The sequence below is a fragment of the Pimephales promelas genome, chromosome 19 (genome assembly GCF_988280905.1).
Source record: "Pimephales promelas chromosome 19, fPimPro1.hap1.1, whole genome shotgun sequence".
Taxonomy (NCBI): domain Eukaryota; kingdom Metazoa; phylum Chordata; class Actinopteri; order Cypriniformes; family Leuciscidae; genus Pimephales; species Pimephales promelas.
In genome coordinates, this window is record NC_142787.1 from 3,162,254 (window position 1) to 3,306,432 (window position 144,179).

The following is a 144,179-nucleotide window of genomic DNA, read 5'->3' on the forward strand; positions in this document are numbered from 1 at the left end:
CCCTTGACCAGATGTCTGGTTTTCTTAGTCATTTCAAGAGGTTCTTTGAAACATGGGAGTGGAAATTAATTAGCAGCTTCCATCTACCATTCTCATTTTGATGCCCGCCTGCTTGTTGAAAGAAGATGAAAGCTTGTATAATCGATTCCACCTATTCCAGTCGAGATGAGGTGAAATCGGTTTGTGTTGGCAGAGCCTAGACGACAAATAAATTAGCACTGATTTAGATCAAACATGTGCTGAACAAAGGTATCAACATGCAGAAGAGGTACAGGAGCATATTGATCCAACTTAGTGCATTGCTAATGTGATACATGATCAAGGCTGACGGTGGTGGAAAAAAAAAAAACGTGTCTGCTGATACAATTCCACCGCTTTTTCTTGTGTGGTTTTCATGATTAAATAAAAGCTTGTTTTTTGATTGGCAGAAAAGGGTTAAATGCTGTTTTAGGGGTGTTTTTTTCACAGAATGGGTAGTACTCAGTTTCTCACGAGAGTGAGGTCCTACTGACACACTTTCACTCTCACGTGCGTGCATTTACACACGTCCTTGTGACTTGTGTACTGTCAAAAGCTCACAATGTTCACACTTGAGATGTCCTTTTCACAGTTGGACTATTTTTAACTTGACGGGGTGCCTTAAATTAAAACGTAGCATACAAATTAAAACCATGCACCTTCAGACCCGCATGACTGTGCATCAAGGTCAATGTTTTTTTATGACAAGGCAATTCTAGTGCAGATTTTAAAATGTCTTGGGTTGTGACTTCCAAATAACTTACTTGTCATTCACCCTAAAGCAACTTGTAAAGCAAAATTTGATGGTTTGCTCTTCTGGAGAAATATGTATATATAAAACAGATGTTTTCTCAACAAATATTGAAATAATTGATTTGATAAATATGATGAATTATTTCAGTTTCAATTATTATTACTTTATTTTACACTATACACCATACTCTGACAGAAAGCAATTTCTCTTCAAATCTGGTATCAAGAATTGTGAGGTTTCATTGGTCTTGATATTGAACATTTTGGGTCTGTGACAACCTTAATCTGCGTCTTACTGATAAAAGAACACCAGAAGCTGTTTGAAACATAAAATGAACTCTTAATCCACTTCATGATTTGTCAATAAAGCATACAGTGTGCTGCTGTTACAAAAAAAAAAAAAAGAAATAATAATAAAGAGCAGTCGTTCAGTACAAGAGTGTTTTTAAATTTGCTGACCTTAAGGTCATTTACCAACACAGGTATATTAGATAGAAAGTGGATTACATGTGCGAGAAGGGTTTTTGTGTAGCGGACAAGGTCTTGACCATTCAACAGACACCATCTGTAGAATAAAACAAGAAAGACTTGACCTTTTAAAACCTTAAGCTAAGGCTCAGATGAAAACTGAACTGCATAGGGCGATTGGATTATTGAACATTCCATCAGTTTCAAAATGACTTTTCTTATCATTTAATAGAAGCAGCTTTAGCCATCTGGTTGCTCATGCACCTTATTGCAGCTGAAAAAGATGAGTGTGGGGAAAAAGTGCATTTGAGGAAATCCCGAGGAGATGGATGTATCTGGAAAAGTATACAGTACGCTCAGCAAATTGCTGAGTGGATCCTTACATGCCTTCATTTTCAAATATATATATCAAATATTTAACATTTATCTATGTTAATAGATTATTAAAACCTGAAAAGGTCCTTCAGGCCTCAAAATGCACCAGATCTTACAATGGCACCCTATTAGGGCTCATATTAGTCAGAAAACTGGTCAAAAATGACATAATTCTTATCAAATAATGTAATTTGACAACAAATGTAATTTTCTGTGGACATTCTATACAACTAACAATATGTTTTTTTATGAAACGAAAAACATTTACAATAAATTCTAAATCTTTTACTGAAAAAAAATATGTGGTGGAGTATATTTATCATTATTATTCATCAATTTCAAGAAAAAAAACAAATGTACATTTTAAATGTTATGATTCATTTGCCAGATGTCTACAGGAAAGGAGCCTCGCAGTCCAGGGAACAGCAATTCTTTATGAAAATGTTCAAGCCATACTTCATGCAAATTTGTCTTCTTGCACGACATGTTGTTGATTTATTGATGTGGGAGCTGCTCAGAACTGGAACACATAAATATGTATGCTAGCTTAAGCATAGTAGGGTGAGCCCTCTCTGCCCTCGTCAGCATCTCGTTAGGCTCCAGAGAGAATGTAATTCGGCACCATGAACAGATGCCAAGTAGGGGTACATGACTCATGGAAATGCGCCGCACCTGAAACCACTTGGCTGTCATCATCAGCGAGAACTAAATGAGCGCCCAACATTTGAATATGCCTACTTCTCTATGGGCCTATTACATTTCCAGGACTCTCAGAAGCGGAAATCGCCATTAGTGGTGAACGGAAACTACAACAAATATAATTTCTGTAATCCCATTTGCGTCAGTACCCAGCAAGCAAATTTGCATTTAAAATACGTCTAGTAGCCGTAATACAAACACAGCCCTGACGTGCAAATGCAATCTAAAACTGTCAGTGACAATTTAATAGACGTCTAGCCCCAGATAGCAAACTGACATTGAATCAACGTGGAAACGACGTCTCTCATGACATTGAAACAACGTTGATTTGCTCATCGAATTAACGTTGAACCAACGTCAGACGCGGCATTCTTCAAAGCTAAATGAAATCGAAAATTGGTTTGCTTTCATAACGTTGAAACAACGCGTTGATTTCAAGTGGATTTTCCGTTAGTTTTGAAAGAATGGCGCGTCTGACGTTGGTTCAACGTTAATTCGATGAGCAAAACAATGTCAGATCAACGTTGTTTCGATGTCAATGTCAGATCAACGTTGTTTCGATGTCATGTTTCCACGTTGATTCAATGTCAGTTTGCTATCTGGGGCCATATCCCAACAATACACTAGACATTGATTACATTAAATGAAATTAAACACCAAATGAAATTATGAAGTGGGTCCTTTAGTATGCAAAAAGCAGTAGGTCAACTGAGTAACTTCATTCACTCCGGCATCGGGTGATCCCACAGTGGAAGACACGAGCCAGGACCAGAGCAAGAACCTTTCCACCCCTCTCGGCCCAGAACCGCTTCTCCCCTCTTCACGAGTCGGAAAGCGACGACACCATGATCATCGGCAGTTCCATCGTCCGTCATGTCCGTGCTACCTAAAGCCAAGTTCACACTACAGGATTTTAAGCTCGATTTAAGCCCGATTTGCAAACCGTTGAGCTCGCCGACAGGTCAGGGTGTTATCGTGTGCAAATCGCGGGGGATAGACCTTTTTCACAAAAAACGGAAATACGTAATCGTTGTGGAAACGGAGTTCCCGTCAACTGTCGACACATTAAAAAAACCTACTCTGTGAGGAGAAAATTGATCAGAGAGTCTTCAAAACTTCGAAAAAATGTAAACTTGTCATGGTCCAGTTGTTGATGACTTTGTAAAATGCTGTGGTGATGCTTGTCTGCAGCTGATGTATAAGACCAAAGATATGACTATTGATTTCAGAACTGAAGCTCATTCTTCCCAATATACGTTCATTAAAGGTAAGAAGGTGGAGCGTGTGGAAAGTTATTCATATTTAGGGAGTAATATTTACAATAAACTGCATTTTGATGTGAATAAGAAGTCTGTCAGTTTTATTCAACAGTTATTCTGAATTTTTTGCACTGCTGTTGCTATAGAACGATCAAAGATGAAGAAAAATTATACAAATATTAATTTATCCCTTGTACACTCAGATTGTTAAATACTCAGAATGGTATATATTAATATTTTAAATTTATATGTAGCCCACTGTTGTGTGTTCTTATTTATCTTGTTTTATATTGTGGTGTATACTTTTATGTGCTTATTCCGCTGGATACAAATATCTTAATAAAGTTGAACATGAACTAACGTTACTTCAAAAATACACAAAACATAAAAAATAAACAAACAATGACGGCTTATTAGTGAATGGTGACATGAGAAGTACAGAAGATCACAGGATCAATAACATCCCGCCAGATTGCCTGAATCCAGTTCCTTCGAACTTCATCGACAGGGAACTGACGAGGGAAGGAATGAAAACGACAGGTGTGGCTGCTTTTGGGAATAACCAAAAAGATCGGTACGCAACAACTCTCACTAGTTGCCTTCGGCGCTATCTGTTATGAATGGAGCGGAAGAAGATTACCACGACAATTGCGTATTTCCGGTCACAAATACGGAAGTTGTGAGAAAGGTCTATTAGCGGACGATGAACGCTTGCAAATCTGTTAGTATGAAAGAGCCAACAACGCATCAAAGACGCTCGCAGACACCTCGCAGACGCATCGCAGAGGCCAGAAAAATATCTAGCATGCTAGATATCCAGAGCTATATATATATATATATATATATATATATCGCGTATTAGGCTCAGTGATGCAGTGATATGCTTGGAGTTTCTTTTGTTTATTCCTTTAATTGATTTCAATGGTTAAGTATGTTTTGAATTTGTATTTTTATTTTTACTTCCATTGTGATAAGTTTGGTTGAGCTACACTGCTGAATTCACTTAATCATTTTGTTTAGTGACTCTTTATTTATTTGAGTTTATACAGTGTCTTTTGTTTCTTTGGGTTTAGATTTGTGGCAACTAGACCAAATGGTTTGTCCCTTCTGGGACTTGTATTAATTTGTTATATTTGTATTTTGTTTTCTTTGCATATCAACACTCTCTCTTATTGTCTTTTTTTCTCATTTGTTGGCAGGACCTGGACACCAGTGGGGGCAGACGAGTGACCTTTTGGTGGTGGCATCCTCACTGTATGTCGTGGTCTTCTCTGACATGATGAGTTGCTGAGTGTGTGCTAGTGTGTGTGCACTGTGAATAGAGTTATTTTTTTTATAAGGGTGATATCTTGAGACTGCCCCAGGTTCCTCTGCTGCCAACGATATAATTTAACAAATAGATGAGAGTGATTGCTGGTAAACGCCTTTTTATAACTATTGCGTCTTAACAATTAATAAACTTTTTTGTACGAATACCATTGTCTCTATGTGACAGGTCGTGGTGGGCTCCGGCAGGCCGCCCACCCCTAAACTGAAACACCGCACCGAGGAGCATACCGTGGAACACAAGGTTAAAATAAATAACAATGTTTCTTTATTGGCTTATTAAAAGTCTTAAAAGTTGGCTTTGTGGTTCATTTTCTGGTGACAGTGGCTGAAAAGCAGAGGATCGGTAACAGCTTCCAGCTTCTCATTCGCTCACCGGCTCAGTGATTCTTCATTCCTGGCGACAGAGACTGAACAACGGGGGATCAGCAACATCTGATTCCACCCATGATTAGAATCTGCGTGTGCCTTTCAATTAGAGGTTGTTCAATTTTTGGGGTGAAATTCCTCAGGTGGCGTATTTGGAGATGATATCAACCAGAGTTTTGGGCGTGGGTATAATTTATTGGTTTGCCCAATTCCATATATAGTAGAGCTGCCCTCACACTAGTTGTGGAAATTTTGATTCTTTTCAGAGACTCGTTCATTTTTAGTTCGTTCACCAAAATGATTCGTTCAGACTCGTTCACTGATTCGTTCAGTTTTTTTTTCCCCATATACATCAGCAGCAGGTGCGGCAAAATGTGTTAACAACGTATTTACTTGTTACAAAATAAAAACTGATTTGACTTTATTAAAAATTGTGCCCTAGGCTACTCATTAAATTGATAAAATAAGTCTAAATAAGCGATCAAAGTCTCAACACTCTTTTTATCTTTTAAATTACACTCTTTTCGGATGACCAAATCACAAGTGTTTTTTAATTTGTTTGCATACTAGGCAGGCTAGTTAACATTTTATTTGTTTGGTCAGAACGAGTTAAACGAGGAGTTATTTTCTGTATGTAAGTTATGAATTGGGCGTTCACAGTACGGATACCTGCGCTTTGCATTCACTTTCTGCTGATTGATGAACTAGATTGACAGAATGGCCGACCTGGTACACGAACTGGGTTTAGCAACCAGTTCGTTCAATTCGTTCACGAACGGGAGATCTCTCTCTCGTTCAGACTCATTCAGCAGAGTAGATCCAACTCTGCCCCTTCTAAGCCCAAGCTGAAATGCTATTAGCTGACGTGAGTCACGTGACGCAAATGAGCTGGAATGACGTGACGCAAATAATCAATACTCTATTTTTTTTAATGTTTTACAGTTTTTAAACAAACAAAAGTGCATGACATGACATATATATATTTATTTTTTAAAGTATAAATCTGTCGAAACATAAAACAACAATAATAAAAATAAATAATACAAAATGCCCACAAAACAACACCAGTGCTAGTGGTGCCACTCATTTTGAAGTTAGCAGATTGCCTGATGTAGTTTGTAGATTTTAGGAAAAAAAACGAAAATTTTAAGCTGTCTTTTATTAAATTAAACCATCAGCTTGCACTGTTAACGTCGTCGTCATTATTATCTTGACGTTCAAACAACTGGTTCTTTCATTCACGAACGAGATGTATGTAACAGTTCATTGGACTCGTTCAAACTCAAAGCAACTCAATAAAGGGCGTATTCGGTCACTAGATTCAACAAATCACATGCTCCGTCCTCGTATCATACTCGAAGGCTATTGGCTCGAGGTTTAGTCACTCTTTGTCTTTGACAGATGAAACGGGCCACAGAGCTACACGGTTCATTGAGCTGCGCATGCGCGCAATAGCGGCGCGCAGTGGTAGAAGGGGGGATTTCAGTGAACGAGAAATATGAGTCAATGGATAACGTGAACGAGAATGATTCGTTCACCTAAAAGATTCGTTTAAAAAGAACGATTCGTTCACGAACGTAACATCACTACCTCACACACTTTGCCACATTACAAAACATAATGATACAGTCAGAGACGGATCGAGGGATGTCAGAGACAGCCAAATACAGTTAGAGAATATTAAAAAGATACAATTAAAGGAAAAATAAATCTTAGTGTGTTAATAATACAGGCAAAAAGGAAAGAGGAATACAGAGGAAAGCCTTACTACTATTATTAGTGTAGCATGGAGACCATTTCATTAGGCTATACTTCTTAATTTCTTTCTGGTTTAAGCCAGCAGCGAATCTATTTACATAACGTTACTCTCCTCACGCAGCGCAGCGATTTATTTCATTTATTGACTCATTCTTTAACTATATTAAATGATATAAACCAACTAAATCACAGTGAAAGCGTTACAATCTAAACGCACGGCGCACCCGGACTTTCTCATCAGTGTATGGCCAGCAATATTGTAATGTTTAATGACATGAAGATAATGTCTGTTCTAAGTTATTATTGTACTGTACAATTAAATACAATCGTTCCTGAGTCTGCAGTCTGAAAACTTTACCTCAGAGCATCCGTTTACTGAATGAATTGAGAATCTCACTTGAAAAAAATCCAATAACACCAGCAATTGTCATTCAACTGATTTCTGTAAATGAATGCAAAACTAAATGCATATTGCAGCATAGGGCGAAGTCAGGATCCGTCAGCACCGATTTGAGACAAAAATAATTTAAATTGTATATAAAACTATGTAAATGGCGCTCTGTGGCGCAGCAGGGTTTTGAACACGGTCGCCGTTGCTGGGCGCCGCGGACAGACGCCGAACGGCGCCGCCGGTGTGTGTACACTTATAGATAATAATGTGTTCGAATTTTAAAGACGTGGCGCTGCGCGACGCGACGCTTCTCGTCCGATGTGCGACACCCTTTACTGGAGTTCCACAACTACTCAAAAACTATGTTTTCCTCTCCCGCCACCGGAATGTGTGTGTCTGAGGTAAAAGGGACGGAGGCGGTGGACCAACACACTGCGAGGCAAGGGAGGGGGGTCTCAAAATGTTTAGAACGCTTTTTTCGTTATTGCCCCGTTTGCATTTGTGTTATTTTATTTCTTAATTATTTTAAGAATATATCATTACATTATTTACAATACACATATTTTAATGTTTTTTTGGGGGGACAACCCTCAGATAGGGGGGGTCCTGACCCCCCCGACCCCCCCGCGATTTCCGCCTATGCATATGTTAGAGCAATGTTTCTCAACTCCAATCCTGAGGACCTCCCAGAAAGTTTGATGTCCCACTAATCAAAACACATGATTTAACTCATTAGCTTGCTAGTGTTAAATAGGGAGACATCCAAATAATTCGCCCTAGGAAAATTTCTCTCTTCTCGAGGACAAAGGTTGCCACTTCTCTGTCCGAACTCCAAAAGCAACATTCCTGGGAAGGGCTACAGCCTTCAATAAATCTACAGTCGGGGAGATCTTTAACAATTTGGCTGTAGTGATGGACAGGTGACATACAGTAATTAAATATTTAGTTGCAAATGTTTTATGGAGGCTTTAGCTGTTCATCCCTTGCCTCTCATCTTTAACAGGCATACATTCCCTCCACACATGCTATACAATGTGGATGAAACAGGCATCTTTAAAGTACAAAAGCCACAGCAGGTAGCCTAAGCTATACATGATAAACTAGAGAGCACCAGACTGATACTGAGTGGCAAACTAATGCTAATAGTAATATTGTGAACTGGGAAAAATGAATAGACTGAAAAGAAATACAATGTTCCTTTAGACCAGTAGTAGACCAAACACAGGAGCGTCTGTTACATTGGCATGGTTGAGAAAGTAGAGGATGACGAAATACTTTTTTTACAATCAAGTTCTCGATCTTGTTCTCAGAAGAATCCAGGGAAACACGAAAGAGTGGGAGAGTTTGCTATAAAGGAAAATGATGGGGCACATGTTCCTAAAAGTGATGTGCCTCAACCTAATAGGCCTGGAGGAACCACATGGAGAGAGTGGACTATAGAGTAGGCCTAATTGTAGAGCATGACAGTAGGCTGATGTTCTAATCCAGTCATTTGTTCTGAGTCCCAGGCTGTTCTAGCTGGTTCTGATTGTCCTTTGCTCTGACCCCTAGACACTAGCTGACTAAGGGTCCTGTTCTGACCCCAAGACCGTGTTCTATATTTGAACGCTATTTTTAATTATATTTTGTATTTGATTTTGTTCAGTTACTCTCAAGTGTTTAGAAACTAGGTACTTCAAAAATATGTACTTAATTGACCAATCTCCATGATTCTGTTAGTCCGAGATTAGTTGTGTGATTGTCAAGCTAGCTTTCAGGATTCTAACTAGTACAACATGTGTTGTTATGGTAGTTTCAGAGTGGAAAAAGTAAGTGGATCAGTTTACCCCCAGCTGGTTCACTTTACCCCCTTGATTTTTCCCTTCTGTCTCAGATTAGTGAGACACAAGACCACTTTTTAAAAAAACAATCATATTTTCACTTCCCTTTGCCCTGAATACATTCTGATAATTTACATTGCTAGGAAACATCCCGAATAAATGTGGAAGGTGTACATTTTACTGATATATAATTTTAGCTCGCTTAGAAGGGAGCAAATGTAAAAAATTGTCTCACTTTACCCCACTCTCTGATCATTTGCACGAAAATATTTTACAACACAATTTAAAGCAGAATTATCATGCATCAAGCAATCCTCACTGATTAAAACATGAAAACATCACTCCAAAGGAAAGTGTTCAAAAGCAGCGCATCCACTACAAATGTAAACTTCTGAATAATGATTTCATTAAATTTCAGTGCTTAACTCCATCAAGTGACATATTTAATCTAAATGTTTGAATCATTCTGTTTACTTCCGTCTACTCATTTTTATGGCGCTATTTTTTATAAATCCCAATATGTGTGTAGAAAATTGCAAACGCAGATTTTTATGCAATTTTTGTTCATACTCACTGTTTATGCATCAAGCCCCAGGTGTCAACAAAAGTCTAAGTCTCCAGCACTGGGCATTGTCGATACTGTGTGTGAACTCTGAGCAACTGCAATTGAGATGAATAAGAAAGTGATGGATAGGTATTAGATCTCTTTGAGTTTAGCAACACCTTCACTTAAAAGCCAATAGATAGATAAATTAGTACAGCATGACAGCCACAATCCTCTCGAAGAGCTTATCAGGCAGCAGCCCATTGGGTGCCAGAGACTTGCTGAAGGCTATGGAAGAGGTAGTTGAGAAGACGGAAAAAATGGGATTAACTGAAAAAAATCAAACACCTGATTCGGAAACCACACAGCACTTTTTGTAGCAACTTTAGATAGCTTATTTAAGTCTCATCCCTTGACAGTTCCTTCATGCCTTGGGTAAACAAGGTTGCTGAGTTGCCAGTTATATTAAAACTGTTTCCAAACTGGCAGAGAGTTGATCAAAAATTGCACAGCCTGCACTAATCGTTAAACTTATTACAAAACCCTAAGACCGTGTTGTAGTCGAGACCACCTCACTCGAGTCCGAGTCGAAACAGACACCAGAGAGAGTCGAGTCCGAGTCAAGACCGAGTAGAGAGTCGAGTCCGAGACCAGAGACGGTCGAGTCCGAGTCGAGACCGAGACCAGTGAGGGTTGATTACCTAATTTACTTTTATTAACTTAGAGAAATCCTTTATTTTTACTGAATTTACTTAGAGTTTAAAAAATATGACCAGTTTAGGGTAAAAAGGCCACATAGTAGGTGGTGTTAAAAGTAATTTTATTACAATTTGTCATGCGCAGTTGCGCACTAGAAAAACACCAATCACTGGGCGTGTCAATCAATTTAAAGACATTTTATTAACATACATTAATAATCATGAAAAATATTTTGAATTGAACTCGAGTGGACTCGGGAATAAGTCCGAGTCTTAAAAAAAAAAATGTTCGAGTACGAGTCAATTCCGAGTCCAAAGGCACACGAGTCCATGACAAGACCAAGACCATTAAAATATGGTCTCGAGACCGAGTCCGAGTCTCGAGTACTACAACACTGCCTAAGACATAAATATTCTGTACTTACGTGAACATCACTTTCATTCACTTTCAACACTTTGTTCTCAACAACAACAACAAAAAAAATGTCTTATTGAGTCAAGAAAGAAAGCCAAACAGAAAACCCAACTGGTGAATATTACCAAGTTCATCCTATCACTGTCACGGACACACAAACATCAGCACCAGACCTCTTCACTTCAACCTCCACTTGTTCCACATCCCCGGAGTACTAATCACTTCCACCTGTCATCATCATCTGATCTGCAATCATTCACCCTTACCTTTATAAACACCACCAGTTCCCTCAGTTCACTGTCTGGTTTCGTCCGATAACCCTTGACGCCCTGATTCAAAACGATCTCCTAATCTGCAAGACTCTTACCTGCTAGATACTCACCTGCTTTTCTGAGATTCCCATTCATCACCTTGTTCATCTGTCTGCATACTGGTCTGCCATCTTCAGTCCCGATCCTTGCCATCCCGCCTGCAACAGATAAGAGACCCGGACTAATTCCATTCTCCTGTTCACTTCCGTTGACTCTTCATATCTACTACTTACCTGCCGTGACTGTTCCAAGTTTCAATAAATATTTCCTGTTGAACTCTACTGGATCTGTGACAATCACAGCATAACTGTTCTCAGATATCATACAAACAGGCCATTTATAATCAGAGGATTAATCTTTAGTGTCTGTCATGTTCAAGGAAAATTGCAATAGATAAAACAACCAGCTAATGGTCAAAATCTTACTGTTAAAAAAACAAAATAAACAACAAAAACAATCCAGAAATTATGGTAAAAAAAAAGTATAATTCGATGCCCTCATGCGAAAGTGGCTTGGCGGTGGAGATTTTCAGTGAATTTCCAACATGACATCATGACTTTTGCGTAAACATATTCTCAAACATATTCTCATGATCGCTACGCATTTTGAGCTATCCGCGTCTGCACACGGCGTCAAATGTCCACGCGAAACGAAGCAAAATGTAGATCTACATCTGGGGAGCGATCTTTTTTTTTTTTCCTAGGATGGTAAGGGAACAGTCATAAATGCCATTAACCCCACCCAGACAGCAAACTGACATTGAATCAACGTGGAAACGACGTCTCTCATGACATTGAAACGACGTTGATTTTGCTCATCGAATTAACGTTGAACCAACGTCAGACGTGGCATTCTTCAAAGCTTAATGAAAATCGAAAATTGGTTTGCTTTCATAACGTTGAAACAACGCGTTGATTTCAAGTTGATTTTCCGTTAGTTTTGAAAGAATGACGCGTCTGACGTTGGTTCAACGTTAATTCGATGAGCAAAACAATGTCAGATCAACGTTGTTTCGATGTCATATTTCCACGTTGATTCAATGTCAGTTTGCTATCTGGGCAGTGACGGTTAGGTTTAGGGACGGGGTTGAGGTAAGTCATATATTTATATATACAGTAATAACGTTAAGTCAACGGCGTTCATAAACACGCTGAAAAGCGATTATGCGTCTTGATACCACGCCAAAAATGGAAATACGAATTGGCGTGTCATACACACGCTACTTCATGAGATCAGTCTGGAATTTCAATCTTTCTCAGCTATCATATGACATTGTAAGACTTGGAATACAGCTCCCAAAATCTATGGACTAATTTTATGGCAACTTTTATTTTTCACAAATGACAGAAAATGATACTTGTCAAAAAAAAGAAAAAGAAAAATGTGTCTTGACTGAAGTTGAATCATGTGCATCAGGGTGATGTTTAAATGTGATTTTTGATGGTGCCGGATAAAAATCATAATGATTGTAATGTCTGTTCTTGGTTTGAGTTTTGTCTCGTTAGTTTTGCACTGTGCCCAGTTCTGTTTCCTTTGTCTCACCTGTGTCTAGTTAATTGTCCCGTTTAGTCTCTAGTGTCTTTGTCAGATCTTGTGTTTTATAGGTGTTGTTCTGTTTACTGTGTTTTTCTTCCCTGTGGCCTGTTGTATGAAGCCTGTTTCAGTTGATAACCTGGGTGAGTTTTTTCAAGCTCAAGGAGGTGTATTGGTTTTTAGCGGTGTCAGTTGCCATGGTAACTTGAGCTACACGGGCAATCTGCTCAGGAGCAGGTTTTATTATCTGGGTTAGATATATTACAAACCAAAACTGGACAAATCAGCTGCAGCGTCAGGACCAGGGTTCTCAAGTTTGAGCAAAAGCTTGGAGTGAGATCACACGCGGTTAGGGGAGGAGCCATAATGAAGCCCCACCCCACCCATCCCCGCCCCCAATTTTACCCATTGTACATAATTAACCAGAACAAAAAGTATAACAATTAGTAAATCTGATAAATGACAGAGCAATTCATCACATCAAAATATACTCTTTAATGCAGTATTACAAATATAGCTAACCAAAAATATAACAAATTGCTCCAAACAGTTTCAAACAAATCTTTAAAAATTGCATTTTGAATGCGTCTTCTAGACGAATGATTTATTGTGTGGTGGGACATTGAGAACAAATGGACAGATTAGAGTGCACCACCTCTTCCACTGTCTAATCTGGCAACCTTTTTAGGGGGCTTACCCTTTGGTGCCCAAAATGACAAAATATCTTTCTGCTTTTTTCCTGACATCTTTGAAAAATACAAATGCAACATTATGACAATGATTCGATATTACCCAGAGCAATCTGCTGTAATACATCCTTAATGTAACTAGAAAGACTATTAATATTACAGTACAATATAATTTAAAATAAAATGAGTAAATCTTCATTCCTTTCCATACCCACTAACATTTCTCTTAGTTTCAGATAACGTAAGATAGCCAAACTGAGCCTGGTTGCAAAGTAGTTGTAGAGTTTTTGACTGCATCAATAATAATGTACGACGGGCTATATATTAAATGTTCTAGCCTAAAAATGTTAGATGAGCTTCTGCCAACTTACCTTCTTCTCCATCACGACACGTGTTCGCGCGATGTTGTTGGTTACCTAGTAACAAACGTACGGTGGCCGAGGATGTTCCGTCCATTTCCGTGTGTTCGCGCTACTGAATGACATGTCATTGTATAGATCAGTGGTGCACGCAGCGCGCATATATGTTGCCTAGTAACGAACGCAATCTGGCGGAGATACGCGCTGGCGGCAGGAAACTTCACTTTGTTTGCCTGCGCCTCGTATACAACGTTAGAAAGCTTTCAGCCAGGACAACTTGGTTGGCATTGCCTTTTCAGCGTGAGAAATACACAGTGTGAGCGTGTGAACCGGTCGAAATGCGTGTGTCTCACGGCCAATGCGTGAGACTTGAGAACCCAAAGTCATGATGTCATGTTACTGCATCGTCAGCTCGAGGACAGACCCGGGGTCGAGGGCGAAGCAGGAGGTCATGCAAGAGGCCGTGCAACTAGAGGCCGAGGACGGGGTGGTTGAAGTAGCACTTCTTGGACAAGACGACCTGCGTCGAGTTTTGCCTCTTCAAGCTCAAACAAGGGCATGTGAACAGGTATGATCTGGATACGGGCAAGTGGGCAGGTCCTGTGTGGCAAAAGGGTGGTTGCCATGGTTGCGAGAGAGTGACAGTCGCCTTAGCCAATCCTTTGTTTCGTCCCGGTTGGAAATAATGAGCTGTGTTTAGTGCAAATTAAACGGTCTAGAGTCACTCGATTTTTATACTCTTTTTATCAGAGTACTTACATTTTAATTACGTGTCGATATATAGAGAAAGTTTAAACATATTTGTAAAAAAAGTTTTTTTTTGTAAAATTCCTACCTAAAATACGTTTAAAGAAGGGTGTGTTAGAACTAAACTGATGGTTTGCTCAGGTGTTGATCTGCTGAACTTGCTAAACTGTATGCATGTATGTATGTACTATTTAATAAAATCTTGTTCATGTCACACGCAAAGTTGTCTGTGTCTGAAGCTCATATCTAGAGTCACTAATCATACATCTTGACTACTTGCTCTTAGTAGTACTTTTCCCATGCCCTGAAAATGTACATTTCTATTAAAGGTACAATGTTTTAATTTTTAAAATACCAAAAAATCACTTGCACAGTGTGATATGTTTCCTGCTGTTGTGTACTTACGATATCCCAAAAGTCTCCAAAGATTTTTTTTATTTCAGAGAATTTCCGATTTTAAATAAGTGGCCATCTGGCTGGTACGAATTTTACGAGGTGGCTAATTCGTAACAATTCGTATGACCTCACTCGTACGAATTAGAACAATTTTGCTAAATCGTACATATTTTACGAATTAGCCAATTCGTACGAATGACCTACCCCTGACCCCGCCCCTAAACATAACCGTCACATGGGTTTAGACAAATCGTACAAATTCGTACGAGTGAGGTCGTATGAATTAGTACGAATTAGCCACTTTTGAATCACTCGTACGAATTGGTCGTGAGATAGCGTAGGGCTTTCTCATCCCTCCGCAACCGCCTTGGTCAGTCGTCACTCTGCCTTTTCCACGTATTTCTTGGCCTTCGGCTGTGCCTCATCCCTCCACCCTTTCGGCTCCGCCTGGCTCCTACCTGTACGTTCCCCCTGTTCCACCTCTTTCCTCAGTCCCACTGGCTCCACCTCAGTCCTCTGGTACCCTGGCTGTACCTCGTCCGCTCGTCCCCACGGCTTGGCCTTGGCCTCCAGGACCTTTACTGTTACCAGGTCTCCATCTCCAACTCTATCTGATGTCACCCTGGTTCTGCCTGGCCTCTACACCAAGGCTTCACCATGTCTCCATTGGTTCCAACATGGGCCTTCATCCTAGTAACACCATTGAGGGTCATTTCCTGGATCCTCCCGCCATCAACTCCCTGGTTCCTTCCTCGTCATTGGGTTGTCCCGTCTGCCGGCTCTGTGTCCTCCTCCTAAGCCCCTTGTCACCCTCCTCTGTTGGATATCTGTAATCTGATGTGTCATTTGAGTTTGTTTTCATGAAACTGCTTGCAAATAGATCCAGGTCTTCTTTTACGTCTTTTAATCAACCCCTGCATGACAACGAGATTGTGTTGATTTGAGATGAAGTTATGTGCAATAAAAATACAGTACACATTGCACTTGATGTGATTGATTGAGTACAGTATAATTGCTTGTGACTGATTAATTGCATACAAATCTTTCAGCATGCATATTTGCATACTTTAGTACATTCAGAATTGAGAACAATCTCTAAATGTCGTGGGAAATATATTTAGCAAAATACATGATGTCCTTAACTCCATTAGTGGATAGAAAACCTCCCATACATGTTTTTGGGCACGTATGATGATGGTAACATACTCCTAGGTATACTCATACATTATTTAAAGGTTCGTCTAGAAAGTCCCATACTTGGCCTTATACAAATTTTATAATATGCATAAGAACTAAGGATCAATAATGTAGAATTAAATGAGTGGATATGTAATTCTCTGGCATGCTGGAAACGCGTTCAGTGCAAGCCCTATTACTTCTTCTTTTGTCACATCTTGAACAATTGTCTATTCAAACACATCATGTTGAAAACATTACATCAGCCACAACCAGGGTAGTGGATGAAACAGACTTCCTTGGCATGGATGATGGCCAACATCGCTAAATGTGTCTAATGGACCACATGAGTGGTAGAATGACAGCTGTTACACAACCTGGCATATGAAGAACTCCAATGGATGCTTGCATGACATGGTGTGGAAAAAGATATGCCAGGCTCAAGCAAGCAAAACTTTCCAAACAAGCTACTTGTGGGCTTTTGGAGGAAAACCACATTTCACAGTGTTAACATGCCCTTTATGATACAAAAGGTGTGATCACACTTGCAACCATGTGAATAAGTTTGAGTGCTGCCATCCAAACATTGGTTTACACCAAACAAATGGACCAAGACCCACATTTTCAGGGGGTTCATGAAATTGTACTATAGGTTTTGTTCAGTGCAATCTGATGTACATTTATATTTATTTAGCTAACGCTTTTATCCAACGCGACTTACAATTGCTATATATGTCAGAAGTCGCACGCCTCTGGAGCAACTAGGGGTTAAGGGCCAATCCCAATTCTACCCCTTACCCCTTCACTTTCCCCTTCCCCTCCGTTTTGCGCGTCCACGTGAAGGGGTAGGGTTGTCCCAATTCTCTTTTGGTTGGAGGGCTAGGGGGAAGGGCCAGATAGCCCTTCAAACGAAGATTTTTCGGGAGCACACTTCAAACGAAGGGGTATGAGAAGTGTCACTGCTAACCCAGGCTGGCTGCCCAAGCGACAAAGGAGACCCATAAATTTAAGTATTTGTGGCTTTAATAAGTATTGTAACGACAAACAATGATTTGCTTTATGTTACATTCAATATTGTGTTCATATTTACGGTCAGTTTCTTCACAGAAACGTTTGTAAAAAAAATTTTTTTTTTTAAAATCGCTAAAATTACTGTAGTTTGCTAACGATAGTCCGGCAACATATTTTCGTCGTCTCCGTTGTTTCCTGCGAACTTCACAAGATAAATGCAAGAAAATAGCTGTAACCCACGCGACTGAGATAACTGCAGCTGTCGACGGCATCTTGGAAGTTGTGATAAACATCGGCGCATCTCCTGTGACGTAGGCGCTAGCGACGACTTATAATGACTTTTAACGGAGGCGAAGTGGTGTCCCATTTCTTAGGGGAATATTTTCACCCCTACGCATTGCCACTCTGTTTCAAGGGTCAAGGGGAAGGCGAAGGGGTAGGGCTAGGGGAAAGTGAAGGGGTAAGGGGTAGAATTGGGATTGGCCCTAAGTGTCTTGCTCAGGGACACATTGGTGTCTCGCAGTGGATTCGAACCTGGGTCTCTCACACCAAAGGTATGTGTCTTATAAATTGCGCCACCACCATCCCAAAAAATATGGCGCGCTTCACGGATTTGCGCGTCATCCTTTCGCAGGGGCCACGCTAATCTTCAGTGTATTGATCCAATTTTAGTATATGTGCTGCCTTGATGTAGTGACAAGCATAATTATTAAGTCATGTCATAATACTTACATAACACATTGTAGTACATAATATTTTAAGTCTCCTATTGTGCAAGCCAACGGCAACAGTTGAAAGGAATGAAAAATTCCATTTGATGTTTGGATAATGGAGGAGCAAAACATTGGGAGAAATAAGGAAACATCAGGGGGACAGTTTTCCTCTGGCTATACAGTCGAAATATATTTTTAGTAATTAAGTAGAAATGTTACTTCATTTATGCAACTGTAGGATTAAGTCTTTCAGGCCAATCCAGGCACATCACGCTGGGCTGAATCGTGTAGACTATAGTACCCTCGGGATAGCTATCCAGAGGGTAGCAAGGAATGCACAAAAGACTGATATATTAGAGTAGATACCATTCAATTAAAGCTGTAGTGTGATATGAGAGGTGTCTTTGGTTCCAGAAGCCCTGAGTAACACACATCATCCATTAGCTGTAAGGTATAATTGAATTAATAATAATAAAAAAAAGTCTAGACATAAACTGAGTAGGGGTTTCACAACTACTGATTTTTGCTAGTCGACTAGTTTTGCATAACAGTCGACGACTAGTCGACAGGTCGTTAAATGGTTTATTCTAGGGGTGTGCGACATCACGAATAGTAAATGTCTCCATGATCTGCTTTTGAAGAAATATGGTAGTAGTATCGTGTTACAGTGCATTCTATCAGTTCTGGCGCCTCTGTCTCAACTGTACAACGCGACGTAGCCTACACATCACACGTTAAGGAATAGGTACGGGACACTGCAATTCACAAAAGTTCATTGTTTGCATAAGCCTTGCCGGTTAAACATTTAATTCACGCGCTGTTCTAACGTGCGCTTTCCTGAGCGCGCGGCATATCCCCGACGCTCACAGGCATTAGAAGCCTGTCAAACAGCGCCTGAATACTGGACTAAGCTATCTTTCAAGTCTTATTATGCTAATACTGTTAAATACACACAATGTTTACATAAACAGAATTGGCTATGTCTAAAGTGAAAACAAACATTTGAGAGAAAATCTGGTGTAGGCTAATATGCGTCCATATTAAACACGTCGCGTGCTGGTCTAAAAGCGATAGCAGTACTCGTATTTTCCGCACTATAAAGCCAACACTATCTCACGACCAATTTGTACGAATTCGACGCATGATTAAAAAGTGTCTAATTCGTACGACCTCACTCGTACTAATTCATACGATTTGTCTAAACCCACATGATGGTTAGGTTTAGGGGCGGGGTCAGGGGTAGGTCATTCGTACGAATTCATACGAATTGGCCAATTCGTAAAATAGGTACGATTTAGCAAAATCGTATTAATTCGTACGAGTGAGGTCGTATGAATTGTTATGAATTAGCCACTTTTTAATCATTCGTCGAATTCGTACGACTTAGTCGTAAGATCGGGTTGTATAAAGCGCACTTAAAAGCCTTTCATTTTCTCAATCCGGCCTTTTCTCAAGCCTTATAATGCGGAGCGCATTATATATGGATCAATTGCTCGCGCTCGTGTCCATCTTATGCCCGCTTTGTCACACGGCCAGTTCAACCTCGTATAAATCAGGTTATGTGTGTCTCCCGCTCACGAGCGCTCTCTCTAACACACACACACACACGAACAGACACTGCTGTCAGCAGGCTGCGAATGTAAGTTACGTGCCCGCCCCAGCGCGCTCACGCTTACTAAATAAACGCCTCACCTCCGCACTCGCTGCATTCCCTTTAGCACATCTAGTGGATGCATAATGCAAACCCAGTCAAACGTTTGAAAAATGTCCTAAAATAGGTAATTGAAGGTGCGCCTTATAGTGCTTATAGTATATAGTACTGCCGCTTGTATTTAAAGGGATAGTTAACAAAAAAAATATATCTATATATATATGTCATCATTTTGTTTCCGACTAGTCGACTGAGGCCAACAGCGCCAACTAGTGGTTGTGACAGTCGACTAGTTGATGAAACCCCTAAAACTGAGAGAATGTGGTTGAGTCCCAAACAATAGTCAGATATTACATAGTTTAAGAGCAAAGTAACAAAATAATTCTAGCGGCTGCATTTTGAACCAGCCGAAGTTGACTTATTGGGCCTGTAGGACATCCACCAAAATAAGGCACTATAGTGATCTAATCTTAAGTTCTTTTACACACACACTGTATATTTTTAGCATCAGATATACTGTATTTGTCTAAGAAATGGCTGTTCTACAAACATTGGAAACATGATCGTCAAATGACTGATTCCCAGACAGCAAACTGACATTGAATCAACGTGGAAACGACGTCTCTCATGACATTGAAACAACGTTGATTTTGCTCATCGAATTAACGTTGAACCAACGTCAGACGCGGCATTCTTCAAAGCTAAATGAAAATCGAAAATTGGTTTGCTTTCATAACGTTGAAACAACGCGTTGATTTCAAGTTGATTTTACGTTGGTTCAACGTTAATTCGATGAGCAAAACAATGTCAGATCAACGTTGTTTCGATGTCATATTTCCACGTTGATTCAATGTCAGTTAGCTATCTGGGTTGCTATTAAACACAACACCCAGTTTCTTAACTGTAGAACACACTGTAAGAGTAACTCAATCAAGAGAAACATTATATTTAATTGTATAATTTTCATATTATGTGAGTGAATTTGCCAGAATTTAAAAGTAAATTACTAGCCGTCCATAAATCTGAGTATCTACATAACAATGGTAACTAATGCCAAGGTTCCTGATCATGTCCCCCAAGGGAAGAGTAAGGGACCTAATACCGAGCCCTGTGGAACTCCATACTTAACTCATGTTTGGTCTGACACCTCATGATTAACACAAACAAACTGGTAGTGCTGGATAGGTAGGACCTAAACCATGCTAATTCCTGCCCAAAAATGCCAGTTTAGTTTTCGAGCCTATCTAAGAGAACATCTATAGTGTCAAACGTTTTTATGACTAAATTTGCCCATTGGCCTCTATCCATCATGGCCTCCTAATCATCCCCGTATATACTGATTGGCTTCATCACTCTCTCTCCTCTCCACCTATAAGCTGGTGTGTGCTGGGCGTTCCGAGATAACAGGTAACACCTATTTCAGTAGCTAAGAGTCACAGGGTGAAGACTGTAAGCTTATGTTATGCTCTATAGAGAGGCATGTGACCCAGTTCAGGGGGGTGCTGAGCTTGCGTCACTTCGTCTTGATCTCAGTACCGAAAATAACCTGGAGCGCATATTCCTGTCTGATGGAGAGTGCTTTCTTAGAGCCAGCAAGAACTGCTCATTATGAAGAGCAGCACAACAGAAACTTGCATTATCGCAAATTGCGGCATACTTAGGCAGCTCTGCCTGCCTGTACACTCTTGGTTTTTGCTGGTTAATGGAATCATAAAAGTACTAGCCGAAAGCCAAGTTCTGTGTTGTATAAGAGCCAAGGGAAGCTTGATAGTAGAGAATTCCACGGTGGGCCAGAGACCTCCACAATGTCCATTCTACCATCATTAAATATTTATGCAGGATGTTTCTGCTCTCAAACTCAAACATGCACAATAACAGATTTAAGTACACGTGTACAGCAAGCAGTATTCTGACGCTGTTGGGGGAAAAAATAGATCCAATTGCTTCCAAGAAATGCACTTAATTTTATTGAATGTACATTAATATGTGCACTTAGTACTCATGCCAAATTAGAAGTTTTACATTAAAGTACATTTTAAATCATCTTTTTGTGCTTTAAAGAAGAACACTTTATTTTAATGTGTTGACTAACATATTAAAGCACATATAAAATATTTGATATTTTTAATATCATATGTAGAAGTACTATATATTACATTACATATATTACATTATATTTAAGTTCAGTAATTTCACTTAAATTACAATTAATAGGTAATCTTCATTGCCATTTAAGTGAAATTACTGAACTTAAATATACAAGCTTGATAAAAATGATCATTGTAGAAGAAAATTTCAAATGGCACTTAGAGGCTTTTGCATCTGAACTCTTCAAATATATTTCAATGTGACACATTTCAATAGAAATGACATAAAAGTATATTTTAGTTTAGCATAAATGCTTGTTTTACAGTATAAATTTGGCCAAGACAACACAAGTAATACTTAAAATTACGTCCTATTAGTCCTATTAAAGTGAGTCAAAAAGCACTCTTAAAGGTATAGTTCACCCAAATATAAAAAAAATCTGTGATTTTCTCAGCATCAAGTTGTTTCAAACCAGTATATTTTCTTTCTTCTGCTGAACACAAAACCAGATATTTTGAAGAATGTTGGAAACCAAACAGTTGATAGACCCCATTGGCTTCCATGATATTTTATCCAACAGGGCAAAAGGGTCCATCAACTGTTTGGCTACAAAAAAATCTTCAAAACATTCAAATCTTCAAAACACATTACATTTTCAAAAAACATAATTTTGTATGAATTATGAAATGTTTTCCTCATGGGAACCAAAAAAAAAAAAAAACATCCGGAATTACTACCCTTATGGGATAATAGCAACTTACCAAAGCAATTTTTCAAGGAGCCAGTGATACTGGTAATACATAATTCTAGGATTATTTGATAACTAGATTAGGAAACAAGCTAAAGTGTTTAAATGTATTGCTTTAAGGTTGTGGTGGTGGTTGCTGAAGAGGTGTGTGGGCAACACTTCACAATAAAGTTATTGTGAAGTGTTTTTAATGTATTTGTTAATGTTAGTTAAAGGGATAGTTCACTTTGAAATTAATCTTTGATATGATTTAGCTTACCTCAAGGGCATCCAAATCAGTGGTGGAAAGAGTACTGAAAAAAACATACTCAAGTAAGAGTACCATTACATTCCAAAAAATGTAGTGTGAGTAGAGTAAAAAGTACTTGTCCAAAAAACTACTTGAGTAAGAGTAAAAAAGTAGCTTATTTAAAAGTACTCAAGAGTAGTGAGTAGTGAGTACTGAGGTGCGGATTCTAACCCTTATAATAAACACTGTGCACTACAATTTATAAATTAAAAAATGCACATACTGGAATTCACATTATATTTTGTTCTTTGTAAGAAAGATTGAAGGATATCTATCATCCATCTTTTTAAAATGCATCAAATCAGTACACTCATCACCATTTAAATCATATTATTTGGGGGGAAAAGCATTTAAAATTAGGCGAAAAGCCACTGGGCCTGAGCATGCTATTGTTGCACATAAAATATCAATTTTCATAACTGTGCAAAGAATTCAAAAACCTTTAGAAACTCATATGATAGTTCAGCATCACACACCAAGAGATGGGTTAAATAAAATAAAAAAATACCCATTTCTCTCCAAAACGGTACCAATGTTAGTGTTTTGATAAATGAGAATCACTAATATTACCATATTACCTCAACTAATACACTGAAAAAGGCTAAGATAGTGAGCTAACACTAATTACACACTTTTATTCCATGCTATTAAATATGTTACAATTTAAACATAAATGCATTGTTCTAGAAGGGTGGCATCATCCCTTACATTTAACACGGCTACATTTACACACATTGTAATGCTGATAATGTAAGGAAAATTGTGCATTAAATAGGCTAGGGAAGTTATATCCAGGAAACTTTTACAAAAGAAACAAACACACTTTGTCTCTGAAGTCTCAGCGAAGCTAAACAGCAGCACACACAAAAAAAAGTTCAACATGAAAAATGTTTTTGCTCAAGTGCACTTGCCAAATAAAGACGGGTCATATAATGGATCAATCAAAAAACGCTGTTTATTAACGAGCTGTGCTAATTTCTTATTAAGTAATGCAGTTCAAGTTAACGGCATGTGCACTGATTCTGAATCTGTCGGCATGGCGAGCGCGAGACGCGGCAGTGCATAGAGGTTGACGCGCGTCTCTCTATAATGTGATTGTGAAGTAAATGGGAGCGGGAATTCACCGCATTATGAACTCGTCTCGCAATTCCCCCAACCTCAGACCAAATGTTAGGCCATGTAGACATGCCAGCCTTTATAAATATCATATTAAGAAGAAATGTGAAATTTACCTTAGCATATTAGAGGAAGACGCTGTCGCTGATATCTGGATTGAATTGGTGCGTGATAAATGCACTTCCACAGCAGTCACGAGTAACAACAGGAATAGGCGGTTAAAGTTTTCTATGCTTAATTTGAATTGATGACATGACAGTCACGAGACCGATTAATCGATCCAATCACGTTGATGGATAAAAATAAAATTAAAACAAGTAACGAGTAACGACCACAAACAGAAGGAAAATAGCGGAGAAAAAGTACCGATACATCACTTAAAATGTACTCAAGTAAAAGGAAAATTACACAATTTTAAACTTACTCAAAAAAGTACAATTTCTGAAAAAAACTACTTAATTACAGTAACGTGAGTATTTGTAATTCGTTACTTTACACCCCTGATCCAAATTAAACATGAGTTAACGACTCGTGAATGTAAGTACACATTGATGGACTAAGACACGAAACGACCGGTTTGTGTGAGAAAACCAACAGCATTTATATCGTTTTTACCTCACGTAAGCACAGCCACGTCCAAGTGATCTGAGGGTGCGGGCACTTTGGTCTGCGCAAGCGCTTCAGAAAGCGCCGTAAGTGATCTCTTGCGTGGTTGCCAAAAAAACAACAACGTTACTGTCCATTCCAATTTTCTGTATATCTAAATATGTTTACATCTTCACAGTGAAGGATAACACTTTTGAAATCTCTGTGTGAACAACGAGTTGCGTACACACGCGAGAGATCAGTGCGCTTGCGCAGACCGAAGTACCCTCGCACTAAGATCACTTGGACGCAGTGATGTTTTCGTCAGTGATGACGATAACGAAATGATTTCGTTAACGCACCGTTTTTTTATGACGACTACGCGACGAAGACTAGCTAAAAATAGCTCTGAGGTGACTAAAACATGACGAGACGTTTTCGAGTTTTCGTTGACGAGACGAGACGGAACGAAAATGATTATAAGTCTGACGTTCACAATGCATGTAATTTATGCCTGTTTTGCGTGAAATCGGTCCGTATGGAGCTAAAAAAATAAGTATCAGCAATGCTGCCGTTTCCTATCGCGTGCGCGCACCAGATTCCACACAACAATAACAACAACAACACAGGGTTTAATGGTAGTTTTTGTACCAAGTCAAGTCAATAGAGTCGGACAAAAACTAGGACCTGTTGGAAAGCATATTTTCCAGCGATGTTTGTGTGAGCATATCAGTGAACATCCCTGACCACTCGGTGAGTTTGACGTCTTTGTAAACGAATGTTTAATGCGTTTTATGAACGATTGTGTGGGTGCTAACACACAAACCTAAAATTCTCGGGACAACAGCATTTGTCCAAATTTCAATCTTAACCGTTCTATTTCATCAGAAAGGATCTTAAAACAGGGCTTTAAGTGTAAAATACCGAACTAACCAAGACCAAATACAGTGTTTATTCAGGGATCGTCTTATGTTCAACACACTCCAAGTGTCATGTTTGTTTCATACTTTATATTCAAGTATGCATTCTTTGTTCAATGCACCTCAGTATTAGATATTTATTTTATTATTTTGTTTCAGAATGTTTGCAACTTTGCAGTTTGCACAAGTTAAAGATAGACTGGGTTGTATACATAATGTTTGTGTTTACAAATAATATGCATCTTATTGTTGCATACTACGTTGTTCATTGCACTTTAGCAATTTCTCAAATAAAGCCACAATTGCCAAAGTATCGTTTTTTTGGAGTAAAACAGTGATTCCACTGTTATCACTTTATCTGTGTACAATTTTCTAGTAGCTCGATGTTTTTACTGTTTAAACTTTAAACCATTCCTTTATTACTGTGATAACTTTTTAAACTAAATTAATTTGTGAAAGACTACTTTTTAATTACTAAAATTGATTAAACTTGACTAAAACCTTTTGGTGTTTTCGTCGACTAAAACTCGACTAAAACCTTTTGTGTTTTCGTCGACTAAAACTTGACTAAAACTATTAAGTTTATAAATGACTAAAATGTGACTAAAACTTAAAAGCATTTTCGTCCAAAAGACTAAGACTAAAACTAAAACTAAAAGGGCTGCCAAAAACAACACTGCTTGGACGTGGCTGTGGAAACATGGGGTATAAACTATATAAATACGTTCGTTTTCTCACACAAACCGCTCGTTTCGTGTCTCAGGCCATCAATGTGTACTTACATTTACTAGTCATTAAATCATGTTTAATCTGGACTTCTCTGTGCATGCTCTTTGAGGTGGTGACCATAGACCTCCATTATATGACTAACAGACAAGAACGGTTTCACCTAAAAATATCAAAATTGAAAATACTGTGGAAACAAAGACACCTACATCTTGGACGCCCTTCAGGTAAGCTAAAACATATCAAAAATTAATTTCAAAGTGAACTATCCCTTTAATAAAAATACAGTTCGTTGTTTGTTCATGTTACTTCACAGCGCATTAACTTACGTTAACACAACTCTTGATTTTAATGTTGAAATTAACATTAACAAAGAATAATAAATGCTGTAGAAGTGCAGTTCATTATTGGATCGTGTTAACTAATGTAGAACATTATTGTAAAGTGTTGACGATGTGTCTTTAGCTGCATTTTGAAAGATTTTCTCAGTAGTTTGGGCAGAGGTGGGCAGAAAGGGTGAAGGATTTGGACACAACAAAAGGGTGTCACTCGTTCAGAGACCCTCACTGGCGTGAGCGAGCATATACAGTAGCTTTATGATTGAATTAAAGTAGGGAGGTGCTGTTCCAGTGGCAGTCCTGAAAGCTAGCATCAAAACCTTAAATATGATTCTGGCTGCAACTAGGAGCTAGTGGAGTGAGATAAGTAGGGCTGTGAAGTTGGTTCAGTTTGGCTGATTGAAGACCAGATGTGCTGCCAGGTTCCGGATCATCTGCTGAGGCTTAGTCATGCTAGCGGGAAGGTCTGCCAGTGAAGCATTGCAGTAGTTCAGTCTTGAAACGACAAAAGCTTGCAAGAATTTGCGTCGCACACTTTTGACAGGAAGGGTCTGATATTCCTGATAAAGCGTGAACCTGCATGACCGGGCTGTTGTTGAAATATGGGTGGAAAAGCTCAGCTGTCATCAAACACAACCCCAGTGGACCCCAGTTGCACAAAGATATTTTTCAGAAATTACAAGGAACTCTGTCTTTGCAAGATTGAGCTTTAGAGGACACTGAAAGGGGGACAGAGATACGAGTTAAGACCGTGAGATAATCGGGTTGAAATGATTGATAATGTTTTAATGTAAACAGATACAGCAATTATTAAAGAATTTACTCAGTTTCTGCATATTATACCTGTTAGAACTACCTGGATATCTTAAAGCACTGTTTACAGTTTACATGGGTCGACAAAAACAATGACTTTTTTGTGCATTTTTGCAGGGCAGGTAAAAATCTGAACTAACCCGACTGGGCCAGTAGAAAAAGCGCTATATATTAAAGGCACAGCTAAATGTGACATTTATTACAATGGTTTTATGCGAATATTCAAGTTCACCTAAAAGTGCTTATATAGACCATTTTGCAAGATGTAAACAAAACTGGTCCAGAAGCACTTCCTGTTTCAGTTTTTTTTAACACTACATAAAAGCTGGGATAAAATACAACCGACAGAACATATAAAACTGAATCAAAAAGTTAAACAAACATCTTTAAGATTTTTTCTTTCCATGTGAAATAAAGAAAACAGTTACAAACTGAAACAGGAAGTGTTTCTGGACCAGTGTTGTTTACATCTTGCAAAATGGTCTATACACTCACCTAAAGGATTATTAGGAACACCATACTAATACTGTGTTTGACCCCCTTTAGCCTTCCCCAGACAGCAAACTGACATTGAATCAACGTGGAAACGACGTCTCTCATGACATTGAAACAACGTTGATTTTGCTCATCGAATTAACGTTGAACCAACGTCAGACGCGGCATTCTTCAAAGCTAAATGAAAATCGAAAATTGGTTTGCTTTCATAACGTTGAAACAACGCGTTGATTTCAAGTTGATTTTCCGTTAGTTTTGAAAGAATGACGCGCCTGACGTTGGTTCAACGTTAATTCGATGAGCAAAACAATGTCAGATCAACGTTGTTTCGATGTCATATTTCCACGTTGATTCAATGTCAGTTTGCTATCTGGGTCAGAACTGAAGTAAGAAAGATCAATAATATTGTTGAATATTAAATGTACCCAACTAAGCAAGCCAAAAGCCAAGGCAACAGTGGCAAGGAACCAAAACTCTATCAGTGACAGAATGGAGAAAAAAGCTTGGGTTCACCATCCGGAAAAGCCTTGGAAAGACTAACATAGACTAGCGAGTAACGAGTACATCGGATGTTGTAGGAAGTGACCTAATCTATGCACCCTAATAATCATTTAACTGATTTGAATAATTGAAATGTATAATCTTCTGCCAGGTAAAAGAGATGTACAAGATGTACGAGATGTAATACAGAGTGTGTCTGCTTCCCGGACAATAATAGGGAGACTTCCAAAGTTTAGGTGCTAAATAGGAACAAAGTTGATTTTGCACCAACTCTGATAGAAAATCAGCAAATCCTTTGATAAAATCTGAATTGCGCCTTAGCTATCTCATCAATTTTTCGAAAAGGAAGGGGGCCAGAACTAATTACAGTGCCTGGCATCATACTTGCAAGTTCACACAACTTTAATGTTAATTTAAGTCATCTACGACTGGCGAAGTTGAACATCATTAGTTGCGATGTGAATAATAATCTTAGAGAATTCATGATTAGCATTAGCCAGCACTTTTACATTTGCTTTGATGTCTGACCACATGTGACTATTTTCACGTTCCCGTGTGATCCAATCAACAGGATTGTCAGTGGGTGTTTCACTGAATGAGGATCTGTTGTAATCGGAACGGAAGAGTGGTGTTTTATCTCGCGGGCTCAACAGCCGGAACCGAACAATGTACAGGGTTCACTAAGCTAGTCGCATCCAAAGCACTATCTAAAGCCCTTGCACTCTTACAATTAACATCAATTAAAGTTCGAATGTATGTCTCTAGTTCTGAAATCTTCTCCGTCAGCCTGACTGTCTCCCTACATTTATCACATGTAAATCCAATTTTGCTGACAGGGAAGGCTATACTATACAAGTGAGATAAAGTGCCAGTGACAATAACAGGAGAAGACATCACTCACCGTGTTTGATGACTGATCGTACAGCCTACTACTTACCACAGTTATTTGATGGATTCGTGAGAGGCACGAGAAAAATAAAATAATTAAGCCCTCGGGCACGGATAACATGTTAACAAGCTATAGCTTGTAAATAGCGTGTTGATCAGGCTAACAAAATTACTAGCGTGTTGTGCTAGTTATAATGATTCAGATAGAAGCTAGCGAAGATTAGCCTAATGTTTGGTGATGAGATAAATTAGCAATATAAACAACACAAAATGATAGTAATTAAAGATTCAAAACAGAAAGAAATTTAATCAACAAGGTTAAAGGTATAGCGGAGGATCTTTCCGAATTTTAGAGAAGACCCGCCCTCTCCATTTAAAAAAAAAAAAATGCACATGCAGAAACACAACACTCTTGCTCCCGAGAGGGAACGCCTAATACGCCTTGCACAATTATAAACTAACTCAAAAACATTCATAAAAAAGACAACATGCCAAATGCCCTTCCGTGTTTTAATTACTTATTATACTGACCGATTGAGTGACCGAGGACTCAAGACATGATATGTTGCAACCCTGTATCACACGAAATACGTTCTGAGGAAACTATTTTGCAAATCGCAATTACGTTACATGGCAACATATAAGCAGTGCTATTACGTTGGTCCTTAACCTAATATGTCTCATTGTTAATACGTAGGTACCCAGATAGCAAACTGACATTGAATCAACGTGGAAATATGACATCGAAACAACGTTGATCTGACATTGTTTTGCTCATCGAATTAACGTTGAACCAACGTCAGACGCGTCATTCTTTCAAAACTAACGGAAAATCAACTTGAAATCAACGCGTTGTTTCAACATTATGAAAGCAAACCAATTTTCGATTTTCATTTAGCTTTGAAGAATGCCGCGTCTGACGTTGGTTCAACGTTAATTCGATGAGCAAAATCAACGTTGTTTCAATGTCATGAGAGACGTCGTTTCCACGTTGATTCAATGTCAGTTTGCTATCTGGGTATTAATACGTTATTTTTATACATAGTTGCGTATGGAGAAGTAGCTTGTTGCATTTGTGTAATAATAAACACACAAGGTTTTAGAATATGAACACATGAACACACAAGGTTTTAGAATATTTCAGCGTGAAACCATTTACCATTTGGTCAAAAGGCTACTTTAGACAAATTGAGATTTGTTTACCGTGTCTATGTGCCAGGGCTAGCATTGCTAAGTAGCTTGCATTAACTTTTACTAGTGATTTTAAATTGATTTCTCCAAATAGTATGACAAACTTTACCTGTCTGGTAGAATCTTCGCGACCGCGGCATCAGTGAGAAGCCTAACCTGTGCTTTTAGCGCACGCCAGCGTGTGATATTCACCCAAAATCACTCTGGTCTTGTTTCTATATTCTGCGGCGTTTCTCTTCTTATCATAAACTTCGTAAACATTTTTTCTCTTTCGACCCTCAGCCAAAAGAAATGTCTGAAACGGTGACTCTGACATAGGCTAATACACCTGAAAGTGAAAACCACATAGTGATGAGCACGTACGACGGCCTTACGTAAACATATCACCAGAATGATTGACACTTAGGTGGACCAATAGTATAGACTACCCACCCGGAAAAAGAAAATCCTCCGCTATACCTTTAAGTTAATTTAAGGTTAAGCAATTTAAATAATAAGGCAAGTTAAATAACACTACATAAAATATAACTCAGGGCTTGTCCACGTAAAAAAAAATTACTTGTCCAGAAAAAAAAAAAAAAAGGATTATTTTGTGTTGTGAATGTAATTCATTCTGAAGCAATGTGTTCAATCAGCTTTGACATATTTAAATCTGCATGATGATTTTTTAAGCTTTATAAAGAACATCTTTCCCTAATCGTTTTAAATATATGCTTCATTGTTCATTTCATAAATTTGATCAATAAATTAAATGACAATAATAAGACACTATGGGTCACGATTAGATCCAAGGAAGATGGAGATCATCGGAAAGTAACAAGTTTGTTTAACCCTTATGCTGCATTAGGGACATTTTTGGTCTTTTGCAGTTTAATTTCTTTGACCATTTTGGCTGTTTTAATGCAAATGGTATGAAATTTGGCAAAATTGTGACTTTTTGGATACATGTAAAAAATGTCATCCCATTTTGCAAAATATGTATAACACACACTGTGTAGATCAAATAGTAACACTCAGCACCATAAAGACCAAAAATGGCCCATTGAAACCCATTAAAACGTTGTTTAAATCTGAGGCTGTCAGTAATACATGAAACATGATTTTTGCACAAACATCCTTTCATTTTGAAGCAAAATATTTGCATTATATAGTGTATTCCACCAGATGACGTCACTACATATTTATTCCCTATGGGTGGAAATGCACCTTATTTTAGGCAATAGGCAATGTTTAATAGGTGGCCATTTTTGGTCTCTAACGCGCTAAGTGGGATTTTTTGCAAAGTGGGACTGTGATAATCCAAATCTAAAGTTTTCTCTTTGCATTTAGTTTATTGAAAATAATTGAATTTTTGTGTTTTTTCCTCTTATACAAATCGATGGTTTCGCAAACAAAACTTGTAATTAAAGGGTTAAAATCCTGAAATTGAATACATTTTTGGTAGTTATGATGAGGACTGATGCTGGTTAAAAGATTTAGCTTGGTAAAAGTGGAAAATAATAATAATATATAATATTTTAGGCAATGTTTAATATGTGGCCATTTTTGGTCCTTAATGCACTCAACGGTGTTCAAAATCTAATGCAGCACAAGGGTTAATAAGTAACTCAGAACAACAAACAGGCGAGACAGCATGCAACACACAATCAAAATCAGACACTGAGCTGAAGACAGGAACCAAATACACAGATGATAACGAGACAATGAAAGACAGCTGTGATGATCATTGGTGTCCATAGAGATTGATGACTTGCTGGTGATAGGTGATCAGGTGGTGGCTGAGGCATGCTGGGAAGTGTAGTTCCATTGAGGTGTGAAAATATAAATATAAATATTTCTTAAATATACAAATATAAAAAATATTATAGAGAATGATACTTTTAAACACGAAACTAAACCATCAATAGGTGACCTGGCAGGAGAATGAGGCTGTTGTTTAATGGGTTATTGAATCTTTGACTCAACGTATTGATGCTGAATCATTCAGTAATGCGGTTATGTGTTCCGGTGAGATGCGCTGTGGTTCTGTTGTGATCTTTCTTTGAAACTATTTTCACCGCTCAAATAGAAAGAAAAAAAAAACAGCCAATATTGTGTCTAAAATGTAAGTGACTTAATATTAATTACTTGTTTACTGAACTGTCATATGAAATCACATTTTCAATTGTGATGGTAGTCAGCACTCTTGGTCATGTGATGTTGCTTAACTGTATCATGTCATATGTTAATTTAAAATATAAATAAATTTGTAAAATAAAAATAATGTTGTGTTACCGTCAGACAGTCTGTTATTTCATTGGTTGGCAGTCCGAATTTTGGCAGATTTTTAATTTTTTTTATTTTTACAATACTAATAAAAATGTAAAAAGTACATTTCAAATTAACATATATTGTAACTAAACAACAATAGGCCATGTTTAGAATTATTATATTTTTTTTTTTATCAAGCCTTAAAGCCTTTAGGTGGCCCGTGGCTACGCCTATGAGACTGAAGGGGGAAAATAGTTGTTTAGTACTGTTACTTACTGTACTGTAATGATGTAATCCGAAAACGTTGTTTCTGGTCATCTCTAAATAGTTAGCATTTCCTGGATCACATAAATTAATTAATTAATTTAATATTAATTAATAAAAAATTAATTTCAAAGTGAACTTTCCCTTTAAGTGTCACCCCCATTTTTTTTGAATATACATGAAAATGCACATTTCAAACTTAAATGGTTGTAATTCAAGAATACTTTGGAATATGGACGTAAGATTGGTCTGTGCATTTTAGCTTGCTGCCACATCACAAAAAATGGTGAATATGTAATTTTTTTCTTCATATTTAAAAAATGTCAGATAGTGATGGCCGGTTCGTGAACGAATCGTTCTTTTGAACCGGTTCTTTTTAGTGAACCGGTCGAACCAGTACACTAAATCGGACTGAATCGTTCGAAACAGTTCGCGTCTTGCGTCAGCGCTAAACCACAAGTTACTAAAGTTACTCACTTTCAGACATGCCTGACAGTCCCTCCGAATCGAAATAAACCAATATCCAGAAGTACATTTTATTCGAATCACTCAAAAAGTTCACTGAACGGAGACATGTTGGTGCTGAGAGAAGTGAAGCAGCTGATACTGCGCATGCGTGTACTACCGAACGTACAGGTACAGCGGTCGGATAACCAGTACAGAACCGAGAACTGTTTCTTTCGGACACGTTCGACATACTGAGATCTGATGAGTTGATGAGCTGAGCATGCGTGCATTTTTTTCTGAGGGACGAAATGTATGTTTCCATGTCTTTAGTTGAACATCAGTAAGTGTAACAAAAAAAACAAACATTTTGGAAACATGTTTATCACATAATTACTGTATTATCACCATAGCTGAACATTGAAAATAAGGGAGTTTTCCCGGAATCCTTCCCCAAAATAAGGGATTTTTTTTTTTTACACTATTCTTACCCACAAACTTTAAAAATAAAGCACTAATCCTTAAAAGTCTAAAGAGTTAATAACTAGCCTAGAAACTAGTGTCATTTAAAGAAAAAAAAATCTACATTTGGATTAGCGGTGTGTTGCTCTTGCCTTTACGACAACAATTTCAACTGTTATCACATCTTCCAAAACCCACAAAATAGGGAAGTGGGCTGTCTGTTTATTTCAATTACATTTACACATTTTATGTAGTTTTAAAGAGCCTATATTTAGCCTGGTGGTGGACCGTCACTCAGAAGACACACTCTGTTGTTATTGTAGCCTATCCCATCTTTATATATAGGCCCAGAACGTTTTTTTCCAAAAGTTTTTTCTTCTTCTTTGTGTAATCATTGTTAAGAGCATAAGAAACAAATGAAAAAAAAAGAAATGAAAAGAAATTTTATTCATGTTATATGACTTTAAATTATATATAGGCAAAACTAATGGCAAAATAAATCGATTATTATAATTATTATTTGTTTAAATTACATTGATATCTGAATTTATGTAAAAACCTTGACTTTCAAACATCAAAATGTAAAATGTAGGCTATTCGAGTACAAAATGACATATCAACATCGTTTCCTATTTTTTATTTTTTTATTTTTTTGCCTGGAAAGGCTTTCAACACGCTTGCGTGTCGCGTGAAAAAATAGGCGTCAGTTCTATTAGCATGCACGCGTTTTCTGGAGTGTGCAAGCTCTAATCTGTTAACATGGTAGCCGAAATAAAAACGGACACGCCACACAGCCAGTGTGTCTCCGGCCAGCGCACGCGGCGCCGCATCTGAGAATAAACGACTTCAAGCCGAATCAGTCCGAGCTCGTACGTCTCACACAATCAGAGTAAAAATACGGGATATTTTACGGGAAAATACTAAAACGGGAAGACAGCGGGAAAAGAGTAAAAATACGTGAGAAACCCGGAAAAAACGGGAGGGTTGACAGCTATGATTATCACTGTATTATTTTAACGATTGGAAACAATGATTGGATTCTAAAACTTTCAAAATAAACATTTCTTATTATACTAAAATAATATTTTCAGGAACAGTAACAATAAATCTTTGATGTAAACTCTTGCCAATGTTTTAATGGTGAACTGCTTAGTAAATGTTTCTAATGTGTTAACATAACGAATTAAACATATATCGAATTAAACATTTATGTTTAATTCGTTATGTTAACACATTAACATGATATATACTGTATAGGCTACTGAAGGCTATATTGAAAACAGACATGCATCGATTTTTTAGTTTTGTCGACTGTATATTCAGGTTTCAGCTCAGCACACACAGGCCTATGCTATGGTTCTCGAGTCGAAAACTGGTTGTTGCAGTTCTTGAATCACTAGTACAGAACCGAGAACTGTTTCTTTCGGACACGTTCGATACGGAGAACCGATGAGCTGGAGATACTGCGCATGCGTGATAGCACCGTCTCTGAACAGAACTTTCTTTCGGCCGGCTGATCTTGTGCTGATATATACGAGCACGCAGTAGTACGGGTGAACCCAGGTCTTAAATGAGAAGGCGAATCGGCGAAATGTACGTTTATTTAATAACAAATAAAATGATGAAGACCATTTATGCATTTTATATATTTAAAACATTTAAAACATCCGCGTTAGCACATCGCCTAGGCTGCAGCAGGGTTCGTTTTCAAAATGTAAGAAGCTTATCCAAGATGATTATGACGATGTGTACTATTATTTAACTGAAGTTATGATTACAAATGACTTTAATTTAGAATTGACGTCATTACGTGATGACGTAAAAGAACTGGTGAACCGTTTTTTTTTAACCGGTTCATTAAAACGAACTGTCCAAAAGAACCGGTTCGCGGAAAAGAACCGGACTTCCTAATGTCAGACCTTTTTTTCTAAAACAATTGAATGGATTAGTGATCGACCAATATATCGGTCGGCCGATATATGAGGTTTTTACGTGTATCGGAATCGGCCGATACACCGCTTTTTTTTTTTTTTTTTTTCGGCGTTATTTATAGACAGGCGTTCACGGGCAGCTCTGTGCTGCTGCTGCTGGAGATGCTGCAGTTCATGTGCCCCGCCCTCCCCCACTAGCAGAGTGCAACCTGCTCTTCACGAGAATGGTAACTTAGGGTGTATTCACACCTGCCTTGTTTGGTTCGATTGAATCGAACTCTAGTTCGTTTGCCCCCTTGGTGCGGACCTTTTGGGCAGGTGTGAATACAGCAATCGAACTCGGGTGCGGACCAAACAACCGAACCAAGACCCAGCTGAAGAGGTGGTCTCGGTACGGTTCCAAACGAACTCTGGTACGGTTCGTTTACGGTGTGAACATGAACCGACCCAATTGCAAGAAAGCACTGCGTCGAAAGAGAATATTGCGCGTCTTTCTGCGCGTCGTGTGTGAATGTCTAATCGCGCAAAGATGCAAAAAAATATCATTTGCAGTTCATAAAGCATTTGCAGTTCACCACCTTTTGGTGGTGGTTGACGAGTTTCCCCCTTAAAGCGAGTGCCGAGAAAAATTCTATATATAAATGTAATGAATTATTATTATTATTATTAATGTAAGGATAGTTACAATACAAGGATGATGATGCGTTAATTTACGTTAAACGAATACGTTAAAAGAACCTCATTATTTAAATGAGTGAACATAGCCCCTCTCTATGAATGAAAACTTTATACCTTCTCCGTCTTCTGTGCAGTGCCACTTGTAACGCAAAGTTGAGATGTTGCCCAGAGATAAAAAAAAAAACAGTAGATGGTCGAATGAAAAGATGCACGAGAGACGAGAGTTGTCGTATTTCCCCGCGTTTATAGAGCCGCTCAAACGTTACACTCGTCGTCTTCTCAAAATCCGAATTACAACTTCGTATAGATGACATTGTATCATTGATACTCATTAGTTTCTTCATATTGCGTTAACACAAAATTAGTAAAAGAACAAATATTGCAGTATGAAATATATGGAAATATCTCCACGCTGAGCCTTTTTTGCACTTCCTGATTTCCCTTGAGAATCCTTGTCCAATGAATGGACGACCTTAGCACACGTGTGGTTTGGTTTACAAATTTTGGTTCACTTGCAAAAAGAGCAGTGTGAAAGCGAACCGTACCAAAAAAAAAAAAAATAATAATTTATTTGGTCCGGACCAAAGCAAGTGAACTATCGGACTTTCCTGGTGTGAATACACCCTTAAACTTTCAAAGGATCTTTTAAATGTTTGACTGCTGAAATATTGTCAAACACTTTGAAAATGGAAACACGTCGCCCTATAACTGTTATGTGCTTGCAACTAAGCAAGTTTGTGGGTCCAAATGGAAAACGCGAATGCCTCGTCTATAAAACTTAACTGCTTGCCATGGACTAGTTGCACGACAACGGAAATGGAATTTCCGGTTTGTCTGTGGTAGGCTGGAACACTTCCGGTCACTGGTTCCGTCAATGGCACTCGCTTATTTAACCGACTGTTCAGCGTAGTGTAAAAGAAAAAAACATGAGTCTTTTCGGTATTAAAACAGCAGGTGTTGTACCGAATTCCAACTCGCGGACAAATCGCACGCCCCTTCGCGTGCGCGCGCCTCTCATTAATACGCGCAGAAACGAGTTTGAATATTGCCATATGCGTTTATCGATTGATTTTTTTCTCACAGCAAGCACCCACATCCTTCATGAAAGCTTTGCACTTACAAAAGTTAACAGACAGTGAACTAGTGTGGATAAAAAATGCAAACAAACAAAAATGCAGCCATAATAAAGCTAGCACCTGTCAAAACAAAACATTACTGTTAATTTAACAGAACGTAACTTTTGTGTCTAAAACACGCGGTGGTTCATAGGAAAATAGTGTATTACTCTCCCCATTGCACATGAATGTCATTAAAAATAATATTTAACCTTTTTAATGAAGATAGGCTTAGTTCATAAAACACATGTCTGTATATTGTATATAGGCTAATATAGACTATAGCCTATATGAGGCAAATACCAGTTTTAATGTTTCTTAATTGATAATCATAATAATGTGATCATTGACTAAAGCTAAGGATGTAAAGAAACCTTAGACTTTTTTTAATATAGTTATTGTCTGGCACATTAGGACCACAAAAACATTATTTATTTAATTCATTCTTTCAATTTCACATTTTGCATCCTAGCTGAGAACGTTCTCAAAACTTTGGCTAACATTCCCTACAAGTTTGGTTTAAACTTGTAAAGCCATAAGGTAGCCTACTGTTTTAAAGAAAACATTTGAATGTAATGTTGAAATAATGTTTTAAGGATGTTTTAACTGTAATATTTTGAGGATGTTTTGGGAAAGTTGCTGAGATAACACATTATAAAATGTTCTTTTTGGGAAAAAACAAAACAAAAACAAAACTACCCGCTGAAAACATTAGAACAGAACAAAATTTTAAGAAAAATTCTAACGCATTCTCACCCCAAGGCGTCACCTTTGACCATGCTTCAATATTTGACGTTTTAGGCTAAAGGAAAGCGTCAGTTAGAGGACGCGGTTAGGTTTAGGTGTGGGGTGGGGGTAGGGTACACGAGATCCTAGGGCGTCATCTAACTGACGCTAAAGGGCGCCTAAAGCGTCAGATATTGAAGCATGTCCAAATGCTTCCCAAGGCGTCAGTTAAGTGACGCCTTGGGGGTGAAAATGGGAACTGGGATTGCTTATGGAAATTCATTGTTTTGTGTTCAGGTGCCCTTTTTTGAAGAAAACCTGCTGCAATATTACAAAAGTGCATGCATAATTTGTTTATAAGCCTATCTTCATGAAAAAGGTTATTATTATTTTTAATGACATTCATGTGCAATGGGGAGAGTAATACAATATTTTACTATGAACCACATCGTGTTTAACACGCAAAAGTTACGTTCAATTAAATTATTTGAAATTAACAGTAATGTTTTGACAGCTGGTAGCTTTACATGGTAGCTTCACCCGTGGAAGTTTATAGTCTGAATCGATCTCCCATGCATTTTTGTTTGTTTGCATGTTTTATCCACACTAGTTCACTGTCTGTCAATTTTTGTAAGTGTAGACAAAGCTTTCATGCAGGATGTGGGTGCTTGCCGTGAGAAAAAAATCAATCGATAAACGCATATGGCAAATCAAGTGCATTCAAACTCGCTTCAGCGCGTATTAGGTGAGGGGCGTGCGATTTGTCCGCGAGTCAGAATTCGGTACAACACCTATAATACCGAAAAGACTCGTGTTTTTCTTTTACACTACACTGAACGGTCGGTTAAGTAAGCGAGTGTCATTGACAGAAGCAGTGACGGGAAGTGTTCCAGCCTGACAAACCGGAAATTCCATTTCCGTTGTGGTGCAACTAGCGAATTGTATTAGGGAGCTGCAAATAGCTAAGGTGTAGGCTATCCGTTCAGTATGCATTAGGACTGTCTATGAATATTCTACATTCGAATATCTATTAATTTTGAAGGTGAAAATTAATATTTGAATGTGGAAAAACACGCCCGCGGTTGCAGACTAATAACGTTACCACAGCTGCACACCTCGCTCGGACTCGGGGCGCTCACTGTCGGTTCTATACTGTGAAACTTCAATCACTGAATGAAGCCTGCTAGATTTGGGACAAGAGTCACGACTCACAACCTTAAATTTTTTGCACAAAACTCTTGATCAGCACTCAAACATTTGTTTGTTGTTCATTTAACCGACGCGCAGAGACCGTGAGGGCGAGAGAGAGAGAGAGAGAGTGCCTGAGCGAGTCCAGGGCGAGACAGAAGGTGTTTCTCAACGTCAAGGATACTTCCTTGGCAGGACGGGTCCTTCCAAGTCATTTCCTTCAGAGGCTAGGCAAGGGTCCTCTTTAGCATTCGGAGAACATGTAAATGGAACAGGCTAGCAAGTGCACGTCATTGCGTCATTACATCAGTGAAAGGTCCGCTTCGGCGCTGCTAGTGTACTGCACTGTTTAAATACACTTGACAGTCCTTATTTTGTCTTGTCAGTCCTCATAGAAATAAATAAATAAAGTATAGGGGATAATGTATAACCAGGCGGTTGTTATAGTGAATACAACCCCGCAAACTCTAATCTGATCAGCCTGAAGGGGTTGTATTCGCTGTAACAACCGCCTCGCTATACATTTTCCCACTTATAACATGGCTACCTACCAAATAAATCAATAATTTGACTCAAAATATTGATTTAAAAAGGACTTCATTCATTCAAAACCGATTATATTACCGGAGTGAACAGAACCTCCGATCTAGCTGTTAAAACATATGCAATTGTAAAATATGTGACCAACAAAAAAGGCTATAACGTTATATGAAGTAAAAATTAAAAAGTCAATCACCAGTAAAAGGGAACAGCTTTAAATCCCCGCAGCAAATTTGAGCCGATATGTTAAATAGTTTAACAAACATTAAATAAATGGCTAAACTGAAATTATACTTGCTTACATTTGAAAGCATATTGCCGTTTTCACTCCGACTCCGCTAACGGTCGACATTTTTTAGTTCTTGAACAAGATAGCAAAGCTTGCGCATAGGATTTTGGGTGATTTAAGAGCGCGAAGGCTACACATATGCATCCTTTCCTGTGTATGGGATATTTTCCGAACGAAGGACTCAGTCCTTGGTTGAAATTCTGAGGATCCTCGACATTGGAACAGTCCTTCGACGGACGTCGATGACGTAGCATCCTCGAAATTCCGGCTTCCGAGGATCCTTCCTTGACATTGAGAAACGCCTAGAGTGAGCTCTGCGGTCTTGGCCATTAGTTGATTCACTTGCTTTTTAATACGTTGTCAAATATGTTTAAACTCAAATAAACTATCTAATACTAGTAGTTATGTCTCTTTATATTAAAGTCCCCGTGAACCGGAAGTTGCAAACGATTTTTCTCCAGTGCTGTGACGTATTTCCAAGTGAAACGGAATATTGAACAGAGGGCAGGGTTTTACTCTAGCGCTCCTCCTCTCCATCTCTCGCTCATAGCAAACTAACGGTTTGAGGGGAGTGGTTAAGCGTTTCCCCACCCAAGTTGTGAAACCTACGTCATCAGAAAAAGAAACCGTTCCAGACCAGAAGTAACTTTTCAGATTTTGATTAAAGATTACTAAGGTAAAACATTTTTTTAATATATATTCACTTGGACGGATTAATTGTTCACCACAAGATTAGTAATATGCGCTAACAAAGTAAATAGGTTCAATTTCGATTTCACGGGGACTTTAATGTGTCCTGTTATTGACGTAATGCGCGTCAATAATAAAACGCGCAACGGGATGTTCGAATATGTTTTTTAGAGGGAATAACGCCATTTGACAGCCCTAGTATGCATACGGGTGCTGTAACGAACACTGGTCATAGGATTTTAGTAACGCCAACGTTGTTCCGTGCTTTTTGTGGGAGATTTATTCAGCGGCCACCTGGCTGAGGTTTGGACGCGTGTGGTGTGTGACTCCCTCACCATCGCAGTGATATTGAGACTAGACATGCTTATTTTATTTTATGTAGGAAAATTGAAACCATGCAGTACATCGTTCGTTTCTTTTAAAATGAAGTACAGTGTGCACTGTGCACTTTATTATGCTGGTTGTAATTATTTAATTTATGCTTAAATATTCATTTTCAGCACTGAACTTTTTTTTGTTCTACTTTATGTTTTTAATATTTGTTAAATCGTTTATCTACTTGTTCTTGTTCTACCTCACATGTTTTTACTATTTGTTAAATATGAATTTTTGAAGTTAGTTAAATGTTACTTTTATTAAATTGAGACATTTCTAACATTTGTTAACATCACGTTATTTTTAAGATGTAAATTGAGGGAGCAAAATGTATCGGCTCAAGAAAATCGGCAGCCCGTATCGGTCATCGGCTAAGGCTGATGGGAAAAAAATCGGTATCGGTATCGGCACTAAAAAAATCCATATCGGTCGATCCCTAGAATGGATGCTATCTTTTGAACTCTTGGCATGAAAACAAACTCAGGTTTCTACCCTTCTTTCATGATTTTTTCATGTTCATCACTATATTTATGACTATTTCAAAATCTTATTTCACACCTAAGGAGTATGAAAATATTCTCGGTGCAAATTGATAAATAACGACTCCTCTGTAGCTTATTTAGAAAATTCCAAATATGTAAATCAGAGATTGTAAGCTTTCAAATGACAAGTCAATATTAGTTTAGGTTTAGTATAGGATATTACTGTTTTAAAAATGTAATGGATTTGGGCCCACCAGTGGTTGCCACTTTTGGTTAACCCTCAGGTGTTCTTCGTTTCGGAGTCACACTTGTTATCTTCCCGGTCAAAAGTGACCGGACACCTAAAAATGAAACTTTCTCCATCCCAGTAAAACCAATGCAATTTATTTTTGTTCTATAATATTTATTCTTTTTAATTTAGTATTTTAAGACTATTTAATTGAAATTATTAATATTTATGCAATATTTATGGTTTATTTTTGCCATGGAAAAATATATATATTTTTCTATATATATATTGTTTTTTTTTTTTTAAATATTAATGCAGTATTTTAGTTTAATATAGAGTCTAGGCCTTTAGAAAAAAATATGTTTTGAAGAAAATTAGCACCATCTTGTTACAGTACAGAGAAAAATCATAGAATCATGGTGTAACCACTAGATGGCATGTACAGGTCTCTATGGAGAGGCATGTGAATTCCCCAGCTGTTTATGAACACATTTTTTGTTGTTGTTGTTGGTGGATTTGAATATATAGTTGAAACAATCTCAAAAACTATTTCTTATAAAAAAACAAAAAAACAAAAATTCATAATTTCCCATTCATTTCCTATGGTCGGTCATTTTTGACCGAAGAGCACAAGTGTGACTATTTTTTTACGACCACTTAGCCTGCTTGGATCATGACCTCAATTTTTTTTTGTGTTTACACACCCAATGCCATAAAAGTCACCAAGGTTCGTAACATTCCGATGAAGCTGTGTTTTTTAAAAATTCAAAACAGAAAATTTTTCGGTCAGAAATGACCGAAGAGCACCTGAGGGTTAAGCAAGTAGCGTTTACTTTCCAGATGAATAAACATAGTCATAAATGTCCAATAAATGACACACTTCCCTTTTAATGTCATTAGTTGTTTTAACATCTATAAAGTAATAACACCTGATCATTCCATATTTGGCTCATGAATGGGACATGGTTACTGGAGGGGAGGCTTTGGGTCTCCCGATGAAGCAAACGAAATAAACATCCAAAGGTGCCCGTGAGGCAGGTGGCAGTGTGGAGGAAATATTGAGATAGATAGGCAACCATAAGTTTTGACTGAACACTGGATGCCAGCAGGCAATCGTTTCCTCTAACTTCACTCAGTGTGTCCTTGAGCACTTTATCCAATCTTTATCATGCGGTAAACCTTCAGGGTCAGCCTGTCACCTTCTTTCTCCTTTTGAGTGTTCTCTCTAAATGATTCTTGATATCTTTCTCCTGGTTTGATGAATACTTCAGGACAGTGCGTAATCTTTTGATCTTCACTACTGCCATTCATCAGGTTACACAAATAGAGACAAGGTTGAGTGAGTGAAGGTCTTTGATTGGGTCTTTGAAAAACGTAAATTTCACCATCTTGCCAATCATCAAATTTAGCAAATTACACTAAATATATTGGTTAACTTGTTAAAATATGATGCAAATTCATAATAATAGATACAATACTATAGTATAATGGTATTGCTCTGGTTGCTATAGGCCAATTGCTTTCTGTTGTAATGGACTGTTTCTCTTTGTGGAAGCTTTAAAGGAGTAGTTCACTTTTGAAAAAACTTTTGCTGATAATTTACTCACCCCCATGTCATCCAAGATGTCCATGTCTTTCTTTCCTCAGTCGAAAAGAAATTTAGGTTTTTGATGAAAACATTCCAGGATTTTTCTCCATATAATGGACTTCAATGGGAACCGGATGGTTCAGGTCCAAACGACAGTTAATAACAGTTTCAGATGCAGCTTCAAATGTCTTTAAACGACACCAGACGATGAATAAGGGTCTTATCATGTGAAACGATCGGTTATTTCAAAGCTTATTCCAAAAATGTAACTTTTCTAAGGACAAATGCTAGCCTTTCTCCATTCTGTGAGGCGCGTTTGCAACGTCACGTAGTACGTAATTACGTTCAAAAGGTCACGGGCGACGTAGCCGAAAGTACAGAGTCAGAGTGTTTACAAGTTGAACGCATAGGTTGAACGTGCAAACTAACTCAAACGCCGTTTACAAAAAAGGAATTAAAAGGTAAAACAACGATGTCGGACGATTTTGATTCTGTACTTCCGGCTACGTCGCCCGTGACCTTTTGAGCGTAATTACGTATTACGTGACGTTACAAACGCGCCTCACAGAATATAGCAAGGCTACACTCTAAAAAATGCTGGGTTGTTTTAACCCAACTTTGGGTCAAATATGGACTAACCCAGCCGTTGGGTTAAATTTTTACATTACATTTTTAACCCAACATTTCGGGTTTGTCCATATTTGACCCAAAATTGGGTTAAAACAACCCAGCATTTTTTAGAGTGTAGCATTTGTCCTTAGAAAAGTTACATTTTTGGAATAAGCTTTGAAATAGCCGATCGTTTCGCATGATACAACCCTTATTCATCGTCTGATATCGTTTAAAGACATTTGAAGCTGCATCTGAAACAGTTATTAACTGTCGTTTGGACCTGAACCATCCGGTTCCCATTGAAGTCCATTATATGGAGAAAAATCCTGGAATGTTTTCATCAAAAACCTAAATTTCTTTTCGACTGAAGAAAGAAAGACATGGACATCTTGGATGACATGGGGGTGAGTAAATTATCAGCAAAAGTTTTTTCAAAAGTGAACTAATCCTTTAAGATAATAACATAATGGTAAATGGTAAAATTTATAATAACATAATATCAACTCTGATCAATTTATGACCATATTTAATTGAACAATAGCTTCGCAATAAGAGGGCTAATGTAGTCTATCGGTCACTTTCACAAAGATAAACCCCATCAAGGTGATACAGTGTTCCAAGACTGATCACCCTGTCGTTGTTTATTGTGTTATAATGACTGTCTGACTCCATAATATGCCTTACTCAAAGACTTATGTTACACAAAATACACCGGAACATAAGAACCTGGGGATTTATAATAAATGTACATTGAGAGTGCATGTGGACGTGCATCTTTTGAGTTTTATTTTTTACCTATTCTACCCAGTCATGTTTTATTTACTAAGAAGCATCTACGTATCATAAGTGTTCATAACATTAAGTCAAGTGCAAATGAATTTAATTGTGTACTGAATAATCAGTAACTAAAGACAGCAATGCTAGCTTGAGGCTGTTGAGAGTGGACCTGAAATTGAGCTGTATGGAATTGAGAGAGAGCAGGTTAGGCAGGTTTGGGCTAATGGAAATGTTTTTTATGGGATTGAATTTGTCTCCAGTGCCAAGGACATCAGCCGATATTCTCTGCTCTTATCTTGCCCTGGCACTCTGAAAGCCTCTTTAATGGAAATCTTCTAGAGAATTCCTTTACAGTTTTCCACATTTATCAGTGACTAAAAGAGGAAAAGAGGGATATTTTGCAAACAACAGATACCGAATTCTGAAGAGAACAACCACATGCTCCTTGAAATAAATTACGGGCAGAGTAAGAGGTTGTGGAATGAAATGTTTAGATTAAAAACACTGTAAATTAAAGGGGCTGTCTGTGAGAAAGACAGCTAGTGGTTGAAATCGGTACTGCAGTTCAAAATATTAGAGATCGTTGTTTCCCTCGCCCCCTTCTCCTCAGACTTGACTCTCACAAGGGTTGCCATTTTGAGGACACGCAACAGGAACGAGCGCAATAGAGTGCCGAAGTGATGACGTCACTTTGTAGGACAACCCGGAAGCTAGCGGCGCATGGGTTCCCTCGGTCGAAAAGCAATGCATTGTCCCCCATAGACTTTTTTTGAAAAATCGCAAAAAATAAGATCTGTGTTTAACAAAGAGTTGTGACCCTTACACGTTTTGTCTAGCAAGATAATCTTCACAAGTTATTCCAAAATGTATACATTTTGAAGCCTATATAAAGATTTTAAAAAACACAATCAGACACAATAAAGTTTAAAAAAACCAAAAGCAGGTTATAACTGTGTGTTCTGTGTCATAGATCAAAACGTGAAAATATTTAGAGGCTTTGTTCACCACAGACCTTACTTCAGGCGATTTAGCAAAAACCCATTCAAAAATCCCATAGGCTTTAGAGCGAGGGAACCGTAATGCTAAAATGCTAACCCACTTCCGCGTTTTGGCCTACAGAGTGACGTCGTAACTTCGGCACTCTATTGACAACGAAAGTTGAGGAGACTTACACTTAATGAGTTGATTTATACGCGTTTTAATATGCTCTTGTTCATAGAGATTTTCAGATGGATACCAAGGCTTTTTTGGTTCTATGGAACAAACTGGTGTCGAAATACTATTGGGTGTACTGGAAAGTGGGCGGAGTCACACAGACCAAAACAAAAACAAACAACTGACAACACGGAACATGTAAAATAATAAGTAAAATAACCGTAGAAGTGTTTTTCATAGAAACGTGTATATTTATGCTTTCGCAAAGCAAACCTTTAATTGATGCTTCTGCCATTTACAAAAGCTGATGTGTATTCCTATATTAATATGATGTATTCTGTATGTATACTGTATGCATTTTTCTTAATTCTATTCATTTTAATGACCTGAAATTCAGTTTTATATACCCAATCCTATGAGATCTTGGAAGCTTAGCATGATACAGATTGTTTACTTACAACTGTTGTCCATAAGCAAGCACAATCTGTGGATCATTCTTAAAGTTTCCCATTACACAATTTTAAAGATTGCGAGGTCTCTTACATACATGCGTCCAAGATAAAACAAAAATAAATAATTTTCTCGTAATACCTGAAACGGTTCTAACAAGGATTTGATCTCAGCATACCCCATCTTTTCCAGAGTTTTCTCTGTTCTCATTGGTCAGATGGCCCAGGCTGTTGTGATTGGCCTGCCGGCTACAGCGTATGTCAGGAAACTAAGCTTTACATTCCTCAGCACTTGATAAACAGTGGTACTAACAGTAATGATGGCGTATCAATTTCCTCATCCTTTGGAAGTGCATGGAAAGGGGAATTGCTTTTGCAGAGCAGAAAAACAGCGTCTTATTGACATGTCAACAACGTGAAGCAAACTCTCACTACAACTACAACTACAGTGTTTGAGGGAGGGTCAAAGTAGACGTTGTTGAAGTTGCCATTTTGCAAATTTGTTACAAACCTACAAAGGTTTGTTCAGGGAGTAAGACTGGAATTCCTGACCACTCGTTTCAATCAGTTCAGACTTGTTTCTTTTGGGAGTCCATTTATCGTCCACGAAACTTTGAAGACCTTTTATATATTTACAAAAAGCTATTTCACACACCATATGAAAGGTAATATCCCCACACATTTTTAGATCCATAGACCGCATATGTAAGAACATGCAGAGCCAAGGCATGTTACTTTAAATCCACTTTTGGCTGTTATGACCTTCACCAGTAATTTCATTCAGACCCAAATCCAGAGAGTGAGGTTTTTGCACTTGACAAATGTTGGTTTAAGAAGATATCCACTAGTCTGTGACATGAAGTGTCCACTTATTTCCCCAGGGAAATTATAGGCCACACACAAAATCGAATCACAACACCATGATCCAGAGTGAGCATCAGTGAAGTCCAAAGACCCAGCCGCCTCTTCATATCGCAGCGGGACGTGCTGCGATGCTTCAGACCTTAAATCTGTCCTCTTTTGTTGTTTTAGACCACAATGGCGTTTGGCAGAAATCTTGAACAGTCACACTTTGATTTACTGAGAGTTTCTCGGCAATTTGGTCACACAGTAGGCGGCGGTCTGAAATAAATAACAAAAAATGAAGAATAATAAGAAATAAATGGAAGAATCTCATGGAACCCACTCTACAAGTAAAAAGAAAGAAAAAATCATGATGCTTTGAAGTAATACATTCAGTTCAAACTATTCTCACTCCCAATGCGTCTGAAACAGCTGCCCGGGGAATGAGAATGAGTTGAAATCCACTATAATAGGAACACATTTCAGGATTGGTGCTAGTCAGGGGGTACTTTAGCCGTACCAATGCAGATGTTAGGGTAGAAAAAGGTGTCCTATTTCAACTAGGAGTTTGAGAGGACATACATTTTTCATTGTTATGACCTGGACTTTATCTAATCTTGAGCTGGAATTGGATTGGATGAAGCTGCAGATCTTTCCTCAGAGGAACAGGATCAGGTAGGTGGAGAGCTTGTTCATGAATGCCTAATGCGAATTAGAGGCGCTTGCTTGAATCAATATGTTCACCATCCATGTAATTAGGTGGCCTCTGAGCCTTGCCAGTGAAATTCCCCTCTAGAACCTTCACCCCTTGGTGCTTAGCATTGTCCGAACAGACAAATGCAATTACACTGTCCTTTTCTCCTTAATGATTCCAGGATGGCTATATTATTGGCTTTGCCATCTCAGGGTAATGGATTGGAATACACTGATAGCGTGACCCTATTATGGTGACCTCATCAATTTGGCATACCTACTGTAGAATTAGTTTTCAGGTAGGTGCCTGGAGATACACTACAGAGATAATGTTAGCATCCATTATTTTTAATGTGACATGTGTGTGGACTACAGCTCGTATATGTCAGCAGCGTCTCATTATTATTTATGAGACTTATCCAATGAGAATGAGCTGTCTCATATGTATGACTCTCTGGCTGAAGTTTTTCTTTGACAGGACGCTTCAAACAGTGAGTTTATACCATACTGAACCGTCGGTCACAACTGTGCATTGCATGGACCAAAAATACAAGAAAGTATACCTGAACCTTAATCTTCCAGTCAGACATAACATGGGTGTAGAATAAGTAGTGGATGCAGGGGACGTGATCAAAAATAATAATTCATTACTGGCACTTTTTTGGGGGGCGAATATTAATACATTTTTTTTATTTTATTTTTTTTAAGGTGAGGTGTTGGGAACATTATGGAGCGCTAAACATCCAGAATCCAGATTTAAGAGGCTTGACTCAGATGAACCATGAAACAGCATTTGATAAACACAAGAAACACCAGCATGAAACAATAACACAAGACAAAGACAAGAAGATAACAAAGGGTATAAATACATTGGATTATGATTATGATTATGACAACTAACAGATAACTGTGGCAAACATGACAACAGGAACTAAACACACAGGGAAAAAAAGATATTATGATATCAAATTAAGAGTTCATGAAAACAGAGGCAAGGTAAACATGACACTTTTGACACTTTACGTCATCATTTTATAAGAATATCCTGTACGTTTCAGAACTGAAAATGTCCTTGTTAGTCCAATAAAAGCTTTTATTGACACCAGCCTCAGCAAACGACTCGTTTTTCAAAGTGGGGAACTATGACGTCAAAGAGGATAAAACCCCACCCCTGCAGAAGAAGATCAATGGGTTTAGCCCCGCCCACCGATTCTCGAAATACACGCATAGCTAAATAACATAGATGCCTACCTCGTGATTACAAACCGGATCGGATTGTTCTACCGAGCAATACAGAATATTGTGCAGCGCCTGGTTGTGGAAGAAGACAGTCGCTGCATAAGCTTCCTCTGGATTCCAATAGGACTGCATGGATAAACTTTATTTTTAATGACATTCCAGCTGATGAGGTAAAACATTGTCCGTTTGTCATTGAGGATTGTTTTGTAAACAAGACTGGATTTGCAGACCGATTAAGAGTAAAAAACGGTGCTGTGCCGTCAGGAATTGTGCAACACACGGACTCTGGGTCGAACATGTATGGGCGAATCATTCCGGTTGCCATTTTACAACATTGGACGTTTTCAAAGCAATTTCCCCCAAGTGCATCGACAGGTGAGTCGAAACTCATTATAATATGCAAAACTGTTATCCACCCACAGCAGTGGGCGTTTACTTCCAAGTCTTCAGTGCGAGACGCCCATAAAAACCCAGCGTTTTTCAGCTAGGCTCAAAACTAGGGTAGAAAATAGCCTATTACTTATTCATTTTGACGTTTTTGAATGTAAAAACCAAGCGAACGTCATAAGTCGACCTCAGACAACAATATAATAAAATTTAAAAGGCCAGTTCATGACCCCTTTAAGTCTTAGAAATGACCTGAGACATTATTGCTAGTTGCTGATGTTTTTGAAATTGAATTAGGAGACTTGGACACACACCATTTGCACTGGCAAAAGCAGATCTGTGGCACAAGAAAGTAATTCTACACAAATGGCACTACTCTTTTTTTTCCTCACTTGCAATATGTTAAATTGTTGTAGGAAGTAATATCAGCATGGCTGTGATATGGCCTAATGCAAACAGCTCTGCAATTATCTTTGCTCTACAACATTCTATAATATATTTCTACATTTTTGGTGTGTGTGCAGTTATGGACTTATACTGACACTTCATTGGAGAAAAATAAAACTAGGACAATTACTTTAACTGCTTTTGCATCGCTTTTCTCATGAAACATGAAATACACCAATATCAAAACTGTCTGTTTTTTTAACACTCCAGTGCCATCACTTGCCTATTGTCTCTAATATATCGGGTGAACATTGCCGTGAAACTAAAGCAAACATCTGGCAGCTTCTCCTAATTAAACATCTGCATCTGTGGTTTATGATTTCCCGTCATATTCGAGAAAGGATAATGAGGCATGTATGAAGTAATGAACAATTCCCCAACAAAATAAGGAACACAGGGTTTATATTCTCATGTGGCCGAATTGTAATACTTTTTTGCATTTTGTGTTATTATTATATTTCTGATGACATAAAGTATTAAAGTAACCAGCCAAAATGACTGGGTGTTTTTATTTACCTTTCTCTAATCTCAAACATGCCTTCACAGAAAAGGCAATTGGCTTTATTCGTTTGTTCCTCAGTGAGAAAGTGTTGCAACGCCGATGAATTGTGAGGCAAAATAGACCTCCCTGGATTTATGAGTTGAACACATCATTTGTTTTTGTAACCTCCATTGTATTCATATATTTATCATCCATTTTCATGTGAGTCCTGGGCCATACAATGCTACATATCATTGATAATATAATCTTGTGACAATATAATCTCATAATAAACATAATTATAATCAAATATAATTCATTTGAAACTGTTTTAATGCATTCTACATATGAAGAGTTTAGATGCAAAAGCCTCTAAATGCCATTTGAATTTTTTTTCTTTAATGACGATTTTTATCAAACTTGTATATTTAAGTTCAGTAATTTCACTTAAATAACAATTAATAGGTAATTATCATTGCCATTTAAGTGAAATCACTGAACTTAAATATACAAGTTTGATAAAAATCGTCATTAAAGAAGAAAATTTCAAAAGGCATTTAGAGGCTTTTGCATCTGAACTCTTCATATATATATAAGTACTTTAACGGTGGTTACAATTATGATCAAATAATTATGTTAAATGATCATTGTAATTATATTAAATGAGCATTATAAGGTGCACAAGGCATAATGGTGAATGCATTACAACTGTTTTATATTTTAAAATAAGTGTTACCAATTTTAAATAACACAATTATTGAATGCATTAGTTGAATGTTTGTAATAAATTAAAAATGTATTGTACACATCTCTATATACGGTACACTCTCAGAAAAAAAGGTACGAAAGCTGTCACTGGGGATGTACCTTTTCAAAAGGTACACGTTTGTCCATTTTAGGTACTAATATGTACATTTTATGTTCTAATATGTACATTTTTGGTGCTATTGTGTACATTTTATGTGCTAATATGTACATTTCAGGTACTAATATATACATATTAAGTGTTGATATGTTCATTTTAGGTGCTAATATGTACATTTCCGGTGCTAATATGTACATTTCAGGTACTAATATGTACATTTTAAGTGTTTATATGTTCATTTTAGGTGCTAATATGTACATTTTAAATGTTGATATGTTCATTTTAGGTACTAATATGTACATATTAAGTGTTGATATGTTAATTTTAGGTGCTAATATGTACATTTCAGGTGCTAATATGTACATTTCAGGTACTAATATGTACATTTTAAGGGTTGATATGTACATTCTAGGTGCTAATATGTACATTTTAGGTGCTAATATGTACATTTCAGGTGCTAATATGTACATTTCAGGTACTAATATGTACATTTTAAGTGTTGATATGTACATTTTACAGTAGGTGCTAATATACCATTAAGGTACCAATATGCACCCTTAAGGTACAAAAGTGTACCTTTTGAAAAGGTACAGCCCCAGTGACAACTTTTGTACCTTTTTTTTCTGAGAGTGTAGATATAAAAAGTCTACTTAACTTTTTAAACCCTGTGCAGATAAGCTGTCTCTGACATTATTATTCAGTGGCATCATATAGGTACGTATATAGGTTTACTTGTGAATCAGAACGTAAAGTGTCAGATTTAGTGCGATTTTCGCATTTACTGTCATTCAAAAACAGATAAGGTGAATAATTCAGATTTTGTTCCAGCCTAAAATGATCTTTGACAAGTAGTGAACATGAAGGACAACTTTAGCTTTCAGAAACCCAGCTAAATCATTTACAGTTTCTAATTTGCATGTAGTATGTGGTACAGTGTATATTGGGCCCGGGCAGCAATGACACCTGATTGGCCCTTTAAAATGACAGAGTATCTGGGCATACGATTGTTCATAATGTTCTTGTCCATCATTTGACGAATGACCACGTGAATGAGGCGTATTCTAAAATAAGTCTTATTTACGCTGAAAGGTTTGTCAGCACAGATCTAGATTGCTGTTGGTTCGTGGATAAAACAAAGGTTTTGAGTTTAAAACGACATGCTTATATAGAGAAACTGAGTGGGTAATTTGCCCCAGAGTTTATGTGTCACAATTCATAAAACTGTCCACTCGTTTCAGTCGGTCTCCACACTGCATTAGCTAGGAATGATGTATTGGCTTCTTCATAACCCATAAGGCTGTTCTGTGTCCCTCCTGTGTGAGTTTAATATTGTATGAAATTACCCACTACAAGCAAACGCTCATTAAGTCAGATGAGTTGTTATCTGGCTAACACTTTGCCTTTCATTAGACATTCCAACAGTCATCCATTGTAAGATACGCTAATCACCGAAGACTTGGTTTTGGTCACATCAGCGAGATTAAACAGTGGCTGGGAATACGTTTTTTTTTTTTTTTTTAATGAATTTTTTAATTGCAGTCCAACCTACAGAGCAGGTGGTGCTGAGAATTTGTGAGACCAACTTAGGTTGTCCGTGCGCAAACACAGCAGCTGCTGCTGGCAAATGAAGAAAGATGGAGGGAATAAAAAACGAAGGGGAAAAAAGGCCTAGACTGATCAAAGTATCTTCAATCTGTTGAAAGGGGGCATCTGGGAGATATCAAAGGTGCAGTTAACATGATGGTTAGAGGGTCTTTTATTTGTGTAAAGCGTGGCTTTGTTTTAGGAGCTAAGTGGACAAGTGCGGTTTTCAGGGACAAGGGTAAAAAAAAAGTACCAATCAATTAAATCGGTTTCAACTAATGCAGTGCAGTCACAGTAAGCGAAGCAAGACAGGCTCGCTGCCAGGGGTTTCCATGACGACATTTATCCTCCGTTGGCGCCGTTTCTTTTTTTTCCCATTCTAGATTAAGCTTCGTGTCTTAGACCTTCGAAATTCACAAAGAACAGACGGAGTGTGTGCTATAGAAATATCCAGCCCCTAATGTGGGTGACAAGGGTCTGCAACTAAATAAATGTGATCCGACCTCTGTTGCAATCTGATTTAACGACACTAGGACTTGCTCTCTCTGTTACGGACCGCATTACACTCATGTCGGATATACAGCTAACCCACTTGAGAACTGAACCAGCGTATCATCAATGTAATGTGTTTACATCCTTTATTGGTTCTCTCTTAATGCGTTTAGGTTGTTCTTCCCTTGGTCTGTGTCGCTTTCGTTGTCAGTCAACTGCATCGTTTCATCGACCAAGGTTCTGAAGCATGTGCAATTTTCTAGGTATTTAAACGTCAATGAAGATGGGACATCAATAGTGATTACATGCACTAATTGCTAGTCTAATTTTCTTTTTAATCACAATGATTTTTATACATTTCGCGTGGTAATGTACAACCCTACCTAACAGAAATTGCAAAAATATGATTTGACTGAAAACTATCTGTTCACTATATTGTTGAAATGCTTTGCATTTTGCATAATAAAAGCAACTGATAACATTTATTTTGAATTTGTCTGATCTATAATTGACCACGTAGAAAAAGTAACGGTAACACTTTATTTTACGACCCGCAAACAACTGTGTAAGTACACCTAAATTACGGTGTACGTTTCTGTAGTTATAGTGCACTTCCGTGTAAGTATAAGGGAACAATATGTTAAGTTTGGGGTAATAAAGGGGTAACAAGCACCACTTTAGTTTACAGCCCTCAGGAGTTATACACTTACCCTGTAACTACACAGAACAAGGGGGTAACAAACGCTACTTACTATGTAGCAATACGAAACACTATTTGCACTGTAATTACAGAGAAAGGTATTAATTACACATAGGGTTGGGTATCGTTTGAATTTGAACGATTCTGATTCCGATTCCGATTCCTTGTTTCGATTCCGGTTCCTAACGATTCTCGATTTCGATTCTTTTAAGAGGCAGGGTCAAAAAAGTTTAGCTAACCTTGCTAACCAACGGTCTTTCGGAAGGAAATAATCCTTCTGTCACAAATACTTGTCACAAATTTTGCATTTTGCCGAGATTTCGTTAATTTTTAGAAAAGTGAAGCCACACTTTGGACCGCCGACGTAAGGTACTCATGTTCGACTCGCGCGGTTATGCCAACACTTCCGGTAGACGCTTCTTCGTTGGTGATGTTCAGCCGTTTCTTCTTCCGCTCGGCGGACTGTGAATATCGAAACTAGGAATTGAAATTTTAACTTTTGAACGATTCCGGGAAAAACGAAAAGTTAGTCCCGGTTCCAATCGATACTCGATTCTCGATACCCAACCCTAATTACACAGTATATTTGCCCTGACATTTAAGTGTCATTGCAATTCAATGGGATAAGGTAAGTACTAATTACCACATGGTACGGTCTAAATTAAAATCATAGCAGAAACAAATTATTTTGATTTTTCTAGCAATCTAGTAAGAAAAGGCAATATGTCAAAATGTCAAAATTACCCTGAACATATTTTGCCAGAAATGTGATGCATTGTATAAACAACAGACATACAATTTTTTTTTTTTTAATGGAATATATTAACAGAATAGGTACATGTTATTTTTTAACTAATTAAATAATTTGCTTGTATATCTGCTTGTTGCCCCAAACTTACCCAGATAGCAAACTGACATTGAATCAACGTGGAAATATGACATCGAAACAACGTTGATCTGACATTGTTTTGCTCATCGAATTAACGTTGAACCAACGTCAGACGCGTCATTCTTTCAAAACTAACGGAAAATCAACTTGAAATCAACGCGTTGTTTCAACGTTATGAAAGCAAACCAATTTTCGATTTTCATTTAGCTTTGAAGAATGCCGCATCTGACGTTGGTTCAACGTTAATTCGATGAGCAAATCAACGTTGTTTCAATGTCATGAGAGACGTCGTTTCCACGTTGATTCAATGTCAGTTTGCTGTCTGGGTAACCTATTGTTCCTTTATACTTATGCAGAAGTACACTATAATTACAGAAACGTGCACCGTAATTTCGATGTACTTACACAGTTGTTTGCGGGTCGTAAAATAAAGTGTTACCAAAGTAACTATACTGCCCATAAATATACATCCTTAATAATATCTCAGGGTTATTCAAGGATCTCAATTGACACCTAACAAGAACCTTATGTTTTGATCTAAGCCCTAGATAATGGCGAACGCCTATGGCTTATAAAAATATGGCTTATAAAACGAGATGTTGAAGATACTAGATCGTTAAGATGAGCAGCTAAAAATAACTTCAATGATAAGGGAAAGAAAGAGCAATGATGTGAATGCTCCTCGTCACACTTATACTAGCTAGTGTGCAGCAACCGTCTTCTCATGATTAGCATTTCAAACATGACCTGAATTCAGGCTTCAGTAAGTTCCTCCCGGTCTCAAAGCAAACCAGAGATGAACTATTTATTTCATGGCTGATTTTACCCAAACTCTTTTCTTTTCAGATGGATTGGAGATGAGTTAGCAGCTTGGTTTGTACACGTACATATACAAATGCGCGCACACATCAGAGTTTATTAGTCTGCCTGGATGAGTTGTGCAGTTAGCAGAGCACATTAGACGGTCCCCCCTGAGCCCTGCCACTCAGTACATTTAAATTATAACGGAGGTGAGACAGAGCTGCCAGCTTTCCATGGGGAACGAGTTAAAAACCGAGAACAGAATGGTCTCTCTATCAAGCCAACCCTGAATTTTAAGTCCCTTGCTGTTGGTGACTGCCTTTGCAGTCGTGATTAGGCCAGCATGAGGTGATCACAGCTGAGCTGTAATCAAAGTAATGGGGTCGGCTTTCATTTCGGAACCAATCCGCCTACCTGATGCAATGCGGACCTGTGCGATAGAATCCAATCAGAAAGAAAATGGAAGGACTGACATTATAACAACCAGAATTGTCATGCCCACGCCAAAACTTCCAATACACTGTTTTGTATTTTTGACATAAAGGTTGCAGGATGACTTTCTGTTAAAAGGTTTTTTTTTTTTAAATGTTGTCTAAATATATTGAACTGGGTCAGGTCAACCCTAAATTGAAAATTGTGTCCTAATTTATCCACCTTGTATCGCTAACGATTATGGGCACTATTTTAAAGATCTAAGCGCATGGTCCACTTAGGGCATGTCCGAGTTCACTTTTGCTAGTTTAACGACGGGAAAAATGGAAGGCACTCCCGGTGCATGGTGTAAAGGGGTTGTCCCTATTCTCTTAATGAGTAATAGGTGTGTTTTGGGAGCAATCATCTCATCTCCCATTCCCTTTAAAATCCAGTTGTGCTCACGGCATGGCGGATTCACGATTAACATGGAGTAATTTGCAAGCGGAAAGACTGAACACGTCTCCAGAGAGCAAACAGATCTGCTCGTGCGTGAGGTTGAAGCACGAACAGACCATCTACGGGACAAGCCGGATTCCACCATATCTTCACATACACAATAATAATCTTTTACATTGTACTCCTTTTATTTTTAACCCTCATGTGGTGTTCAAAACCCTATAACACCTGTGGTGTTCCCGGTCAAAAATGACCGGCCCATAAGAAATAGCTTATAAATCACTCATTATACCATATTTTCACTCAATCTTGGATTCAATCTTTTTCAATTAGGATTGGTTTTATATTTTGATTTGCATCTGAATAATCATAGGCCTCGTTTATTTGAGAGTAGGTATTTCATTTTTTTGAGTGTTTTTTTTTTTAAATTTTTGAATAATTTTGGAAATATTAAATAAAATCTGAAGAAAATGTGTATTCTTGATCCCACTAGTCAACTTAAAATTTTCACCTGGAATTTTGTTTTGAAACTTTTGTTTTGTAAAAAATATGGCACATAGTCACACTTGTGGTGTTCCCGGTCAAAAATGACCGGCCTATAAAAAAATAGCTTATAAATCACTCATTATACCATATTTTCACCCAATCTTGAATTCAATCTTTTTGTCAACTTGTTCTCTTTCAATTAGGACTGGTTTTATATTTCCGTTTGCATCTGATTAATCGTGGGCCTGGTTTGTCTGAGAGTAGGCATCTCATTTTTTGAGTAAAAAAATAAATAATTTATGAGTAAATTTGGAAATATGAAAAAAAAAATGGCTACTGTTCATCACACTAGTCTACTCTAATGTTTCACCAGGAGTTTTGTTTTGAAACTTTTATTTTGTAAAAAATATGGCACATAATTACACTTGTGGTGTTCCCGGTCAAAATGACCGGCCTATAAAAAATAGCTTATAAATCACTCATTATACCATATTTTCAACCAATCTTGAATTCAATCTTTTTGTCAACTTGTTCTCTTTCAATTAGGACTGGTTTTATATTTCTGTTTGCATCTGATTAATCGTGGGCCTGGTTTGTCTGAGAGTAGGCATCTCATTTTTTGAGTAAAAAATAAATAATTTATGAGTAAATTTGGAAATATGAAAAAAAAATGGCTACTGTTCATCACACTAGTCTACTCTAATGTTTCACCAGGAGTTTTGTTTTGAAACTTTTGTTTTGTAAAAAATATGGCACATAATCACACTTATGGTGTTCCCGGTCAAAAATGACCGGGCTATAAAAAATAGCTTATAAATCACTCATTATACCATATTTTCACCCAATCTTGAATTCAATCTTTTTGTCAACTTGTTCTCTTTCAATTAGGACTGGTTTTATATTTCTGTTTGCATCTGATTAATCGTGGGCCTGGTTTGTCTGAGAGTAGGCATCTCATTTTTTGAGTAAAAAATAAATAATTTATGAGTAAATTTGGAAATATGAAAAAAAAATGGCTACTGTTCATCACACTAGTCTACTCTGTTTCACCAGGAGTTTTGTTTTGAAACTTTTGTTTTGTAAAAAATATGGCACATAGTCACACTTGTGGTGTTCCCGGTCAAAAATGACCAGCCTATAAAAAATAGCTTATAAATCACTCATTATACCATATTTTCACCCAATCTTGAATTCAATCTTTTTGTCAACTTGTTCTCTTTCAATTACGACTGGTTTTATATTTCTGTTTGCATCTGATTAATCGTGGGCCTGGTTTGTCTGAGAGTAGGCATCTCATTTTTTGAGTAAAAAATAAATAATTTATGAGTAAATTTGGAAATATGAAAAAAAAAATGGCTACTGTTCATCACAGTAGTCTACTCTAATGTTTCACCAGGAGTTTTGTTTTGAAACTTTTATTTTGTAAAAAATATGGCACATAATTACACTTGTGGTGTTCCCGGTCAAAATGACCGGCCTATAAAAAATAGCTTATAAATCACTCATTATACCATATTTTCACCCAATCTTGAATTCAATCTTTTTGTCAACTTGTTCTCTTTCAATTAGGACTGGTTTTATATTTCTGTTTGCATCTGATTAATCGTGGGCCTGGTTTGTCTGAGAGTAGGCATCTCATTTTTTGAGTAAAAAATAAATAATTTATGAGTAAATTTGGAAATATGAAAAAAAAATGGCTACTGTTCATCACACTAGTCTACTCTAATGTTTCACCAGGAGTTTTGTTTTGAAACTTTTGTTTTGTAAAAAATATGGCACATAATCACACTTATGGTGTTCCCGGTCAAAAATGACCGGGCTATAAAAAATAGCTTATAAATCACTCATTATACCATATTTTCACCCAATCTTGAATTCAATCTTTTTGTCAACTTGTTCTCTTTCAATTAGGACTGGTTTTATATTTCTGTTTGCATCTGATTAATCGTGGGCCTGGTTTGTCTGAGAGTAGGCATCTCATTTTTTGAGTAAAAAATAAATAATTTATGAGTAAATTTGGAAATATGAAAAAAAAATGGCTACTGTTCATCACACTAGTCTACTCTGTTTCACCAGGAGTTTTGTTTTGAAACTTTTGTTTTGTAAAAAATATGGCACATAGTCACACTTGTGGTGTTCCCGGTCAAAAATGACCAGCCTATAAAAAATAGCTTATAAATCACTCATTATACCATATTTTCACCCAATCTTGAATTCAATCTTTTTGTCAACTTGTTCTCTTTCAATTACGACTGGTTTTATATTTCTGTTTGCATCTGATTAATCGTGGGCCTGGTTTGTCTGAGAGTAGGCATCTCATTTTTTGAGTAAAAAATAAATAATTTATGAGTAAATTTGGAAATATGAAAAAAAAAATGGCTACTGTTCATCACAGTAGTCTACTCTAATGTTTCACCAGGAGTTTTGTTTTGAAACTTTTATTTTGTAAAAAATATGGCACATAATTACACTTGTGGTGTTCCCGGTCAAAATGACCGGCCTATAAAAAATAGCTTATAAATCACTCATTATACCATATTTTCACCCTATCTTGAATTCAATCTTTTTGTCAACTTGTTCTCTTTCAATTAGGACTGGTTTTATATTTCTGTTTGCATCTGATTAATTGTGGGCGTCATTTATCCGAGAGCAGGCATCTCATTTTTTAAAAATAAATAATTTATGAGTAAATTTGGAAATATGAAAAAAAGTCTACTTTTTTTCAAAAAAAAAATTGTATTTCCAAATTTACTCATAAATTATTTATTTTTTACTCAAAAAATGAGATGCCTACTCTCAGACAAACCAGGCCCAAGATTAATCAGATGCAAACAGAAATATAAAACCAGTCCTAATTGAAAGAGAACTAGTTGACAAAAAGATTGAATCCAAGATTGGGGGAAAATATGGTATAATGAGTGATTTATGAGCTATTTTTTTGACAGGGAACACCACAAGTGTAACAAGGTAACAAAACTCCCACAAAAAAATAAGAAAATGTTCAAAAAACAAATGAGATATAGTTATACCGTTTGGGAGCAAAGTCACAAAGTTTCAGTCCAAAGCGTTAACATTAACTAGTATTTTCAGGAAAAAGAAAATCTTCTCCGGGTCAAATTGACCCGAACACCACATGAGGGTTAATATTTGGCATGTTTGTGTGTTGCTGCACTTCCCTGTGTGTGTGATAAGCAAAGTGTATACATGTTGTGGACATGTATGTTAATGCTCCCTTTTAAAAAATACTGCGCTCATGTTTAATACTTTAGACCAGTTTTCAGTTGGTCAATGGCGCGGTGTGTTTCAGTTGCCTCAAAATAGCAATGCGCACCTCGTTTTCAGACCAGCACAAATGCATTTGTTATTTAAACGACGTGTCGCAGAATGTGAAAATCAAAACTGAGTCAGGCTCGCAAAAAGCGCTTCCAATTTGACTTGTTTTCTTAAAAAAGTTGTAGCGTTAAGTTTGGATTTGAATCTGTGATCTGTTCAATCACAACTACACCACTAGACTATAGCATCTTACACTTATGCACTTAACTACAGCATCACGTTTTAAGAAGTCATGGTCCTTTTGCTGTACCAAGTGTACTAAGTACAAAGTGCATTTCATCATCTAAAACCTGTTGAAACAATGTTAACACTGTTGCTAAATTGAAATCAGTGCGTTTGGTTGGTAAGGTAGGTTGGTGAGGCCGAAACCAAAAGAGCCAATACTCTCAAGTCTCTGGAAAGTATGGTATTCTGGAAAGTAGATTAGGCTCTGATCCCTTTTTCACTGCAATTCTATGAGATTTTTGTTGCCTTTCTGCAAGTATCACTAATATAATTACCATAATATGCCACAGGAAGTGGACTGCAGACTGAGTTAAAGGCTAATAACATCTTTTCTCATTGCAACATTTGGATTGGGTCTGTGATTTGTATTTTTTATTTTATTGCATGATTATTTAATTCCCACCGGTCCAGCTGTGGGGAGAGTGGCAGCACGTGCCTCATGGAGCTAAGGAGACATTCAGTGGGAGATCTGAACGCTCTCCAACAGAGGACTCATCCCACTCGTAAGCCAAAACACAGCATGCCAAAATGCCTGGGATTGGACGAGGGATTGTGAGACTTATTTTAGTTCACTTTTTTATTGTTTGCATGGGTGTTGTGTGCTGTGACAAGTATTGATGATTTCCTGACAGTGTCTGGAGATTGCAGGTTTTCAAGGGTGTTGTGAAGGGAAATTGGTGAGGTAAGTATGAAACTAGTAAAAAGAATCATTACCCCTCTAAACTTTTACTCTAAAATGAATGTGCACGTCAGCAGGAGGGTGGCAATTTGAATGTGTAAGACACCATCTTTCTTCTAAAAAAAGCCCATACATACTGTCCAACATACTGTAGGATACAAGGATACATAAGATAAAGTTAAAATTTCTGTATTTTTTTTTCTGATAGCACAGGGTATGTTTAAAATGCTGAGGCGCTCACAAAAGTGGTTGCTTGTTAGTACTCTACAGTGCCAGAAATTTAGAACTCTACTGAACTCTTAAATTCAGCACAATCATACCGGATCTAAAGAGTGTGAGCAAAAGGAAAGGAAATGTTGCAAAAGTCTTTCAAAAATAAAATTCATGGAAAACAATAAAAGTCAAATTACCAAAATGATAAAAGTCCTTTTTTTTTCTTCTTAAAAAATACTGTTTTTAATGGAAATCCATCACATTCTGGAAATAAATGGTTTGCAAAAGTGACATAGTCGATGCAGATCCCTCTATTCACAAAAACACACACTCACACACTTAAACATTCAACATCACTGATGGTACTTTACTAATTACTGTTAGGTTGACTTTGTAATCACCATAGGAGTTCCCTTTCAGTCGATGGGATCACTTTGGGGAGCCTATTGTCTTCGAGTAGTATTGAACGAGCCAATGCACATTGGTGTGCGAGATATGCATCTGTACAAAATTAAGGTTAATTGTTTGGCTTCAACACAAGATTAATAGCTTTCCCATAGCGTAAGCTAACTTACGTTACGTTTTCTATACGTTACGTAGGCTACCGATATGCTTTCTACATGAACCCACAAAGAGTTGATTCACACCAGAAAAAAATATTTTTCTGTTTTTTAAAATTATTATGTTTCTGCCAGCTTTTAAAAGCTTATTACTGGCGGCAACTATGGCACCACAGGTCCTCAAAACAAGCATTTGTTTTTGTCTACTCTAAAGAAAAGAGATAAATATGGTGGGCAGTCATTACAGCTGGAAATGTCTGGACTATACACACCTTGAAAAAGCAGTGTTTCTTTAGTTGAAAGATAGCATGAAATGAGCCGTGTGATAAAAAAAAAAAAAACTAGACATCTGAGCCCTGCTGCCCCCTGATGAGACCCTACAATAGCAAACAATAGACCATTCTTGTTCAAGTCTGCCTCACCATGTGACAACGGGATTGACAAAAACAGATGAAGAGAACGGAAGTAGTATTAGAACTATAAATCCAGATAAAACACAATTTTATAAAATAACATTAGTAAATAATAACTTAATGTAACTTGATGTAAGAAAAGCCCATATAAGAAACAACATTCAGGACACTGTAACAATCGCATAGCAAAGCCCTGGAAACCAATGGGCAAATACTAATAGTAGCGTGTTGCTCTGACATATAAAAGCTTGTTGTCCATATTGCGCTGTTGCTTTTTCATTTTTATGTGAAATAAGGCATATAAAAGTCCAATGAACAAAGTAAAAATCACCACTCAAATCAACGTACAGTAGCAACCTAGCTAGTTTCAGTAAATGGGTAAATGCATTAATTGACAGCATTCCTTAGAAATTTCAGCAGAATAAATGACACAATCTAATGGTTTAGAGTAGAATTGTCTAAAAGTACAGTATGTGAAGAACAATATGTAAAAATTTTATATTTTACACAGTCAAAACCTTTAACATCTACAATATAATGACCGCAATTACAGCACGTATAGCTGGACTTCAAGCAACATCTTTCCTCTAACAGTATTTTTTACCACAAAATAAGAAACACTAGAAAAACTTGGTGAAAATGTTTCTAAATAGCTGAATGTACTAAAGATATTGGATCTGTTTCAGAATCTGAGAAAATCTGAAGTGCTGCAGCTGTTTTTGAGATCAGTCTGCATTCGGTTTCCTTTTTCTTACCCCTAGTTACTTATAGATGTAGACGAAAATAGAACTGCTCAATTGATCCATTACTGCTATAAAGTGAGTCTGAATATAGAACAGCACACATACACTATTGTTTATTTTATGATTCATAAGATTTCTTTGGGTAAAATCTGTAGATATTACAAAGGAGACCAGGGCTAGTAGAAACATCTCACTCGATCTATTAGTTTATCCCCAGTGTTACAACTCTGCCCTAGGGGCATCAATTCACAAGGTAGTAGAAGAAAAACTGTATAAACAGAACAGACCGGAATGCATGCAAGGTACAGCGATAATGGAGGCCTACATAGACAAGAGAGATTGTGCAAAGAGCAGTCCCTCCAGAAAAACGCGATTATGCGATCGCTGAATTCAATGCAAAATCAGCCAAAGTCCGCGCATTTATGCGGGGGCCGCATTTTTTTCAAATACGCCTCACTTTCGCCGCATAAATTGCCGATTTCCGTGCAAAATATGCGGGGTCTGCATAATTTCATAATCCTCGCATTTTCGTTGCAAAAAAAAGTCACATGTATCTTAGCAGAAAGTTGAAAAATGTTGCGTTTGCTTCACATAAGAGCAGCCATTTCCCCCTGTTTCCATGGGAACGTTATGAAGTGACGCAATTACGCGACGCCAGACAGACTCACGGAGGCGATTGACATCTCACAAATCGAACTCGTATAACTGTCTGTCGAACGTTCTACTGTCACATCGTTCCTTAATAAACAACATAAGATAAAAGTAGTAGCATCAAACAGAAATTACCTGCACACATGGGGTGTTCGACAGTTCAACAGGGAGCGCGCAGCTCTTAAAGGGGCCACACCTTATTTACACTCTTACAGTCTGAAATAAAACAAGATGAGAAATTAAATATTCCCAGCACTTTCTATCATGTAGTATGCTTGTTTATCAAAGGAAGTAATAAGAAATGACTCTTATATTAACAGGATGTTGGGGGAATCACTTTTTTTCTCTTTTTCATCAAACCGCAATTTTTGCAAGTTCCCTCAATTTTTGTAAATTCCAGCAATTTCATCGCATAAAATTGCATAAATATACCACATATTCCATCGCATTTTTAAAGAAAACTGGCCGCATAATCAATCAATTTTTGCCCGCAACAATCACAAAAAAAAAACTCCGTGTTTTTCTGGAAGGACTGAATACTAGGTAAATGTTAAATATAAATCGCAAATTTTTTCACAAATTTTTGGAAATTACCACCACAAAATCAGTCATTTTGATCGCAAAAATCACAAAAAAAAAAAAAATCGTGAAATCCTGGAGGGACTGAAAGAGGCTAGAAAGTACCCTCATTTGTACAACTCTAGCATGAAAGAATATATATATATATATATATATATATGTATATTTACATGTGTTGTAGGTTGTGGCGAGACACTGCTCAAAACGATGCATTCAGTCAAATGAAAAACTGTCTGCAAGGCTGTGCATTTGACTGTGCACATACGCTCAATGAAGTATACTTTCCCCATGACCTGACTACCCACCTATGTCTCGAACTGTCCATCTTCTTCAGTCTTCTGTGAAAGTTACTCACCTGTGCAATCCTTTCCTGAACTGTGAATTTTCTTCTGTGATCATCAAGTCTTCCGGTTTTCCTCTCATTCATCATCACCGCCTGTAACGATAAGAAACTGTCCCATTCTTGCCAGGATCACCATATTGATTTTCAATCCATTTACTCACTTGCTCAAGTTAATAAACTCTCTTTGGAATGTACCTGTTTGTGTTCCTCTGTTCCGTGACCACCCAAACCATAACTGACAACATCAACCATGGTCATCATTTCTTTTGACCCAGAGAATCTACTCCTCTCCATTTCAAAATTGAAAATTATGTCGAGGAATTTTTTAATCTTTCCAACTTTGTACCATGGCTTGATGGAACCTTGAAGACAATCTTCTGGGGAGGATTAGATGATCGTTTTTACCCACAGATGCCGACGTCATCTCGCACCTGCTCTCTGGAGCGCTATCTTGATTATGCACCTTTGCTAAATGGTTCGTCCTTCACTGTGGGTGAAACCAACCCTCACGGCTATGCAACGACAGCTTTCAATCCCATTAAGGCAAGTGCTCCGGTTTTTCGAAGGGCAAGGAAAGCTGTCTCAAACACAGCACGGACCTGATGGCAAAGCTAGTGGACCCACCTATCATGGCCGTCAAGACAGCTTTTAAGAGGATTACCCATCTTCGGTCCTCAAGTCCAGAATCTGTTCCAGTTAGAGAAATTCCCCAGTCTGTCCCAGTGAGAGGAATTCCTGAGTTTGATCCTGCCATGAGACTCAATCCAAAGTCTGCTCCATTCATCGTGAATCACCAAGTTCAGGATTTAATGTTACATTACATGTTTACATTATACAAGCTTAGCAGGTGTAGCTATTAGCTGCATATAAAATGCTAAATATGTCGTATTTCAACATTATTAAACGACTAAAATCCACTTGCACTCACAATTGGTAGTTCCACAAACACTCATTGGTGGTTTAATGCACCTGTCACACCAGGAACTATTCTATTCCATAAACTATAAGAATAATAATGAAGAGTAAGTCTAAGTTTACTAATACTAATATTGGGTTGTCAAAAAATTACAATTTTTATTTATTTATTTTTAAAAAAAAAAATATATATATATATATATATTTTATTTGACGATACCAACATTTCTGCTGTACTAGTAGTACCGACTACTAAGGGATTCCGATTCAGGGAAGGATACGTCATGACTGATGACACCCAATCATGGAGCCGAGCGTGAGCCTCGGCGTCAGCGTTTCTAAACTCCTCCGTTTTGTCCCGTCTTCACTAAAACGCCCTCAGGTAGATTCAAAATGCAAAACTGCAGCAATTCTAAACTTCTCCGTTTTAGGTTTTCTTGTTTTTCGTTTAATTCTTGACGGGAGGTGCAAACGTAGCAAAAGTTCTAGCAAAAACGCAGTAGTGTGGACGGGGCCTGAAACTGTCAATATGGATATCTCAGAGTTTAAATACATACCAATAGACCTACCACTTGTTCTTTGTAATGTTCATGTTTTTCTTTGCTCTTCATTTTATTATAAATTTTTGTTTAAAACAATGTTCGGGCAAAAATTGTCACCACCTGATCCAGCAGGAAGTCTGAGTAGGTGTGGAAGAGGAGCGACTTAATAGGGTGGTGGGGCTAAGCCAACCGGGAGCATAGATAAAATGGGAAGGCATACTCACCCCCCTAAACCTCACTCTCATCCGGGTCACGGCACCAATGTAACCCCTCCACCCGGGTCCCACTCGACCCGCTCCGAGCGTGCCTTGAACCCGGGTCTCCGGCATGAGAGTCAGGCGCTCTAACAAGGAGGCTAAAAACTGCAGCCTCTAGTGCTTATTGAGATCAGGGGAGTGAGGTTTACTCGCACAGCAACTACTAGCTGGCCTCCGTTACACAGACTACTTTTATGTCAAGTTCCTTGCCCAGGCTGTGTATGACACCTTACCAAGTCCAGCAAACCTCCATGTCTGGGGGAAGTGCAAAATATCCTTGGGCCTTCTCCACACAGCCTCTGACTGGCTGTTTAAAGTTGACCTGGGCAAGCAGTTGAAGTTCCCACTGCACAATGCAACATCATCACTGAGGCCAGGCATGATCATTAACTCTGAGGCCACAAAACAGCTGATGAAGGAATTTATTGTGCCCTGGGAAGAGTGGATGGAAGAGGCAAATGAGCAAAAACTGGCAAAGAATCAAGATCTGGTGGAGACTTGCCAAGACAAAGGCTGTGAGTACATAAAGGAGGGTTGAAGGGTCTTCACTAGGTGATCACTTTGCAAAGTCTTCAGCTGGCTGGGGATTACGGGAGCGGCAAACAGAACAGTCATCGAATCCATTTACGAAGCTGCAGAAAAAGACACTTTGGATCAAGAAGGCAGATTGATGGGCAGTTGCTACTGGTTCACAGGCTAAGGTCTGATCAACCCCGGCGGGGTCTCCTGGGAGAGGTCATCTGACCCAAAACACCCGAGGACCCCAGGTAATGTCACTGATGATGTGACATAGTGCATCGTGATGTATCTTACACGAATACTTATAATTATTATCCTCATAAATACATAGTTTAAACAGTTTTTGATAGTATGAAGAACTGCAATGTTAAATTTGACTGGTATTGATACAGACTACATATATGTAATTGCAAAGTTATTTATAGTTAGTTGAATGTCTAAAATGGACAGTCAAAATAAAGTGATACCTTTTTTTCTGGGCAAAAACAGTGGAAATTAACTAGTTTTTTTTTTTTTGCTAGGTCTTTAATGCATTTGCATTGGTCTTGAAGGTGTCTATAAAAATAATGCCTTTCAAATATAAACCCATCCTGAAAGATATTCACTGGAGTGAATGTGGCGTGACAGGTGTGTAATCTAGACATACTTATGAAGTTCCAGTACATTTGAAAGTAACTTTGGCCTTCTAAACTTCATACAAATAGCGCACTTACCCAGCAGTAATTGGCAGCTTTGCATATGACCACAGCTATTAAAAAATATTACACATCCCCCCCCAAAAAAGCTACCCATTTGGAAGTATTAGTTACTCATTTAAATGGTAAATGGACTGCATTTATACAGCGCTTTCATAGACCAAATGGCTACCAAAGCACTTGACATTTGCCTCACATTCACCAATTCATACACCGACGGTGGTGTCAGCCATGCAAGGCGCCATCCAGCTCGTCGGGAGCAGCTGGGGTCAGGTGGAACCGGGGATTGGAAAAACCAACCTTCTGGATTGCAGACAACCTACATGAGCCACTGCCTAGGGTTGGGTATCGAGAATCGAGTATCGATTGGAACCGAGACTAACTTTTCGTTTTTCCCGGAATCGTTCAAAAGAAAAAATTTCGATTCCTAGTTTCGATATTCACAGTCCGCCGAGCGGAAGAAGAAACCGCTGAACAACACCAACGAAGAAGCGTCTACCGGAAGTGTTGGCATAACCACACGAGTCGAACATGAGTAGCTTACATCGACGATCCAAAGTGTGGCTTCACTTTTCTAAAAATAACGAAATCTCAGCAAAATGCAAAATTTGAGACAAAAGGAGTATTTGTGACAGACGGAGTATTTCCTTCAGAAAGGATTATTTCCTTTAAAAAGGCCGTTGGTTAGCAAGGTTAGCTAAACTTTTTTGACCCTGCCTCTTAAAATCATCGGAATCGAGAATCGTTAGGAACCGGAATCGAAACAAGGAATCGGAATCAGAATCGTTCAAATTCAAACGATACCCAACCCTACCACTGCCACCCCATTTACAATTTCAGTTGCTCCCTTCTCTGCTAGTTACCAAGCTGCAACATAATCTTGAGCACATTTTCAAAGACAACAAAAAAAGAAATCACAGGCACGAAGAGTCTAGGTAGTGAAAGTGTATCTGGGCAGTTCATGGCTGCAAAACTGGCATTCACATGTAAAATGATTTAAACTATAAATCTAATGAACAGGATAGCCTATTTCTCAGATTGGTTTACGGTATATCTCCTTCATCAAACAAGGATTTATAAGTAATATTTTACTGGGGCACAACAAACTTTGAAACTGCTACGGTTCCAACATTCAACATATCAACATTCTTACTACGTAGCAAAATGCCAAGGGAACTTTTGAAGGTTAAGTTTCTTCCACTATGATTCATTTGTTAAGCTTTATGGTGCTTTGCTATGCTGTCTTCTTCTGGGAGAGCAGTGCCTTCTCTAAACCTTGAACAAACCAGATAAGTCTACTTTAACGATGACTTAAGAGAGCTACTGTAAGCTGATAGATCCCATTATTTCATTCCAACTTTATGGAATATGGTAAGTAAGTGCCTCAAGGTTATGTACTCAGGCCGCTGATATTTCTAAAATTACTGCTTATCATTAGCCATGTTTCCATCCACTTGTCAATCGAATTATCTGAAATTCGGTTAAAAAACTCATGCGGATAAAGCTGGTGAAAGTGTGTTTCCATCCAACGGCTTTGAAGCGAATAAAAACCTGTACGTAATGACGTCACATGCTGTTTTGCGATCAAATTGGTATATCGAATTGATTTGAGACATTTTAAGGTGTTTCCATTTATTTTCGCACTGAATCGAACAACATTCAAGCAAACTTTTGCGAACAAAGTTTTGTTAGACAAAACGGATCGCGCCATCTACCAAAAATGATCAATATTTCACAAGTTGAAGGCTAATAATGCTTATGTGCCAGCTGACAGCGACATATGAATGGGATAATGAATGCGAGGCGGTTGTTGGTTGAATTCGCTATAACAACCGCCTCGCTATATATTATCCTGCTTATTAGCCTACATATAAATCAACCAAATAAATAAATAAATCAATAATTGACACAAAATATTGACTTAAAAACGAGTTTATTGATTTAAAAATGAGTATTGCTTCTGCTAAAGAAAATAGTCTGTTCCGTCTCTGAACTGCGTCCATGGCAACGGTGTGTTATACTAGAAGTCAACTAGAAATAACAGACCACATTCTACATTACAATTCAACCAAGCCACGTAAAAACAAGCAAAACTAACCTAAGAAAACAGCGACGCTATAAACATTGCTATGATGATGACGATGCACGTATGCCCGACGACAGCGGAGGTGACTGTGGTGTGGGAATGACAGCGCTCTATCAGTTCTGGGAGATCGTGGTTCACGATCAGTCAAACAGACTGGCCGGAAATGAACTCGTCTTCTGACGTGTTGCAACCATAAAAGGGCATAAAACTTAATCGCAATTCATTATTTATTCGGCAAATAACGTTTCCATCAGCTTTTATCGCATTAGCCGTATATCGATCAAGAGAAAATCCGATGAGACCGAACGCATTTCATTTGAGTCGATTTTCATGAAATTTCATCGAATTTTACTGTTTCCATAAGGCATTTTTCATTCGATATCACTTAATTCGGATAAAAACGTGTCGATGGAAACATGGCTAGTGTCAGTGGCGAAGGTTTTTTGCATCTACAAATGTCACTGGGATAGCTGCAAATTTGACAATTGGAACATGACAATACGATTTGCTGAATAAAGTAGAGACATTGCAAGATACATATGAGAAAGTAAGTAATCAACCTGCTATAACAACTGAAATGGCCTCGCAGAAAAGAAAATAGATTGCACAGGGAGGTGTCTGTGAAGTGATAGGAACAGATCAATGCATCCTCATGCCAGATGCAAACACAGAGGTCGATGATCAGGCAGAAGTAGTGAAAGTTGCACAAAGTGCCCTTTCAAGTGGGAGTCGACACTGTGTCATGATTAATTTGTTAAGTTTACATAGTCCTTTTCTGGTTAATCAAAGCGCTTCACATATGGAAGGGAGAATTTCCTCAACCTCCAGCAAAGTACAGGATGATACGATGATTGTGCCAGAACACCCAACACACACCAGCTTATTGGTGGAGAGGAGTGATGAAGCCAATGAGGCATTGGTCAGGGCTAGGTCATTCGTACGAATTCGAATGTACGATTTAGCAAAAATTGCACATTTAGCACATTTTTTTTTTTTGGGTAAAAAATATTCAGATAGTGTTTTGTCATACCCTTGAGAAACCCTTTAAAATATTTTTTTTTTTAATACCTCTTCGGTTGGATTTGGTTGACTGGTTTTCACAGTGAGGAATATAATTGGTAATTGGTGTGTTTTGAATATAATAGTTCCAAGCAAGAAGAATGAGACATGCAGTTCGATTTCTTAAATTAGCAAACACTTTTATCCAAAGTAAAATATATTGCATTCAGTGTTTTAATTATCAGTTTGTGTTTCCTAACATCTGACATTCTCTAGTTCTACAAACTAGAACTATCATGGTGCCTAAAACCCAGGTTTGGCACAAATTAAACTGAAACATTCCTAGCTATCAAAGCAGCTTTGTAGGACCCTGATCTAAACAAGGTTGGATTTGTATAGATTTGTCACATACTCTGACACTCAGAGTCCAAAGACCTATACCAGCTCTAACCATCATAAACCAGCCTGGACCATCATGGAATTCATGCTGTTATTGAATGTCTGTTGAAAGATATCTTTGAAAATTGGTAGACGGTTTTTCAAAGCTGTTTTAATGACTTTAGTGCTGTTATATTATGCCAATTTTATTCGTGTGTCTTTTATTCAGTTTACAGAAATAGTCCTCTTTGAAATTATGAAAAGACAGCTAAGGGGATTAGCTTCCCAAGCAGCGAAAAGGACATGAAAAAAATACAGGAATCAGAAAGCTCTTTCCTTTTATGAAGTGATTCATGCTTTTACTAGGGCTGTTGATTTAACTCATTCATTTAATATACGTGTTATAAATAACGTGTTAAAACCCTTAATTGCATTTAACTCACTGCCCCAAACACAGGTCATCTTTTATTTCATACAGTTGATTGGTGAAAAACATGATGCGATTGTAGCATGATGCTGTTGTCTGGCTCATGTCTCCCTAAGTGGCTTTCACTTGCAGAGCGCAAGTTTTTGGATCATTCTGATGTAATGATTTTAGGTACAAGGGAGCAGAGCCAGTGGTCGTTCCAGTGTTGTAGTACTCGAGACTCGGACTCGGTCTCGAGACCATATTTTAATGGTCTTGGTCTTGTCATGGACTCGTGTGCATTTGGACTCGGAATTGACTCGTACTCGAACATTTTTTTTTTTAGGACTCGATTCCCGAGTCCACTCGAGTTCAATTCAAAATATTTTTCATGATTATTAATGTATGTTAATAAAATATTTCTTTAAATTGATTGACACGCCCAGTGATTGGTGATTTTCTAGTGCGCAACTGCGCATGACAAATTTTAATAAAATTACTTTTAACACCACCTATGTGGCCTTTTTACCCTAAACTGATCATATTTTTTAAACTCTAAGTAAATTCAGTAAAAAAAAAAAAAAAAGGATTTCTCTAAGTAAATAAAAGTAAATTAGGTAATCAACCCTCACTGGTCTCGGTCTCGACTCGGACTCGACCGTCTCTGGTCTCGGACTCGACTCTCTATGGACTCGGTCTTGACTCGGACTCGACTCTCTCTGGTCTCGGTGTCAACTCGGACTCGAGTGAGGTGGTCTCGACTACAACACTGGGTTGTTCTGTATGCAAAAGTCAACGACTTGAATTTGATGCGAGGAGCAACTGGCAACCAGTGCAATTTTGTGAGGAGAGGAGTGACGTGTGCTGTCTTCAGCTCGTTAACACTAGAAGTGCCAGAATTCCAAAACTACTAGAAGCGGTCATTTTGACCGTTAGAGTGTTTATTTCGTTGATGAATAATTTTCGTAATTATTTTCGTCAACCACATTTTTTCAAAGACGAAAATGAGACGATAACTAAATAAAAACTAGGTTTGAAAGACAAAAACTATGACGAAAATGTTAGATAGTGACGATTTGCGAAGCGGTCAATGGGCTACTAATAATAATAGGACTAGCAGAACTAGTGAACAGCCCATGCAGCAAAACAAACATTTGTAAGAGCTACACTTAATTTGGCAGTTTGATAAATGCAAGTTAATTTCAATCTTTGTGTGCTAAAGATGCACATAAGTTCCTGTAGAGATAGTGACTCATTCTACTTTTTTTCCCCCCAAACAAACGAAAAGCATGTCATCAATGTCTTTTCTCTTGCTGTATCAAAATCTCACATAGCTTTCCTCTGCGATGGTCCCAATGATGTGCTTAAAGTCAAATCAAATTCAGTTTGTGCATGATTGCATGATATAACATTTTTTTTTAATACAGTATCCTAAATTGGGGATAATTAAGCTATATATCATATGCTGAAGTACATTTGGTGCTGAAAGCATTCTTTAGAAATGCAGAGTCCGGACCCTCGGATTGTGAGCTATGGACCGGGCCTACGCCAAAGAACTTTATTGCTTGCTGGGCTATCAATAAATGTATTTTTTTGTTACAGTATTTATTCTCCCGAGTCTATCTGATTGAATTTGATTTTTTATTTCCCAACAGTGTATACATTCCAGTAATGACTAAAGGTCCTCTGAAAAAGTTTTTAGAGTGTGGCACCAACAACCATGCCATGCTCAAAATTGCTGAAACGACCTTTCTTTCCCATTGTGACATTCAGTTTGAGTTTAACAGATGTTCATAATAATCTGTTGGGTTTGTGTGTATATGTACAGTATATATAGCAGTTCTTAATCAAAACAATCAAAAAAAATAAAATATCACTGTTGTATGGTAAAGAACACACAAAAAAAACACACCTGACTGCAAAATTTAGTGCTTCCATATCGTTTTCAGTAATCAGAAAATAAAAACTAAAACAGCTCATGCAATAGGTTAAGCACCTCTCTTGAGAGACCTTTTTCACAAAAAAAAAGAAAAAAGAATAAAAAGTTAAGGCTTCATTTGTTTTCACGCAAAAATGCCATTAAGTAAAACACAGTGAATGTCAGAGATCACATGAATCCCGCATGGAACATACCGCATGGAACATAGATGAAAAATGGAAAGAAATAAAAAGATTTGATGGATTTCGGTGACCTTTAATACAGCTTAACAAAACTGCTTCACCACATTTCCTTGCTCGTTGGAACCTAGAAAAAATTGCTTAGACTAGCATATGGTGAATAATAACAACTACAGGCTAAATTAACTGAACGATGGGGAAATGCACACAAAATGGTGTTGGTAACGCGAAGTCCAGCCTGCCTCTTTTACTTGGTTGACACCAATAAAATAAAACTTTCTGAGAAATAGTCTAGAACAGATAATTAACATCAGATATTACAAATGAGATTAATTTGTATGAAAGAAATTAAAAAAAAGGGGGGTTTTGTCAGGTGAACCACATGATCTACAGAACTTGATGTACCCCTTGGTATTTTAAACAATTCTATCAAAATATAATGGGTTTTACTTTGCAAACATGATTTTTATGTTTGCTTATTCGTATTAAATTTAGTATTAAACACTTTTAAAATTCTTCAAAACTTGACAACCCCAAATTGACACAATAATTGCAGAAAAATATTGCTTTCGTGCTGAAGCAAAGAGATATCATTTCGGATAATCAGCTGATTTCCTAGTTTGCGATGAAAACAAAATAATCACCACACTCTTCCAGCAAGTTTCATCCAAACACTTAAGTCAATAAGAAACAGACCTGGGGTGCTTCTCATTTATCAAACGAATGCTTCCTCGTTTCCTCATTCTTAGTTTGCACAGTGTGCAAATGTTTTCTGCACTACCTAGCGAAACCACTGAGCCATGGAAGGAGATCTCTACTGAGTGATACCGTTGAAGATCAGGCAAGATACGACTAACCTTCCCACAGGCCAATTAACATGATGCACCGGTTCCAGAGATGTTGCCATTGTGAGAAACGCACCTTTGAGTGCTTCAAGCTGTACCATGGAGTGTAGAAGAAAAACAGGAAAGACAGGAGAATGCAGTCAGACATAGAGTTCACAAGCATGCACATTTTTGTCATTCAAGGCATTTCTTTGCTCTTTATTCTACAACCTATTTTATTTTGTTGTTCAGTCAGTAAGTGTAGGCTTACTTGAAAGCATGTTCAGCCGTTCGGCTACCTCTATCCTAAATGTTTACCTTGTTCATTGTGTTCAATGCACACCCCATTAAAACCCTTTAAGTGACTTCTCAACCAAACGGTTGAGCACATTTTGAGTCACTATATTTTATTGAGAGGAGTACCTAACTTAACTCAAACTGATTGATCCATCTCTGTCATCTGGTTGAGGTATATTATGCCCTTAAAATCCACTAGATTTCACAGTGTCGATCAACAGCACTTGTAATAAATCACCCCAGCCATGTGAACTGTTTTTGGTGAAATTTTGCAAGCTAATGACCCATGATTTGGATAGTTTTGTGTCTGGGAAAAATGTGGGATTAAAAGTTGGGGTTAAAGCAGTCTTTTATTAACCAACAACAGAGAATGAAAATAAACAGATTTACCTCAGGAAAATGAGGTAAAATGACAAACAAAACAAAGTAAGGGAACATAACACTAACTTACCCAAGAAAGGAGAAATCCCAAATACAATCCAATTCCCTTTCTCCCTTTTCTGCAAACAAAACAAGGGAGATATGAGGGGTAAAATTTGCACAAGGTTTAGAGAAACGCTAAGAATAGTTCAGTTGACATATTTGTTAGATATAAGAGACACAGTATTTTTGAATACTACATTTTGAAGAAAACAATCCTTGACTTTTTTTTATGAACGCTTCATCAGTGCTATTCCATATAAATGATCGTTTTATAATCGTTTATTGAAATGTAATCACTTGAAAGGACCTTTTCTTTCAGGAAGATGTCACCAATGCTTCTCATTGTGAAACCCCTCTCTTCCAATCATGTCATATTGAAACATTTCACAATGCAATCATATCCTGAAGGATAAATAATTCAAATGTCTATTTGAAGTTCCTGTTTCACTTGAAATATGTCACATCATTGTAGCAAAAAGGGTTACAAATGTTTGATGTTGCCTTCAAATGCCTTAAAAGATTGGAGAAAACAAGTTTAACTTTTTAATATAGAGTCTTCAAAAAACATGTTGGATTAGAAGTGGTGTAAAAAGTAAGGTTGTTCAATCCTTTGAATATCGTTCATGATATTTTGACATTTTACACTGTTGTTTTATTAATATGCCACAAAGATATGAGGATTGTTCAAGAAATTTGCTTCAAGACAAAAATAGTAATATGATCTGACTTGATAGCTGATACATCAGTCTTCCCGGTTTAGTTCCGCATTCCTTCATATATCTGAGCTGGCACAAACATAGAAGTCACAAACACTCAGTTAGCAGAGAGGCAATTGCTGATGTCACAGCACGTAACCTCCTAAAACCCTCTAGAGAAAAGCAAACAAACCACATCTATCTTCAGAGCGGGGCAACTAATGATGGGAATAAACACTGTCAGCTGCTTGCCTTGGGTCTGATCATTTAAAGGCTAACTGTGTGTTTGAACTCCTGTGAACAAAAGCTTTAAAGACTGGACTCTTATTAGGCACCTGTGTGAGAGAGAAAACGGATGGAGAAAGAGAGAGATGGGAGCAAATCACTAAGAAGTAGAAGTCCATCCAGAGAAACGGAAAGAAAATGTCTGTAAGCTCGTACTAATTGGAATCCAAACAGAAATAATTGGTTTTCAGGCGCCTGTAAAAATAGCTTTGAGAATCAGGTATTTTGCAGCGGCTTTCTGTCACAGATATCCAGCGCCGAGTCGTTGCACATGAAAAGACAAAGACAGGAAACCCTTCATGAAAGCAATTATGTTCGACACAGTGGTCAGGAGTCACACAGACTGTCATTTTTAGACAGAGACTTCTTCCCCTTCGCTATCACACATACGAATAAATAGAAAGTAACAGTAACATTACCAAATGCCTCATTTAGGCTTGTGTAATTATTTCGACTCTCTGTCAGACTGTCATTGGCAGGGATTATAGCATATTTGAGGCGACCAACATGAGTTTTTCGTAGTTTCTTCTTGCAAACCCCTCTCAGATTGCTCTGGAAGGGTATGTGAACTGAAAGCTGAGGTCTCTTCTGTGGAGTTCAAGTCTGGGTGATTCAGGGATGTTTACGCGTCTTGAAGCCCCTCTGGTATTGTCCATGTGTGTGTGTGTTGTCTGGTTGCCATGCTGAAGAGGAGTTCATAGTTTCTGTGTGTGCTGGTCCTTAAATAACTCTGTATTTGACTTGGTGAGTATGACGCCACTTCTGCCATGCTTTTCCATTGGTTTGGTAGTAAACAGCTGATAATTAACAAGCTCCGCTTTTTTTATTTGCTCCCCTAAACAATAATGATATTCCATATTGTGATTTGTGAAATTAATCCTTAACTATAGGGCTGTCAGTTTCATGACTTTGGAAATCTCAAAGTGTGGTCATTTAGCATTCGGTGATGTCAAAATGTAATCAGCATTAGCCAACTGAGGACTTGATGTGATATTTGAAGTGTAAATAATTATTGTTAATGTACATTGAGCATCAGAATATCTAGTCATATGGAAAGAGGTGTAAACTATAGGGTTAATTTGAGCTCAAAATTACTGCTCAGTTGGAAATTAACAGGCTCTCTCGTTATCCCTGCATTAATCCATCCATCCATTCATCATTTCAATCATCCATCCATCCATCCATCCTTTAATTCCTTCATTCATCCATCTCTTCATTTCTTCATCTATCAATACAAATATCCATTGATTCAATCCTTCATCCATCCCCAATCCATCTAACCCTCTATCCATCCCTCTATACATTCATTCAATCCTTCCATTCAATCCATCCATCCATCCATCTCCTCATTACTCCCTGCATTAATCCATCCATCCATCCATCAATCAATAATTTCAATCTTCCATCCATCCATACCTTCAATCCTTCATCCATCCATCCATCCTTCCATTCATACCTCCAACCCTCCATCCATCCATCCATCCATCCATCTCCTCATTACTCCCTGCATTAATTCATCCATCCATTCAATCCTCCATCCATCCGTACCTTCAATCCTTCATCCATCCCTCCATCCATCCCTCCAACCCTCCATCCATCCATCCATCCCCTCACTACTCCCTGCATTAATCCATCCATCCATTCATCATTTCAATCATCCATGCATTCATCCATCACATTCATTCGTTCATTCATTCATTCATTCATCCATCCATCCATCCATCCTTTAATTCCTTCATTCATCCATCTCTTCATTTCTTCATCCATCCATCATTTCATTCCTTCATTATTCCATCTCTTCATTCCTCCATCCATCCATCCATCCATCCTTTCATTACTCCATCCATTAAAGGGCTGATGAACTGAGAAATCCAATTTTCCTTGAGCTTTTGCCATCTAAGAGGTCATCATATTATAAGAATATCCTGTAAGTTCCAGAACTAAAAACCGTCCTTGTTAGTCCAACAAAAGCTTTTATTGACACCAGCCTCAGCAAACGACTCGTTTTTCAAAGTGGGGAACTATGACGTCAAAGAGGATAAAACCCCACCCCCGCAGAAGAAGATCAACGCCTACTTCAACACGGCCGGTTTAGCCCCGCCCACTGATTCTCGCATTACACGCATAGTAAAATAACATAGATGCCTACCTCATGATGACAAACTGGATCCGGAGTGAAACTCATTATAATATGCAAAACTGTTATCCACTCACAGCAGTGGGCGTTTACTTCCAAGTCTTCAGTGCGAGACGCCCATAAAAACCGAGCATTTTTGAGCTGGGCTGAAAACTAAGATAGAAAATAGCCTATTACTTATTCATTTTGATGTTTTTTAATGTAAAAACCAAGGAAACGTCATAAATTGACCTCAGACAACAATATATAAAAAAATAAAAAAACAGTTCATGACCCCTTTTAATCATTATTCATTTGAAATTCAAAGACATTCTCTCGATTTGAATAGTGCACAACAGGAATTGTGCTCAGGAAAGTACTTTTCAGTTTTTATGGGAATTGAGATGACAAGACAAGAGGGTGTCTTTCTTTTTTGGTCATTGTATGACTGTGACGAAGAAGGAGCTGTCATCTCTGACAATGCTTCAAATTATCCTTCCACTGCTGAATAACCCCTGCATCTGTTCTGCTCTTGATCTTCTACCAATCTTTGCGAGAGCTAAAGTTAGCCCTGTCGAAGTCTCGACACAAAGTTTTCAAAGAGCCCTGAACTGTTGCCAAGGGTTACCAGTGAAATATATGTCTCATATAACATACTGTATATCATCCTCTAGTAAAACCAGACAACGAACATTCAACAGCCAAACAAGTTGGAAGAGCAACTGAATATCCATTATTTAAGCTATAGACTTTACTTTAATTTAAAAGAAAAGAAAAAAGACAGAAAGCTCCTGGTTGTCTTTTATTTTCCTCCTGTCTAACGTGCACCTTAAAACATAACCAAAACGAAACCAAACAAACACAAGGCAACATAAAACATAAATAATTTAGGGTAGGTTACGACATTGTCACAGTAATAAAGTAAAAGTGAAAGATCTAATAAGCCATGTATGTGACATATACTCTTATGATGAAAAGGATGGTTTTTAATCAAAAGTGTAGGAAGATTGAAAATGGGCTGAGAGGGAATATTAAACAAACACTCTGCGTCAGGGTGGATGAGCAAATCCATGAGTTGTAGCAGGATTCCAATTACTGTTCTTTGATGATTTTAATTGAATCTGTTGCCCGTTTACCTCCAGGGTGCTGCTGGGAATTACCAACACTGAAATGAGACAATTTAGGATATTCTCCCAATTTGATATTCGAAAATTAATGTTTGAATTGCAGTATCTAGTGTTGAAACTGAATTTTGGAGTAATTATAATACATTCTAACACGGTTCCAACTGTTTCTGTCTGTTCTGATTAATGGTTATGGACAGGACGGAAAAGCAATTCTAAATGGAAATAAGAAAACACGACTAGTTGTGTATAATCAGGAGAACACAATAAATAGGCTTATCAGATCTTACAAGGGAAGAGAGCAAAAACTCATCTCTCTTTTTCTTCTTCTGTTGTTGACCTCAAAGCATCTATTTTTTGTATAGGCGAGGTCAGGGGTTGGTCATTCATACGAATTCAGTAACTCATAAAATATGAATGAATTAGCAAAAATCGTACGAATTTGTATGAGTGAGGTTGTATGAATTCGTACGAATTATAGCCACCTTGTAAAATTCGTACGAATTGCCGTGAGATCAAATTGGTATATTCTACGGGTCAGGGGTGGGTTTCCCGAAAGCATCGTTAGCCAATAACACAGTCTCATCCCAAAAAGTCATATAACTGACGTTTTGGGACGTATTTTGACCATACGTCAATATCCGCCTTTTTAGGGCCCCCTTAAACGTCGGTAGATGGCGATCCCGGGCCGTCATACAACTGACGCTTTACCTTTAACGTCAGTTAGGTGACGGGTTAGGTTTAGGGTTAGGTTTAGGTCTGGGGTAGAGTTAGGATCCCATAACCTCATCTACCGACGTTTAAGGGGGCCCTAAAAAGGCGAATATTGACGTATGGTCCAAAGATGTCCCAAAACGTCAGTTATATGACGTCTTGGGATGAGACCGGGTTGTAGCCAACTATGGTCGCAAGTTCTGTCGTTTTCCAATAGAGTTCAATGGAAATTGCGACCAACTTGCGACCATAGTTGGCTAACGATGCTTTCGGGAAACGCACCCCAGGTCAGGGGTAGGTCATTCGTACAAATTTATACGAATTGGGCAACACGTAAAATATGTACGATTTTGCAAAAATCATACATGTGAGGTCATATAATTTCAAATTAGCCACCTCGTAAACTACATACGAATTTCTGTGAGATCGGGTTGCATAACCCTGGGAAACTCTAACATTCGCTTTTGCTGCTGTTGACAAAATATGGTTCATTTTGACACTTTGAACCGTCCTAGTTTAACGGACCTTGACGAAAACTCCCCGCAAGGACAAACAAGTAACCCCAGACTCTAACTGAACTGGTGCTTTAATGTAAATTGAATAATCTGTCTAAGAAACGAAGGTTTAAATTAGTGATTGATGGCTCGTTCTAGGTTACGTCTTGTTGCGCAAAGAGAAACTTTCTCTCTCATTCTCGTTCCAACTCACTCTTTCTCTCTCTCTCTCTTCCTTTCGCGACTCGTATGAATGTGTGTGTTTGTGTGTGAGTGCGTTAGATATTAGTTTTATGTGTTTAGAATAGCTAATAAAGTCTTGTTCATATTTGGAAAGATATTTGGCTTGTGTTGTGCTTCCAGATTTAATGTCTTGAACTGTTCGATCTACCTTGCTAATACATAGTGTTTCACTATAATATAATTACGGCCTGTTCAAATGAACTCCGAACGAGTCATTTGCTCGGTTCCATAGTGATTCGGTTGAGATTCATTGTGAATCAATGAATCATTCCTCTTGAGCTAAATTGGCCTTAAATACATTTTATGTATTATATGTTACGTTTGTTACAATCATATAGAAAGCTACTAATTATTTTGATCAGTTTTCTAAAGTGAAGATCATGGTAACCCACTAGTAATGACTTAAGTGTTACCAAATCCAAATCCGGAAAGGAATTACTAATCAGAACCTTACAAAAACGAACAAAGACCTCAAAAGCTTAAAATGACTTCAGTAATTACTTGGGAGTTATCATGCTTTTCACTTGATCCAAATAATTAGTTGTTCCTTTAGAAGGAGTCATTACTGGTAGGTTACCATGATCTTAACTTTAGAATTAATTTTACATTATTCATTATTTACATTCATTTTGAACCTGAATATATTTAGTAGTTCTTAGTAGTCCTGTGAGGCGTGAAAAAAAGTTACCAATTCGACTGAGCGCTATTATTTACTAATTTGTTAATCAGACTTTCTTGTTAGTAACTGTAATAGTAGGGTTAATAATGCACGACTCATTTGTTCCTGTGTAGGTATTCATTAATGACGTAACAGTAAGCATTTCATCATTACTGAAGTGAGCGATAATATGTCTATACTGTAATCCCTACATTCTTTTGGACATGGGATTTTTGGTACAAGTTTTATGTAAGAAGTTTTTTTAAGGATTTAAGAAAAAAGTCTTATATATATATATATATTCAAATCCATTTTGAGAGCATATAGGGAGACTGACTCGGTTACACTGTTAAACAAGATTATTTAAAAAAAAAAAAAAAAAAAACATGAAATAATGCTGAGAAACCACAAATCCCATCAATTAACAACCCGGTCATTAAAAATGTCTCCCAGTTGAGTAAACTAATGGATTTTTTACTTCCTGAACCCGACAATGGCACCTAGAATTTTCCCAGCATGGACTCGGGAGGTGGAAGTTTAGTCTTTGAAGATGATAAAGGAGCTGATGTTTTATTCCACCCATGGAGGAGGTGTTGAGGGTCCAGGAGATGTCCCCTGTGATGCGTATGCTAATGATCCTGAAACTGCTGACCCTTCCAGTTCGTCCCCCACAGATGTAAATGAGGGAGTTTTCTGTTCCTCTGTGCTTCCAAAAGCCAACAATAAAAGCTCATACTGAGTCCTGTTCTCTGCAGGAGACTTCTCTGACTTCTCATCAGTCTGACAACTATTACATTATCTGGGAATTTGATCGAGTTAGTATGGAACCCAACACATCACATCCGAGAGAGAGAGAGAGAGAGAGAGAGAGAGAGCGGGAGAGAGAGAGAGAGAGAGAGAGAGAGAGTTTTAATCCATCCATCCATTCATCATTTCAAACATCCATCCATTCATCCATCACTTCATTCATCCATCCATCCATCCATCCTTTAATTCCTTCATTCATCCATCTCTTCATTTCTTCATCTATCAATCCAAATATCCATTGATTCAATCCTTCATCCATCCCCCATCCATCTAACCCTCTATCCATCCCTCTATACATCCATTCAATCCTTCCATTCATTCAATCCTTCCATTCAATCCATCCATCCATCTCCTCATTACTCCCTGCATTAATCCATCCATCCATCCATCAATCAATAATTTCAATCTTCCATCCATCCATACCTTCAATCTTTCATCCATCCATCCATCCATCCTTCCATTCATACCTCCAACCCTCCATCCATCCATCCATCTCCTCATTACTCCCTGCATTAATTCATCAATCCATTCAATCCTTCATCCATCCCTTCATCCATCCCTCCAACCCTCCATCCATCCATCCCCTCACTACTCCCTGCATCAATCCATCCATCCATTCATCATTTCAATCATCCATCCATTCATCCATCACATTCATTCGTTCATTCATCCATCCATCCTTTAATTCCTTCATTCATCCATCTCTTTATTTCTTCATCCATCCATCCATCATTTATTCCTTCATCATTCCATCTCTTCATTCCTCCATCCATCCATCCTTTCATTACTTCATCCATTAAAGGGCTGATGAACTGAGGAATCAAATTTTCCTTGAGCTTTTGACATCTAAGAGGTCATCATATTATAAGAATATCCTGTAAGTTCCAGAACTAAAAAACGTCCTAGTTAGTCCAACAAAAGCTTTTATTGACACCAGCCTCAGCAAACGACTCGTTTTTCAAAGTGGGGAACTATGACGTCAAAGAGGATAAAACCTCCTTTTTAGGATAAAACCGAGAGAGAGAGTTTTAATTTTGAAAAATGACTTTGTTATAATTTTTTACATGAAATTTTTTTTCAACAAATCAACATTTGCCATGTTACATTTACATTTTATACCACAAAGAACTACAAAAACCTTTTTCTATATTAGTAGAACATAAAAAAATATATATATTTTTCCATCAATAACAGTGCACAGAGCCTCATTCGTACACCATTTCATTTCAAATGTAATAACATCATTCACGGAACTATAAAAATAAAAATCAATGAGTATTCTGGATTTAACTGTGGCTAAAAACAGAATATCTTGATCTGCACCCAATTTTATCTTGTTTTTTTCTACTCATATACAGTAGATTGCAAACTTTGCTTGACCTACAAGAAAATTGAAACACTGACAAATAAACCTATTTCTTCTAACATATTTAAAACCAACAATAAATATGTCTATTGAAAAAAGATTCATTAAAACTATCAAATAAATTATGTAATAAACTAAACAACCTTTTCAGTCTAAAATAATCCATATAGGCATGAAAAAAGGTTGAACAAAAAGGGCACTCTGTAGTGACATCAGGAAATAAAAGCATTAACTGCTATTGCACCATTTAAAAGTTTCCATTGTATGTCCCCAACTCTTTTACTTAAAGGTGGCTTGTACAATGATCTCCATTCTGGCTATTCATCATCACATAGTTTTAAAACATTACGCCATGTTGTATGAACCCTCTTATCAAGCACTTTTTTATTAAAAGCAAGAACACAAGTTTTATAAAAAAAAATGAAACTGGGATTTTCCAGAGCTTTAAACATTCCTGAAACATCATCTAACACAGGAGGGTTTCAGTTCATCAGAAGTGTTTCTTTGTTTCCATTTTTCTAATAAATCTTGACTTAATTTTCATGCTCAAAGCAACTCATTCCATTTTCCCAAAGTCTGGTCCTGTCAAGTTTACTAGACTCCCCATTGTACAGTATTTTGGAAGTGTTTCCGTAAGTCCAGAAAATGTACAGTACAGTCATTGTGTGTTAAATCAAAGAGTGCTCCATATATTAATGGTTCTTCAAGGAGCCAGTAAAGTGATTCAAAATGTCCTTCTCTTTGTACTTTGAACATGTTCCACATAGGCAATTCATTGAGGTTCAGTTTTGACAAGTCCATAAAGAAAAGATTTCTGTCCATTTTCAAATTTCCAAGATTTTCTAGTATTTTAAACGCAACTACATTCCAGCTTGAAGTTATTGAACCATTAAGAAGTCTTTGCACAAACTGTAAATGAAAAGCTGCTGATCTACTTTGAAGCTGTACCAATCCTTGTCCTCCTTCATCTATAGGTAAAAACAATATGCTCTAAGGTACCCAATGTAACTTGTCCGAGAAAAAATTGACTAAATCATCAGCATATGCAGCGACTCTTATACTTCTTTCAAAATTAGGCAATTTAAAACCATTTCTTTCCTCAATTGTTTTAACAGAGGTTGCTAGCGAATATAGCACTCCAGAGAGTGGGCTCACTCCTCTAAAAACTTGAGTTTTCCTCTAAAACTTGAGTATGCTCTCAACATCACTGTACAACACTTTAATTTTACCTATTAAACTTTTACTAAAACCAATAGCTTTTAACATTTCCCATGTTCAACTCTGTCGAAAGCTTTCTCTTGGTCAAGCGAAATCAATCCAATGTCACTATTTGATAACTTAGCGCAGGGAAATATTATCAAAAATTGACCTTTTGGGGACACAGTCCGGATGGATCACCTTAATCATAATTTTTGATAATCTGTTTGCTAAACATAAGTGAAATCTGTGACTTCACAAGTGAAACAGGTCTCCAGTTTTTGATCTCTGTGAGACTCTCCGGCAACTCAAAGAGAAGACCTTCGTCCAGACTACCATTGAGGACGTCTAAGAGATCCTCTCTTAAAGCTTCCCAAAAGCGTTTGTTAAAGTCTATTGGTATGCCATCAAATCCAGGCACACTTCTTGATTCCAAGCTCTGAACGACCTTATGCAGTTCTCCCAGGCGGAGCGCACACTTCATCACAGACACCTGTAAATCCTCAAAGAAGACACTCTCATTGATATTGTCCGATCCTACTTGACTTCTCAACAGTTTCTTATAAAAACCAATTGCCCTTCTAATCACCAGGATTGGACAACAGAATTCCCTCCTCAGATCGCAAAGTGTGAATGATTTTTTTTTTTGTCCATTTTTCCTTTTAAGGTTAAAAAATATATTGTGAATGTGCATCCATCTGATTAAAACTTATAAATCTTGACCGGACCAAAGCCCCCTGTGTTTTAACCCCTAATAATTCTGACAATTATTCTTTTTTTTTAAAGAAAGAATTTTCAAATGTCTGTTGTTTCGTTAATTCTGCCAACTCATGCATCTTAATTAAGTCATTCATTGACTGATTTAAAACTTTGGTGCTATTTTGCTGAAAATACTGTTTAATTTGTACTTTGCCAACATCCCACCATTTTTGTACTGATTGAAAAGATTCTTTTGTTGTTCTGTAATCAGCCCAAAACAATTTAAAAGTGTGTATAAAATCGTTATCATCTAACAAAGTTAAATTAAAATGCCAGTAAGCACTGTTAGGCTTGACAGAATTCAATATAAAAAGAACATTGCACCATCTGAATTTTTTTTTAAAATACCAGCATGATGCTTAAACACTTAAAATCTGGTCAATCTTCCCAAAGATACAACATTATCACGTGTATGTGTCCAAGTATATTGTCTTTTATCCTCAAGATAAAAGTTTTTTATTTATTATTTGAATGAGACGTTTTCTTGACGGCATATGGGGTTCAATCTGATTTCTGTCACAATTACTCACTGTACAATTAAAATCTCCTTCCAGATATAAAGAATCATCATGTAAAACAGAATATAATGTATCTCAAAACAACATCCTATCAATTGTTGAGTTGGGGACATACACAAAAATAAAAACAAAATTATAATTCTCCACTCGTGCTCTCACTTTTAAAAGTCTACCCTTCAAAATCTCTTTAACTTGATATGAACTTGGATTAATTTTTTTTTGCAAATAATATTGCTACTCCCCAACTTAATGTGGTGTTGTGACTGGAAAAAAAATAAGCCTTCCCATTCCTTCATCCAATCATTAACATTCTTCACGCCACTGTGTTTCCTGAATCGAAGTGACATCTATATATATATTTTTTTTGCTCGATAACTTCATACAGCTCAGCTCTTTTTCTGTAATCTCTAACACCATTAACATTCAATGCACTCAGCCATACTAAAATATATAAACAAACAAAAAAAACACAAGAAAACCAGATTACTAATGTTCTTAGTCTTCATTTTCATGTAAATCCATGACAACTTTCCTCACAATCTTTTTCAAACGATAAACCTCCCGCTTGGAAAGGCGCCCATCTGCGAATAGACTTTTGGCTTTGTCATGGAACTGCATTAGATCAAGGAAATAATCCTTTATGATCACACTTCTTTTATTTTCGATGGTATTAAAGGGGGGGGGGGGGGTGATTGCGATTTCACTGTTTTCATTTTAAATACCCAGACAGCAAACTGACATTGAATCAACGTGGAAACGACGTCTCTCATGACATTGAACCAACGTTGATTTTGCTAATCGAATTAACGTTGAACCAACGTCAGACGCGGCATTCTTCAAAGCTAAATGAAAATCGAAAATTGGTTTGCTTTCATAACGTTGAAACAACGCGTTGATTTCAAGTTGATTTTCCGTTAGTTTTGAAAGAATGACGCGTCTGACGTTGGTTCAACGTTAATTCGATGAGCAAAACAATGTCGGATCAACGTTGTTTCGATGTCATATTTCCACGTTGATTCAATGTCAGTTAGCTATCTGGGTAGTGTGTAATGTTGCTGTTGGTGCATGAACAATATCTGCAAAGTAGCAGAGATATCGTCTTTTAAAAATCAGGAAGTTTAATGCCTACAAAAACGACTCGATTGGGACTAGACGTCACTAACCCATACATTTACATCAACCCTATGCAAAAATAGGCATGGCCATATTTCTGCGGCTCGTCGAGTGTGTTGTGTTCATCCAGCTGTCAGGTCTTCTGTGTTCGAGCTTCCCACGGACGCTGTACTTCGTCAACAATGCATACAATTTGATTATGTTCCTGAAAATTACAATCATAATTTAGCTCTCTGTGCTGCGCATTTTACGAGAGACAGCTTCCAGAATCTCCACGAATTCAACACCGGATTCAACAAGAAACTGTTACTAAAACATGAAGCAGTTCCGACTATAAAACCAGAGACAGCAGTTGTTGGACCACAACCTGTAAGTAGGCTAAGACTTCATCTTTTTAAATGTATTTGCATGTATAACTTCAGACGTAATGTTTTAGTTTGATCAAATGCCAGCGCTGGCTTTATAGCCACTAGGCTACTAGTTATGCTATTTTGTGTCTACGACAAACGCGTACAAACATTTTGGACCTGAATTTCTATATGTACTAATTTTATAAAAGTCTTTTTCATGTATATATACTTCATGACGTTATTTTTCGATTTGATTATGAACGTAAACCAATGCCACCGCTGTTTGTGTAAATAGTAGCCAGTCACTTCGATGCTATTGTGTAAAACAAACGTGTATAAAGTAAAAAAAAAATATAGGCAAATTACCATTCAGAAACGTTTAGTAAGAGCTGTGTGTGGTGAGGTTCTGCTTGTCTCTCTTCATCGCCGCTTTCTGGGTCTGATTCTGATTCATTGGACAGGAACACACATGCAACTTCGCCCGTAAAGGTAATTGGCGTTAAGGATCCGGACAACGTCCGCTACAGTTTAGCCAATCACAACACAATCTGAGCCCACTGCCTGTTTCTGAGGGAGTGGTTTCATAGACTCAGGAAGTCGACCGGTCGTTCAAATGACAGAGGAGAACGCGGCTTACAATAAAGGTGAAATTTATGAAAAAGAAGACTTCAAAAAAAGAAAAAAACACTAATACATGTTATATTGCACCCCATAAACACAATCATGCAAAGAAAAAAAGTAAACCACTCCTCTAAGGAAACATTTTCTGTCTTCACCATCATAGCTTCTGCTTATAGCTTCAGTCTGTGACAACACTGTACATTTCACTTCCACTTTCGGACTCTTTCTGGTCTTCAAACACGTCTCCTTTTTCAAAACACTTTGCACTACTGCTCTTTTCCACATTTTTTCCGTTTTGTTGGTACTTTGAACATCCTATTCTCTGCTTCTGTGTCAGACACATCATCTTCCCCCATGTTTTCTACATCACTGTTCAAAAACCCAGTTTCTGCAGCTATAGAAATTTCTGAAGTATCCCTACCTTCATTCACTGATTCCGGCGAGGTCGATCCGGCTTCCAACAGATGTTCCTTCCCCAGCAGGTTTATCCACAGCCGGCACTGCCGACCTCAGCCAGTTTAACAGTCACGTTAGGCCTAGTATCTTTAGTTAAAACACTATCAATACTACCTCCAGCAGCATTCTTATTGGGACATGAACATATTAAGTGGCCCGATTTACTTCATTTTGTCAGTAGTAACATCCACACGGAAATTTAGAGCCAAGTCCAATATCATCTTTGAACGTGAATCTCCTGAATGAAACAATATGTTCACACCCGATCATAATCTTTTGGATCGGCAAAACCAACTTCCCATAACGTGATAGGACTACCCTATCTCACGACCAATTCGTACGAATTCGTACGAGTGATTAAAAAGTGGCTAATTCGTACTAATTCGTACGACCTCACTCGTGCGAATTCATACGATTTGTCTAAACCCACGTGACGGTTATGTTTAGGGGCGGGGTCAGGGGTAGGTCATTCGTACGAATTCATACGAATTGGCCAATTCGTAAAATATGTACGATTTAGCAAAAATCGTACTAATTTGTACGACTGAGGTCGTATGAATTGTTACGAATTAGCCACCTCGTAAAATTCGTACGAATTCCCGTGAGATCGGGTTGGATAGGACTACGGAGGGACATTTGATATTGTGATATTTTTTGACGGTAACAACAGCTCCACCCCTAAAGTTAGTGGGTCATGACCAAATTGTCTAAAAACAAATTAATAATGAATTTGTATCGGCCACCAATTTATCAAGACATAACATAGTTACAAATTTGCTAGAGAGTGTGTTGTACGTACAATTCACAATTTTGGTAGTGTGTTTCCACATGGGTTCAAAGTAAATGAGCCTTGAAGAGAAATCATTTAAGAACTGATAGCTGCAAAATATGATGGATTTCTCTGTCAGGAGCTCATATTTTGACGTTGATGCATCCAAGAAAATAATTCACTGTGTGAGAACAGTCGTAGCCTTTAAATCAAGTAAACAAATCTTAAAATGAAGCCTGTGCATCTGTATCATGCATTGAATTGAACCTGACACTGAGGCATTGACAAATGTCCCCATTCGTCTTACAGTTAAAAAGTCTATTGTGAGAAAAATGGGGAGCAGCATAAATCCAGATCTTTCAATGTGAGTACAGGCTTAGACAGATAACGGGTTTAACAATAGGCAATGAATAAACATGCTGACATATTGCTTGCCCATGTGTTCAGTAGAGGTTTTGTACCAAAGCCGTGTGCTCCCATCGCTATGCAGATTGCAGAGATTCTGGAATGAAAAATTGATGGACATGGCCGGTGTTTTTTTGATTAAGTCATCCATAAGAGGAAGGATGACCTTCCAGTTTAAGTGAATCTCACAAAACCTGCGCAAAACATTTCCAGGTTAAATTTCATTCCAAAAATCACAATACAGATACTTGACACTAATTTACACAGAATAGGGTTGAGTTAAGCTTCAAAATGGTGGCAAGCTTCACAGTGGCATAATATTGAATACAATTTCCCCAAGAGAGCCATGGCGATATAGAATATCTATTATCATAATAATAATATAAAAGAGATTTTATAAAAGTCCTATGCCTAATTCTTGTGTCCACTGTGTACACTGTAAAAAATTTGGAGTAGGATTTACTTAAAAAAAACCTTGCTAAACTATCTCACTCAGAAAATGCTAGTAAATTTACAAAGATTTGCCGAGTAAAAACCTAAACATATTTATCAGTAGCTTTAATTAGAAATCTTTAAGTTAAATCTACTTGGAATATGGAATTAAGTAAACTTTACAAAAAATAAGTAATTTGAACTCAGCTAGTAAAAGGTTAAATAATATAGATTTCCTTTGCCTTTGTATTACATTTCACTAAAACAATAATCTTGAATTTTATTAGTCATTTATATGTGCTTTACTTAGATCATCTAAGTAATTTATATATACATCATGTCAGACATTAAGCCTCATGTGAATGCAAACACCTCAATACTTGGTAGACAATACACAATGGCGGTAACATTTGATGGGTCGTTTTTGTGTTTCAGCAAAAAATTTACTCGAAATGTCACAAAATGGCAATTTACTAATACTGACAACAAAAATCAATGATAAAACAGTGTAAATAGAGCTGGAAAGCAGTGAAAAATGAGCCTCATTAATTATTCAAGGTTCAGTGCATTATGGGAACCCCAGTATCAGAAAAGTTGAGTAGTTTTTACTTAATTTTATTGAGTTGAGATTTACACTTTCATTTCTACTGGCTTGAATTAAGTACTGATATGGAATTTACTTAGTTTTTTAAATTCTTGTCCGAACTAACTTTTTCAAGTAAATTACATTGGGTTTTTTCACTAGTATTTACTTCACCAAAAAATCATTTTTTACAGTGTATCAAGGAGAAGTACAGTATGTAATTGTTTGGTATAATGCTATTCCTACCCTATCTCACGACCAATTCGTACGAATTCGTACGAGTGATTCAAAAGTGGCTAATTCGTACTAATTCATACGACCTCACTCGTACGAATTTGTACGATTTGTCTAAACCCACGTGACGGTTATGTTTAGGGGCGGGGTCAGGGGTAGGTCATTCGTACGAATTCATACGAATTGGCTAATTCGTACTATTTAGTAAAATCGTACGAGTGAGGTCGTACGAATTGTTACGAATTAACCACCTCGTAAAATTCGTACGAATTCCCGTGAGATCGGGTTGGCTATTCCTATTCCATCTTAACATGCAGAGGCAACTAAAGACCCATTGGTAGGCTGACTTCCAAAAGGATATTTTTTTGTGATAATGTGAGATTGTGGCTCTGTTCACTTGTGTGACCCCAAAACATTATATACATTACATTATATTATATTGCAAGTATTTCTTTAAAAGCATCTGGCAAAAAAACAAAAACAAAACATGAATGTTAATGGAAATGCCAATCAAAGAGCACTGAATATGTAACGGCTTTCTGCAACCTTACGCTTGTGAAATCTACCTATCTATCTATCAGTACCCAGGTCATCTGCAGAAGTTAAGGTAATGCACCACTCAAGGGGTGTGTGCTGCTGAAATAATTAGCATATAATTATACAGTGTTTCTAGGAAGTGCAGAGCTGCATAAAGTACAGCTCTTTCAGTTCTAATCTGCAGGGAGTTGGTGTTCTGCATTAGAGCTGCTGTTCTGAGCACAGTCCCACAGCGTCAAACCTCCACAGAAAGACTGATATTTTTAAAGTTGATACAAAAAATGGAAATAGTTTGGCAGAACCCTCATGATTGAGAAGGCAAATGCTTGTCAAGGTCGCTGCACCATTCTGCAGAGATACTGTGGGTTGGTCTGTGATATGAATTTGTTAATGTCCTTTGTTGTTTGTCCATATCAAAAGAATAACAACTATTTGAATAATAATAAACATTTGCAGTCTAAGCATATGGCTGTCATGGCTATGTCTCGTTTAATGCGTTTTTGTTTGGTTGAGTTTGACTTTTAGTTGTTTTTTTACTGTTTCTAGATCAGTTTTGTTTTGTCTTCATTAGTTCCTATAGTTACTCTATGGGTTAATTAGTTTTTGCACCTGATGTGCATTTAGTTCATTGGTTTGTTTCAATCTACAGTATTTAAAGGCCCACTGAAGTGCAAAGAAACACGCAGCGATATTGAACGTGTTGACGTAATTTCCACTGAAACAGGAAGACAGGGCGGGGCATATCAATCAGCTCCTCCCCTTTTTAAAATAACCAATAACTAACAAATGAGTTTACATCACAGCTGGGCTTCCCGAAAGCATCGTTAGCCAACTATGGTCGCAAGTTCCGTCGTTATCAGCATAGTTCAACGATTCACCCAGATAGCAAACTGACATTGAATCAACGTGGAAACATGACATCGAAACAACGTTGATCTGACATTGTTTTGCTCATCGAATTAACGTTGAACCAACGTCAGAAGCGTCATTCTTTCAAAACTAACGGAAAATCAACTTGAAATCAACGCGTTGTTTCAACGTTATGAAAGCAAACCAATTTTCGATTTTCATTTAGCTTTGAAGAATGCCGCGTCTGACGTTGGTTCAACGTTAATTCGATGAGCAAAATCAACGTTGTTTCAATGTCGAGACGTCGTTTTCCACGTTGATTCAATGTCAGTTTGCTGTCTGGGCAGTGTTTTTACCGAAACCATCGTTCCAACGAACATTCGTAAACAGCATCGCAAAGTTGTGTGGTTTGACCGACAGCTCTCGACCTGTGGTTAGAGGCATCGTTTCTATATTGCATGACATTTGGAGGTAATAAATCCAGCCCGATCTCATGAAAGTTCGTATCTATGGCACGAATGTCATTTCTCGTGGCATTTATACGCCAAAAGCAGTTTTTGCGTGTATTTGGCACGCGATTTTCGCGTACATATTATACGCACTTTTTTGCGTATAATACACACGAACTCCCCACCCCCTCCCCCCTAAACCTAACCCAGGGTTTTTTAGTGCGTACCATATACACGAAAAAAAACACTTTTGGCGTATAAATGCCACGAGAAATGACACTCGTGGTATAGATACGCATCTTCATGAGACTGTGTTGAATAAATCCTTATATTGAGCAAAATAAGCAAGCTGACATTCTGTACAACCGGTGTCTTTTATTTAGAATAATTACAAATGGAATTTACGTCTTTTAGTTTGTCAAAAAGTAACGTGTTTGAAGAGTGCGCATGTGCAAATGTGCATACTATGTAAGAACGAGCCAAATATTGAGTCTGGTAATAAAGCAAAACAACCGGGAACAATTAGAAATAGTCCTCAGATGACATGTCTGTAGTTTATACAAAACAAATATAGCGTTAATTGGATCTCAAACAGTTTCATTAAAAGTAGTTAATACTCCACCACGTGCGAAATCAACGTGGTTGAACGATATTTTGCGACAGTGGGTTTCGGGAAACAGCCGTGACTAGCTAGTTGATTTTTCCAACGATGCATCGTACTATGGTAGTGAATCAGCGAACTACGTCGTTGTACGGGAAACGCACCCCAGAGCCGTTGAGCTCAGTGAAGCCACGGTTTACCATTTAGGAATAATATTGTGTTTGAATCAAGATCGCCATTATTTTATGATAAATCGTGCACATGGAGCTGTAGCCAATGTGTTTTCGAATTTAATATTTGTATGTTGATGTTACCAATCTTGTTCTTATTCTTGTCTCATGACCTTTAGGTTCCTCTCTGACAAATCGAAATGGAAGTGTGCCCATCACATCAAGCTCAACTTGAACTGGTCTCTACATCCTTCTAAGAAGAACCAAGACTTCTCAAACCAATTCTTTGTCTATTTAGATTAAAAGTGACACATATGATGCCTTGTTTATTGATCATGTGTTTTACGTAAAGTGTGCTTTTACTTATGTTTCCATAGTACAATATCAGTGACATGACAGAATCTAAATGTAAGTAATTTGTGTATGAACAACTTGTATAAGTGTACACATGGAATTCGTTGAATTAATCGGTTAATAACGTTGTATTTTTGATCATTGAGATTGCTCTCAATTACATATTTTAAAATATAACATGCTGTGACAAAAGTTGCACACATAGTGGTGTAGGAACAACAGGAACCAGATGATGGTGACTTGTAGAATGATGATGGTGACTGAAGTGGATTCTCTGAGCAAGACGAGTGAACACGAAGACAGGCGATCTTGATCTGGATGACGGACAGGAGACGATCTCAGGTGTGTAGATTGGTGCGTTACCAACAAAAAACAAAAATAATTTATCTAATAATTTAAATGATTTGAAAATATTTCATGTTTCCTTTAGCTGTTAAAAATATAAAATTTTAGATATGGTTAATATAGTCAATAATAGGGTTGGGTATCGAGAATCGAGTATCGATTGGAACCGGGACTAACTTTTCGTTTTTCCCGGAATCGTTCAAAAGTTAAAATTTCGATTCCTAGTTTCGATATTCACAGTCCGCCGAGCGGAAGAAGAAACCGCTGAACAACACCAACGAAGAAGCGTCTACCGGAAGTGTTGGCATAACCACGCGAGTCGAACATGAGTACCTTACGTCGGCGATCCAAAGTGTGGCTTCACTTTTCTAAAAATATCGAAATCTCGGCAAAATGCTAAATTTGTGACAAAAGGAGTATTTTTACAGAAGGAGTATTTCCTTCAGAAAGGCTATTGGTTAGCAAGGTTAGCTAAACTTTTTTGACCCTGCCTCTTAAAAAAATCGGAATCGAGAATCGTTAGGAACCGGAATCGAAACAAGGAATCGGAATCGGAATCAGAATCGTTCAAATTCAAACGATACCCAACCCTAGTCAATAAATAGTATGTTTTATTGTTATCGATATATTTTTTTGGGTTAAATATTAAAGCATGTTTACATAATTAATAATCAATTTGGCTTTATTTTACATTTGTCAAATAAAACCTTATTTCAATCAAGTTGAAATTACTCAAATTAATAAATATGATATGATTATATATTCTCTATATTTAAAGAATAATATTGTCACAATACAAAAACTATGATTACAACAAAAATTTTACACTGAAAGTTCTCAATCATTCGTGTATATCCCATGCTGTTACGTTGCATTTGCTCTCTTGGATATTCCTATTTGCTTCGTTTAATACGTTTTACACATTAACTGAACTGTTATTGCGAACTACCTTCGTCAACTTTGCACTAAATATGTTACACTGCTATTGTCGAACTAAAACTTTTCCTGGCTATCATGTTTTCAATCTCAGTCTGCATTTTAATTACATCTACATATAACTTTGACTCACTTATGGTTTCATAAAGTTTGCACTTGGACAGTACACAAACTGGCTTTCAATTAATGTTTTTTTTCCCCCCCATCACTGGCATTAAACTTTGTAAGCATTATGCTATTTTTGGATCAAATAAGGATCATCTAAGCATGCAAATGACCTCAATGTTGCATATGTCCTGGCCTCCAAGTGCCCTTAGGTCCCCATCAAACACTCCAGCTAGACTGCTGCAACACTGGGTCATCTACCTCATCAATCTCCTCACACAAAGAGCTCCCGCTGGAACTTCTCCACCCGTGTCCCTTAATAGTTCTCATCAAACACTAATGCCTTCAGCCCAGCAGTTTCATTCCAATTCACATTTCAAGGAGGCTATGGCAAGGGGATTGTGAATCTCAAGATATTTTAATGTGTGAACAAGTTTAAATGAGTGACAAAACATCTTCAACAAAAGGAAAACACATTCTACCAATCATGCAGTACTTGTTCACTTGACTCATCTTTGGTGACTTGTCCTTCCCTACTGTGGTGTAGAGTAGAAATATCTGTTAGCATTACAATTCATTTTAATAGCATATTTGCATGTGGACACTCATTTTGTTTGTGCCATTCACTTAAAGGGGACCTTTTATATCCTTTTCTTTCTAAGTCTACTTGAATGGGTTTTCATGCTTGAATGATTAAAACAATTTTTTCAAACTATAATTTTGGATTCAAACTGTGTTCTCAAGCAGTGAAAAATAGAGAAACCAATGAAGAAAGCCGGACATGAAAACAGATAATTTTATAATTAAATATTGCAAAAAAGATCGATACTTTGCACCCGTGCACGATACAGTATTGCCACAGAAAATATTGCGATACAATATGCTGTATAGAAAACATTAAATCAAAAACTACCCCCTGGGGGAAAACAAGCAAGGTGGCAAGATTTAAACTAGACTTGGCATGGACAGGCAACATCAGACAAGGTTAAGACGAGAAACCAGCACAGGACTGAATACACAAGGAGAATAAATAGGGAGAGCAAACGAAGCAGGTAACGAGGGAGGACAGGTGGGGCAAATTAACCAATAATCACGTCACAAGATGGGAGGTCAAGGTCAAATTTTTTTTTTAGAGCACATTTACAAGCAGACACTACTGCCCCAAAGTGCTGTACACGTACAAAAAATAACAGAAATACAATAATAAAATATTCAAAAACATTTAGAAATGGCTATTACTATACTAGAGGTCTTCACGGGTCCACCCGAGTGGGTTCGGGTCCAAATCTCCGACGAGTGTCTTGGACATGGGTCGGGTTCGGTATTAGTGGCCTCGGGTCTCGGGTAACTTCAAATAAATATGCCTTTTCCAAATGGACCCGAGAAGACCCGAATTATTTTAAACAATGTTGGGCATTTAACAAAATTGCAGCATTTAAAACAACTCTATGACCGTTCAGACTTTTTTTAAAGTGAGAGAGCGAATCCGCGCTTTTATGTGCAATGGGATATAAGCATAAGCACGGTAGCCTTCGCATTTATTTACTCAGTTGCTCACTCCACAAAAACCAACCCCTCCGTTTGCAAAGAAGAATTGGCGTTTAGCCAGGCCTGTCAATCAATTTTAAAAATACGCGACACTGTCAGACAAGCACGGAGACGATAAAACAGGTATTGCGAAAAAGGTGAGGGAGAACGAATATGTAGAACAGAAACATCCAGGGTCATCCTTATCAACAATGATTTGTGATCATTGTTGATAAGGAAGGAAAAAAGACGTGCAGTTAAATGCGTTGATGCAATAACGTTACCATATCAACATTTGATTCAGAACGTCCAATTTGACTGCTATTGTGGTTCTAATGCCCCGTTTTAATCGCATTTTATCTAAACAACTTTGCAACAACGGGTTTGTAGGCTAAATAACACAATTTTAGTAAAAGTCAATGACTGGTAGAATCTGAATGAAAATTTGTTCTAGGCTACATTTTAAAAATAGCCATCGGTAAATTTTACCCTGATGTGGTTCTAATCATCGCGGTCCGGTAAATAACATTATGCCAAATGTTATAGGACTTAAAGGGTTACAGTGATGTGTGATTGACATTTTAGCACCCAGCGTGCACTTGCGCGTCTATGTTAAGCGCATTTTTGAGAAACGCAGGGCTGCAGGCTGTGCACACTGTAAATGCCGTTTACGTTCGGGTCTAGTCGGGTTCTAAAGGAAATGGCGTCAGGTCGGACTCGGGTCTAATTTTATCGGGTCTGTCTCGGGTCGGGTTTTTCTTTTTTTTAAAAATAATGTATACACGTCGGGTTCGGGTAAGTAGTGATTCGGGTCAATTCGGGTCGGGTACAGTTTTTAGGACCCGAGAAGACCTCTAATTCCTACACACAACAATGACTACAATGTCCCAGCTCAGGTGATATTAAACGCCAATGCAGAAAGGTGAGTCTTTGACAGTGATTTAAAACACTCGACAGAGGAAGCTGCTCTGATACTGAGACCGAAGAACAGCTGGCCAGTCGACCTCAGTGGTCTATAACTGGAGTGTGCAAAATAAGCAAGTCTGATAAATACGAAGGTGCTAAACCTTTTAGGGATTTAAAAACGATGGATTCTGTCAGCAACTGGCAGCCAATGAAGAGGCGCCAATACAGGGGTGATATGGTCACTACGCTTTATCCCTGTCAATAAACGTCCAGCTGCATTTTTCACTAATCGCAGTCGGGGGATTGAGCACTGATCAAGACCATAATATAAAGAATTACCAACCCGGTCTCATCCCAAGACGTCATATTACTGACGTTTTGGGACGTCTTTTGACCATTAGTCAATATTCGCCTTTTTAGGGCCCCCTTAAACATCGGTAGATGAGGTTATGGGATCCTAACTCAATCCCAGACCTAAACCTAACCCGTCACCTAACTGACGTTAAAGGTAAAGCGTCAGTTGTATGACGGCCCGGGATCGCCATCTACCGACGTTTAAGGGGGCCCTAAAAAGGCGGATATTGACGTATGGTCAAAAAATGTCCCAAGACGTCAGTTATATGACTTTTTGGGATGAGACTGTGTTAGAATTACAATAGTCCAAACGATTTGTGATCAGTGCATGCACAACTCTTTCTAGTTGGCTTTCTAGTCCTAAGAAGTCTGAGTTGGAAGAAACTTGCTTTTAGCACTGAGCTAATTTGTCTTTCGAGTTTAAAAGAACTATCAATTAACGTTACTCGTTCAACCATTTTGTAATAGTTTTTTTTTTACCTTGAGACACATAAAGCGTTTTCTCCTATAAAACACAACAAAAATTCACAAAAGACATCAAATCTTTAGAATCCATAGAATTCAGCCTCTTATCCAGTCGTGATCTCTCCATTCTCAGCAGCGACCGTACATGTCAAACCCCGCGCTGGTGATGAATTCAAATTCAAATATTGCGCCCTTGAGAAGCGATACGTCATCTTTTACGGCAGCGATATCAAACGTTCATTGGCTCTTCTCTGCTTCGTCACTGTTTGCGACATGAAGGACTGTGACGGTGGAATGGAGAAGCGCGAACCAACCGAAGCCGGAATCGGATTAACATTTTCTATAGTAATTTAATTTCTGCTCTATACTTCATACAAAACTATTACAATACTGCCAGAGAGAAGACTGCGACTGCAACGCATCATCATGTGAACGGCTTTTGGTATCGGTTTTGACATTTTCGCAATAAATAAATTATATACTTGTCTGTTAGTTATATTTTTCTTCATAATTTTAGTTTGTTACGTAGTTTTAAGGAATTGTTATGGGTAGGTTTAGGGGTAGGAGTAGGATTGGTGGCTCAAAATATATTTTAATGCTATATTGTTAATAAAACTGCCCGTTACGTTTTATCCTTTTTTATATTAAGTATAAAATTGGTATATTTAGGTTTGGGATTAGGGTTACGGGATCTTACATTTATCTATAAAAAAAATGGTAAAAAGGGAAATTATCCAGATATCTTTATGATATCGAATATAACGTTACGTAAATAGTTTACGTTTTGTAGCTGTAAAAACGTAATAATGTTGCAGATACGTCTATATTATACGTTTCAGCATCTATCCAAACGTACTGAAAAGTACGTTTTCTATCTATACCTACGTATTAACAATGAGACCAGGCTGCGTGTTCACACAAAACATGACAACATGAAAGCACACAGCCAGCGTTATATAGTACAAGACAAAACATGACATACAACTACATGAAACCAGGCACACAGACAAAACAAAACAGGGCTCTGTCACAAAACCAAGAAATAGACTAGACAGAAGTGACAGATCCCTGACTGGGAGTTATTTTAAATGAGGAACATTGTGACGTGTTCGTTCCCGACTAGATTGAAGGCGTTTCAAGGAGTGACACAGATAACTCTCCCTGGAGGGACTTTGTGCTTTGTATCTTTGCAGACCTTTTTCATATTTAAACAGGAACATTACACACTAAAATATGAACAAGCATAATAGACCCTTTAAAGCAGGGGTCCCCAACTAAATTGGCAAGAGGTCAACTAAACCGATGAGCCCAGTAAACGAGGGTCCGGACATGCAAAAACACCCGGCAAAATAAGTTCTTTCATTTTATTAAATTGTAAACAAATTGACAAAATCAAATAAGACAAAAATGAACACGTACACTTCAGTCCACTCATCTCGAAAGATCTCGAAAGATTCCACTTTTCTAATTTTTGACAAAGCCATAATAATCAATTCACGAATATCATAGTAATGTGTGTACAAGCCAAAGTTTGTGATCTCTCCAGACCCCGGCTCTTGCAAAGGACCTGACACAGACATAGCTGCCAGCGCGCACGCCTGTTCAAAAATTACTTTTGGTAAAAATTCATTTTATTTATTTTTTTTCTGAAACTTTTTAACAAAAATGTTTAGAGGTCCAGATAAAAAGGTATTGGGTTCCGGACCTGTTGCGGACCCCTGCTTTAAAGGGATAGTTCACTTTGAAATTAAGTTTTGATATGTTTTAGCTTACCTCAAGGGCATCCAAGATGTAGGTGTCTTTGTTTCCACAGCATTTTCAATTTTGACATTTTTTGGTCAAACCGTTGTTGTCTGTCAGTCATACATACACTGGAGGTGAAGGGGGTCCTCAATCGGTTCACCTCAAAGAGCACAGAGAAGTCAAAATTAAACATGATTTAATGACTCATACATGTAAGTACACATTGATGGCCTAAGACAAAAAACGAGCGGTTTGTGTGTGAAAATATATTTTAAAATATAAAATAAATTTATAGTTTTTACCTCTTGTAATCATAGCCATGACAAAATGATCTGACGGCACAGGCGCTTCGGTCTGCGCATGCGCTTGAAGTGATCGCTTGCGCGGCTACATCACTCTTTGTTTATTTCGGAAGTTTTACCTTTCACTAAACATATTTAGATATACGAGAAACCGCATTGGAAGACGATTTCGGTATATCTAAATATGTTTAGTAAAAGGTTAAACTTCCGAAATCTCCGTGTAAATATTGAGTGACGTCACACGCAAGCGATCACTTCCGGCGTAACATTGAACTGATTCAGTTCGGTTCAGTTGGACATTGAACAACTGATTCATATCACTGTGATTACACGAGGTAAAAACGATATAAATACTGTTCGTTTTCTCACAAAAAACGCTCATTTTGAGTCTTAGGCCATCAATGTGTACTTACATTTACGAGTCATTCAATCATGTATAATTTGGACTTCTCTGTGCATGCTCTTTGAGGTGGTGACCATAGACCTGCATTATATGACTGACAGACAAGAACGGTTTGACTGAAAAATGTCAAAATTGAAAATACTGTGGAAACAAAGACACCTACATCTTGGATGCCCTTGAGGTGAGCTAAAACATATCAAAAATTAATTTCAAAGTGAACTATCCCTTTAAGTAGTAAATATCATGTGACAAATGACCATTTGGAAATTGCATCACTGTACAGTAACTACTATTTACTACCATAAACTTTTACACGGCTTCAGAAGACTTGGAATATAGTGCATGAGTTGTGTGGAACAATTTTCGTGATACTTTTATGGTACTTGCATCCATTTTGAAGATTGGATACAATACAAGGTTGAGTAAATGATGACTTGGTGATGATGAACTAATCCTGTAATAAGAAAGGAACTTTCAACATCAAGTTGTTGTTTATTTGCAAGCTTGTGAAAGTAATATCAGAATGCAATCCATGCGTCTCTGAACTGCATTCTCACCTGCGGGTAGTGTAAAAAGCCTGGGAAATTGCCGAAGAGCTTAGATTCTGTTTATCTCACTCTCTCACATCTGTTATGGAGAAGAAGGAAATGAGATTCATTTTTTTTATATATATATATATAACGCAGTATAATTTGCAGCATATTTGAATAGTGAGAGAACAGAAACATCTATGAATACATAATAAGAAGAGACAGGTAGATAATACAAACAAAAACGACAACATATGATTCAAACATTACATTGTGGTAGATTTTTACCAGTGCCTGCTTTTTTTGTGGAAGGCTCAAAGTGTTAAATGGAGAATTACCTTGATGTCCTGCAGCTTTAGAGTGATTTGTCATTTCCAGTATGGCTCTAAAATTCAATTAAAATTCTAATTCAACTTAAAATTAGATTTAAAACATTGTACTACCTTCTGGGTGCCCTGCTCCAGCTGAGCAACTACCACTGTGCTGAACGAACTCTCTCCAGATATTATAGGGCCTTCTTTGAGTGTTATTTCCATCATTGTTCCCACCTCACAGAGCAGGAACGTCAGCGCCAAGGACAGTCGAAACACATGGCAGACTGACAAAGAAAGAAAATCACTCACAGCAGAGGCCACTTCAAGCTCATCAACTCCGGCTACAAAGGAAGCATGGGTGGCTCAGCCTGGTGAATAACTTAAACATTGTCTATTGATGTCTTGCTCCTGACTCTGAAGCCAATAAGACTGAACTGTGGCCGCTGGCACTGTGAAACGATTCAACTTTTCCATCTTCATAAATAATGTGGCACTTTGTTCTGCTCCATCACAGAGAGAATGACTGCACCATTGAATTTTGAAAGATACTGTGAGATCTCCTGAGATACTGTGTTAGGTGGGTGGTAAGACTTTTGTTGTCACAAAGTTCCATCTTTCTCATAAGAAAAATAAAACACAAAAAGAACGATGATATATAAAGTGCCAGATTTCTAAAATTAGGAAGTTTTTTTTGTGCTCCCGTTTCGAGTCATTGAATATCGAGTAGTCCTGATCCGATACTTGGTTTTTCCAAATGCTTGGTGCATACTTCACGCACATTAAAGGGTAACTAAACCCCTGGTCAGAGCCTGACTCCACCCACTGGCAATATTTGAAAATGCTGAAAAAGTGGGCTGACCCCAGCGGAGGTAGAGGGGACGAAATAGATGCTAAAACACTCTATCCTGATCGTTTTCAATACTCACAATCCCAATTCCTGACTCCCTACAGTGGTTTTGACGACACAAGATGGTTTTTATACTGCCAAGGGCGTAGCTCGCGTGGTGAGCTGAAAACTGCGTAGGTCACGAAGTGCGGAACATCCAATAGGAAAAATTCAACTGCAGTAGCCACCGTTCAACCTGAAGAGGGCAGCACTAAGACGTTTTTACACCATAAATTGTAGAAATAGAACACTTTATAAACAAATGTCAAAAAAGTTACTCGAATCAATGACTGGTATTAATAAAGATCCATTCTTACTAGGGTTGGGTATCGAGAATCGAGTATCGATTGGAATCGGGACTAACTTTTCGTTTTTCCCGGAATCGTTCAAAAGTTAAAATTTCGATTCCTAGTTTCGATATTCACAGTCCGCCGAGCGGAAGAAGAAACCGCTGAACAACACCAACGAAGAAGCGTCTACCGGAAGTGTTGCCATAATCGTTCGTGTCGAACATGAGTACCTTACGTCGGCGATCCAAAGTGTGGCTTCACTTTTCGAAAAAAAACGAAATCTCGGCAAAATGCAAAATTTGTGACAAAAGGAGTATTTGTGACAGAAGGAGTATTTCCTTCAGAAAGGCCGTTGGTTAGCAAGGTTAGTTAAACTTTTTTGACCCTGCCTCTTAAAAGAATCGGAATCGAGAATCGTTAGGAACCGGAATCGAAACAAGGAATCGGAATCAGAATCGTTCAAATTCAAACGATACCCAACCCTGATTCTTACAGATCATTCACTAAAAAAAGTTGGTTTAGTGTTTAGTTACTCTTTAAAGGAGAAATCCGGCGCAAAATGAACCTTTGGTCTAATAAAACATTGGTTTTGGCTGAGATTAGTTTTCATGATAGTCGAATGTAAAGAGTTTTATCTCTAAAAACTGTTTATGGGGGCATTTAATAAGTAAAACAAGGGTTAAACGTGTGTGTGTGTGCCGCACTAGAACAGACCTCATTGGTTCTCGTGCATTCGCACACACACATTTGAGCTTCCTCTATCTATTTTAATGGCGGTCAGCCAACCCGATTGAGGGTGCATACTGCCACCTACTACACGAAACCTGCTTGACTGCTGACGTAAAGTAAATGATCGATAACGATCCTCGATATCGGCTTGGATCCAGCACATCCCAAGCTACATTATTTATAGAATTACTGAAACTGAGCCATTCATGCCGAGATTATATGCTGTTGCTAATTTATTTTGAGGTCATTTATCTTCACTGTGATGCATTTGGTCAGAATGTGCCAAGAAAGCAGATGAAGATGGGTGATGAACAAGCCAAATTCAATCAGCCTTGAACTCACAGAATAAGTAGAATTTATGAGCCAGCTTATATATTATGCGCCCTGATATCTGGAGATGATGATGATAAGTTGCAACCTTAGTTTTGAACTATCAAAAAATCGTTCTCTTTTGTGAATGTGGGGATTGCAAACACTACCCAGATAGCAGACTGACATTGAATCAACGTGGAAATATGACATCGAAACAACGTTGATCTGACATTGTTTTGCTCATCGAATTAACGTTGAACCAACGTCAGACGCGTCATTCTTTCAAAACTAACGGAAAATCAACTTGAAATCAACGCGTTGTTTCAACGTTATGAAAGCAAACCAATTTTCAATTTTCATTTAGCTTTGAAGAATGCCGCGTCTGACGTTGGTTCAACGTTAATTCGATGAGCAAATCAACGTTGTTTCAATGTCATGAGAGACGTCGTTTCCACGTTGATTCAATGTCAGTTTGCTATCTGGGTAACACGCCACAAAACGTTCATTCAAAGCTTGGTGGGTCTGTAGATAATAGTTTGACATTCTAACATACTTTAAGAAAAACACGGATTTACCTAATTCATTGCATGCCCTGTTGAACATGTGTTCTTTGACTCATTGTAAATTAGTCATCCAACTATTTGACCAACCCGATAACACCGAATGCGTATAGCACACAGTTTGTTTATGGTGCAATTTATATGCGAAAATTAGTTTTTAAATAGATGGGTTGGTTAAGTGCATGCGAAAACTGCGTATCATATGCAGGTAAAAACTAATTTCAGGCTGATTTGACTTTATTTTTAAAACTTTTTTTTATTATTCATCCTAGATGTTCAACGTATATGCATGAATGCATGCTTTAAACTGCAATTTAGAAGAACAGGATCCCTGTGATTACTGTTGGCAGCTCTCATTTTTCTTCAAAGGATGACATGTCATTTATTATATCCAGGAGTGAAATGTGCTTGAAAAAGATGAGGTAAGCCTCGGGGAGCACAGCGAAATAACTCTCTGCTCAGAAGGAAAAGGTCATTCCATGAGAACTGCCACAAACACTTTGAAATGTCAATGGGAACATGAGGTGTCCTTCAGCCTCAATATCTCCATAGACGATCGAATCAGAATGAAACCAAGAAAAAAGCAAACCAAACGCATAAAAACTTGACAGAGAAAACTTTCTCATTTAGATGTGATAAACAATTTCATGAAAAGTTTAATTTGGGCCAGTGGTAGATATTAAAGATGCTTGGAAATGTCTTAAAGGAGTAGTAACTTTTTAAGAAAAAAAAAGTTTAAAAAAAAATTTTACTCACCCCCATGTCATCCAAGATGTCCATGTCTTTCTTTCTTCAGTCGAAAAGAAATGAAGGTTTTCGATGAAAACATTCCAGGATTTTCTCCATATAATGGACTTCAGTGGGAACCAAACGGTTCAAGGTCCAAATGAGAGTTTCAGTGCTGCTTCAAAGGGCTTTAAACGACACCAGACGACGAATAAGGGTCTTATCCAGCGAAACGATCGCTCATTTCAAAAATAAATAAAAAGTTTAAGTTTTATAAGCTCAAATGCTCGCCTTGCTCTGTTCTGTGATGAGCGTTTGTGACTCTCCTGTTCAAACTCGTTCATCAAAATGAACAAATCTTTTTTCGAGTCATGACTCGAAGGGCCCTAGAGAAGACCCTTATTCATCGTCTGGTGTCGTTTAAAGCCCTTTGAAGTTGGCCTAAAACTCTCATTTGGACCATTTGCTTCCCAATGAAGTCCATTATATGGAGAAACTCCTATAATGTTTTCATCAAAAACCTTCATTTCTTTTCAACAGAAGAAAGAAAGACGTGGACATCTTGGATGACATGGGGGTGAGTAAATTATCAGCGAAAGTTTTTCTTTAAAAGTGAACTACTCCTTTAACAGGAGAATGTCTGTGTGCATCCTTCGTAATTATGAGGCTGAACCTCAATTATATAACCTCATCTTTATTTTGTAAGGAGAGAAAGGTTGGAGACTTATTAAACTTTCTGCTAATGGAAGACTTAGGAGAATCTATATTTTCCAGTGCAATTAACTTGTGATTAATGCTGTGAGCTTCTGAAAGTGGTTGTCAGTCACTTGCACAACACAATAATCAATGTTCTGCCCAAACAATCAAGCCACATTGAATTGTGCTGTTAATCATGCAGGGTGATCGCTGGGGATTGTAATTACATTATGTTGATTACTGATGTGCTACTTCTTTTAGTCGGTTGGATGGAGTGATTAAGTGATATGTTGCTTTGATGTTGGTTACTTTGGCTTTCGGAGAGTTTGAGATCATGTTGTTTCATGTAAACTACAAGGGAACCAACTTGATAAAACTATGACTGCAACTGTTAGAAGTCACTGTCACTTTCTCTTTTCAAGTCATCTGGAGGAATCTATTTCGAAGACATCGTTTGAAACACGTTCGGGTGTCATTAAATAATAAAGGGGGGAAGCAGGCAAGCTGGAGGTATATGTTTGGTATGGAAGAACAAACGGTTCACTGCAAACTAACTGGAAAAGTATTATTTTCGATATTTGAAATCACTTGCTGTTGCTCATTGGGTCAAGAAATCTTCCAAGCTAAGTATTAAACGTTAGCCTGACTTCGTCATACTCATATTCAAGAGAGAATATGAGTCTGAAACTCCTCCATTGGGCTTTGATTATGAGGCGTGTCGTAACCGAACCAGGAAAAAAAAAAAAAAACCTCTGCACTCAATTGGATAGTCGGTAGACATACAACCAATCAGAGCAACGCAGTAAGTCAACTCCTTTGCATAGCGCAGTTTTCAACTACAGAACGTAGCCTAACTTACTTACTTCTCCATGAGTGCCACCAAAGGAGAAACCACAACAACCACAGGCTTTTCATTACGTCCCATCTTCTTAGCGACAGTCAGACCCAGCTGATAAGTTACACTTTTCCCGAATCATGTAGGAAGGACGCCAAAAATATCTTTCCGATCGACAAATGCCTTGATTGCAGTTTTCTGTTTGTCTATTAAAATGAATGCGCTGTCGATTGATTTGACAAAACACATGACAGCGGAATCTATACATCTCAATTCTCCAGCTGCAGTCATCTTTGACAAGCGCTCTTTAACGTGATGATTACGTCCCTGCAGATCATCTGTCCATCATCGTATAAAGCCCGCTCTGGCAATCTGATTGGCCCGATCATTTTTTGCCTGATCATAATTACTCCTCAATGGATCGAGTCCAGACCGAACTTCCCGACCAAAAAATGTTGTGGGTGGAGTTCGGGCTGGCATCCAGGCTAATTAAACGTACTACTCAACAGTAATCATATATTGTTGTGAAAAGTGTTGCACAAGTTTTTATTTTCTGGGTAGGGGAAATACATTTGGAATCACATACATATAATTACATACTATGTAAGCACATGGTAAGTACATTGTATCAAATGCTAAATTTGTTTAAAGTATTAAAGATGAATAATATACACTCAACAAAAGGAACACCTGTTTTATTATTAGGAATTATTAGGAACACCTGATCAATTTGTCATTAATGCAATTATCTAATCAACCAATCACATGGCAGTTGCTTCAATGCATTTTAGGGGTGTGGTCCTGGTCAAGACAATCTCCTGAACTCCAAACTGAATGTCAGAATGGGAAAGAAAGGTGATTTAAGCAATTTTGAGCGTGGCATGGTTGTTGGTGTCTGAGTATTTCACAATCTGCTCAGTTACTGGGATTTTCACACAGAACCATTTCTAGGGTTTACAAAGAATGGTGTGAAAAGGGAAAAACATCCAGTATGCGGCAGTCCTGTGGGCGAAAGAGGCTACAATTTGCAAGAGCTCACCAAAATTGGACAGTTGAAGACTGGAAAAATGTTGCCCGGCCTGATGAGTCCAATTCTGTTGAGACATTCAGATGGTAGAGTCAGAATTTGGCGTAAACAGAATGAGAACATGGATCCATCATGCCTTGTTACCACTGTGCAGGCTGGTGGTGGTGGTGTAATGGTGTGGGGGATGTTTTCTTGGCACACTTTAGGCCCCTTAGTGCCAATTGGACATCGTTTAAATGCCAAAGCCTACCCGAGCATTGTTTCTGACCATGTCCATCCCTTTATGGCCACCATGTCCCCATCCTCTGATGGCTACTTCCAGCAGGATAATGCACCATGTCACAAACCTCGAATCATTTCAAATTGGTTTCTTGAACATGACAATGAGTTGACTGTACTAAAATGGCCCCCACAGTCACCAGATCTCAACCCAATAGAGCATCTTTGGGATGTGGTGGAACGGGAGCTTCATGCCCTGGATGCGCATCCCACAAATCTCCATCAACTGCAAGATGCTATCCTATCAATATGGGCCAACATTTCTAAAGAATGCTTTCAGCACCTTGTTGAATCAATGCCACATAGAATTAAAGCAGTTCTGAAGGCGAAAGGAGGTCAAACACAGTATTAGTATGGTGTTCCTAATAATCCTTTAGGTGAGTGTGAAGTGGGCCACAACATCAGTTGTGACTAATACATCATGTAATTCACTTAATTACAACTACTAATTGTTTGTCTGTTCCAGTTATTTTTGTTAGACCCATTTCAATACTTGATTTCTATTCACTGCCTCCTTACCGCTGACAAGTCTGGTTTTACCACCCCAAAATGACCAAACACAGTTATGAATATTAATGTCGTTTGTCGGTCTACAATGCAAATCCACTAGAACGGTTCATATTCTCGAGGTGAGGAAAATGTTGTTGCTGCATTGCAGATAAGTAATTCATATTCTAGAGCTGCCTCTTGATTTGCTCCCCAGAGACCATCAAGTGTAACAGATGTCTCTCCTTGTGAAGGTCCAGTCACATGACATGCATCAGGGCTTCAGCACACCTTTCATGCTGCGCTTTGACCTCAACATAAAAAAGTGTTGCAAAAAGCGTGAAGGAAAGGCGATTTTTGATTTGAGGGTCGACAGTCTTGTGAAAGGGGAGTGCAAGAAAACAAAAGAGGTTGATGTGTTTTTGAGCGGAAAAAGTCGGTCATACATCACAGAAAGAAAGACATGACTCAGTCAACATGCATTTGATGATAGCTTATGTTGTACTCATACAGTATGTGCGCAGGAAGGATCTCTCTTCCATGTTGTGTATATTTTAGCACATCATGTCATTTGTCTGCTATTCATCGGTTATGCTTTGAAAGGTCAGTGGCAAATTGGGGCAGCTTGTTTAAATTTGGAGCATCGCCTTGCAATGGTTGACCTGCATGCACTTCAGAACTGGAAGTAATGCTATAGCTTAACGCTTTGGCGCATAGAGTGTAATACATTAGGGACCAATGAAGTGCATCATGTGAAAGGGCCTGTTTTCCGAGATATGTGGTGATGACATCATAAAACAACATGGACCAAAATAACATTTTTGTCCTGATTGAGCATGGAAGCTGAAATGCCTGGTGTGGAATGGAATATGTGAGTGTGTGTCATGTATTTTATTGTGTTGTCATCAGGGTTGGGTATCGTTTGAATTTGAACGATTCTGATTCCGATTCCGATTCCTTGTTTCGATTCCGGTTCCTAACGATTCTCGATTCCGATTCTTTTAAGAGGCAGGGTCAAAAAAGTTTAACTAACCCTGCTAACCAACGGCCATTTCTGAAGGAAATACTCCTGTCACAAATACTCCTTCTGTCACAAATACTCCTTCTGTCACAAATTTTGCATTTTGCCGAGATTTCGTTTTTTTTAGAAAAGTGTAGCCTAGAGTTAATTTTACCAGCCATTTTTAAATTTAGTTTCAGTTTTAGTCCAGTTTCAGCATCGCTTGTTAGTTTTTATCACATTTAGTCGACATCATCCCATTTTTATTAAGTCTAGTTTTAGTCGACTATAAGTCGAGCATTTTAGTCTTTATTTTAGTCCAAAAAAAAAAAAAATGTATTCGTTTAGTTTTAGTAAAAAAAAACTGTCAACATTTTAGTCTAGTTTTAGTCAGGACATCATTTTAACCTTTTACTTTGTTGTCAGCAGATAATATTAAACATTTCCTAAAATTATTTCACATTTCAACATTTTCTTTTTGATAAAAAACACAATTTTAAGGAACACATGCAGACATGGAAGATGTACTGACAATATTTTCATATTTATTTTGAACATTGTTAAGGTTCAAAGACACAAACACAAATGCTTGCATTAAAACAAATAAAATACACCTGACAAAGGAAACAAATAAATAAAATAAAGTGTATTATGAACTTAACACAAGTGCTGGCTGTTTAAAGCTAGTTCACATAGAATAAAAAAATAAATAGATTTGAGGTCAATGTTGTGAAAAAAAAAAAAAACTCCAACTGATAAAACAAAAGTGCTTTCCTGCCAGCTAGTTCACATGGTATATAAAGGTAGTATTAAGGTGAAACAAGGCATAGCTTGCTAGAACGTATGAAATCTTTTTAAAGCGTCTGTCTGCTTTAATCAAATTTAACTGAAACTATAGTTGCCCGGCCAGTATAACATATCTAAGTAAGCATAAATTTAACTTCACATACAATTCTATCAACAAGTGGCTACGGTCGCTACGTGCTAAGAAGCTAACGTAACATAGCCAGCCTGGATACTAAATGCTATGAAAGTTAGCCATCATTAGTTAGTTTATCATTGTAACAAAATGTGTCCATATATCACGTCTCTTCTTTCTCAAGAGCCCCGTGCAAAGCATGTTTTACTTTTAACCTGTCGCCGCCGCCTCACCGTGAATCCAGCTCCTGTCTGCTCCATGTTGTGTAGGCTACTCTGACTGACTGTGCCCGCCCGCTCCAGGTTTGAAAGTGGGTGTGTGGCGGAAGAGCTGACGAGGAGGAGGCGGAGGAGGAGACAGTATTTGACAAAACCATATCATATAATAATATGTAATTTTCGTCTCGTCTTTGTTCGTGAACTAAAATGTCCATAGATTTTAGCCCAGTCTTTATTTACCGAACTGCATTTTCGTCTCGTCTTTATTAGTCTACGAAAATTATTTCTGATTTACTCCTAGTTATTGTTTATTAGTGGGGATTTTAGTCTCGTCTCGTCTAGTTTTCGTTCGGTGAAAAATGTGCGTTGACGAAAATATTTTCGTTTAGTTTTCGTTAACGAAATTAACACTAGTGTAGCCACACTTTGAATCGCCGACGTAAGGTACTCATGTTCGACACGAACGATTATGGCAACACTTCCGGTAGACGCTTCTTCGTTGGTGTTGTTCAGCGGTTTCTTCTTCCGCTCGGCGGACTGTGAATATCGAAACTAGGAATCGAAATTTTAACTTTTGAACGATTCCGGGAAAAACGAAAAGTTAGTCCCGATTCCAATCGATACTCGATTCTCGATACCCAACCCTAGTTGTCATTTACTTTGTCCAACACTTTGGTCAGCTTTGCAGTGTTTAAAAATGCTATAAGAAAACAAAAGAAAGCAAAGCTAGTTCTAAAAAATACACTGCTTGAATTCCACTGAAGGCAACTAAACTACTAAATTAGTCTATTGATTATGTATTATTTTATGTTTTGATGATTGTAGAGATATAAAATGATGTTTGTAATGAAGGTTCATTGTGAATATTTCACAGCATACATATATCCACTCACCTAAAGGATTATTACTGTAGGAACACCTGTTCAATTTCTCATTAATGCAATTATCTAATCAACCAATCACATGGCAGTTGCTTCAATGCATTTAGGGGTGTGTTCCTGGTCAAGACAATCTCCTGAACTCCAAACTGAATGTCAGAATGGGAAAGAAAGGTGATTTAAGCAATTTGGAGCGTGGCATGGTTGTTGGTGTCTGAGTATTTCACAATCTGCTCAGTTACTGGGATTTTCACGCACAACCATTTCTAGGGTTTACAAAGAATGGTGTGAAAAGGGAAAAACATCCAGTATGCGGCAGTCCTGTGGGCGAAAATGCCTTGTTGATGCTAGAGGTCAGAGGAGAATGGGCCGACTGATTCATGCTGATAGAAGAGCAACTTTGACTAAAATAACCACTCGTTACAACCGAGGTATGCAGCAAAGCATTTGTGAAGCCACAACACGCACAACCTTGAGGCGGATGGGCTACAACAGCAGGAGACCCCACCCGGTACCACTCATCTCCACTACAAATAGGAAAAAGAGGCTACAATTTGCAAGAGCTCACCAAAATTGGACAGTTGAAGACTGGAGAAATGTTGCCTGGTCTGATGAGTCTCGATTTCTGTTGAGTCGGAATTTGGCGTAAACAGAATGAGAACATGGATCCATCATGCCTTGTTACCACTGTGCAGGCTGGTGGTGGTGGTGTAATGGTGTGGGGGATGTTTTCTTGGCACACTTTAGGCCCCTTAGTGCCAATCGGGCATCGTTTAAATGCCACAGCCTACCTGAGCATTGTTTCTGACCATGTCCATCCCTTTATGGCCACCATGTCCTCATCCTCTGATGGCTACTTCCAGCAGGATAATGCACCATGTCACAAAGCTCGAATCATTTCAAATTGGTTTCTTGAACATGACAGTGAGTTCACTGTACTAAAATGGCCCCCACAGTCACCAGATCTCAACCCAATAGAGCATCTTTGGGATGTGGAGGAACGGGAGCTTCGTGCCCTGGATGTGCATCCCACAAATCTCCATCAACTGCAAGATGCTATCCTATCAATATGGGCCAACATTTCTAAAGAATGCTTTCAGCACCTTGTTGAATCAATGCCATGTATAATTAAGGCAGTTCTGAAGGCGAAAGGGGGTCAAACAGTATTAGTATGGTGTTCCTTATTAGAGTGTATGTGGAATGTTTAACATTTCAAACAGTATAGTAGTATAGTACATACTTGACCTTGTTATGTTACATTTAACTCATGTTTAATGAAAAGAAATGAGCTTGAATGCACAAGTCGCTTTGGATAAAGTATCTGCCAAGTGAATATGAACTAATTAACCCAATTTTGTGTAAACACACCTGACAGCCTGGTCAAATAATGAGTCAGAAAGACAAAAAAACAAATAAAAACTGGGCATCTGGGTAAATTGTGAGTCACATGTTATTAGCTCAATTGATTAACGCATTTATTGCATGCATACAGATGTTGTGCACAGTATAGTTACTAAATAGAGCAGAAATACTTTAAGAACACAGCCTGAGAGTTTGTGAAGGTTATGAACACATTCTCCACACTGCTGAGGGGTGCACACCTGCATGCTACTTCAGATAAGACTCACTTTTGAAATAGCAATACTGCAGTCACGGAGTGCTGGCGGCAAACTAGGGTTCTTATACTCTTTTTGATTACATTTATTTTAAGGTGTCCTCATTACAGTGTGATTATACAATTAAGAATACTGAGTAATATTCATCAACAACATGTGATTTCTATATGGTTAGTTAGGGTTAGGAGTAGGGTTTGATTTAGGGTTAGTTGCTTGTAATAATGCACAAGTACTTGTAACACATAACAGAGAAAATTAAAGTGTCACTCTTTTTTTCTTTCTTATCTCTCTCTCTCTCTCTGGTGAGTATGAATGAAGTCAATCATTTGGACATAATGGCTGTACACTTAATTAAAAGAAACCTTTCTCTGTCGAAGGACAATGCATCTATTCATTCTCCAAACTTGATGGATGGCCAGGATGATGTGCATAATTCAATTATTTATCTGACTCCAGTACAATTAATCTGACTACATTGCAGCTGTAAGTATTATATAACCACTTAATGTTTGAAGGTACATGTCTTTTTCAAATGAATAGGGATCTGTAGGATTTAAATTGAACATTCAGATATCACTTATATTTAAAATAGCTAGTCGCAAAGGTCTAAACATGTGTTTAACTCACTGCTACAGTGAACAGTGAGTGAATGAAAGTTACAGTAGCTTTCAACACAACATTCCATTTAAACTGGAATGATGAAGAGCATCGTGCCATGTTTAATTCACATTAAAGGGATTACTGTTGAACTTAAGAGCTGTGGAGTTGCACCCAAATTCAGTCAAAAGCAGTTTTCTTACTAGCTGAGGCCCCATTGACATTAAAACAATATACAAATTAGGTGAAACTTTACGATAAGCTTCCGTTTGTTAGCATTAATTAACAAAAACATTGAAAATGAAAAATACTTCTAAAGCATTTTACATCTTAGTTGATGTTGCATTTATCAATACATTGAATTTTGTGTCTGTTAATATTGAATGAACCTGATCTAGCATAAAAAAACAATGTATTTTTTTATTAACTAACATTAAATCACCCAGTAGTCAATAATTGTATCCCTTAAAACTTATGTTTGATCAGCAAAATGACATTTTTTACCGTTCTTCATGCCTTTAAATATCTTGAATGTAGCTCGACACCCTCATTTAGTATACATGGTCCTATGTATATGCAAATAAGCCCCGCCTCCACTCACTCACTCACTCACTCAGAGATCCACTGTTTGACGATGACACGTTGATTGGTTACAAGGTCGTTTGTGACGTCAGAAACACCAGCGATCTCAAACCATGTTTTTGAGACTATTTTTGGTTCACCGCAGTTTTACGCAGGAAATACTCAGCAATTTTGTCGACTTATAAATTTACACACGGTTTGTCTTAAAGCATATTAAAAACACCACATAGACATAAACAATATTAAAAGCTTGATATTCACCACAAGGGGTCTTTAACATTGATTAATAAAAACTGTAACAAATGTATAGCTTATTTTTGTTTGTTAATAGCAATGTTACCAAAAATGGTACTTTCGTTTAGGGTACGTTTAGTACGATATACTAAAAACAGAAACGTTTTTTTTTATTGGCATTTTTCACAAAAAGATGACACCGTTGTCAAAACGATCCACGAAAGCGATTAAAAATGCAGTATTTGTGACGTTACTTTGTAAAGAAACTAGGGCTCTCAGTTAAACGCGTTATTAACGGCGTTAACGCAAAACCCATTTTAACGGCGTTAACGCAAAACCCATTTTAACGGCGTCAATTTTTTTATCGCACGGTTAACAGTCTTTTTGGCCTAGCAAACTTTGTAGTTTTCTTTCACATGCTTTTGCAACAGGACATGGCATGCTCGCGCTGCGTTATGAAACCAATTAATTTCAATGGCTTGTGCCGCGTGAGGACGTTTTGTTGCTTCGTCGACCAAAGCGCAAGCGGATCTAGACTGTAAAAAACAATAAGTAAAATTTACTTAATTTTTTCAAGGCAAGTTTTTGCACTGTTTTTTTTTTTTTAGTAAATTTCACACATATAATTAAATAAACTATACTTAACTAAGTTAAGTGAAAGTAACACAAGAAATTAAGTAATTTTTATTTAGCTAATTAAAGATTAAGTAACATCTGTTCTATTTAATTGAATTTTTCGTAATACAACATTTCGCTCATACAATATAACATTGAATTAGACCACAGTGTTTAAGTAATCATTACTTGCAGTGTGTCTCATCATGTCTTCACTTTTGATATAGCATATGTGAATGCAGACCTCAATACTTGGTAGACAATACACAATGACGGTAACATTTGATAGATCGTTTTTGTGTTTGAATGTGTCATTTTAAGTAGAAAATGAACTCCAAATGTCACAAAATGGCAAATTACTAATCCTAACAACAAAAGTAATGATAAAATAGTTTAAATACAGCTGGAAAACAGTGAAAAATCAACCTCATTAATTATTCATGGCCCAGTGCATGATGGGAACACCAGTATCAGAAAAGTTGAGTAATTTTACTTAATTTTATAATGTTGATATTTACGCTTTCGTTTCTACACGATTTAATTGAGTTCTACTATAGAATTTACTTATTTTTTTTTAATTATTGCCTGAACTAACCTTTTTCATGTAAATTAAATGGTTTTTTTCTGTAGTATTTACTTCACCACAAAATCATTTTTATCAGTGTAGCTAGACCGTAAACAAAGCCACAGGCATGACGCGCACACTTGTTTCGGCTTGCGAGCCGACCAAATAGATGGTTAAAGTTACGTTTTGAGTGGATGACGAGTGCGAGACGTCGAAATGGATGCCAATTAGATTCTGAATGGAAATTATTTTACTAAAAAGTTGCCAAATGGTTCAATTGACAAGATCCAAAGTGATCTGTGTGTTTTGTTGTTGTGAACTGAGCTATCATCATCGCAGCACATCCAGTCTGAAGCATTAAAATGAGGAAAAATAATGGATAATGGGAAATTTAGAATAGATAAAAATGTGCGATTAATTGCGATTAATCGCAAGTTAACTACGACACTAATGCGATTAATCGCAATTAAATATTTTAATCGTTTGACAGCACTAAAAGAAACGCAACGCGCGTCTAGACTGAACATAATACACACGCACCACCACGGTTTTCACAAATTGACTTTTTTTTGTTTTTAAGTTTACATGGAGAGAGTAACGGTATCGTTTTCAAAAACTTGCACTCTTAGCCCACAAAAAATGAGTAACTGAACGAAGTTTGCCGTTTTTTTGTTGAAAGCGGTTTCGTGTAAACAGCCCATTTAAGTACATGTCATTTAAGCGCATTTGTTGTAAACAAATTTTTTAGGGAATTTAATGTGTAAACAATTATTATTTAATAAATCAATTGTAATGGTTCTTGTGTGTCTTTAGAGCAACCACAAAGAACACCAAAGCAATCCCTTAGCAACCACTCAGAAACCCCTAGCAACAACATTGTGGCGTGCACGTAGTTCATGAAAAGAACAGCCAGCATTACATAACACATTCATTAGTTTCATTTTTTTCGGCAGATTGCTACATCTCGCTAATGTGATCAAAATGACAGCGTAATCTTTCTCAAATCATCACAGCACACTCAATTATTACATTCATTGGTTTAATATCTCTCAAATGAGGGAAAATGTGAATAAAATCCAACAGTTGCCAGCGCTTGCCAGGCGTTGTAGGCAGTGGAGTGGTGGGAACAGTGTGGGTGGTATAAGCCTGTGCAAAGATGATCCGGCACGTGATTGTGTTTGTGGAAAGAGTTGGGAATCGAGAGAAAGTCAGGGCAATTTTATTTATTTATTTATTTATTTTTTAACCAGCAGGGGGTACTATGGTTCCCTCAAGACACATATTCCTGTAACACACTTGCCCAGCTGTGCCCATGGAAAACATTATGGATTTTGCCAAGCACAAATGAACCTTACAGCACCAATTCACAGCTGTGATGGGCCGTGGCATGAAGTCTGAATCCCCCCCGTCTGCTCAGCGACCACTAACTCTTTCTCACCCACGGTTCAGGAAGCACAGACGTTGTTGCGTCTTATCTTGCTAAAAGAGACACGTGTAAAAGAGTGTGTTTCTGCACTTAAAAACGTTTTGCGGCTCTGGATTGTTGTTAAAGGCAAAGGGTTTCATTTTTTCCCAATGGTGATACTTTCTCCTATCCCAGTTTCTGTAGGAGTCATCTATAAGTCAGCCATTTGTAGGTTGATTCCCTTGAAAAGTGTGAACAATGAAAACCTTAATATGTTGTATCTTAATATGTATTAATAAAACATTAATATGTTGTACCAATGTTTGTATCTTTGGGTTGGAGATAACCGATTATTGATATGTATTTTCAGTGTTCACCACTGTGGGTGCCAATAATTTTTCCATTGACAAAAATTCCATCTGACGAAATAACGTTTTTGGAAGCATTATGTAAATTGGTGCAAGGCTTAAAGGGATAGTTCACTTTGAAATTAATTTTTGGTATGCTTTAGCTTACCTCAAGGGCATCCAAGTTTGTTTCCACTGTAGTTTCAATTTTGATATTTTTAGGTCAAACCGTTCTTGTCTGTTATTCATATAATGGAGGTCTATGGTCACCACCTCAAAAAACATGCAGAGAAAAGTCCAAATTAAACATGATTTAATGACTCGTAAATGTAAGTACACATTGATGGCCTAAGACACGAAACGAGCGGTTTGTGTGAGAAAACGAACAGTATTTATATCGTTTTTACCTCTTGTAATCACAGTCACGTCCAAGTGATAATAAGAGGGTGCTTCTGTCTGCGCAAGCGCCGGAAGTGATCTCTTGCGCAGTTAAGGGGAAAAAAATCAATGTTGTCTGTTGATATATCGAAATCGTCTTCCATAGCAATTTCCTGTATATCTATGATCTTCACAGAGAAAGGTAACGCTTCCGAAATCTCTGTGTAAACAATGATTGACATACACTCACAAGAGATCATTTTCGGCACTTTGCTTGCGCAGACCGAAGCGTCCACGCTCTCAGATCAATTGGACGTAGCTGTGTTTACAAGAGGTAAAAACTATATAAATGCTGTTCGTTTTCTCACACAAACCGCTCGTTTCGTGTCTTAGGCCATCAATGTGTACTTACATTTACGAGTCATTGAATCATGTTTAATTTAGACTTCTCTGTGCATGCTCTTTGAGGTGGTGACCATAGACCTGCATTATATGACTGACAGACAAGAACGGTTTCACCTAAAAATATAAAAATTGAAACTACTGCGGAAACAAAGACACCTACATCCTGGATGCCCTTGAGGTAAGATAAAACATACCAAAAATTTATTTCAAAGCGAACTATCCCTTTAAGACTGTGGCTCCAGCTGTCCTTGTTTGATTCCAACATGAGCAATAATATGTATGCATAATGAGTGAGTAAATTGTATAAAAGTGCCTTTCAAATGCATTAAAAAGTGCACAGCTAAGCATCTGTCATTTAGATGAATGGGAATGTAAGTTTTTTAGACCACAAGTGATTATTTTTGAAAGTCTGTTTGATTCTGTTTGGGAAACTCAATTTACCTCAATCATTCTGTGTAAAGACCGAAGACATGGCTATAATATAATATATCCATCAAGCTCTTAATTAATAAGCTTCTTTTGCCTCTCTCATGTTTATGTTAACACTCACTCATTGGGTAAAATTGAAAGTGGACCATTAAAAAGAGTCTTTCAGTCCAAAACAGCAGCTACAAACACATCAGAAGCACATCGACCATTTCTGACGCAGATGGAAAATTCCAGGCCATGTCAATCACATTTCATCTAACCCACTCGAGGAAGCCGGCTTCAATCACCTGTCTCTCTGCATTCATGCTTGCTCTCTTTTTTAAAACTTTTTTTTTTCCCCACAAAAGATCCATATAACTAAGTATTCAGCTGAACACATTATGGCACGCATGATGACACTGCCTGAATATCTCTCTCATGAAAGGAATGCACCTATAGAAATTAAATCCACTTCAATGTCCTAATGGCTAGATAGTGTTTCGATCTAATTCCCCGATAGAAAAAAAAGACATAATACCTCCCATTAAAGTCCATTAGCAGTATATGAGCTCCTCAGTGTTATCAACACAAGTTTCGTACTTAACTGATGTTAATGTGATTTGTGGCGGTACGAGTAGAGCTGCTCCAAATTGGTCCAATAGAAGAAGGATTCTGGGAGTGTGGCACACACACATGAAGATAACACACTTGACTGGGTCATGTGAAAAGTCTGTTTGAGCTCTCAGTGACCCATTTTATGCTTGTGTGTGTGTGTAGATAGCATTGCTGGCTGGAGCTAGTTCAACGAGCTAGATTAGATTGCATTTTCAGTTTTGGACACAGGCACTATTATAGCATTTCAATTATTTGTAAAATGTGATTAATTTATGATCATCATTCCATAAAGATACATTATACACTCCCGGTCCAACTTGACCAAACGCTATTTCCATTGGCATGGTGCTGCGTCATGTGTTTTAAAAATAACTCATTGTCATCTTTTTAGGACAAACACATTTATACACGATGTGCCTCATTCATACAAGTCTTAGATATTTGTATTGTGCGAGCAACATCGAGGAAGAGATTGTAATAACCGGGGAAATACACATTTTTTTTAAGCGTCAAATTGCTGTGTCCAGTAAACGCACCACTGGATTTTTACTGTTTTCTACTGAGGGTCAAACAATATTCAGGAGTAATTATTAGATATTAAAACATGTATGTTAACTTGAGAAACAAACAAAAAAATACTCAAGATAGTAACTCGTGGCCACAAGATACTAACTCGTGGCCTCAAGATAGTAACTCGTGGCCTCAAGATAGTAACTCGTGGCCACAAGATAGTAACTCGTGGCCTCAAGATAGTAACTCGTGGCCACAAGATAGTAACTCGTGGCCTCAAGATAGTAACTCGTGGCCTCAAGATAGTAACTCGTGGCCTCAAGATAGTAACTCGTGGCCTCAAGATAGTAACTCGTGGCCTCAAGATAGTAACTCGTGGCCTCAAGATACTAACTCGTGGCCTCAAGATACTAACTCGTGGCCTCAAGATACTAACTCGTGGCCTCAAGATACTAACTCGTGGCCACAAGATACTAACTCGTGGCCTCAAGATAGTAACTCGTGGCCTCAAGATAGTAACTCGTGGCCTCAAGATAGTAACTCGTGGCCTCAAGATAGTAACTCGTGGCCTCAAGATACTAACTCGTGGCCACAAGATACTAACTCGTGGCCTCAAGATAGTAACTCGTGGCCTCAAGATAGTAACTTGTGGCCTCAAGATAGTAACTCGTGGCCTCAAGATAGTAACTCGTAGCCTCAAGATAGTAACTCGTGGCCTCAAGATAGTAACTCGTGGCCTCAAGATACTAACTCGTGGCCTCAAGATACTAACTCGTGGCCTCAAGATAGTAACTCGTGGCCACAAGATAGTAACTCGTGGCCTCAAGATAGTAACTCGTGGCCTCAAGATAGTAACTCGTGGCCACAAGATAGTAACTCGTGGCCTCAAGATAGAGTTAGTATCTTGAGGCCACGAGTTACTATCTTGTGGCCACGAGTTACTATCTTGAGGCCACAAGATAGTTATAATTAATTTTTTTTTTACCAAAGTGGGACTAGAGGGGCTCCGTATGTTTTAACCCAACTTTGGGCGAAATATCGACAAACCCAGCCATTGGGTTACATTTTTTAATTACATATTTAACCCAATGTTTGGGTTTGTCCATATTTGACCCAAAGTTGGGTTAAAACAACCCAGCATTTTTAGAGTGTACCCTTATTGTTGTATTATTGTGTGCATTTACAGTAACACTTTACAATAAGTTTCATTAGTTAACTACATTAGTTACCCTTAACTATTAATGAACTGCACTTCTAAAGCATTTATGAACCTTTGTTAATGTTAATTTAAATACAAAATATTAAATTCAATAGTTGTATTTGTTAACATTACACTCGGTGCTCGGTTGTTTTAACCCAATTTGGGGTCAAACTAGGACAAACTCAAACGTTGTGTTAAAAATGTAATTTAAAAATGTAACCCAATGTCTGGGTTTGACCCCAAATTGGGTTAAAACAACCCAGCATTTTTTAGACTATAGTTTAATTCACTGTGAACTAACATGAAAAAGCAAAAAAAGATATATATTTTTTTAATTAAATAACATTAACAAAGATTAATAAATACAGTAACAATTGTATTGCTCATGGTTTGTTCATGTTTATTAATACATTAACTAATGTTAACTGATAAACCTAATTATGAAGTGTTACTGCATTTTCAGTTGAGGTGAAACACATTCACATGATGTTTATGCACTCTAAAAATGCTGGGTTGTTTTAACCCAGTTTTGGGTAAAATATGGACAAACCCAGCCCTTGGGTTACATTTTTAAATTACATTTTTTTTAAACCAATGGCTGGGTCTGTCCATATTTTACCCAAAATTGGGTTAAAACAACCCAGCATTTTTTAGAGTGTGGAGGTAAGCTTATCAAAAAAAAAAAATAAATAAAAAAAAAATAACATGTTTCAGTTTGCCACAAACGCTTCATTTCAAGAGACAGAAGCGCGATGTAAACGCATCCCTGCCCTCCCCCAAAGCATGTGTTTTAATGCTGGAGATGACTAGCGCTGTAGAGCCGTATATGTTTGAGGCATATTTAAATGAACCAACCCCAACAATTGCCTCCAAAGGCAAAATAAAATATTATAAGAGATAAGATTTTCAAATCAACTTAAATAATTTAAATCGTTGAGATAACTTATTATTTTGAGTTTCTGATGATTAAATTCATCTCATTCATTGTATTAACTCACTTTTTCCAGTTCAATCAACTTAAAATTTTAAGGCAACCAGGTTACTTACTTTTTTAAGTTAAACCAACAATATTTTTTACAGTGTGTAGCTTTCAATAGTTTTTTTTAGAAAAATAGGTAGCATAACAATTATGAAAAGAGGTGAACAAATGTAAGCACTCTCATTCAATATCTCTGGCACGTCGTTGAAAATAAACTTCATCAATGCATTTCTAGTTTGATCCTTTGGAAGGGTTACAGTTTTTGGATGTGCAGTTTGTCTACATTCGGGGTCTTATTTGACTGCAGTATCACTCCTGTGGCTGATGAAGACATGAAATGAACCAGTCAGTCATGTTAACGTTATTTAGTGAATGGATTTCCACTCAAATCAAAAATTCTGTAACAAATAAGAATAAAAAAAAAAATCTTTTGTAATTGGTTTTGTAGCAAGTACACCGCCATCTCACGGGGTTGGTTGCCAAATCAAACCGTGGAAAAGTGAAATATAAAGACAGAGATGGAAAACAAAGATGGAAAATGGAAAGCCACAGGCCATCAGAATACAAAAGGGAGGCCACTATTGCATAATGACACATGTCCATCTCTGAGATGTCTTTTTGATGTCTACATTACATCTGCAAAATGTGTTTTTTTAGTGTTTGTTCATCTGCAGTTTAGCTCTCAGATGTTTCCTGTCAGATGTTAAATAGGCATTTGGAAGATATCTTTAAGGTGTATATAATTTAGAATGTATGTAAAACTGCTTTTTCTAAGTTGTTTATCAGATGTTTCACTCAAATATGCTGTACACTCACCTAAAAGATTATTAGGAACACCTGTTCAATCTCTCATTTCAATGCATTAAGGAGTGTGGTCCTGGTCAAGACAATCTCCTGAACTCCAAACTGAATGTCAGAATGGGAAAGAAAGGTGATTTAAGCAATTTTGAGCGTGGCATGGTTGTTGGTGTCTGAGTATTTCACAATCTGCTCAGTTACTGGGATTTTCACACTCAACCATTTCTAGGGTTTACAAAGAATGGTGTGAAAAGGGAAAAACATCCAGTATGCGGCAGTCCTGTGGGCGAAAATGCCTTGTTGATGCTAGAGGTCAGAGGAGAATGGGCCGACTGATTCAAGCTGATAGAAGAGCAACTTTGACTGAAATAACCACTCGTTACAACCGAGGTATGCAGCAAAGCATTTGTGAAGCCACAACACGCACAACCTTGAGGCAGATGGGCTACAACAGCAGAAGACCCCACCGGGTACCACTCATCTACACTACAAATAGGAAAAAGAGGCTACAATTTGCAAGAGCTCACCAAAATTGGACAGTTGAAGACTGGAAAAATGTTGCCTGGTCTGATGAGTCTCGATTTCTGTTGAGACATTCAGATGGTAGAGTCAGAATTTGGCGTAAACAGAATGAGAACATGGATCCATCATGCCTTGTTACCGCTGTGCAGGCTGGTGGTGGTGGTGTAATGGTGTGGGGGATGTTTTCTTGGCACACATTAGGCCCCTTAGTGCCAATTGGGCATCATTTAAATTCCACGGCCTACCTGAGCATTGCTTCTGACCATGTCCATCCCTTTATGGCCACCATGTCCCCATCCTCTGATGGCTAATCATTCAAATTGGATCAAATTGGTTTCTTGAACACAGTCTCCAGATCTCAACCCAATAGAGCATCTTTGGGATGTGGTGGAACGGGAGCTTTGTGCCCTGGTCCACCAGGGCACAAAGGGCCCCTGGATGTGCATCCCACAAATCTCCATCAACTGCAAGATGCTATCCTATCAATATGGGCCAACATTTCTAAAGAATGCTTTCAGCAGCTTGTTGAATCAATGCCACATAGAATTAAGACCGTTCTGAAGGTGAAAGGGGGTCAAACACAGTATGAATATGGTGTTCCTAATAATCCTGTAGGGAATGTATGATGAGGAAGAACTTTCGTTTTATTCCCACTTAAGAGCATACTTTCTTTATCTGCATACGCATGTTAAGGGGACCTTCACGGTTGGGTTGGTTTCAAATGATGGCATTTCTGTAAGGTGGAAAACAAAAATAATACTGTAAATTGGGAGGCTAGTTTAGAGGTATGAAATTTACAGTATGTTTTTATTGATGACCTCTCATATGTGCAAATATCATTTGGTTTGGACATTTTGGTTTTTCATTTCATGATCTCTTCAGAGGTGAAGTTTTATGAAACACAAAAATACTAGGCATGTTTAATTTCGTCTTCGCCAGTATTTTACAGATCGGTGAGATTTGCAGCTTGCACTCGGGGGAGGAGATGAAAAAGAAGCTGTCAAGTCGAACACTATCTGATTCCCATAGTGACAGATGAATGGGATTAGATGTTTACAAAGATGTTTTCATGAAGCGACAGAAACACTTTTCATTCTCTACTTTGTGATAACAGCGCATGCATGTTCAAGAATAAAGTTATACATAAAGCTGTACTGTTTAAACACCAATAAAGTGGGATCTACAATTTTTAATCGGTTTATTTGATAAACATGTCAAAATACTGTATAACATTAAGGTTATATGAAAAAGAATTTTGTCTGTTATTACTGTTAAACAGATTTTGTGAGCATTAGTGGAACTGAAGGTGTCAGAATAAATCAAACAGGTCGAATTTATCTAGCGGTGCTTTGACGGCATACATCAGTGATGGTGTGTTGACGTCGCCTCAAGTTGGACAAAATTTATAACCGGCATCATGAAGTCCTGCATGTAGTCCTGCTCCAAAATATTTCTCTTTGACCAGCCCAACAAACCATCAGTCACTCAACCAATAATGCAATTTTAATGCTGGGCTTTCTTTACACCTTGTCTGTGAAACCGAGGGTTTAAAGGAACACTCCGACTTTTTGGGACTTTAGCCTATTCACCTTACCCCCCAGAGTTAGATAAGTCCATACATACCTTTTTCTTCTCCGTGCGTGCTATAAGTCTGTTTGACGCACCCACCGCTAGCCTAGCTTAGCACAAAGACTGGATGTGAATGGTTGCAGCTTTCATACTAATCCAAATGAGTGGCAAAATAACGCAAACGTTTTCCTATTTACATGTTGTGGTTTGTATAGTCACGGAGTGTGCAAATATCAAGGCCATATGAGACACAGACATCTTTTAACCGTATAAATAATTCTGAAGGCGAAGCACTGCTACTTGGGCAGAGTGATAACAATCACCTGAGACGCACCGTGACGAGGAGCAGAGAGTTCGCTCGAGTGTTTGGGTAACAGAGTCAGCAATTACTAACGTTAGATAGAAAAGCAAAGTTTATCACGGGTGTTTGCTTTATTGTATGAGCTGTGACAATAAACAGGGGAGACCAGGTACCATGTTTCATTGATTTCCAACCAAAAACGCACCCAGATTTATAAATATCACATGAATAAATAATTATTATTACAGGAATCAATATATTTTAAATGCAATTTATTAGCTGAACCAAATGTATTCAACAGTAAATAATATACAGTGTAATTGCATTACTGTAGGATAGAATACGGGGAAAGTAATAGCACAAATTGTTTTTGCACAATGAACTCACAGCCTATCGTACCCTTTTGCACGCTCAAGTTCGTTATTTCCATGGTTATTTCAAATTTAGGCTACTAGGCGCGCCGCGCGCAGGGTGCAAGTTCAACGCGGTGAACGCGCTCGTTTTTTTTCCAAGCGCGTCTGCGTCGCATCAAGATAAAAACATATTCATACCCTAATCATATAATAGTGTCACTAACGTTACATTAGCTCTGGCTAATGGCACTGTTACAGTAGGTCATCTAAAAACATAACAGAACACTTACCTCAGCCGCAGGTGATCCACTTGTCCTGTCTGTGCTATCGATGGGATGGTCGTATCCTTCAGCACATTATGGTCCGTGTGGCAAATTCCATTTTTTCAAAATAGTCGTCCATTGAAATGTACCGAGCAAACATAATGTCCCTTGATAATCTATTTAGGTGTGTTTGGATAAATATCCAGAGTAAGTTAGCCATTTCTTCATCCAGTCAGCGTTTTTAGTTGGAATTCTGTGAAACATGGTATTACCTCCCCTGTTTACTGTCGCAGCTATTTACGAGCGAAAACCCATGACTGTAAACTATTTTACTATTTATAAATTGCTGACTCTGTTACCCAAACACTGAGCGAACTCTCCTCACCACGGCGTGTCTCCGGTGATGCGGTTATTACTCCGTCAAAGTAGCAGTGCTTCGCCTTCAGAGAATAGTTCCCAGGTTTTATACGGTTAAAAGATGTCTGTGTCTCATTTGACTTTGTTATTTGTATATTCTGTGACTATAAAAACCACAACATATAAATAGGAAAACGTTTGCGTTATTTTATCACTCATTTGGATTAGTATGAAAGCTGCAACCATTCACATCCAGTCTTTGTGCTAAGCTCGGCTAGCGGTGGGTGCATCAAACAGACTTATAGCACGCACGGAGATGAAAAAGGTATGTATGGACTTATCTAACTCTGGGGGGTAAGGTGAATAGGCTAAAGTCCCAAAAAGTCGGAGTGTTCCTTTAAGGGCTTAAACACCAAATGCTCTTGGCCCACAGGAACATTAGTCAAGTCAAACTGCTATAAGTTCTGCAACCGACCCTGGAGTATGTATGGAAGCTTGTTTGCATCCACAGAATAAAACATTTTAAAAGATAATTGCGACTTTTTTTTCCTCAGAACTGGGAGTTTACATGTCCCAATTGTGTGTTATACAAAGTCAAAATTGCGAGATATAAAACCGCAATTACCTTTTCTGTGGCGGAAACAAGCTTCCATAAGTATATACCACCAAGGCCCAACCAGGAATCTCTGACAGGTTGAATACTCGACCCCAGGCAAATATTCGAGCCTTGTTAGGCCTTCCATGCATAATGTGCTTGTGTTAACCAATAGTCACATTTCATTCCCTGTTGCTGACCCTATTAAAACATTTTCTGCAGTCGTTTGCTAAGATGCTCTGAGCATGTTGCTTGTTATTCTCGAGATGTGGGACACACAGGGGAAACCTGCTTGACAACCAGTGTGCAGCATCCAGGCAAGTCTGATTCTACCAGATTGTGTCCCGATGAGTAATTCTTGAAAAACAAGCCCCTGCTCCCAACCATGAAATTCGCAAGCTTGAATTATTCATCAAGCAGTCCTTAATTCTCTTTCGGGAGGTTGTGAAATTATTGTTATTTTGGGAGAGACCACTGGGTTTTGCACCTCAGAAGCGAAGAACGCATGTGTGTGCATGTGCACAATCCTGCCAAAGCATTAAAATATGTAAAGTATCATTCGAACGTGGCATGGGCTACTCTCCATTTCAAACCTAAATGACTTGGGAGTTTGTTTCATAACACTACCACTGAGAGGAGATTATTACAAAGCAGATTAGATTTTAAATGAAATCTGGCCATGTGTCCTCTGAAGAGTTTTCATTGTCTTTCTTATCCATGCTATTACAATGGAAATGAGAATTCTCTGTGTTGCATTTCTGCAGTGTGTGATGGACTATCCGGGGTTATATGAAGGGCTAACAAAGGTTTTCGTGCTACTCAATGTTTGCAACAGAGACTTGACTGATTGTAGTTGTGTTATGATAATTTGGGCAAAGATATCAGTTTTATCACAATTGCTATTGGTCATACTTAGTGTTATTGATTTATTTGGATTGTTTCTATGAATCATTCTTTAAATTGGCTTGGTGAGGAAATATGTTCTATTGCTTTTCTAATTGCTCATAATTGTATTTTTCATCTAGTGGGCTATTAAGTAATGGGGAAATCCAATTCTTACACTGGGGAATCCATATAGAGACCCGCAGCAGTGTTCATAAATTCTTAAAATGGAGCTTGTTTTTTTTACACCTGAGATAACTAATAATCTTGTTGGTTGCACCACTTAAACTGACACAGTTTAGTCTTACAACATAGCTAGAAGGTTGTAAGCAATGTGTATTCACATTTGTTTTTTACTGCTTATTGAATAGGCAGCTGTAACATTTGTTAAAAATATTTTTTAACCCTTGTGCTGCATTAGATTTTTAACACCGTTGAGTGCATTAAGGACCAAAAATGGCCACATATTAAACATTGCCTAAAATATTATATATTATTATTATTTTCCACTTTTACCAAGTTAAATCTTTTAACCAGCATCAGTCCTCATCATAACTACCAAAAATGTATTCAATTTCAGGATTTTAACCCTTTAATTACCAGTTTTGTTTGCGAAACCATTGATTTGTATAAGAGGAAAAAACACAAAAATTCAATTATTTTCAATGAACTAAATGCAAAGAGAAAACTTTAGATTTGGATTATCACAGTCCCACTTTGCAAAAAAATCCCACTTAGCGCGTTAGAGACCAAAAATGGCCACCTATTAAACATTGCCTATTGCCTAAAATAAGGTGCATTTCCACCCATAGGGAATAAATATGTAGTGACGTCATCTGGTGGAATACACTATATAATGCAAATATAATGCTTTTGCTTCAAAATGAAAGGATGTTTGTGCAAAAATCATGTTTCATGTATTACTGACAGCCTCAGATTTAAACAACGTTTTAATGGGTTTCAATGGGCCATTTTTGGTCTTTATGGTGCTGAGTGTTACTATTTGATCTACACAGTGTGTGTTATACATATTTTGCAAAATGGGATCACATTTTTTACATGTATCCAAAAAGTCACAATTTTGCCAAATTTCATACCATTTGCATTAAAACAGCCAAAATGGTCAAAGAAATTAAACTGCAAAATACCAAAAATGTCCCTAATGCAGCATAAGGGTTAAATATGTAAATATTCAGCCATTGTATGTGAAAATATAAGATATACTTCCAACAATGACAAAATTCGTCAGTCTCTCACTTCCGCTAAAATGGATCACAGATTTTATGACATCACCGCGGACTTCAGCTTCTCATCACATATTCCGTCCAATCAAATGCTCTCTAGAATCTATAGCTCCGCCCCTATGCTTTAAAAACCACATGGCCAAAACGACCAATGACACGTCACAGAGCATTATGGGTTGGAGATGTGTGTTCGGTTGCTCAACCGCTCAAGTTTTATTCAGCTTTCCAACGGTACATTGGTTAAGAATGAAATGGCTAGAATTGATTCACCTTTACTATTGAATCTAACGTGTCACCAGCGCTCGGATTCGCTTCCATGGTGCTGTCAAGTACGACTTGCAGTCTGTGTGGTAAACTAAATTCTATTGGATATTTGAAAATGGGGTGGAGCCATTCAATATGTCCCGCCTTAACTTCCTGTTTCAGTGAAAATTACGTCAATACAAAGCTGTGCGATCAGCTAGCTTCAATGAACAACGTTCAAATATTTATTAGCGGTAACCTTGGAAATCATTGTCCATTTATTACATTACAATAGCCCTGAATTTGATTTAGACCAGAAAGCAACCACCCAGAACAGTCAACCATCTTGTATGGAAATACCCTACCAAACGCATTATGTATTTTTTTACCCCAAAGTGCACAAAACAAGTACCAATTACCTGTGTCAGAAACCTACCCAATTATATATATGTCCCAACACTCCATAATTTAATTCAACATTATACTACCATAATTTATTTGACAGTTAAACAGCCTCGGATTCCTTGATGTACTGAACTACAGGTGGAATATTGTTTGTGCTACACAATAAAAGGCTGATGACTGTTTCCACAATGACCTTTAACGCTGTGGAATTCACCAGGGCTGCATCAAAAATCTTTATTTTGTTCGAGTACACACAAGCTGATAGCTGTTAGTGCCACATGAGAAAGAAATCCTATTGAGAAAGTTTGGCCTTTTACAAAGATACCCCTCTCCAAGGAAAATGTTTAAGCTGAGATTACTAAAATAAGAAATATCAAAGGTGCGCATCTCAAGATAGGATCACTACTCGCCAAGTAATACTGCACATTTAGAAAGGTCATGGATGACTATAAACTTCTGCAGTTGGAGGAGTTAGAATGGTAATTGGCTTTGTTGTTGTTTTAATGTCAAACCATCAAGATCTGTGAAGGATTTGTGCATTTCTGTCCTTTCACCTGCTCTGTGTGCTGTATAGTGTGCGTGGACTGCCAACTGATGAAATCTGGCACCGTATTGAATGAAGTTAAACTGTGAGAGCGTGCGTTTACAGACACCAGAATGAACGAGTTCAAAGTAACGTTCATCAGGCAGTAATACAGTATTTTCAGTTCACGTTCACAAAAAATATGAACGAGTTCATGAAATGGAAGCTTTAGTGTTAAGTTCTGCAAGGAAGCCTCAATCCGGTACTTATGTATGACATGTTTGAGTTCGCAGATGCTGACGCTTCATTGACCTCCATCCTCCCCACCACTTCCAAGATAGTTCCTTCCCTTCCATCCTCCCCACCACCACCAGGATGGTCCCTTCCTATACCTCCCAAGGGGTCGGCTGCGCCCCTGCCTTCGTCTTCAGGCAGGAAATGCAGAGTCCGGACCCTCGAATTCTGAGCTATGGACGGTCCCTACGCCAGAGAACTTTATTGCTAGCTGGGCTATCAATAAATGTATTTATTGTTACAGTACTTATTCTCCCGAGTCTTTCTGGTAGAACTATCGTTCAAGAACGCGTTCATACACAACACTGCTAAATGATGAACATAATGATTGATTCACTTCTGTTGCAAAGATCATCAGTTATTAACTTAGGGGCCGCTTAAACGACACCGTTCTAACAGAAAACGCGCTCCAACCTGCTCATCTACAGAACAGCAGTGCCTGGTGGTTCGAGAACACAAACCTTGAAATAGGTTCCAAGGTGCAAGCGTTGAAATGTTTGAAAAATGTTATTATCTCTGCGTAAGCTTCGAAAACATGAATCTGTAAAAAAACGCTGGATAAATAGGAAAAAGAGGCTACAATTGGCAAGAGCTCACCAAAATTGGACAGTTGAAGACTGGAAAAATTTGGCCTGGTCTGATGAGTCTGGATTTCTGTTGAGACATTCAGATGGTATCAGAATTTGGCGTAAACAGAATGAGAACATGGATCCATCATGCCTTGTTACCACTGTGCAGGCTGGTGGAGGTGGTGTAATGGTGTGGGGGATGTTTTCTTGGCACACTTTAGGTCCCCTGAGCATTGTTTCTGACCATGTCCATCCCTTTATGGCCACCATGTACCCATCCTCTGATGGCTACCTCTACCATGCACCATGTCACAAAGCTTGAATCATTACAAATTGGTTTCTTGAACATGACAGTGAGTTGACTGTACTAAAATGGCCCCCACAGTCACCAGAGTCATTCAAAGTGTAGGTGCCAAATAGGAAAAGGATCTACCGTCAGCATTCGATTTTAATATTCTAAGTGTTATCGACGAGCCAGAATTTTGAGACCCCTATAGATGTGAAGGACTATAATGCGTTAAGAGCTCGCTCAAGTACTGGGGAGCTAAACCATTAAGTGCTTTGTAAGCTATCAGCAATATTTTTAAATGTATACGATGTTTAATAGGGAGCCAATGCAGGGTTGACAGAACCGGGCTAATATGGTCATACTTCCTAGTTCTGGTAAGAAATCGAGCGGCTGCGTTTTGAACTAGCTGAAGTTTGTTTATTATGCGTGCCGGGCAACCACCCATAAGAGCATTACAAGTTCAAACAAGATGGACATTTAAGGGATACGGTACAGTCATACCAACTTATTGCACAGCATTTCACCGCATAAATAATTATTGGGATAAAAGATATTAATTTGAGATTAAACAGTTTTAACTCTTTCCCACCAGTGTTTTTGAAAAAAGTTGCCAGCCACTGCCAGCGTTTTTGATCATTTTCAAAAAACATTCATTGCCCCTAGAAAGATTTCCATAACACGAGAGTAGATGTTAAAACTTCATGCTGATTTATACTTGGCTTTCGCCAAGGTAAGCTAAGACGTAGCTTTAGAGTAAACTATGCTTCTCCATCCCTTTACGCTTCTTTCCGTATGGTGGTGTGACTCCCCTTCTGTCTGGTGGCTGCAACTACAGTGTGGTCTCCCTAGTGGACTACCACGACGACCGTCTGGATTGAGCTGAGTAGGGGAGATCTCTAGGGTCTTCAAGTGGGCACCTTCCGTCCTCAGTGTTTTGTCGACTAGCCCACAACACCTCAAGAGGGCTCGACAGTGACCCTGGCGTCCCAGAGTCACCCCCACTCAACTCAGCCCAGCTTACTGACCCCTACAGAGACCTAACCACAATCACGCAGCAACCCAACCATACGCGCCAACCCATTTGATAATGGCTGTCGAGCCCCACTGGTGCGTTATAAAGCAGTTTCAGTGGCAAACGGTTCCGTATGGCATACCACCTACCGCAAACCACAATATCTGGCCAACTACAGTCATTCAAACAATAAACACAGGAACGTAATGACTGTAATTTCAGTGCAACCTATTCAAACAGACTCTTCAAGAATTCTACGAAACCGTAGCGTGGTGGCCTGTACATAGCCAGCTAGAATCTTTCCGTCTCAACCACAGCCAGCTCCTTTCTGCAGCTTCAGATAAGTTCTTTACCTTGCGACGCAACTCTTGGCCACTGAATCCGACATCTCAAAGGAACCGGGTTGTACAGTGTGCCACAAAACCTCGACAACCCACTTCCACTGGATAAACCTGGACTCTCCATCCTCGCTGCTCTGCCTCAGTGGCCAGATGAGCATACCGCAATTTCTTCCTCTCATATGCTTCATCTACCGCATCCTCCCATGGCACTGTTAACTCAATCAGTTGAACAATGCATGCTGATCCAGACCACAAAACAATATCTGGTCGTAAGTTAGTGGTAGCAATCTCAGGTGGAAAAATAAGCCGTTGATCAAGATCAGGCAGCATCTTCCAGTCCCTAGCAGTTTCCAGTTGTCCTGGGCGAGAATTGGTGTTAACACCATTTCTTGGTGGTTGCTTGCCTGGGTGGAGGAATATTGTCTTCTGCGTGTAATGTTTTGCAGGCGGCAACTTATTGGTCATGTTACGCTTGCCTTCCAATGCTAAAGCCAAACATCGCAGTACTTGGTCATGGCGGCAAGTAAACCGACCCTGGCTAAGAGCCACCTTACATCCTGTCAGAATGTGCCTTAATGTGGCAGGTGATGAACACAAAGGACAAGAGGGATCCTCTCCTACCCAGAGGTTTAGGTTCTGCGGTGATGGGAGGACATCATATGTTGACCTTATAAGGAAACTGATCCTACTCTCTTCCATTGACCAAAGGTCTTGCCAGCCCAACTTGCGTTGTTCCACACTCTGCCATCTCATCCACTCTCCGTGCTTGGTCTGGGAAATGGCCTTTATACACCTCATCCTCTCCTCCTGCTTTCGCACCTTGTTGACTACCAGCTTCCTCCTTTGAGCTGGGCCTGCCTTGTGCCGTTTAGGAGGAGCTACACTAAGCCCAAAACCCCCTCTTCCATGCTGTACCTGTCCCATGTTGTATGAATACCTGAACATACAATATATCAAACGAAAGAACAGACTATCTGCTTAAATATTTGAGAAAATCATGTTTTTGTCAAAGACTACATCCAGATCAGAACCACAGATTAAGTAGATCGAGTCCGTCAACATCCCATTTGACATTTCATTCAGTAACATTATTAGGCAGTTTTGATGATGCTGTTTAATGTTGGTGATCGTCTTATTTTTAACATGTGCATATGCTTACATATGATATATCTTAATTCTGCGTCTTCTTTTCGTGTGTTTTGATCTGGAGATTCAGTAATCCAGACTGATCTCATGAAATTGCGCGTATATGACATGCCAATTCGTATTTCCATTTTTGGCGTGATATCAACACGCATAATCGGTTTTCAGCGTGTTTATGAACGCTGTTGACTTAACGTTACATTACTGTATATATAAATATATGACCTACCCCAACCCCGTCCCTAAACCTACCCGTCACTGGGGTTAATACCATTTATGAGCCTTCCCCTACCATCCTATGAAAAAAAAAAAAAAAAAAAAAAAAAAAAAATCGCTCCCCAGATGTAGTTCTACATTTTGCTTTGTTTCGCTCGGACATTTAACGGCATGTACATACACGCGGAATCACTCGTACATTTAACGGCCGAGACATGCACGCGGATAGCTCAAAATGCGTATAGATAACATGCCACTTGACTTGAAAGTGCCGTGTATGTTTACGCAAAAGTGATGATGTCATGTTGAGTAAGCTTTCAGAAGATGTGTAATAGCGCCCCCTGTATGTATAACAGTGAAAACATGGAAAGCTAGAAAATTCTGTCAATGGCGGGGAAAGAGTTTAAATCTTACCTGTTTGCTATCTTATAATAAATTACAGTCTAAAAACAATCGTTGCAAAATTGGCAGTGATAATTGGATGTCATTAGATTCTTTTCTGACATGGATTGAAATAAATACTGAATTCTGCTGAATATCTCCTGTTTTTCATGAAAGAGACTCTATGTAGAACGAGAATCATGGAAAACAATTGCCCCTGTCAAGAAAAAAACAATGCTTTACTTTATTTCTGTGAAATTTCTGTGAAAAGTCAAAAATATATTCGCAGCAATTATCACCAAGAAGTCTGAGGTGTAAAATTATTCAGTAAAATATCTTGGTGTTCATAAGTTAATGCGACGCCTACAAGATGAGACTACAACATGTTTCTTTTTTTTTCGCCCACTCTAACTCTCTACTGACAAGGCTGCACTGAACTGAAAAGATTGTTCTCATCTTGGCTTTCACTTCGGAATATGCATTTAATTATAAATTATTTATTTAATTTTTTACATTTTTCATATTTATTTGTAAACCAGGACCACAGTTATGTCCCATCATCATCATCTGAATAATTGGTTACTTGTCGCAGAGTGATAATTTGATAAGAAACATGACCGCCAGACGTGTAGACTCATTATTAAGGAGAGAGAATGAAAGAAAGGAAATACTAATGTGCTGGAGCATATCAGAATATCTCTCAGACAAGGTAACCATAGTTACTGCAGAGCTGAGAAGCATAAAACTCCTCTGAGAGTGAAAAACAATGAAATTAAAACCCATTTTTCTGAACAGTGTATAAAGATGGCAGTAGACTGGCAGAGTGACTTCCCATTTGAGACTGAATGTTCAAAGCTATAGGATATATCGATGGCCTTTTTCTTTTTACATGTGCATCTCTGGAAGGAACATGAAAGTCGTGACATTCAGTGAAAGTCTTTCGTGGATGATAAATGATGGGTGCAAACATGAATTTTAGCCTTGAGGGAACAGGCAGAAAGGAGAAAAAATAGGGGAAAACCTGCTATGCAAGTTTATGAGTTTTGGAGTCCAACACTGTGACGCTTTCTCATTCACAGTGTCTCACATTATGCTAATTGTGTGAAAGGATTGTTCCCTGGAGCATTTGAGAATATTCTGTAGTGCCATGGCAATGGTAATTGTATATAACTCATTTTTATGGTAGTTCTAGTAAGTGTGTTATGTTTATCAGTGGTGTACACTGAGGTTTAAAAATAAACTTAAACACTGCTAGTAAAGTTACTCTGTAATTGTATCACACAAAAAAAGCTTTAATTTGATGGTCACTTTTATAACTTGTAACTTTGCAACTACATGTCAACTAACTCTCATTAGAACATCAGTAGACTGTCTGTTTAATATCTGCTAACTATCTATTGTCATGATCTACCAACAGATATACCGAGTCTAAGTAATTTTGCTTATGTCAACTCATTCTAACGCTATCCATACCAATCTACTAATACCAACACTCTAATGAGAGTCAGTAGACATGTACTTATACGTTACTTATTATCAAAAGAATGTGTTGAAGGTGCAATGTGTAAAAAAAAATAGTATATACAGTATAAACAGAAATGCAATATGACATCCATTAATAAACCGTAATGTTGTTATTACCTTAGAATGAGACATTTATATCTACATAACCGCGGACACCTCCTTCTATGAAGCTTGACACATAGTGATGTCATGTTTCTACCGTAGCCGACAGTGAACACACAGCGCTACAGTGCGCGTTTCGTCATTTCCTTGAAAGAGAAGCAGTAGAAAGCTATAAGCTAGCCATTGTGGTGTAAAATATGTAGTTGGACTGTTTATTGTCACTTAGTTCTTCTCCCTCGCTGTGTTATGGCTTTGCTATGTGGGGATAAATGTGCTGGTTACGTTCGGGAGACAGCTGATTAGTGTTCTTGTCATTGACCGTAAAACAGTAACGTTACAGGAATCACCAACCCTTCGATCGCGGTCGGTAAGTCGATCTTGGAAGCATTTTAAGTCGATCGCTTACTCTGGCTTACTCTGGCTATTCTCAGACGACGATATGTTTGTCCCGTTTGAGCCACCGTAACTTCTTCGAAAGGTAGGGGTGAGCAGTGGGCAACCGAACCTCTAGATGTCGCTAAAATATACACACTGCACCTTTAAAGGGGCTATCTAAATGAGGTGAAACCAAAATAGCATTTGGTGGTGGATGGGCTCTATGCACGGCGGTATTTCCGGTGAAGCATTAGGGATGCTCGATAACTTCCGCCGATCGTAGAGTCCAATGCAATACCGAGAATTTATATTGAATTTTATACTCCATGGTTATACTAATGAAACGTTAGTCACAAAAACAGATAAAACAGACACCCCTCGTTGTGTTTATGCTTCTTTTTAAAATTATATTAAATAAATATAACTATATATAAACTTACATCTAAACGTATGTACGTTTCGTTTCAAAGACTGGAGGACAGTAAATTTTGAAGACTCTGCCATAATCCCGTTTTCCTCGGTTTTCCTCCGCTTTAATCTCCACAACCGGAAATGGACGAGCATCCGTGCGTCAAATGCGGAATTTATGCGTGCATATAGCCCTCTTTCTTGGAGCTCAAAGCTGAGATCAACATACACTTTGCAGTTGTGATGATAATCGTTATGTTTTTACATCAACAATAATACAAATTCATGTAACCGTCTGCAAAAGAAACAGCACGTCAATTTCAATAAAATGTGTTCATTGTTGCTCTATTACATTATAGAAAGTAATTACTGTAATTACTTTTGGCATCTGTATAGAAGCGTGCAAAGCTGTTATATTGACAAGCGGACATATTGATTCAGACACTTGTTGTGAGTAAGAAAGGGACAGAGTCCTAGCAGTGGCTATTCTCAGCTTTGCTTCTCTAGCAAGTCCTTGGCTTCACTATGTTTCCATCACCCTGTCTTTTTGTGCATTTTGAAATATTGCATCAGAAATAGTGATGGAAATGGCAAATTTCGGGGGGGAAAATCCCTTAATTCACAAAAATAAAGTTTTATGCTCACTTGAGGTGGTTTTTGACAAAAAAGTTATGCTAATAATGTGAGTTGGAAATGCATTTGCCGAATAAATTCTAGTGTTGTTTTATTTAGAGGAACAGGGTTGGGAAACACACATGCCTAGGCAAATTATAACACTAGAAACTTATGAGGAACAGAGTTTGTACTTTTTTAAATTAAAATTTATATATATAAAAAAAAAAATAAGATGAAAAACATACAAGTGTAACATAGGTAGCAACACCCAATGACACACACACATACTGTACCTTTCATGGTTTGTTTTACTAACTTGTGATTAGCTGATTCAAATGTAATTAATAATTTTAAAGTTCTCTGGGTGTTAAATGCTAAAATACAGGACAAACTGTGTGTTCCATATTGATTTTATGTGGAACGCAACTCTAATCCCAGGATGATGATGCATTTACACAGGATGGCAATCTTAGTTTTGCTCTTGAGTGCAAATATCCTCTTAAATCCAGGTGCATCCAACATTGAACACCTCATTATTTCATGAAGGGGACTGATAAAATGTAGAATTTGTGGGACAGGGATCAACACTAAATACATCCTCATTGAAGTTCAAGTCCTCCTCTTGTTCCTGTCTCGTCTCCCCTCAGCAAAGACAATTAGAGTCGCCAGTCTCCACCTGCCTCTTAGCTCTCCGCTGCCTCGCGGTATTACTTTTCGTTATTTTTCCACTCCATCTACATTTGGCTCATCAGCTCAAGTTGAGATTAAAATTTCCCATTAGTCGGAAGTGCGGTTGGAGAAGAAAGAAGAATTCACACTCTGTTTAATATTCAGTACAAAAAAGTACTGAAGTAGTGTTGGTGTGCAGTTAGCTAATTATTGGTGTTTGCTAAGGCAACTGCTAACTGTTCTGAGTTTCTTTGTTCACCCCGTATCTGTTAATTAGGTTAGTTCTCCGTTCTCTCCCTGTTTGTCACTATGGTTACTGATTGATTTTAGTATTCTGTTCAGGTGTGTCATGTCTATTATCTCGTTTGCCCATGCATCTAATCCCTCTGTTTTCAGTCAGTCCCTTGTCTGGTTTATTTCAGTTCCTTGTGATAGGTGATTGTATATGTTCTTGTTTATTCTTTGGATTAATCAGAGGTACAATTACAAAACAGTCTATTGAGAATGAGGAGTTGACGTCATTTTACAGTGCCCCTTTCCGCCATGTTGGTACCCAGATAGCAAACTGACATTGAATCAACGTGGAAATATGACATCGAAACAACGTTGATCTGACATTGTTTTGCTCATTGAATTAACGTTGAACCAACGTCAGACGCGTCATTCTTTCAAAACTAACGGAAAATCAACTTGAAATCAACGCGTTGTTTCAACGTTATGAAAGCAAACTAATTTTCGATTTTCATTTAGCTTTGAAGAATGTCGCGTCTGACATTGGTTCAACGTTAATTCGATGAGAAAAATCAACGTTGTTTCAATGTCATGAGACGTCGTTTCCACGTTGATTCAATGTCAGTTTGCTGTCTGGGTAGGTTTCCCACGACAAAACAGTATTGATTACGTGTTTTTTTAGCTCGGTAGTAGAGGAGTTTCTTGCAATACCGCACTGTTTTACCATGCCTGGAAGTAACTGCTGCGTTAAAAACCGATAAAAACCCTGGTAACCGAAAGCGTCACCTACCATCATGGCTCAGACCCCGCCCAAATAGGCACGTGACTCCTCATTCTCAATAGACTTGTTCGACTTCATGCAGCTCTGCGCAAAACCGATCGGTGGCTGATTTGAAGCAGTGCATGCTGGTTAGAAATTGTGAGATGGGCAAATGAAGCCCCATGAAGCACTGAGGCTTTCCCCTGAATGTTTTTTTCTGAAAAAAAATGTTTGAAGCATCAAGTGTCGAAAACAGTGCCAGGTCAAATCTATAGCAGCCATGTTTATGAGCAGCTGAGCCGTTGTTTTATTATACTTTAAGCACAAATTAAATCCTGGCAACACTAAACATTCAGTCTTCTGATAATATAATTCACATATTAAAGTGTGGCAATAAACTAAATTTAATAATGCTAATTATAAAAATACCAACAGAGTTGCTTAATGCTAGTAAATGTTGGTCTAATCATTTTATGGTTTCTATGTGTCAGAATATTTGATCATGTAACATAGGCTATAGGCTTATTTATAAAAATAAATGTCAGTAATGGACTTAAACCTCCAAAAACCTGTAGAGTCTGGGTTCAAACATTACACGCAACGTGAAGCATTCATGCGACTGGAAAGAAAGTGAGGCTTCGTTTTTCGTTGATCTCATGTTTCTCTGAAAACAATACGCGGTCCGGCGCGGAGAAATTGCGCTGCGTACTCGATACGCGCTTTGAAGCTTCAGTGTCAAATATAACATTACTACAGTGCGGATACCACGTGACTGTGACGTATGCAATAAAAAATACTGAGAGAGCGATTCAAGAGCAGCCGGATCCACCGCATTACAACGAACACGTGATTGGTGTTTATGCGACAAAGGCAGTCCCGACTCGAAGGCTCCTTGAAATGCGTCCTTTGTTTCCTGGGTAATGATACAACAGATGGATCATTCGTAGCCTTGCCTACCCCATAATTCATTGTGCACCGGTGACGGAACCAGCGAAATTGCCGGTTTACAATTTTAAAGGTGCCCTAGAATGTGAAATTGAATTTATTTTGGCATAGTTAAATAACGAGAGTTCAGTACATAGACATGACATACAGTGAGTCTCAAACACCATTGTTTTCTCCTTCTTACTTAAATCTCGTTTTTGAAAAACACCCCTGAAAAATAGGCGAATCTCCACATAATACCGACTGTGACGCAACAGTCGGGATCATTAATATGTACGACTCCAAACAGAGTTTGGATGTACACATGAACACTAAAGTATTTTTTAGTTCCTTCATCCGAGCCTCTGAAGAAACAATGGGTTAATTTGATTTTCTCTGGAAATTTCCAAACATTTCACCGAACTATAAAACGATGTGTAATTGTTGTTCAAGTTCAGACAGTTAATCTTTCTCTCAAAATCATTCAATGCTGTTTATGCATCAGTAAGTCAAGCCAGTGACTAAAATATCAACTTCACATCGTTTCTTTTAGTTGGATGAACAAAAAAAACAATTAATTGTGAATAAATTAAAGAGATCAACAATCATTCCACACAGCGCAAGTTTATCTGAACGCTTGCCAAACTCGTTATGAATTCAATGACGCACGTTACACTGCACAACAAAGCTCTTACTGTATTTATATGATCGTGTCTGCATTGGTGAAAGCATTAGAGAGAGCAGAAACTGTGTTTCAATAATAATATCTTCATCCTCGTGATCGACAGACTGTCATCTGCTGCAAAAACATTTTATGTGATGGGAATAGATCTAAATACTTCAAAAACATCTCACGATTCGTTAATCTTGATAGCTGTATTAGTAAAAACGTATAATAGCTGTAGTAAAAGTATTCGAGAGTTTCACATGTAATAGCTATTTCATATGCAAACATGCCAGCCAATCACAGCAGAGGCCGGTTACACACAGCAGACACGTCCCTTCAAACAGAGCATTCAAATCAGAGGCTAAGGCTATGTTTACACGGAAACGATTCTGAAGCGAAAACGCAAAAGTGGTCGTTGCGTCATCACTTTTTATTCTGTGTTTAGACGAGCGTTTTGTGTGAGAAATCCGCGTGCAAATGGTGACGCAAAAGTGTGTGAAATTCAATGTAGTATGCACTCCAGGCGGCTAGGAGTGCACACTACAACAACACCAAGTCCACGCGCCTGCGTACTGTCGCGGGTGCAGGCTGAGGAATAAGACCGAAGAGGCAGGAGCTCCAATTCAATAACTTTACTTAAACTCACAATAGCAAACAGGTACAAGGAACAGGCAGGAAATACTCCAAACACATAGTAACACTAACATCGACCGACAATGACTGACTGAATGAGGAGGAACTAAATACACAGAGGAATCAAACATAATGAGGTGCAAACAGGTGAAAATTATGAAACAAGACGAGGAACAGGTGGCTGATGAGGGAGTGAGTTCCGGAAAGGAGACACGAGGATCCTGGGAAGTGTAGTGCTGATGACAACCCAGATAGCAAACTGACATTGAATCAACGTGGAAACGACGTCTCTCATGACATTGAAACAACGTTGATTTTGCTCATCGAATTAACGTTGAACCAACGTCAGACGCGGCATTCTTCAAAGCTAAATGAAAATCGAAAATTGGTTTGCTTTCATAACGTTGAAACAACGCGTTGATTTCAAGTTGATTTTCCGTTAGTTTTGAAAGAATGACGCGTCTGACGTTGGTTCAACGTTAATTCGATGAGCAAAACAATGTCGGATCAACGTTGTTTTGATGTCATATTTCCACGTTGATTCAATGTCAGTTTGCTATCCTGGAAGACAGACTGGTGCAGACGAAGACTGTGACACGTACAACCTTCACTGTCAAGCAGACTTTTGCGTTTACACGGGAACGCGGCGGTGGAGCGTTTTTACGATTTCCACTCTGGAGGGTGGTGTCACCTTTTTGCGTTTTTTAACCCTCAAAAAGGCACATCCGATAAAATACTTTTACGTTTTCACCCGCGAGCGTTCTCGTGTAAACAGGGCCTTAAATCAAAATGCCTTTTATTTCTAAGTTATGACTATTTTTGATCTAAAAAACAAAACAAAAAACATACTAACATTATAAGGGCAACCCAGGAAACATTATAAAATAATTTTACATTTTAGGGCACCTTTAAATTGGGTTAAATTGGGTATTGGGTTTCAGCTTACTCAAATATCTTATGACACAAATGTAAAAACATTTTTTTAAATCGGTTCAAATGTTGACATATCTTCCTAATAGGGATGCACCGAAATGAAAATTCTTGGCCGAAACCGAAAACCGAAAAAGAGGAAACCAAGGCCGAAAACCGAAAACCGAAACACCGAAAGAAATTATGCCAATTATTAGTATCATTGCATTTATGGCTATGAATGTGTACAAACTTTACTAAAATCAAGGCATTGCAATTGCATAAATGAATATAACATTTTCAAAGAATAAATCAATTACAAATTGTGCAAATATTTATTTAGCACAATGCACAGTATAAAATAAAATTCAAACTAAAATGTTTAACTTGACCCCACTCATGTGTACACTAAATAATAATCTACTGGCCTGCAGAAAGGTTTTAAAATGAAATGTTTTCTCAAAAACAAAGCCGAGCACAAACTTCTCATCACACTAGCACCCATTTTGCACGTCTAAATTAGCTACATTTTAAAAATGTAGCATACAATAGCATTAAAAGCCTTTTTAAGTGAACAATGGTCCATGTTTAATACAAATGTACATGAAACTTAATGAAACATGTTTAGTGAATGTAGAAAATATTTAAGAGAGCATTAATTTAGTTCTATACATACATGTTCCCATATACATATTTTTTAAATGTCACAAGTAATAATCTCAGGGTTTACTGGGTTTTACATGATTATTTTTGTATTGGTGGTGGAATACTAAAAAATAAACATTGTCATGTATTTATCTGTCTTCTTCTCACCGATTCCTGATGGTTAGAGGACAGTTACTTGAGTCGTCCCCTGTCGTTTCAAGGAATAGTAAAACGGAGAGCGCGTCAAGTAAACGCCTCGACCGTTTGGAGCGATGCACGCGCTGTTTGTGGAGACTCGCGCTGCCTTGTTTACTTTCGCCTGCCTCCGCAGCGCGAGTCTTATTTATAATTTTTAATTGTTTCATCCACCTATATCTGCTCTAAACAATGCGTGCCGCCATGCCGCGCTGTCTGTGGAGACTCGCGCTACCTTTATACTTTCGCCTGTCTCCGCAGCGCGAGTCTCCACAGACAGCGCGCGCACCGCTCTTGACCCGCTCGCAACCGGAGTCGTCGTCATGGCAGCACGCATTGTTTAGAGCAGATATAGATAAACAAGGTTTCCGTCTCATTGCGGGTTCAGATACACTGAAATACGTCCACACCGCAGACATGTTGCTTCAGACAAGCACGTGCAGGTCGCGGTTTCTGTTTGCGTCATCACAACATTTCGGCCGTATTGTTTCCGTGATAAAAGTCTTTCGGTGTATTTCTTTTCACCGTCTTTCGAATATTCGGTGCATCCCTACTTCCTAAAATACATTTTTATATTGTTTATACTCTGCATAAATTAACCTAGGTGAACATATTTGTACAGCCTGTGAACCCTGTTCTGTTTTCACAGTTGAATATCAAAATGTCCAGTACAAACGTTACTGCCACACATCAACTGCA

General features: G+C 38.0%; 1 non-coding gene across 1 annotated transcript; it reads right to left on the reverse strand.

Annotated features, from left to right (window-relative positions):
- Nucleotides 1-17,704: 17,704 nt before the first annotated feature.
- Nucleotides 17,705-17,813, reverse strand: LOC148970702 (U6 spliceosomal RNA). The gene has a single exon (XR_016147902.1). It is a non-coding gene; the product is annotated as a U6 spliceosomal RNA (small nuclear RNA).
- Nucleotides 17,814-144,179: the final 126,366 nt, after the last annotated feature.